The sequence below is a fragment of the Alosa sapidissima genome, chromosome 7 (genome assembly GCF_018492685.1).
Source record: "Alosa sapidissima isolate fAloSap1 chromosome 7, fAloSap1.pri, whole genome shotgun sequence".
In the NCBI taxonomy this organism is placed as follows: Eukaryota; Metazoa; Chordata; class Actinopteri; order Clupeiformes; family Clupeidae; genus Alosa; species Alosa sapidissima.
In genome coordinates, this window is record NC_055963.1 from 5,394,516 (window position 1) to 5,538,694 (window position 144,179).

A 144,179-nucleotide genomic window follows, 5' to 3' on the forward strand; every position below is an offset into this window, starting at 1 on the left:
CGCAGGAAGCAAACTCACAAAGAGTGCTCGCCATCCAAGACTCCGCCCCTCCCCACACAAGCCCGCGAAACTCAAGTCCGCGAAAACAACAGGTCTCATCCAGGTCCGCTTGCTGAGTCTCCGCCCCTCCCCACACAAGCCCGCGAAACTCAAGCCCGCGAAAACAACAGGTCTCATCCAGGTCCGCTTGCCGAGTCCGCCACTGCTAAGCTCACGCCCACCAGGGAGGAGCCAAGAGAGCGGGTTGAGCAATCACCACTCTCCGCTCAGAGAGCGCGGCCCTCTGTAGAGACAAAGCAAGCCGTAAATGAACTCTGCACTCGTAGCTGTGAGGGGCTGAGTGAAGCACAGGGTAGCCAGGTGCGGAGGCTACTAGCACCGTACACCGACATCTTCGCCGCAAGAGATGAGGACTGCACCCGAACGAGCCTGGTCCAACACAATATCGACACCGGAAATGCCCGGCCCATCTGACTTCAACCTCATCGCTTACCGTTTGCCAAATGACAAGCAGCTGAAGAAAAGATAAAAGAAATGGCTGCGGCAGGAGTAATAGAGCCAAGCAGTAGTCCCTGGGCTGCGCCAGCTGTACTCGTCCGGAAGAAGGACGGCTCGTGGCGGTTCTGTGTTGACTACAGGCGCCTCAACCAGGTAACCTGGAAAGACTCCTACCTGCTCCCCCGTATTGACGATGCGCTGGACAGCATTGCCGGCTCCTGCTGGTTTAGCTCGTTGGACTTGCGATTTATCCTCGACTGCCGTTTATCCTGGACACTGACGCCAGCAAGCAGGCGAGCAGGGCGAGCAAGTGGTCGCATACTTCAGCCGCTCACTGGACCGAGCGGAGAAGAATTACTGCGTGACCCGCAGAGAACTGTTGGCTGTGGTGGTGGCAGTGCGCCATTTCCGAACCTACCTCTACGGCAAACGGTTTCTGCTGAGAACGGACCACACGTCGCTCACCTGGCTGCTGAACTTCAAAGAACCAGAGGGCCAGCTGGCTCGCTGGTTGGAGGCGCTCCAGGACTATGACATGGAGATTCGACACCGGGTGGGTCGCCTTCACGGCAACGCGGACGCCCTGTCCAGGCATCTGTGTGCAGCAGACCAGTGCCAGCACTGCCACCGGAGGGAGGAGAGGAGCCTGGCCGCGGCTCAACCGGAGCCCGCTCGTTGGCTACAGGCTGCATCACCGCTGGCAGAGAGAGAGAGAGTCGCTGTTTTCAACGCTAGCCAGCCAATGAGAGGGTCAACGCTCGGCAACAGCACGCCAGTGAGGGAGCCAACGCTCGTCATCAGCACGCCAGCGAGAGACTCAACGATCGCCAGCGCCGCGCCATTAAGAGAGCCACCGCTCGCCAGCTTCACACCAGCTACAGTGATCGAGAGACCGGAGACAACGCACCGCAGCCCAACGCCACAACGCAGCACTGCAGAGCGCCAGCTGGGGCCACGGACGCGCAGTCGCCGGTGGACGTGATGTCGAGGGAGGAGATCCGGAAGGCGCAATCAGAAGATGCCACACTCGGCCGAGTGTGGTCATGGATCGAAGCCGGTCAGCGACCGCCATGGACTGACGTATCAGCACTCGATCCAGAGACCAAAGCGATTTATTCACAGTGGCCGGGAATAGTAGCACGTCAAGGACTGTTGTATAGACACTGGCGAGCTCCCGATAGACAATCTGACTGGTTCCTGCTGGATTACGAGCCTGTGTACTGGAACATGTGCATGGGGCAGTGGGGGCGGCTCATTTCGGCATTGCAAAGAGTCTTCGTCGGCTGAGAGGCCACTTCTATTGGCCGGGATGCAGGCTGGACGTTGAACTGCATGTTCACTGCTGTGACGCCTGCACAGCGAAGAAGGGCCCCACGCGACGCTCGCACGCTCCGCTGCAGCAATACGCAGTCGGGGCTCCCATGGAGCGGGTAGCCGTCGATGTCATGGGCCCACTGCCAGTCACAGAGCGGGGAAATCGCTACGTGCTCGTGGCCATGGACTATTTCACTAAGTGGCCGGAGGCGTATGCGGTGCCAGATGAGAGCGCCCACACGACAGCGGACAGACTGGTCACTGAGATGTTCTGCCGGTTCGGGGCACCGGAAGAGGTCCACAGCGACCAAGGGCGGAATTTCGAGGCAGAGGTGTTTGCTGAGGTTTGCCAGCGCATGGGCATCCGGAAAACGAGAACGACACCTCTGCATCCGCAAAGCGACGGGCTGGTGGAACGGACAATCGGACTCTAGCAGTGCAGCTGGCCATATTGGCCGACCGCCGACAAAAGGACTGGGACTTACACTTGCCCCTGGTGCTCTGGGCATATCGCACAGTGGTGCAAGAGTCAACGAAATGCACACCGGCAGCTCTGATGTTCGGGCGAGAGCTACGCACGCCAGTGGACTTGGTGTTCGGTTCGCCTCCGGAAGCGGAGATTGGAGGTAAGCCAGGTCTGGAATACTACAAGCAGCTACGCGAGAGACTGAAAGGAGTACACGAGTTGGCCAGGCAGGCTATGAGTGAAGCTGGAATACGTCAAAAAGCGAGCTTACGATACGCGCTGTTGCGGCCAGGAGTTCCAGCCCGGCGATAAAGTTTGGGTGTACTGCCCGGAGAGAAAGAAAGGCATTTCCCCGAAACTCACTAGCCAGTGGGTCGGACCGTGCGATGTCTTAGAGAAGCTGTCTGATGGTCTATCGTGTGAGACTGATTAAGCGTCGGAGAGTTGTGGCTCTCCACCGTGATCGACTGGCCCCGTATCGACCCCTGGCCTCAGCTGAGGGTCGTGGAGACTTGGACACTGACTCTGTGGAACTTGGTGACAATGGAGCTGTCGCTCTAATACCGGTCACTGCGCAGCCTTCACCGGAAGTCACCGCCGCGACAGCGGGGCGCCCACAGCGCCAGCGTCGCGTCCCAGCCAGGCTCATGGACTGACGTAGGGTAAGACTTGTGTCAAGGGGACATGGACTAAGTCTCGGGGGGCTGTGTAATGATCTGAGCCGAGCTGTTCATGACTGTGCTCCCATGATGCTGTTCAGTTGATGGGGCGGTGGTAGTGTAGTGGTTAAGGAGCTGGGCTAGCGTGCAGTAGCCTGAAAGTTGTCGGTTCAATTCCCAGCTTCCACCGTTGTGCCCTTGAGCAAGGCACTTAACCCCAAGTTGCTCCGGGGACAATGTGATCCCTTGTAATATAGCTGACATATGTAAGTCACTTTGGTCAAGAAGTGTCTGCTAAATGTAATGTAATGTAATGTGTTATGTTGAATGTTAATGTTAACCATGCAAGTTACCAATGTTGTGCGTCCTGACTGTCGTGTTTATGTTTATAGTTGACTACAGTGTTAATAACTGGGTCTAACTAGTGTGTGTTGTAGATACAGCCTCACATAGATGTTTAGTGCTGGAGCATAAGGGCCAGGTCTGGCCCAGCATTATGTGTTTGTGTGTTTTGGTGCGTAACCAATAAAAACCTTTCTGAGACAACAGTGCAGTTTGTTACAATATTGAGTGTGGTTTTAAATGATTTAATGTGTAGTCCACTTAATAAACTGTCAACTTAATCAGTCAGTGTTGTGATGAAGGAATAGATTAAATAGACATATATGGAAGGTTTGCAAAGTGATATCATGCTTATTTTAAAGAGTATTTTTAAATATACAAATATTATATAAGTATACATTTATTATAAGTATACATTTTATTATATTTTGTTTTAAAATGCATTTTGATATATTTTTGCCTATCCCTGCAAACAGCTAGAGCAGCCAGGCAGCTACAGTGCTACACTCTGGGGGGATATTTAAATAAGTAGGCCTACAGTAGCACTGTAGCTGCCTGGCTATTCTAGCTGTTGGCTGCAGCAGCTAGATATCAGGTTTTTTTTCTCATACTGACAACACTCAGTGACTTCGAGAAACAGATATCTAAGTGAAAAATGGCCAGAATTTTCCTTTAAAGAAAAACGTGGCAGGATTAGCTCCCCCTCTGCTGGATAAGTTGTGCATTATGCTATTTCAAACTGGAAAAAGGTAACCATAAAGCACATGGAATTGTTTACAAGCTAGCTAAAAAGGTTACCATAAGTTCGGCAGAACAATGTGGATGTTACAAGGTAAGAAACACGATTTAAAACAAGTTTCTTGTTTCTCACTTCTCTATTACCGGGATAGTCCCAATGTTGCAAGGTTAGTTTTCCATCCAACCATCCAAATGATTTCTAAACGGGTTTATTAAGTTGAAATAGTTGCTAAGTTCTCCTTTAAGGCATTGGGGGGAGTGGGGGCTATACTGCACAGAGTACCAGATAGCTACTATACTATTACACTCAACACCAACTCATCTAGGCCTTCATCCAAGCTGGTTTTGAGACTGCACAGAACAGATGCACAACTGAAAAAAAAAACAAAAACAACAACAACTGATTATTGACTTTGTTTGGGTGGGCAAGACACTACAGTATGCTTGGGTGGGCCACCCTGGCCCCTAGAGCCGACCCTGAAACCAAGACATCTTTCCGTTTTTCATAAACACATGGACCTGTTAGAAAGCTCTATTTTGAATGCGGGTTATGTAGTATCCGCACGCTACAAAGGGTGGCAGTAATGTTCCAAATATCAGTTAGCCGCCCTTAAAATACAAAAGAAGAAGGGGGAGAACTATTCTTCAAGATGGCGACTCCCTATGTCACAGATGAATCGGGTAAGGCTACTTTAAGCAACGTTGGCCTCCACATCCGATTCTTGTTGCATACAGATTGAGTAGTCCAGAAGAACGTGGTCTCTCAAATGGCATACTTGAAGCAACCCAATTATATCCTAGTCACAATCAGATCCTGAGCGATTGATTAGCGAGCTAGCATAACAAGTTCAGCAGCATGAACAGTTGGTTTGCTAACTGTGGCTACTAAGCGATACTATTTCCCCTTAATATAAATGTTCTACTCAGTAACGTTAAATATGTTTTCATATGGCTTTTAGATACATTTGAGCCACGCTGCCTGCTTGTATTTTTGTCAACGATAGTTTGACACCCTGTTTGCTTGGTGCATTATCCGGGACCTAGCTTGCATGCTTAAATGTTACTCGATGTGTAGCAAACTTCCATGATCCGTTAAGATGTAGTCTGCTAACCAGCGAACTCTTAACTAAAACCATGTATAGGTTTAGTCACTGAAACATTTTGATTTGAGTTGTGGAAGGCTGATATGCTTCGAGTTTAATCAGCCTCCCATATAGATAAACTATGACCGTACAACTATGAAATTATCCAGAAATTACCACGTTACCTGTTGGACTACGGGATGGCCCTCTCGTAGCGCAACTTCTTCTGTTAGAAGTTGGACTGAGCCAGAAAGTTTGCTAATAAGTTGATTCGCGGTTATTTTAGGATATTTGGATTGCTGCCTCTGACCACCTATCTGTCTTGTAGGTAGAAGCGTCTAACCCACTGTTTAATTGTCATATCGTGTTCTGTAATGTTTAGCCATTTTCATTCCACACCTCGTATTTTATACCTGACCGTTTGTAACCCTTCATGTATGTGCCCTATCCTGTTCTGCCACAGGCAAATACATTGCTGCCACTCAGAGGCCCGATGGGACCTGGCGAAAGCCCCGACGAGTGAAGGACGGTTATGTTCCCCAGGAAGAAGTCCCAGTGTGAGTGTCTGTCAGCTGAGCAAATTAAGAAAATTATTTAGTCACGGTTGAGTAAAAGGTTATTTGGGTCATGGCGGATATGTTGGCTACATACAGATCAGGACACGTATAAGTGTGTCATCATACAGTCCTGGCATAGGACCATTTTGTGCATCCTGCATTTGTTTACAAAATGTATCCCTAATTCTAAGCAGAATTATCAATCTGATTGATTTGCACAGCATCTTCCTCTCTTGTAGGTGACATGTTGTAGAACAGCATAGATAGAACATTCTGACATGTATTGTCATATATAAGTAATGATGAAATAACTCAAATGTTAATATTTTTTTATCCGCCCTCAGGTATGAAAATAAGTATGTGAAGTTCTTTAAGAGTAAGCCAGACCTTCCTCCTGGCATGAGTCCAGAGGATGCAGCTCAGCCCAAGCAGCAACAGGTTGCCAAAGGACAAGGGGACCAGGATTCGGAGACTGGCGGTATGTCCAAGGCAGCCAAACGCAACATGAAGCGCAGGGAAAAACGCAAGCAGCAACAGCAGCAGGAGCAACCAGAGCAGGAGCAACCAGAGCAAGGAGACGAGGTGGGGGAAGTCACTGAGAGCACGGAAAAACTCCAGATTGCCACGGAGACCAGCAGTGCTGAAACTGTGGCCACAGAGAAGGCCAAAAAAATCAAGAACCTAAAGAAGAAGCTGCGGCAGATTGAAGACCTTCAACAGAAAGTAGATTCAGGTGAGATCAAGAGCCTCGGCCAGGAGCAGAAAGAGAAGCTGGGCCGGGCGGAAGCTTTGCGCAAGGAGCTCCAACAGCTGGAGGACTCCTAAGCCTTTGGAGGGGTGCAGTGGGGGTGGGTTTTTTGAGCTGAGGAGACACTGGTGGGACTGGGCGGATATAGTGGAGTATGGACCTCTGACCACGTTCTTTAACTCCACACCTGTGCACAACACAAACTCCTCAACACCCCTCCATCCCACTGGTGGTGGAGTTCTGCCCATCGGCCTGAACATTTGCTCTAGGATATGAGCTGAGCAGGACCTGTCCACTTACTGACTGACCTTTCATGCAGTATGCCACCCCACCCCGTCCCATAGCTACTGAACATTTCCGTTCTCATTTTAAATGGCTGTAGAAATGTTTACCACTTTAGACCTTTTCACAATGTAGAAAAAGTGGCTGTGCTATGGCCTGGACAATGGCAGGTAATACATTTTCTCCCCCAAACAATCTTATTCCATATTGTGCTTTTTTTTTTTAACCTTGGTAGATATGATGCCACATACGCTGTAGTTGAGGTTTCGTACATTTATATACTCTGATGTGTAGGGAAGAAAATATACATCAAAATGGATCTACGACAGGATCCTTATTTGAAAGAGGCCACAGACATGTCCTCCTCCATGTCATTATCCATCAGCTGTTGTAATATCTGTATTGTTTGATAAATAAGTGAACGAGTTAAAGCATCGCAATAGAGTTTTAGACATTTAATGATGAGCATTATTAGTCAACAGGTCCTAGTTTTGTGATGTCTGAATGAACTTATCTTTGAAACTCCGTTCATAAGGCACTTGTATTGTGTGGGAAGTCCAGTATTACTGCCATCAGTGATGACCACAAATGTTAACAATTTGAAAATAAATGAAACTACTTAATTGGTTCTAGATGAAGTTTTCTGCAAAGAAACCTGTTCATCACTTTGGTATAACCATATCATTTGTAGAAACAAATGATTGATTGAGGGGCCGTGGCCTACTGGTTAGCACTTCGGACCTGTAACCGGAGGGTTGCCGGTTCAAACCCCGACCAGTAGGGCTGAAGTGCCCTTGAGCAAGGCACCTAACCCCTCACTGCTCCCCGAGCGCCGCTGTTGATGCAGGCAGCTCACTGTGCCGGGATTAGTGTGTGCTTCACCTCACTGTGTGTTCACTGTGTGCTGTTTGTGTTTCACTAATTCACTGATTGGGTTAAATGCAGAGACCAAATTTCCCTCACGGGATCAAAAACGTATATATATATGCTGTGCCTGATGTCAACATTGCTTTTGTTCCTACACTTAAGTATAAGTTATAAGAACAAAAGCAATGTTGACATCAGGCACAGCGAAAGCTGGAAGATTGCAATGTTTATTATTAGCAACAGTCTAAAATAAATGGGGGGATATGACACCCAGATACTGAATAAACAAAACGAGCACCACCAACAGATTAATGTTGCCTGAGTAACAACACATTGTAAATGTGGTATTTACAAGAGATATCGGTACATTTGTTGTTGGGCTTTTATACTCTGGAAGCAGTGCAGAAAACATGCTAGGCAATAATTACAACCACGTGAGACCACTGAAGGAGTCGTACAGTTTTATCAGCAGCTGCTCAGACACCAATGTTATTTTGCCAGCATGTGATACAGGAGCGCGTTCATATGTAAAGTGGCTTGCAAACTGCTGTGAGAACATTACAACAGATATGGGTTAAATCACAATATCAATCAATATTTTATGAAGCTACAGGAAAAGAAAGTTGAGCTGTGGCTGAAGTGGCATTGTTATCACGTTCAGGTTCCTGCAGAGACCTGGGTTTGATTCTAACCTGCAGTTGTTTCCTAATTTCATCCCATCTTTCTCTCCTTGTTTCCAGTCATTCCTAGCTGTCCAGTCTACATAAAGGACAACCCCCAACCCCTCCAAAAAATACAAAAATAAATACATGTAAACAAAAAAGACCAGATGTACAGCATAGTGTACATATCTCTGCCCCCCCCCCCCCCTTGTCTTCTGGTGAATTCTTCTTGGCTGATGTAGGATTTGACAGCAGTGCCATTTTCTCACAGCTTCCCTGAACCATGTGCTCTGTTGCTGTGCTGGGGTTATGCTTGGCCATGTGATCTTCCCATTGCTCTTCTTGGGTCTTTGTTTTCTTGGGAGGATTCTTCCTGGACTCCATTTCTGTCACACGACCCTTCCCTTTCCACCCAATCACATTGCTGCTGCTATCACTGCTGCCCATGTGACCTGTGCACTTAAATTCTGTTCCTTTTCTGTTGTGCATTTAGCTCCACTTACCATTTTAGTTTTCTCTGTCCCCAACTTATGCAGCTGTGGTTTCTCAACCATTACCTGGCCTTAGCCCCCATCTCCTTATACACCAGGATGCCCAGAGAGCTATTTGGACCTGGATGTGGATGCATGTGGTTGCTGGCTTCAGTGGCCTGCTGACCTAGCCTGACAAGCCAGACCCACATCAACATGTAGGGTCTGGGAACTCACCATTGGCAGTGCTCAATCCGAGGGGCGGGATAAACAGTTGTCTTTCAAATTCCCTCTGCACGCAATAGGATAGCACTACAACTCATGAGTCCCATGCATTTTCCCATCAGCGGAGCTAGTTGATCAAACTTTTGCCAATTTAAAAAAAAAGCTTAACTCGAGTCACGATTCAAAGGCTGTTCAAAGGCCGACAGTAGCAGCATCCATCTTCTTTGTTTTCAAGTAGCAAGGAATTCACACGGAATTAGTCACAACTCTGTTGTCATTATGTTAAGCCCGTCCACCGACTCTATTCACAATGTGATTGGCCTGACTGAAGTTTGTTTTTTACAGCTCGCAAGCCAACGGAGAGTTGCTAGACTACCCTGGGTGCAAATTACATTTGCTGCCGCTAGGGTGCGTCTAGATTTCTAGGCTACTGCTGACCCTCCACGCTAGCCGTGTCTGGAATGGCCACAGAGTGGGGAATGGTAAAGAAGAGACAAACACACTGCAGCGCAGGCCATTGCTGGTTATCCTTGCAGCCTCCTGTCTCCTGCTACTGGGTCTCTCTTTTCATAGCCTCCCTCCCAGCTTCACAGCCTCCCTCTGAGAGAGTGATGGGCTTGAAGCCTTTGGTGGTGGAAAGACCATAGTGTCCCAGTAGGAGCTTGCAGGAGGTCCTTATCCACCAGGATATTTAAAGACCTCATTCGATCTGGACGCTGCACTTTTGATTTGGCCAAAGTGAGTCCCATGGGCCTCCATATATTCCTTTGATGTTGTTAACTGTGGCTCAACATGTGCCATGTAATGGAAAGACGTAAGCGGTCAGCACACTGCAGTCCAGGCCCTTGGTGGTGATTCTAGCAGCCTCCTTTCCTGCCTCTGGGTGCCTTGCTTCTCAGCCTCCTCCTCTGCCTTGAGTGAGGAGGGAGACATGGGGTCTGTTTGAAACGGAAGACAGCTGCCTACTGCCTCCCTTCGAACACACCCATGGGCTTGGAGACTTCTTGATAGTGATGGGCAAATGAAGCTTTGGTGAACCACTGAACCACAGCAGTGTGAACCTAGCGACACTAGCTGAAAAGCAAAAAGATGGCCGCCACACATACATTTTTCAACATAAAAGTCCTTAGCAAACCAATATTTTTGGTTACATATACTGGTTTGGGTAAGGACTTTTATGTTGAAAAATCTACATGTGGCAGCCATATTGGATTTTTTCATTAGTGTTGCTAGCTTCACACTGCTGTGGTTTAGTGGTTCACCAAAGCTTCATTTGCCCATCACTACTTCTTGACAGTGAAGTTGGTGGCCACTGGCCAGCAGGAACCATGGCTGGCTGGTCACATAAGAAAGGGGTTGCAAGTTAAAGAAGTAGAACAAGGACATTTGACAAATTATCTCAAGATGTTAGTGATCACACACCTCTCAAGTCAGAAAAAAAACTTTAAGTTTATAATACTCTTAGTGACATACTAGTGGACACCATGACTCCCACTGCCTGTGGCCACGAGCAAACCTACCAGGGCTTCATTCACTCAGCCTCACTCCTACACAGCCCACATTTTGCCATTTATGAACACCGATGTGAGCACATCCGCTGCCCACCAAAGCAGTTAAACGGAAATTAAAACAGAAAGCTGTAAAAATGAAACAGAATTAATGTGTCTGTGTAAGCTCAAACCGCTGTGAATCTTGATAACCTTGCTTTTTAAAACAGCCCATCAGAATATACTGTACATTTGGCGAACTAAAGATGCCCTGGTGAGGTCATGTGGGTTCTGGGGTTGAGAAACCACATGAGCCACGTTTTAATTAACAGCAAAAGTAAACCCCCTTCTTCTGTTGAACGGACATTCCACAGATAATTGGCAAACCAAACTGTAAAACTGAGTCCCCTGCTGATACCTTTCATTTTTAATGTGAAATCATTGAGATCAACACTCAAACTTGATATTCTACCATCTGCATACACTTGCTGTTTTTTACTGAACAAGTTTGATGAGTATTGAACGAAATATTGAGAAGTTCTGGCATGTACATCCATGACATTGTGGTTTTTAGTTAGTCTCCAGCTGTAAGCTGTAAGTGCGGTATCATTGTTTTGTTTATGTGGCAAAATGTTGGAATGTTACTTGGTTAGAAGTAGGCCTGCTCTGGGCCAGAATTGTAATGTCAAGAAATGCCAAAGAGTTCAAGGAAATAATTCAGCTGAAGGTATTAACTTGATCATATGGACCCTTTCAAGAGAGTTCCATTATCAGCATCATAGTTGGCCCCACAAGACTTCCTTTTTAACATTCCATATGTTATCTTAATGCAGAGGAAGTAGATTGGGGCCCAAATAGAACGTCCAAGCATTGTTTTTGTTTTTATTGTTGAAAGGATCATATAAAAGAAAACAGTGACAAAAAGAGATGACTGATTCAGTAATGGCTATGTGTAACAAATGAGAACATATTTGTAGAATTTTACACTGGAAAGCCATGATTCATAAAAGTGACAAGCTGGCTTGATATTGAGTCCTTTACTGCCATAATTACGGTACCACTACTTACTAGCACATAATTGCTTCCGTTTACACAATGTGGTATACAAATATAATTGTCCTTTAAAGGTATTAAAGGTAAATAGCTCTTAAATGTCATGAATGCTCACCAATAGGGTTTTCCTGACCAGGGTAATGTCATGAGATTCTTCATTTTCATGAACACATTTTGAGAGACGGAGAGCCGGGGCAAAGTCGTCTGGGGCTTACAGTATAAAAGAATGATGTGGATCTGGAGGTGGGTAGAAGTTGACCATGTGCTATGGGATGCTTTGTATATAATTCTGCAAGGTGTTGTAGCGGTTTGGATTTATAAAGCCTGTTACTGATACAAACAGCTCACATTTACAGATGCATTTCCATTCCGTCATGGTCGTAACAGTGGACCAGGACACTGTGAGTGGGCTTTCACAGATGGGCTGTTAAACCTCCCAGCCTCCCATCACTCCTCTCTCATGGGTACTGCTGTGGTTGAGGTCGGAGCCCACTCCTTGGTGGCATCAGCCGATATAAAAGCAACCCAGGGCCAGAGAGGAAAACAAGGCGTCTGGAATTCACTCACTCAGGAGAGACACAAAGGCAGTTTTATATTTGGAATAACCCAGACACGCCACAGACTAGTCTTGTCAGAAGCAACAATACGCTGGTTATGAAATAACTGTATGTCTCCAAAACGTGCAGTTGAGCAGTGAGGAGCTTAGGTGACGACCATTAGGACGTAGTTTGTGTCCGGAGCTTTTTATCTTCACAAAAAGAATGGAGTCGCCACTGATGGTGCTGATGCTGACGATGACCCTGACCTCAGCTGTGGAGCTCGGTGTCCTGAGAGAAGCTATGGTGAGTGAGCTGCTCAAAATCCTTTCCATGCACTCTCACGCTACAGCTGGTTACTATGGTTACACCCTGTGCTAACACACAGAGCTTTTGTGTACCTGTGCTAACACACAGAGCTCTTGTGTACCTGTACGAAAAACATGTGACTTCTAACACATGTATTTGTCTTAATAATTTGTAGGATACTATACAGCCTATAATTATTTTGTCTTATTTGGCACTTCTCAAAATTCTAATTCTCTTTCTCTGTCTCTCATTCTTTATTTGTTTCTTTCTCTAGGCTTATCTAAAGCAATATGGATATCTCCACACAACACTTTTGAACTCCGAATCAACCAGGCAGCAGCTGGAGGAGCTGAGTGAATCTTTGAGGTGACTTACACTGACATTTTGTAAAAAGGAAAAAGTGTGTGCACATCCAAAACTTGTCAGGCGTCAGACAAACAATTCTTTAAAAAGAAAGTAAAGTCTGCACACTGTGGCTCCACAAAATATTTCTTTTATATCCTCTTTAAAAGGGCAGTGTTTCGATCCCCAGGATCTTCTACAGGCAACTGACACTCACATGCAAAACCAACGATTAACTCATTCCTTGACAATCCTGAAAATGGCAAGCATACATATCACTGACTGTGGATATTGAGATTTCAAATCTTGGTCTAATAGGACTTTTCAAAGGGTCACTGAGCTGCCAATCACAGGCAGATTGGATCAGGCTACTCTGGCAATGATGCGGCAGCCCCGCTGTGGTGTACAGGACGCTTTCAACAACAGGACCCTTAAATATCGCCTTTTGGGTAAGAAAACCTGTGCAGCTGCTCCCAGCATTGGCAAGAGTTGGAAATAAATACATGGAAATAAAGTGCAGTTTTTAAAGAAAACTATAGAATTCAGTTTTGTTTCTCACTGATGAGTGTCTACTACATTGTATTACAATGACAACCATATTGCACTACTAAGCCTTCTTGAATGTAAACTTAATGTTACAGAACCAGTTTACAGTGCTCTGGAAATAATCATTAGGAAATCATGACACATTTAACACAGGTTTCAAAGAACTTAAGTCAACAGTATGTTGAATGTGTCTGATTGAACGTATGAATATGAAATAACAACCAATTGGGCCATTTTTCACTCAGTTTCCCTCAACGCAGCCTAAACTCAATCTTTGCAATGCACTTGCATTTCCCTGCATTCATTATCTATGTGATTATGGTAATAATTATAAATCAATGAAAACACTGTATAATTACATTATAAGTAATTATGGTGATAATTCTTCATTTTAAACCACACGTAATTCAATAGGCCACTGGAAGAAGAAGAGGCTTACCTATCGAATCTACAACTACGCACCCAACATGAGCGGAGCCAAAACCCGCGCTGCCATCCAGAGGGCCTTCCGCTACTGGAGCGATGTCTCACCGCTGACGTTTCAGGAAGTGACACAAGGACCGGCAGACATTAAAATCTCCTTCCACAAGAGGGTCAGCACATGCCCAGTACCCTTTGATGGACCAGGTGAGAAACAAAGACTCCTGTAAGCTGAGCTGTGTCCTCTTGAGCCTGACTTCTCCATGACGTCTACATTGAACTTTTTTCGATATGTAATTAAATGCCTAGATTTGTGTGTGTGATGTGTTTTTTTATGGTGAATTTAAAGGAGAATTCCGGTGTGATATTGACCTAAAGTGTATTGAAACATGATACCGAGTGTGAACGTATGTCTCATAGCCCATCTCGGCTTGTCCCCTGCACTCCAAAATCTGGCGCTAGTTAGCCGATGCTACCAACAGCTTTTTCAATAGTGGTGCTTCGGCATCGGGCTAGCCATGCAAATAAATCACTGTTTTACACCCATTTACGAGGCTCAATGTATCTCCACACTTCATTGGTAGACTTCCGAGGGCCCTGACATTTAAAACGAGACATTGAGAACTTTAAAAAAGCACTGGTAGTTTACTTACAAGACGGTTTATACAGACAGTATCTTCACGAAGTTTAGCGTTTGCAGCCATCTTGAATTGAGTCACGATAAGTCGAGCAACGAGTAAGAATGAACAGGTATGATAAGGGATCAGATTCCAAAAATAATTCAGTGGAAATGCATGGATTCCAGTTGCTGCTACTGGAAGAAACTGGAATCCAGTTCAATTTCAATTTCAATTTCTATTCAATTTCAATTTCAATTTAATTGTAAGAGACAGTGTGCAAATAAAACATAAATGTAACCATTTGATGCATTGCACCAGAGTTAGCCTTGGGCTAATTTACATATGTGGTCCCACAGGAAGCACAAATACAAATACAACATTTTAAAAAACATCGCTCAATAAGTAAAAAATTAGGGGTTTGTGTTTGTCATGTGTCATGTAGGAGGTGTCCTGGCACATGCCGATGCTCCAGAGTCAGGGCTGGTACACTTTGACGTGTCAGAGCACTGGACTGAGGGGACATCGCGTGGTGCTAACCTCCGCATTGTGGCAGCTCATGAGATAGGCCATGCCCTTGGGCTCGGTCATTCTCAGCACCTCAGAGCTCTCATGGCACCTGTGTACACTGGCTACAAGGAGGACTTTAAGCTGCATCCTGATGACGTTCTTGGCATCCAAGTTCTATATGGTCAGTTAACTTCCTTAAGATGAGCCGTGTTATTTGATATCCAGTACTCATAATAATATCATAATAATAATGTAATAATATGTAATGTAATGTAATAGTAATGATAGAGGTATGTGAAGGTTAACCAACTACCCCACATCTCAGGTAAACCCAACTCGAATCCAAGAGAGCCTTCCCCATCTAAGCCAGCCTCCAGCTCTCCCAACCCCTGCAAGGCTGCTCTAGATGCCATCATGCTAGGTTTGCTGTTTCTCTCCTGTCCACTATTAAGCCACAAACGTCTTTACTGTGTCTCTGCATGAGGCAGTCATTTCAGTTAATGTAAGTTTTATTCAGCTTGTCTGACAGTCTGACTTTCTCTGGTTCTTGGAACAGGGCCTTATGGTAAAACATATGCGTTCAGTGGACAGCATGTGTGGACAGTTACTGACACTGGTTACACTGCACCCATTCGCATCAGTTCTCTGTGGAAAGACCTACCTGGAGATCTCTCTGCAGCCGTTCATTCTTCCAGGACCAACAAATCTTACTTCCTAAAAGGTAATCTACCTTGATGTGCCAATATTTCTGGTAGCCTCTGTAACCCTGCTTTAAATCTACTGAGAACCACTGAGCATTTTCATTTGGTATGTAGCCTACATTAGTTCATATCAGCAGCCTGTAACAGAATGCAACCCTTTCTGTTACCCAGGAGGAAAAGTCTGGAGGTACACAGGGTTCCGGCTTGACAGAGGGTTTCCTAGACAACTGACTGGCATTCCCTCTGATGTTGATTGTGCTTTCTACCTCAACATAAATAAGAGACTGGTGTTTATTAAGGTGATTATGTTCTTTTTCTATAACATTTGATAGTTTCCCATTGATGAAAAGGTGTGGAATGAGTAGCCATACATATATTTCTGCTTTACAGGGATCAGAGTACTGGCAGTGGGATGAGTTTGGGTCTGTTGACCTCAAGTCGTACCCCAAGGCTCTGTCACATCTTGTCAAAGGCCTTCCTTCCCATCCCGATGCTGGCCTCACCTGGACTAATGGTCACATGTACGTGTTCAAGGAGGATAAGTACTGGCGTGTGAACCCTCGGCTCACCATAGACAAGGGCTATCCTCTGAGCAAAAAAGAGCGCTGGATGAGGTGTTCCAACTAAGTGTCAAGAAGCCAAGGGATTTCAGAAGTACACAAACTTACAAACAAAACACAGAGAAATGGCCAATGTTTGTTGCTCTTTCCTCTTCCAGACAGTGCTGTCCATCAAAAAAGAAAAAAAAAAAAAGATTTGTAGACATCAACAATAAACTATTGCATACGCTGCTCTGGTTTGTAACCATTTACATAAGCTGTTGTCTTTAAATAATTTTGGTCATACACCACTGACAGTAAGGAAAAACATGTAAAGGCTTATTAAACAGAAATAAGATTAAAAAAAAAGACTGAAAATAAGATTAGTGCTACATTGTATAGGCCCTACACACAAAAAAAAAAACGATTGAGATAATGTAAAATTATGACTTTGCTGCTCAAGGAGCTGAATTCAGGGAAACAACCTCATGTTTGTTATTGTAATGTATTTTTTTATATTTTTGTTATTGTTAACTTGTTGTTATGTGAACATTTTCACCTGTAGGCTAGCCTAGGTTCAGTGAGAGGGGACTTAAAATGCAACACTACAATTCCCATGATTCTCTATTGTAGCCTCCTACACAACCCTACAATATCCATTTTCATTGGATCTTGACAATCAGATTCACCAATGCTGTAACAGGATATTAGCCTGAATCTGACAAGCCGTGTCGAGACCAAGCTGTCAACGCAGAAGCTGTGTGTTATCACTAGTAAATCAAACAATACTACACTTCAGTGTCTCCCTTAAACATATCCTGCACCGAGGCGTCATTTCTGTCTGTTAACATAGTGGATGATGGGATCTGCAGAGAGTACAACACGGAAAGTGTCTTTCGGCCTGGATGATGGGGACACGGTCCGAATTTTGCGAGGAGTGAAGGTAACGTTTTGGATCTGAAGCTAACATTAGGCATCACGTTAACATTAGCTGTCTATGGTACAGAGTTTTTAGAAGTAATGTGAACGATAACAGAAATATTATTTTGTGTTCAGTGGGTTAAAGATATTCTTACCAGTGTAGACGCAGGGGTTGACCTAAAATGAACTGGGCGAGGTTTAACGTAACCAGCAGCCACGCCAACATCATTCATCACTCATGGAAATCATGAGGAATAGACTATCTACGCTACTGTGGTTAGCTAGTTAGCTGTTTTGGTTGGTGGTGGTCCTCAGTGCGTCTTTTCGCTATGCGTTCTGGGTATTTGGACATTAGATTGTTGTCTATTTTGAGGGTTGAATTCGTTATCACAAATTAGCTAACTGACAAAGTGTTTAGTTTTACGTAAAATATATTTGACATAACAAAACGTTCATTTGAATATTGACACAGGCCTGCTTCCAAGTCGAATACGGACCTAAAGTTGCCGACTGGCAAGTCTTGCAAATAACCTGCAATTAGGGAGGGAGAAACTGACTTTATTATGGGGGTCTAAGCAGTAAGCAGAGACTGTAGGCTTATAGCATAAACACTTTTCTAACGATAGCCGCCAGTTTGGGAAAAATAGTCTGGTCTCTGGTTCTGGCGAACATCACGTATTCTTATTAAAAATCAGTTAAGAGGACATCAAGGAAATTTGCGCTGTCATCAGTGGATAGGACAAGCGATAATGACCTTGAACACATTCTTGCAAATGAGATTCTTTGAGTCGTCTTGCTCTCGGAAGCCCGCCAAGTTAGATTAGGCATACCGTAGGCCTAGTTTTAAAGACTAGAAAGGCAACCACATATATTTTGGACTATAACGACTCAATACATTCTGTTAAACTAGAGTATGTTACCACGTACACCATCCTCAAATGACAGTCACGTTTATCCTCATAATCTCCTTGTCCGCTGGCCTTATGCCGATTGTCTGAGGTCGAACGTGTCATTAGGCCTACGGGAGATCTGTAGTGTAGTTGTGTACACTACTAAATCTTAGTACATTAATTTTAAACATTAGTTATAAGTAGTTTCTGAAATCCTGGTGAGGCACCACTTAATGCAAAGTAGGAAACCTATCCTATCTGCATATCTTTCCCCCATATTTTTTATTTTTTTTTAATCTAGGACTTGGACTTTGGAATTAAAACACATTGAAATGTATATCACTCATTATTGTCAAAGAACACTTTTAGATTAAGTAGCCTAATCCAATACTGACCTCTACAGGTCCAATAGTATATATAAAAGTATAAGTATATATACTTTTTTGATCCCGTGAGGGAAATTTGGTCTCTGCATTTATCCCAATCCGTGAATTAGTGAAACACACACAGCACACAGTGTACACACAGTGAGGTGAAGCACACACTAATCCCGGCGCAGTGAGCTGCCTGCATCAACAGCGGCACTCGGGGAGCCTTTGAAGGTTTTCGAATATCTTACTAGCAACTAGATTTTACTAGCTTACTAGATGCCTTGATGATGTTAGGTGCCTTGCTCAAGGGCACTTCAGCCGTGCCTACTGGTCGGGGTTCGAACCGGCAACTCTCCAGTTACAGGTCCGAAGTGCTAACCAGTAGGCCACGGCTGCCCCAAATGCTCAATAGCACCAGGTATGTTTAGAAATGAATCATGTTGTTTGTCTATTTTAAAGCTGCAGTTGGCAAGTCTGACAGATTGAGGGGACTTAGCCAAAATGTTGAATGTTTACAACACTCATGCCCCTCCCCCACTACCACTGAGCACCCTCTCATCGAGCTCGTCAGTGCGGACCAGACTGCACCAGACTGTGACTGACAGTCAGATATCACACAGTCCTGCTCTGATTGGATCAGAAGAACCGGGAGCTGTGGATTTTTGCAAAACGAATAAAAGGCTCTAGGTGGAGGTAGAAGTGCCGGTTTTTTTTCTAAAAATGCTGTTCTCAAAAAAGTCTCAAAAAAGTCTTGCCAACTGCAGCTTTAAATTGTCATAGATTATCTTAATTATTTCATTCTTGTCATGATGTATGGTCCAGTTTCCAATGTCTGAGGGTTAAACAAGTGAACATTATCTCACAAAATGTGTCATGTTTGAGACCTGTGTAGCTGAGGTAGCATGAATGTGTTCTTTTTCCTCTCTCTTTTTTAAGCTCTCAGAGGATGTTCTCCAAAGAATGAGGGGTGCTAATGAATTTTCCAAATCTCAGACCAAAACCACTCTTGGCAACAAAGAGAACACAGGTGAGACACTGTAACTATTACAGTCTTGATAAGTAGAGCCTTTCTCTGATGCCATTTGCACAAAAGTATAACTCTGCTCATTTTCCACGGCAGAGCCACATCTTCAGTCATCCTCTCAACAACAGTCACAGTCACAGCCACAGCCACAACCTCAACCACAGCCCCAGCCCCAGGCAACCAGTGGGTCCACAGCAGCAGACGTGAGCGAGGAGCTGAAGAGAAGGTACTGTGGGCTGGAGGGGGGCTGAGAGTGGGCCGGCAGCTCAGGTGGTGTCTGCGGTCTGGGCTTTTCCAGTGACACAAATGTTCGGACCATAATAATAATAATAATAAAATTGACAAATGGAGTGCAGATGCACGGCCATGGCCTTTGAATCTTCGTTGGCTTTTCACTGACTGGATGTACCAGTACATTACATGTAGAAATAACTCATTTTGTTTGTCATCTTAATAAAAAAAATTAATTTTTAAAAAAAATTTAATTTAAAAAAATAATTTTGATGGCAGGTTAAATAGTTTTTTTTTATGCAGATTAAACATTGGCCATGCGGTGGTCCTCAGTGAAGGTGTGTTGTTAGTGATGCCAGAGGCACAACATGACAAAAACATCAACGACACATCAGAGTTAACACTGATTGTGGCCCACAGTTCATCTGCACGGTTCATTTCTTTTGCATGATTATTGAGCTGGGCTAGCACATCATTCTGAGTTTGGCCAGTGTGTGCTGACCGTAGTGGACAGTAGAGACGTAAGCTGGCTCTGATTATGTGCATGCATTGGTCAGGTACGAGCGTCAGCAGAGCATCATCCAGGAGGAGCTGGCCCGTATCGCCCGTCGAGAGAGGGAGGCCAGCCGCCAGGACCTGAGTCGAGCAATGCAGCGCGAGAGAGCGCAGACCAGACAGGAGGCGGACAAAGCCCAGTCGCTGGTCAGTCTCTCTCTCTCTCTCTCTCTCTCTCTCTCTCTCTCTCTCTCTCTCTCTCTCTCTCTCTCTCTCTCTCTCTCTCTCTCTCTCTCTTCTCTCACACACACACACACACACACACACACACACTCTTTCTATAGCTGATGTTTTTAGTAAGGTCCCACCTTTGAAGGTTTTCGAATATCTTACTAGCAACTAGATTTTACTAGCTTACTAGATTTTAAAAAACATATTTCTATGTTTTTAAAACACACAATGCTCTGGCCATTAAATAGCCTTAGTTGCGGAAATAATTTAAGTTGCCTTAAATTAAACAAACACACACACACACAAATCAACACACACACACACAAATCAACACACAAATCAACACACACACACACAAATCAACACACACACACACACACACACACACACAAATCAACACACACACACACACACACACACACACACACACACACACACACACACACAATCATTTTATAACTCTTGTTTGCTATCCACTTCTCACTGGTGCTTCAGTCACGGTGACCCCTTCTGTCATCACCTCAAGGTGGGCTTCAGCTGAAACTGCTTCCCCATTTCTGTTGCAACTACGCTTCACTTCGCCTGCTCAGATTAGCATCTCTCACTGGCACTAATCTTACACAGTATATTATGGCAGACAGTTGTTATTCTAGCAGCCACTGCGTAGCTCAGCTACCTTAGAAGAAAGTGCTGTGGCTGGTTACAGAGCGATTCTGAATGAACAGGTTTCAGTCTCATGTTCTATTGTTTTATCTGACTACACTTCTCAGTCTTTCATATAGTTTTAAACCTACAGTGTTGTTCTTGCCAAAGTGACTTTACTTGATTTGGCTGTTATAAGGTGTACACTTAAAGGAACCATATGTAAGATTGTGGCCAAAACTGGTACTGCAATCACTTTCAAATTACTGTAGAGCAGTGTATCCCTTCCCCCTCCCCCCTGACTCGAGGTTGCCAACCCAGATGCCGAAACACTACTAACTTTGTGATTAGTAGATAAGTAGAGGGTGGTGCATCAGGCCAAAACACAACATGACATGACAAAACACAACATCAACATCAGTTGAGGGCTGCAACTTCACTTTTTAAATTACAATATCTTGGCCGGACTACTGTTGTCAGTGATATAAGTATTTGAAATGAACATGATTTCTTAATGTCTAGTGACATATCAGGGCCATTTTATGATTAATTGAAATACATTTCTTACATACGGTTCCTTTAAGAAAGGCAGTTATGGTTTGATTTGAGCATATGATGTTATCTCTATGCACTGTATTTTGTCACATTGAGCTCCAGGTTGTTGTAGGAGCAACAAGGTCAGTCACAAAGCTTGTCTCAGGGACCAAGCTTTTTGGTTTAAACGCACATGTTTTGCATCGTCTTGGCCGATCATCCAAACGAATCCTGTAAGCGCACTGCCCGAAACCGCACTTTTTTGAAACCTGGTCCCAGACGCTTTTTGGTTTAAACGCACATGTTTTGCATCGTCTTGGCCGATCGTCCAAACGAATCCTGTAAGCGCACTGCCCGAAACCGCACTTTTTTGAAACCTGGTCCCAGGGTGGAAAAATTCGAAACCGTAGCCCTTGCGAGTTCGTTTGGACGGCGAAACCGCATCCTTGCGTATCAATGATGTCATTGCCACACCTCAGCTGCCTTGGACTTGACATGTATTGCCTAACAATACTAGTTCTTCTTATAGGCTACATGACATTACCTACAATTACACTCAGTAGGATAAATATCACAACTGGTGCTGCGTAGCGCCAATAGCTTATCATGTCTTGGTGGACTGAACAGTATTTTTCCTATGTGTTTTCTTGATGCATTCTAGCTATTTTCAGTGACTGACGCGAGATAACTAGTCAGAAGTTATTAGGGAAGTGGTGTAAGTTTAAATTAATTTGTGCGTAGTGCCGGTGTCATTCATTTATTTTACATGTCTTACAACATAAATAAATGCATTCATAGTCTAGTGAAGTCAAACAATCACTACACAGCAGGAACATAGGCACACAGTCTTAAAGCCTGTGTTGCAGGTTAACCACCACTGTTGATTAATGGGTACATAAAGCACTCGATATATGTATATCATTTTTAAAAATGTCTCCAAATGGTGTTAAATGCCAGTTTTTGTTGTTTTTAGCATTAGCGGGTTTTTTGTACGCAATTCGGTGATGACGTCACTTTGGGGACTACTTGATCTGCGCTTTATTCATTTCAATGCATTTCAATGGACATCGCGCTTACACTTTCTACATAAAGTTTGTATATTTACACTTCGAATTTCGTCACAGCATTTATATCACAGCTACCCTATGATCTACCAATGGTAATAACGGTGCCTGATATCAATTTAGTAATTTTTCTGAATTTCGGGAGGTCTCGTTTTGGAGGGTATGTTTTACATGCATTCCTATGGGAAACGGTCGCGGTTACACTTTCAACATAAAGTTTGTATATTTACACTTCGAGTTTATTCACAGCATTTATATCACAGCTACCCTATGGTCTAACAAAGATAACAATGTCTTCCGATTTTAGTTTAATGCAATTTTCTGAATTTGAGAGGCCTCGTTATATAGGCTACATAATGCACCTATTCAGTTCAATGTATTATGCTTATAACATTACTTTTTTTGTTACTGTCAGTGAACAGCACCGAATGAAAGTCAACATTTTCTTTATATCTAGTGATGGTGATCATGTCGTTAGTTCAGATAAGTAGGCTACCGGGCAAACTTAGTCAGAAGATCAGAATATGAAGCATCATGATAGCTAGCTGGGCTAACTTTTTAGTCCCACCTGTGAGTCACCCCAGTTACTTAGCTTCTAGCCGCCGCCGATTAGGCTGGTCGTGTCTTCAGCATGAATATTTTCGATAACTACTGCTCGTGATTGATTGCCATTGACATCGTCAGGGTACGGCTTACCAAAGAGGGAGATAATATGGGCAAGTCGCAGTTTTGCAGGTGCTTGTGTGGGCTGTGCCGTCCCGATGGAAACTGGTGGAGAGCTGCAGTAACTAGGGAAGCGAGTGCATTTTGGCCGCTGGTCGAGGAGCTCCCCTGTGACCAGCATATTACATGATCTATCTACCTATCTATCTACCTGTCTATATACATATCTAGGCTATCTATAGCCTATCTATTTATCTATAATCTGCGCTATCTACTGCTGAACAATCCCTTACTCGTCTCTCTTTACTCCTCTCTCATTACTCTCAAGGGTCTCAAGGTGGGCTTTGGTCTGTAGTCTCCCCAAGGTGACGTAATGCAATGCATTGTGGGGGAAAGGAGAATCACTTCAAACGCTGTGAAATAGTACCTGCTTTTTCGTATTATATTCCGTTTTGTGATACCCAACAACATCAAATACAATGGATAACAGTTTAAATGTTTATTATCAACAAGCAAATTGTGCAAATTCGTTGGAAAATGAACCCTGCAACACGGCCTTTAAATGATATTTCTCTTTGCATGCCACTTCAGAACACTAGGGGGAGACAAAGAACTTCTGTGCATGTTAATATCATCCTCCCAACTTGTTAATGCAAAGGCTTAATGAGTTGCTTTATGTATTCAGCATGACTATATGCTGTCCATCATACACAGGATTCATTCATGCTAGTCCATGTCCATGGGTGCCACAGGAGATTTGATGACAAACATACAAGCATGCTGTTTCATATGCAGCAGACACAGAGGAACTTAATAAGTTTAAAAATTAATAAATGGCAGTCTTATCTTTTTTTAATTAAATAGTTTTAACGGGTGCCTTAAAATCAGGCCCTTCAGGCAGGCAAGGTCATTGTCAAGTGAAGCCCTCAAGATGGAAATTGCATTCTAACTGTTCTGATGGACACAAAATTGCTTCTTTGAGCCACCATCCTCTCCCTTTGCCCCTCTTCACCCCTCAGGGACAGCCTTATCTTCTCTGGAGGAGTGGCCGACTGCACCCAGAGTTACCCAGGGGTATTACGAAACATGGACACACGCAAACACACACACACACGAATGCACATACGTGCACATGTGTGTGTGCACACACATACACACACAAGTATGTGTCCAGACGGTGGTCTTATCTGTCTGAAGACATATGTTTGTATTAATAGAAATTTCCAGAGAAAATGTGACTAATTGCAATGCTCAGGTGGTAATTAGCACGTCCGTGCACTCTGTCTCTGTCCCTCTTCCTCCTCTCGTCATTAGTTCCTGCTGCCTTAGCGGGCTGAGGCCTTGTCATTCTCTGCCTCAGTATGTCATTTCATGAGTGGGCACACTCATAAGTCAAATACTAAACCACAGGTAGAGTTTAATCAAGGGCAAGAGTATAAACAATAGCTAATAAACATGAATATGCTCCCTACCACTCAGACCCTGCGCTAACACAAACCTGGTCCTTATCCACCTTTAGAATCCGCTGCTGTAAAAGTGAGAGCAGGGAGGGCATAGTTTATTTAGCCCGTTTTACACACTGTGTCATTCCAGAGACTCATTCCGGTGAGCGATATTGGCTGAGTCTGAAAAGCAAACAAGATTTAAGATGGATGGTGGGGGTGCATGTCATTCTCCAAATGAGAATGACTCCGACAAATGTTTGCTCTGTACTGTTGCTTTGGCAGCTGTGAGTGCGTTTGCATGTGAGCGGTAAAGGAACGGAATTGAGATCAGAGAGCTGTGACTGATTACCTCCACCAAGGAGGTTATGTTTTCATTGCGGCTTGTTTGTCGGTCTGTCAGTGTGTCAGAGGGAAAATGCAAAAACTACCTGCCTGTTTTTCATCAAACTTGGTGGAGGGTTGTTGCATGGGTCAAGGAGGACCCATTGCATCCGGAGTGGACCCAAATCTCAGGGCGGAACTCTTTTTCATGAACTATTTTTCACTTTCATTAAAACGGCAAAAATGGGGCCCTTGGCAATAGTATCACTGTATTATTGTAATTATTTCTTATTAAACAAGAAATCCTTAGACAAAGCCATCTCTGAGAAATTGCATTTAGAAAGACGAGAAACACTGAACTGAACTCTACCCATAGATGTATATGTTTGTGAAGTCTGAAGTGAAGTGAAGTCTCTTTTCAGTTTTGTGGTACATTGCTGTTTTAGAAGTGAAGTTGTGGCATGAGAGTGGCCTCGTCTCCCCATTCTCCTCCATTAGGACCCCACCTGTGTCCTTATGAGCCACCAGTGCACATCATGTGACTATATGGCCTATTTCCGCTATATTTATCAAAATATGAAAATACTGGTGAAAAGGCTGTTAAGGCAGTCACAATGCAGCCCTTTGAATCCAGGTCTGCAAAGCGTTCTGCAAATGGACTGGCTGGCCCCTCTCCCCTACCCACGAGAGATAGCTTTCTTCTCCCGCTAAACTCTCTCCCTCCCTCTCTTTCCTTTCGCTCCATCTTTCTCTCGTGCCTCCTCTCTTCCCTATCTCCTCTGGCCCCTCTGAATGCTCATTGTTAGAGGCTGGTCTTCGGCAGATAAATTTCAGAGAGTGAGAGGAGCGGGAATAAAGAGGAGAGAGATAGAGGGAGAAAGGGACCAAGGGGATTTCCCCCCCCCCCATCCCCCCCCCCCCCTTCCCTTTCCCTTTAAAATGCATTAATGCCATTTTGCAGGCTGTCGGCAGCAATAGGTGATAAGTCACATTTGCATATGGCACTTACCCCCCCCCCCCCCCCCCCTCCACCACCACCACCACCCCCACCCCCCGCCCCCAGTCGCACTCCTCCGCCCATCTCCTGCTGTGTAATTATAACGCTCTTTTCATTAACGCGCTTTCAGCCTTGGAAACGGAGGCCAAGGCCATTCATGGATCTTTGTGCTCGCCGATGCGTTCTCAGATATTCCACATCTGCTGCAGACTGTGTGAAATGCTGTGCCTTTAGTGTGCATATCTCTGGCAGGTACTCTGTGTTCATGGAAGAAACAATAAGGGATGACATGTTAGAGTGTTGTTATGGACCCTTTCAAGAGAAAGCATCATAGTTGGCCCCACAAGACTTCCTTTTTAACATTCCATATGTTATCTTAATGCAGAGGAAGTAGATTGGGGCCCAGATAGAACGTTCAAGCATTGTTTTTGTTTTTATTGATGAAAGGGTCTATACATGTGAGATATCTGTGGCAGAAAAAAAGAGTAGAAGTCGTACCTAATCACGCCACAGCTATCATGGCATTTTGGGAATGTTTTTTCTTAAACATTCTTAGCATTCTGATTTTTCTTGCATCACAGGTGAATTGAGCCTCTTGAAATAAGAGCTTCAAGTGGCCTGCAATTCCTCTTTCTTTCACTAGATGGCAGAAAGAGATCTGATGTGATTAAGCTTGTTGTACATTTGTGATTGGCTCCTGCTATCTTGTCCTGTGATCATGGTGTGCATCCTTGCTTTAGGAGCTGTCAACAAATGTCATAATGGTAGAGAACAAAATGCACTTCATTTGCAAGTCCATCCTCCTAGGGCTAAGGCAAGGAGAGAAAGTGAGTGAGGGAGAGGGGTTGAGTGAGACACATACGTTGAGCGAACTCAAAACAGGAAAGCTGCTGTTAACACTCTTTTTCATCAATGGGGAACATTCCAAGAAACAAATGGCCTCTATCAGAATCAGAATTGATCAGCTTTATTGGCCAGGTTTGCGTACACAAACCAGGACTCCACGTGACTCCGGCTAATCTTTGCTCATATGTGTAGGAACACGTTACAGAACATGAGGTGTACACAAAGGTACACACTGCATACCTGGGACACTCTCTCTCTCTCACAGTCCTCATCTCCTCGCTCCTTGCCCAAAGTAATCTCACTGGCACACATTTGGTGCTCCTGGGGTGGCGGTGGTCTTATTGAGGATCCCAGCAGCTGTGTGCTGTGCTACTGGAGATGCCCCGATCTGGACCGATGCCCTCAGCCTGAAGAGACGTGTGCCACAGCGCTTTATCAGACCTGGCAAGGATCCACGGCTGATCCGCCCTCATCCGGTGAGAGAGCACTTTGGTTGGGTTTGGGAGAAAGCCCTATTAACCATTGTGCCAGTCGAGCTTTTCACACCTTGCAAGCATTAAATTAGTTGTTTGTCTCTGTGCAGTTTGTGTTTATGTGCCATGGCTTTTCTTTAATGGGAATTCACAGGTGATTTTGCAGGCAGTGGCCGAGAGCTTACGGTCTCTCAAGCTGCATGTGGACACAAGCTGAGCTGTAGATGATGGCTTCACTTTTGTTTGTCCTCAGGTCACTTAGCCACGTCATTTCCTCTCCTTAATGATCTGGGCAATTTACATCACTTAATTGTTTCATTGGTTTCCTCTTATGAAGCCTGTGAAATGTAGGTTTAGGTATTTTGGTCAGCCTAGGTTGTGGATGTAGCTGGAGTGATTTCTTTCTTTCTTTGCTTCAGAGTCTCTGTAGACAAGGGTACGCATGGACGCTTGCACGTATCAGGCGCACCTTTCATAGCCTCCCTCAGCCCACTGAACCCCTTTAGTCCCTCAAAACAAACTCACTCATCTTCAATGGCTTTCTGGATTTGGACTTTAACCGTGTTTTCATCTCCCGTGGAAGACTGTGTGTTTTCCTCGCCTCCATTTAATGGGAACTCACTCAGGGGGATCAGGCTGATCTCACCTTACCTTTCCACCTTCCTTCAGCCCTCTCTCTCCACTTTATCAAAGCGAGCCGGCGAGAGTAATCCAGGCCGGCCTGGAGTGAGCTGCAGCCTGGTGATAACTGGGCCCTATCACTAAATGTAATCTCAGAGCTGACATCTTTCTGCATGTAAAGCCATTAAGGCTCAGCTCGCTGCGCTCACATCGGGCCCAAGAGCCTGTAATTGCCAGACAGTTGACTGCAAGCTGGGTGGAGGGGAGATTCCTATCCCCTGGGAGCTCGATGCTGGAATCTCTGCCATCTTTGATCCAACCTGATGCAGGTAGAAGGGGAGATGAGAGCAATTTAGAAGCCAAATTAAGGATGTTTTGGTTGCTATCTCCTGTTTATCTTCAAGCTTGGGGCGCTTGTCTTGTTTGTTCTCTGTGAGTTTTTAGAACAATAGAGAAACCTTTAGTTTAAGTGTGTTTTCTTTTGCCAAGGACTTACTTGAATGGAGCTTGCATGTTTTAGATCGATTAAAATTCTGCTGTTTGAGTTCTGCAGATGCTGGAACGTTTGGCTTCTTTTTCTGCAACTTAGTGCTGAAACATTGTGGTGTTCTGGTTGTGTCTTCCCTCTCATATGAGCAAAGCATTGTACTCTCTGGCTTAAAAACATTCAAATGAAACCCACAGTAAACTGCTACTTTGTGGGTGCTCAGCATGGTAGCATTCTTCATTTTGAAGAGTCAGAACAGCTGGTTACAAAAGCAAGCTTTTTTCTGTCTTTTCAACCTGACTAAATTGTCATTTGGATTTGGGTATTGATTGTGTGCAGTTTCATTCTAATTGAAGTATTATTAACGGAATATCAGGCAGTAGGTGAGTAGGGCATGACCCTGGAAACTGACTTTCAGAGTTTCCCTTATGTCCTGTTCATTCCAAACACAAAGAGCAGGTCACTTAAGCTGCAGTATATGTGGAGCTTTGTCAAATGGAGGTCCGACCCTTCGGGTGCATCAAATATGATGCTAACATGCTGACATTACGCGGTCATATGTGTGAACGGCAGAATCTCTGCATGTTCTTTGCTTCGTTCAGACATGAGATCTTTTACATAATGTCTAGAAATACTAGGATGGAAGTAGTGTAACAGCGGGCTAAGTTCGGAATTCCAAATGGCTGGTTATGTTATTCAGATATACGCCCCAACCGCTTGACATCCACAGAACATGTGGACTTACACGCAGCTCTGAAAGTCTTGTTGTCGATACTGCATCATTACCATTGCTAATGTTTTCTTAGATAGACAGATAGATACTTTATTGATCCCCAGGGGAAATTCAAGACAGTCAATGCATAAAGTAAAATGATGCAAACTACATTACAAAGAGACGTTATTGTTACTGTTTGTGCATCCTGAGTTGTCAAGAGAAGATTGGGTATAATAATACATTGAGTATTATTGAGATACTCATTCTAGGGCAACAAATCATTTCAGTCACTGTAGTGTAGACTTTATTTGTATGGTTAATCTGAGATATTTATATGTTTAAGGTCATTTGTAGAAAATGTGTACTGTTACGCCCCACTCTTGGGTAGCCCTATTGGGGTGAACAACAACCTACCACTGACCCAAATGAAAATGCAGTGCCCGTTCAAACATGCCATTCCTGTAGAAAACACATATAGCCCAATTACATGACTGCAGGTATGCCTGCTTTAAAAATAGGATGATAGGGAAAAACATCATTCCTGCTAAGCATTCAATAATGAATATTGAATATTATATTATAATATATTAACCTATAATTAATGTGCAGTAAGCAGAATTTAGATTTACAGATCAAAATGACATAAGCCTAACATCTATATGTTTATTGTTCAGCTTATTGAATAACTTCCTGATAGAGAAGACAAATCATTTTGTGGAATGATGCATCATCGTATGAAATTTGCAACGATGTAACTCAACAGTCTCTGGTAGCCTATAAGTGACATCACACTCTGTCTGCCACTCGTTGTCTGTTGCTGATTGAAATGATATAAGCCTAAAGCTTTGATGTAAGGCTATATGTTTAGCCTATTGAATAACTTAATGATATAGAAGACAAAACATTTTGTAGAAAGATGCATCATCATATGAGATTTGCAACAATGTGACTCAAAAACTTTGGTAGCATAAGTGACATGTTGCTCTGTCTGCCACTTGTTGTCTAGCTGTGTGGCATTCGGAAACATCCTTAAATTCGGGACCATTAGCCTATCGCTCATTTCAATTTGGGACCTTGCAGTCAGAATTGTTGTTGGTTTATTCAAAGGCTAAAGTCCGTGGGCTATTCAAAGTGTCAGTTTATTACACATAATTTTGAATAGCCACTGCATACCTGTGTTTGTTGCCGTGTTGTTGCAAAATCCACGGAATCGTTTTATGCAAGCAAACTGCATACATGGAGTCTTTATTGTTGATGTCAGACATGATAATCATCCAAACATCTTGCATCTTGACCCCTGATTTAAACAAACAGACGCACAGACGTTCCTGTAATTTGTAGATAGATAACTCCATTAGAATGTAGCAGTCCCCTCACCAGAAGCCTCTCACAGCAACAGGAATCTGGCTCCTCTAACTGGTGCTTGGCCACCTGCCCAAGCTCACCTCGTCAGGCAATCACACGCATCACACCTGTGGCAGAGGCAGAGCGAACAGGTGGGGAAAAGGGACAAACAGTACTGGGAACTCAACACTGGGAACTCAACACTGGGAACTCAACACTGGGAACTCAACACCGGGAACGCGTACAGCTGTAACAGTACTGGGAACTCAACACTGGGAACTCAACACCATACAGCTGTAACAGTACTGGGAACTCAACACTGGGAACTCAACACTGGGAACTCAACACCGGGAACGCGTACAGCTGTAACAGTACTGGGAACTCAACACCATACAGCTGTAACAGTACTGGGAACTCAACACTGGGAACTCAACACCGGGAACGCATACAGCTGTAACAGTACTGGGAACTCAACACCATACAGCTGTAACACTACTGGGAACTCAACACTGGGAACTCAACACTGGGAACTCAACACCGGGAACACATACTGGGAACTCAACACTGGGAACTCAACACCGGGAACAAATACTGGGAACTCAACACCGGGAACACGTACAGCTGTAACAGTACTGGGAACTCAACACCATACAGCTGTAACAGCATTGGGAACTCAACACCGGTAACACAACACCATACAGCTGTAACAGTACTAGGAACTCAACACCGGGAACACAACACCATACAGCTGTAACAGTACTGGGAACTCAACACCGGGAACACAACACCATACAGCTCTAACAGTATTGGGAACTCAACACCGGGAACACAACACCATACAGCTGTAACAGTACTGGGAACTCAACACCGGGAACACATACAGCTGTCACAGTCAGCATTTAGAATTAGGTAGGGCAAATAAGCTGCTACTGGAAGAAACTGGAATCCATGCATTTCCACTGAATTATTTTTGGAATCTGATCCCTTATCATACCTGTTCATTCTTACTCGTTGCTCGACTTATCGTGACTAAATTCAAGATGGCTGCAAACGTTAAACTTCGTGAAGATACTGTCTGTATAAATCGTCTTGTAAGTAAACTACCAGTGCTTTTTCAAAGGTCTCAATGTCTCGTTTTAAATGTCAGGGCCCTCGGAAGTCTACCAATGAAGTGTGGAGATACATTGAGCCTCGTAAATGGGTGTAAAACAGTGATTTATTTGCATGGCTAGCCCGATGCCGAAGCACCACTATTGGAAAAAGCTGTTGGTAGCATCGGCTAACTAGCGCCAGATTTTGGAGTGCAGGGGACAAGCCGAGATGGGCTATGAGACATACGTTCACACTCGGTATCATGTTTCAATACACTTTAGGTCAATATCACACTGGAATTCTCCTTTAATTCATCTATTAGTTGCATGTATCATTTGCTCTGAGAAGCCAATCTGTCAGGTTTGCAATTGATGTTTGCCGCAACTGTTGGGTTTAAATGACGCCATGACTTCCGGGTCAATAGGAAGTGACCTGGAGTTTGAGTAATTCATTTATTAGCTGTCAGTATATCTTGTGGATTTGCCAGATGTGAGCTTGAACCATATGAATAATATTCTGCAATATTCTAACTGTATAGATATTAATTTTGGCTGTTTTAAGCTTTTATTCTCTACTCACCTGAGCACAGGGGTGTATTGTCGAATAGTGATTTGTTTAAAGGTCGCTTTGTATAATTTGACAGTTTTTGACTCTAATGTCAATTTATTTTATTTAATTGAAAGTATTTTCTTTCTTTAATTTTGTTAATTTTTATATTTAATTGGGGTGAATAAAAAAAAAATCCAATCTTTTCAACCTCATCTCCGACTTCTGAGTGTTTACACCTGCTCACTTCTCCTCCACATCTTGCCCTCAACTTTCTTATTGCTTGCTGATGCCCTCGGAGTTCCCTGGTTTTTATCTTCTTTGTCTGGAGACGACGCTGTTTATGATACATTTAATCTGTCTTGTCAGAAAGTGTTTTGTATTCATTGGGGACGGAGCATCATTTTAGTTCACTTCATCTACCGCGTGGTTTTACATGGGAATACTTATATCTCTATCTCTAATATCTCTGTAACAAGTCAGTATAGAGCCATTTTGAAACCTGCACGTCTACATTAAATGTTGTGAAACTACAGCTCTACAGTCGTAAGCTTTACATGGCCAAGTTGGCGCTTTTCTTTGTTGCTCTTGCCAAAACTTCTTAACCCCAAAGTGTGTAAAGCTCAGGTGAGTATACGCCAGTATTTACGTATGATTTACTCTTATAACTTGTGATTTCATTAAGTTTCCCCTGGTTTATCATTGCTTGTTATAAGTATTAGATTTGATTTCTAAATATAGTTTGACAATATGGCTAAGTGTGAGGTTTGTGTACACATTAAAGGTTTAACTAAGTTTGTTAAAAAAGCATTATTACACGGCTCTTCAGAGTGCTGCAGAAAGTTCCATTCACATGAAAGGCCCGAACGTTGGGAAGGCCCAATGTTAAATCTACATAAATCACCGGCAAAGTATATAATCACCGCTGTCAATGGCAACGGGTTGATTAACGTCTTTCATATCCCTCTGCAAGAATTCCGTTCGCTTATTGCAATGGAATTTCATTGAAAGGGAAAGTAAACTAGTAAGACGTTGCCATGCAACACCTGAAACTGTCAAGTTCTGTGTGGCGAACTATTTATTTTGTCAGCGGAAGACACGAAACGGTAGCAAAATCATTTTTAAAGATTAATTGTGTTAGGTTTCTTTTCTCGTTTTGGCAAGTAGCCGGTTCGTTGCCATGGCGCCGCCGCGTTCGGACGCCTTTTTGGTTGCTCCGCCTAATTTGTGCTTATATTTACTCTTTTACCTTTTATTATCCCCTAATTTTTTGCACTTTTCCACTGCACTGATTACGTATGATGGCGTTACACTTAGAAACATCGGAAATTAATTGCCTTTTTTGTTTCGGGATGTTTTAATCGACGTTTCTACCTGGCCGACTAAGATTCTCCGAGATGCATCAGGGAACCATGGAGACGCATCTCGGCGCAGAAGGAAAAAACACCGAGGAAAACGAGCCGGGGCCCGTAACAGATTGAGGAATAGAGCTCATAGGCCTCCACTGCCTAGCATTCTCCTAGCCAATGTCCAGTCTCTTGTGAACAAGATGGATGAACTAAGAGCGAGGATACAGTTTCACAGAGACATCAGGGACTGTAACATTCTATGCTTTACTGAAACATGGCTAACTGAACTTGTACTGGACTGTGCCATCACTCCGGTGGAGTTTTTCTCTGCTGCTCGCTCTGACAGGACTGAGGAATCTGGAAAATCGAAAGGTGACGGTGTTTGCATCATGACGAACAGCAAGTGGTGTGATCCTAGAAATGTCACCGTTCTCTCAAAGTCCTGCTCGCCTCATCTAGAACATCTAGCGATCGTCTGTCGACCCTTCTACCTGCCCCGTGAGTTTACTTCGGTAATATTCAACGCTGTCTACATTCCTCCACAAGCCAACACAGATGCTGCGGTTTCAGAATTGCAAGAAGTGTTAAATAGACAACAACACACGCACCCTGAAGCTGCGCTTATTGTGGCCGGTGATTTCAATCAAGTACATCTGAACCGGTCCATGCCTGAATTTATTCAACACATTCACTTCCCTACACGTGGTGACAACACACTGGATCACTGCTACACACAGTTCAAGAACAGTTACAAAGCGAAGTCTCTACCAGCTTTCGGAAAATCAGATCATGCCGCTGTTTTCCTGCTGCCTATGTACAATCAGAGAAGTCGGACGGACCCCCCAGTGACGAAGGAGGTCAAGCGCTGGACTGACCAATCGGAAGCCAGGCTACAGGACGCCCTTAGCAACGTTGACTGGGAGATGTTCAAGACAAACTCTGCTGACATCAATGAGTTTACGGAAGTATCATTGAGTTACATCAATATGCTAACTGATTCCATCATCCCAACTGTAAAGATCCGAAGCTTCCCTAACCAGAAGCCATGGGTGGATAGAGAAGTGAGAACGGCATTAAAGACACGCACCATGACTTATAATGCTGGGCTTATTTCAGGGGATATGACTGATTACAAAGCAGCATCTTATAGTTTACGTAGAGCTATTAAAGATGCTAAGCGGCGCTATAGAGACAGAGTTGAAGCTGATTTCTTGGAGGGTGATCCAGCACGAGTGTGGAAAGGACTCCGAACCATCACTGGCTTTGAAAGAAAGTCCCCTCCTATGATGAATGTGAGTAAAGCCCTCCCTGATGAACTTAATGCTTTTTATGCTCGCTTTGACATGAAAAACACAGACTATCTTGCACTAGCTGCAGCATGTGAAGCAAATGAGGATGCACCTTTCTGTGTCTCTGAGGTCGATGTGAGCAATGCCTTTAGGAGGGTTAATTGTAGAAAAGCTGCTGGACCGGATGGAATTTCTAACAGGGTTTTGAAATCCTCCGCTGCTCAGTTAGCTCCTGTGTTCACTTATGTCTTTAACACATCATTGGCTCAAGAGACAGTTCCTACTTGCCTCAAGCAGTCTGTTATTGTTCCAGTACCGAAAAACAAAAAGTCCATCATGTCTGAATGACTACCGCCCAGTAGCCCTGATGTCTACAGTGATGAAGTGTTTTGAGAAGCTTGTGAAAAACATTATCTGCTCATCCCTCCCTGCCTCCTTCGACCCCCTCCAATTTGCTTACAGAGCCAACAGGTCTACAGAGGATGCCATCTCAAACCTCATGCACACCACCTTAACTCACCTGGAGGAGGGGAATGGGAATTATGTGAGGATGCTGTTCATTGACTTTAGTTCAGCATTCAACACGATAGTACCTCTCACCTTGGTCACAAAGATGAAGGCCTTAGGACTAAACACCACCCTGTGTCACTGGATATTTGACTTCCTCACCAACCGTTCACAAGTGGTTAGAGTGGGGGGTCTGACATCTGACTCATTAACCATCAGCACTGGTGCTCCCCAAGGCTGTGTTTTGAGTCCACTGCTGTACAACATCTACACACATGACTGCAAAGCCAACAGTAGTCATACCTCCATCATCAAGTTTGCAGATGACACAGTGATCTTGGGCCTGATTAGTAACAACAATGAACAGCTCTACTTGGATCAGGTTGATGAGGTGGCACAGTGGTGTCAATCTAACAGCTTGACACTGAATATCAATAAAACCAAGGAAATGGTAGTGGATTACAGAAGGCAGCAGCAGAACTACAGTTACACCCCACTAATGATCAGCGGGCAACCTGTAGAGAGAGTCACAAGTTTTAAATACCTTGGTGTCCACATTACTGAAGACCTAACATGGACTGTTAACACTCAATATGTTCTGAAGAAGTCCAGACAACGACTCTACTTCCTTCGTCAGCTAAGGAAATTCAAAGTTTCTACATCCATCATGAAGGCCTTCTACACTTCAGCGGTTGAGAGTGTTCTAACTGGTAGCATCATCACCTGGTATGGGAACTCCACAGTTAGAGATTGTAGTACTCTGCAGAGAGTAGTGTGCTCAGCTGAACGTACTATAAGAACTCAACTCCCTGCTCTACAAGATATCTATTCCAGAAGAGTACTCCTAAGAGCCCAAAAGATTCTGAAGGACTCTTCTCATCCTAACAATGGATTATTCCTACCGCTGAAATCAAGAAGACGCCTATGTAGTCACAAAGCCAGAACTGAGAGACTCAGGAGAAGTTTTTATCCCCAGGCCATCCGAACTCTATACTCACACTATACTGACTTTGCACTCATTCACTCCTCAGCACTCATGACCCCCCCCCCCCCCACACACACACACACACACACACACCTACAAGACTTTTAGCACTTTTACATCCCTCACCCTATGCTATATATTTTCTTATTTCATCACACGTCAAAACACACACACATATCTGACTTTCTCCAACTTTTGCACATCTCCATAGAACTTTTTATTTATTATTTTTGACTTCTCCTTCATCTACCCATGTCCTTGATTGCCTAGCCTTTCTGCCCCCCCCACCCCACCCCCATCCCCAACACACACACAGAAAACACACACACTTACATCATCACTGTCATCACCTCACATACATACAGCACACTGCTTGCTACAGTAAGCCTCCTCTACTTGCTGCACACTGCCCCCCCCCTCCCTACATACACAGCACATTGTCTTCAGGATCTTCTCCAACACACATCCTCTACATACTTACAGCACACTGCCCCCACCTACCCACACGCACACTACACACACACACACACAGTCACTGCTACACTCCCCTCCCTCCCACACACACATCTTCATCACTCACATACATCATACATACATTACTCTGCTTGCAATAGTAAGTCCCTTCACCATACTTGCAGTACACTGCCCCCCCCCCCTCTCCCCTACATACACAGCACATTATTTCATCATGAAGCTTCTCCAACACACATCCCCAACATACTTACAGTACACTGTCCCCCCCCCCCCCCCCCAATACACAGCACATTGTCTCATGAGGAAGCTTCTCCAACACACATATTGCACACACACTGCCCTCTCCCCACATACACAGCACACTATCCCATCTCCCCTGTCATCCCCCCAACACACACACCTGGCAGTTGGGTTAGCCCCTTGAGCCGTGGATCTGCCCAAGGTTTCTTCCTTGGTAAGGGAGTTTTTCCTTGCCCCTGTTGCTCTTGGGTGCTCCTTGGTGCCCCCCCCCCCCCCCAATTCCAATCCTCCCCCACCTTTCTTATGCAGCCCTTGCCACTTAATCTACTAAACCCCGCTTCTACTGCAGTTTTTACCCCCCCCCCCCCCAACAAATAGGCTGACACCAGACATAATTTCACTGCATTTCTTCCTTCCAGTAACTATATGCATGTGACAATAAACTTCCTTGTATCCTTGTGTCCTTGTATCCTTGTAATAAGCGGGATAATGTATTGTCCGCCGGTAATTATCAGAAAATAAGTCCTGTGCCTCGGGGTTCTGTTCTCCCTGTCGGGACTTATTTTCTGATAATTACCAGCGGACAATACATTATCCCTTACATGTCTCATATCTTCACTTGTTTTTATAATCTAACAAATAAATGTGGGTCTTTTGAGATGTTCAGTACAAGTCTGAGGAGTTTGTGTTGTCGTCATTGTACAGACAACATGGTCACGTCTCTTAAATTTGATTAGTGTTTGCTGTTTCTTCTGTACCCTTCCCAACACAGCTGTTTTTGAGTTGCACAAGTAATTCCTGAGAAAGTATTTTGTTACAATTATGGTCTATTGCAAAAGTGGTTTGAAAACATTTTTGCAATAAACAAGATTTGTAATAACATTATTTTTAAAGTTCGTAGAATGTATTCAGATGTCCCTTTTTATGTTACTGGCTATTTACAGTTGTGTAGGACAGTAAATATGAAAAACAGATCCAATGAAAAACAGATCCAATTAAAACAATCATAATGATACAATGAGATGATTTAAATAGATTCTCTATATGATCCACCTAATGATTTCTAACTTATACCTAATTTCTTTACCTGTCCATTAAAAATATTTTGTTACAATACTGGTTTATTACAAAACTGGTTGGAAAACGTGTTTTTCAACCATATGTGTAATAACTTTATATCAAAGCTCGTAGAATGATTGCAGATGATAATTTTAGGATGTTACTGGCTATTTACTTGTTAGTTGTGTAGGATGGTTAATATCATAAAACAACCATAATGATATAATGAGATGATGAATGGATTCCCTATTTTATCGCCTAGTGATTTCCAACTGACTTCTTTACCATCGAAAATATTTTATTACAATTCAGGTTTATTACAAAACTGGTTGGAAACACATTTTGCACCCAGTTTTGCAATAAACGAGAATTGTAATAATTGTATTGCAGTTCTGATAGTTATTGCAAAACTGGTTGTCACAATAAGCATATTGAAATAATACTACTTCTGCAAGTACATGTCATGGAGTTCATGTTTGGCGTTGCTAATGATTCTCTGTTATCGGTACATTGTTGACTAGTTTGGATCTACTATGGCATTCCCTGGACTTGTGTGTGTAAATATAGAAATGCTGGCGAGGTTGGCCATTTCACCAGACCTCATTAAGCTAGAGCAGGGGTGGGCAAACTTTTTGGCTCAAGGGCCACATTGGGTTTTGAAAATTGGCCGGCGGGCCGCACAACAACCCAAACTCCCCCCCCCTCACGACACACGCGTAAAAAATTACATTTTTTATAGCCTATAATTTAGTATGAAAAGTATTTGTTTTAAAATATTAATTGCTTAAAAATACTGCTAATTTTATGCTGTTTAACAAATGTATAAATTGTGCACTGTCGCTTTAAGACAGTCACTTTAATTCACGTTTATTTCTCAATGATCTTCTGTCTGCTCCGCTATGGCTAGTGCTGTACCTACGGCTGGCCCCTCTCACAGTTTTTAAATGGTCAGTAGTGGGAACTACTGTTGCCTTCATGATTTCCTTTTAAAACTTTCTTATAAGAAGGAGATATCAATTATCAACAATCACAAGCCAGCTGGAACCTGCGGCTCTCTCTCCCTCTCGTGAGTGCAGACGCATTCCCAATTAAATGGATTGCAATGCATAATGTTCACGTTAGATCTGCTGCAAAGGAGATAACTAAGAGTTAACTTAGTTTAACATGATCTCTATTTAACATGATGTTTTGACATTGACATTGTAAACGTTATCTAAGGAGAGTGAAAAGCAGTTTGCAGTAAGCTAACCAACGTCGTCTCTATCGCAGGAAAAAAAATAGCGAGCAGCCTGATAACTAAATGAAATGCTCGGCGGGCCTGATGAAAGTGCTTGGCGGTCCCGCGGGCCGCAGTTTGCCCACCTCTGAGTTTGAGGATGTGTGTGTGATGCATAGCCTGAAGTCAGTTGCTCAGAAATCACTGTTTATTTTGGTGTGGTGACAGGCCATGGCCAGTGATTTAAGATCATTGTCAGGACAGAATATTTAGATCATTTTCATGCGTCACACACATTTGATTAGTTTAAGTCGTTTTGCTATAAAATAGAGCTTTCAATATGTATTAGCTTATATGACAACAGCATAATGTAACCTTTAGAAAGTTATCAATTTGGCATTTAGATTGCAATGTTAATATGACAACAAATATGAGTCAGTCCACAGCAGTTTTAAATTATATTGCTGTACTGATTTAGGTGCCAACCCAATCACAATTAGCGTTGACATCGCACATATTGCTATTTGCTGTCAAACTAGCAAACAGTTCTGTGCAGCCTTCCTCGTCTCTGTACCTGGACATTGTACACTCTGACCATGGGGCCAGACGATGTGCTAAATACATGTATGCACTTGCTGCTCAGTACATGTGTGCACTTGCTGCCAGTGTTCCCATGTTGTTCTGAGCAGTCATGGAGTCTGGATTCCCTGTGAATAAAGGCAGTGGTGGTGCTCCGTGTAAGAGTGGAGGAGCGGAATAATTCACTGTGTGGAAGCTGGAGAAGCCGGTGGCCCACATTCTCCTCCCCAGACGGCTCGCACGCAGGGTAATCAGTTTGATTATTAAGTGCTAATTTATTGCCAGGCCTGAAGCTATGTGTTAAATAAATGCACTGGAGTAAATAAACAGCATCGGCAGGGATGAGATACTACCCATAGATCAGATGATTGCACAACACCTCCTAGTCAGGGGGGGGGGGGGGTTTATGTATACTTATGCACAGCCGAGCAGGACTGAGTTTGTTCTGGGTGTGTGCATGTAGGTGTTTCATGAATTGGACAGAAGCGTCTGCTAATTTCCATAACCATAACCATAGAATTAGGTTGCTGTAGATTTGTTGTTAAGGTATTGGTAAACATATATCAACATATCTTCAAAAATATAGATATGTGTATGGGATACGGCCGTGGGGTTTGGTAACATTGTAACTTATATTTTCTTTTGTCTACATTGTAGTATTATTGGTAAACTTGAGGATACATGGGATTCATCAGTAATTCATTTTTCTTCAGTATTCTTCCCCGCAGTTGTTTTCCTGCCAGTAGACAGGAGTGGTCGGTCTAATCCATGTTTCATCTAGTTTTTCGCTCTTTGGGGTTTGCAGATCTTTCATTACACGGGAAGTTTAAAAACAGCCAACAGCTTCCTCCTTCATGCATGTGAAAATGATTCATCCCGATGACTGACTCCAGTCTTCAGCCTCTTTCCCCTCCCCATTCAGCTCCAATTCTCCCACAATCCTCCCTCCTCCAGCCCTCCAGACTTGTCCGACTCCTCTTTTCCGCCTCCGTCAGAGTTCGGGCCCTTAATTCTGGCTGGTGGGGTCTTTTCCTGTCACCAGCCACCACGCACATCCATCCGCCTCCTGTTTGTGGTGACGGAGCCCAACTGATAAGCAGACACAGACTCAGGGCTTATTTAGGTGAGAAAGCGCCTCTGGAGCAGGCTTCATTTTGGGACTTATCTGTGTAATTCATGCTTGGCTGGGCATTATCTACTCGCTCCAGATCCCGGGTGCAGAGCACGTTAGCCGACGCCACCGCGCCCATCAGATCGCCTTTGTTTCCTCCCGGAAAATTAAACGGGAATAAATAAAGAAATGACAAGGGCCTGTGTGTGGTCAGGAGGAAAAACCTGATTAAGGGAAGGGATGCAAGTTCAGGGCTAGGATGTGTGTTGCCTCTTCGTCTCTTCCTCTGCCTGCTCTCTAAATCACTCTCTCTTTGCTGTCAGTTGTGTTCCATGGTTGTGATTGAATTTCAAAGGTGGTCGCTGGTCTTGTCCAACAAACATCTGTCTTTGTGTTTTTGAGATTGGTTGTCATTAGCAACCTCACATTCTGCTGGCATGCATGCAAGAACCCAATTACACCTATAAGACATACAGTATGTTCTGCTGATTATTATGTTCCTAAAAAACATTGTTAGACTGAAGAATAAAGGCATTACTAGATTGTGCATCAATCATTTGCACACTTTTGCTAACTTATAAACTAATGAAATTAAATTGCTTCATGCTGTTATAATACTGAATAAGGCATGAAGCCGCATACGCAGTTAATGGTTAATACTTTTGGTAGCACAAAGTGTACACTCTGAAGTGGTCCTTCAAGGTTATGGACAGTTCTCATGCAGCAGTTATCATTATCAATAATATATATATATCAATAATAATATGTAATAATATACATCAATACATTACTAATAATATATCAATAATTAGTATATCAATTATGGTGTGCTGCTAAAATACCTGCTTCTATAAGGTTCTTGACTTGCTGTGGTAGAACCCATGCATTCCATTTGGCCATTGAGTGTTGTCATTGTCTTGTCAGAGTTGTTCAGAGATGCTGTCTAGCTGTCATTCTCGCCTAAATGAATGAAAGAATGAACTCTAGTCACCTGCTAATCTACTGCTGTTACCCAGCAACCTGTAGACATTTCCTCTCTGATTTTCGTCCTATTGAATTTCATCCACGACTGGTGTGATAATGTGTCCTGCATGCAATGCTTGGTTAGGCAAGCGCAGCCTCCAGCACAACTCGATTATTCAAGACACACGTGCGTTGCATTCGCTGGTGTTTTCAATTATGAGGAGCAACTCCACCCTTCGGCACCCCCACCCCTGTCCAACACCCTCCACCCTCCACCCCCCACCCCCAGCTCCCCTCAGGGGGTGCGTCCACACAGGACTGTGGCACTTTCTCCCCCGTGACTGAACTGTTTTTTCCTCTCTCTCTGACCCCTGTAGCTTCCCCAAGCAGTTGAGGAGTGGGTAAGCAACGCCTGTTTTCCCTTTTTCTCTCATTCTTTTGTTCTCGCTCTGTGTCTCTCTCATTTTATTCCATCATCATTTAACCACGATACTTTAGCTTTTGTACATTAAGCCAGATTGTAAGTGCACAGCCACCGTCACCTCGTTTGCCTACATGTTTCCGTAGTTACCCAGCTAGAAAATTGCATATGATCTGCGTGTTGATGGATGTTATTTTCTGAGCATGGAGGATGGGAGGGTGTGCTAAAAGCAGTGATTACTCCAGGGGGTTATTTTGGGGGGGGGTGGGGGTGGGGGGGGGCACTGCTGTTTGCTACACACTCCACTTCTGTGGTCAGCGCCACAGGGGGTTCCTTCACAACTCCGCCTCCCTCAAACATGTTCCTTGAGCATGCTGCCATTGTGTTTAGTGTGTTGGAGCATCTCTCTCTCTCTCTCTCTCTCTCTCTCTCTCTCTCTCTCTCTCTCTCTCTCTCTCTCTCTCTCTCTCTCTCTCTCGATGTGTCTGTGTGTGTGTGTGCTTTTTCTGGATGTCATGGGGTTTCTTCTGTTCATAGTACGCATTAGCGCAGCTGTTGTGTCTAGGGGGTGTGTTTTTGAATCAGTTTAGAACCTTACATATATTTGCGTCTCTCCACATTTGCATTCCTGATGGCCCGGGCCTTTGTCTTTGGCCCAGTCACTTCAGTCGTAAAAAACTCATTAAGATACACTTTGAGCATTTAGGATGTGCTTGACGTGTGCTGTGTTGACCTCAAGTGGAAGTATGCTCGCTAACTGTTTCCTCTCCTCTGCAGCTGTGAAACGGTCTTGCATGTTCATGCCATCACTCACGCTTGTCACCTGCTTACTCCTCACACACACCAGCGCTCATCTCATCTCACCGTGTCTGACCAAACTCATTTGTTGTCCTTGACGTCGTGATTTGTGTTATCCCACAATTTTGCTTGATTTGTAAGAACTCCTAATCCCCTTCTTGCTTCTGTTCTGGGGGAGTGCAAACACCAGATGTCCACTTTTTACAAAGTTCTCACAGGCATGCCAAGATGATTAGGAGAATGATTTTGACCGAATTATTTATAGGACTGTTTGGGGTGTTTTGTTGTATGATTGGTCAGTAAGGTATAATAGCTGATATTTATTTATATTTATATTTATATTTATAATTTGGTTGAGCATGTAGAATAATAATAATACATAATAAATAATTGTAGACATGTAAACATGTAGAATAATATCTCTGTAATACTCTGTTTATGTATGTATGTAGCTTTTATACTGTCTGTCACACATGGTTCCCTTAAAGTTGTGTGTATCTTTTCTCTCATGCAGAGCAAACAGCTTGAGAAGAAAGAGGCAGAGCTCAAAGCCTTAGATGCCTTCTACAAGGAGCAGATAGCACAACTGGAAAAGAGGGTAGGTGCCATATGTCACAAAGACCCCCTGTCATTAACATGTTATTTGTTGAAAAGTATTCTGTGTAATACTCAAGTAGTTTTTATAAGGACTGCTAATCATTACTTTTGATCAATCAATTTTTTGTTACTCAAGTAATATACGTAATTAGAGAAATTATGTAAGGAAACACAAGTTAATCATATTTGTAAATAGTCTCCATTTAGATCTGTCTTGTTATCTAATTATATCTGTCCTAATGGATCAGATGGCGATTCCAGAGTTAGCATATGAGATTTTGCATCCATTTCACATTATATCATTATTATTGAAGCATGCTGTTCTCAATTTGCATGGGTTCAGAGTTAAAGGTGAGGTGTGTGATTCTATGGCAATACATTTTATGTCAAATTCAGTAAAAGAAAAGACGCAGTACTTAAGAAGGGTGTTTAGTCTGCATTTTTCTAGTCCAAGGCTTAAGCACTCATAAACATGGCTTGTACGTGACATGCGTGAAGATAAATGCATATTAGGATTGATGATCAGCACTTGTTCATCTGGCCAGGCAGTGTGATCATCATGTGCTAGGGGTGTTTCTCTCTAGACTGGTACAAGCGATCGAACAAACCAGGTGATCATTATCTGCCTCGCTAGAAAAAGAATCAGTATCTTCATTATAGACCCTTTCAACAATAAAAACAAAAACAATGCTTGAACGTTCTATTTGGTTCCCAATCTACTTCCTCTGCATATGTAAGCATAGATAACATATGGAATGTTAAAAAGGAAGTCTTGTGGGGCCAACTATGATGCTGATAATGGAACTCTCTTGAAAGGGTCCATAACATGAAAAGTCAAGGCTCCAGACTACCTTTTTTCACTAAGAGCACAGTGGCCCCAAGTGAAAATTTTAGGGGGGCAACCAGAAAACTTAGGGGCACACACCGTAAATCAACATGCTAACCAAATATTCACACAAATATTCATATAATTTCTACTAATTTCCACTGTATTACTAATAAATAATTTGATAATGGATGCAGAAATTACCATGTGCTGTTTAAAATTCAATGTAAAATTTTATTGTGCACTTTTGAAGCTGTGATTTACAGCCTCTTGTCGCCTAAAAGCAGCCGGCAGTGGCTTTTTCAATTATTAACTTGTCACATACTCTATGCTTGAGACTAAGATTGTGTTTAACTAGTGTATTGTTTTTAAACTGCGAAGTGCCTGCACTGTCGGCAAACTTTGTGTTCCCCGCAATTCTGGGGTAGCGACTGCAACATTCGCAGTTCATGGAGTTTGTCTCCTTACGGTACCCCAAAAGGAGGCAAATTTACTGGTTGCACATGTGCAACTGGACGTAAAATTCAGTAGAATTCAGTAAGGAAAAGGGATTCTCATGCATGGCAATAAAAGGAGATGACCTCTATGATCATTCATTGTGACAGTGTGTCATAGCTTGCTGCTTTTGACATGAGAAATTAAACAGGTAATGGAAACGCTTATCCTGTAGAAATAACCTTGAAAGCCAATTTTTCCACCAAGTTATTACAAATGTGTACGCCGTTAAAGCTGTGTGTAATTATATTATTAAGCAAGAAAAAAATAAATTGAAAACGAATAAGCCTTTTGATGTAGATTGACCCTTTCACACTACCATTTAATCTCACATTGCAATGTATTCTCTTGGCCTTGATGGACAACGTATTTTTCCTATCTATTGAATAAACATGGCAGTTGGAAAAAAAAGGTGAAAATGTCACTTATCTGAAAGTGAAGTCAGAACATGTCTGTCACTGGGTATTGGTAGGTCCTCCTCCGAGGGGGTTTGAATCATCTCTAGTGTTTTCCTCTCATTTGCTCCTAACAGGGTGAAACCTGTACACACACACCACACACCACACACACACACACACACACACACACACACACACACACACACAAACACACACACACACACACACACACACACACACAGACACAGACACAGACACACACACACACACACACACACACACACACACACACACACACACAGATGCACACACACACACACACACACACAGATGCACACACACACACACACACACACACACACACACACACCACACACACACACACACACACACACACACACACAGACACACACACACACACACACACACAGGTCTGTATATCTCCCACATCATTATGCCCGTTTTTGAGTGCAGGCTGCATGCTGGGAAGTTTTCTGAGACCCTTCTGAATCCCTGACATTTCACACAAATGAAACCCTTCGGTGGTGGCAACCAGTAATCAAGGTGCAAAAAGTGAGGATGACTTGGAGAAACTTCTAGAAGCACAGATGTAGCAGCAAGCTCTGCTATGAATAAATAAGACACAGCAGTGGAAGATGAGTTTATTTAACAACTTCTGTTGTTATAACTCCTTTAGATGGGTTTTCCATTGGGCTTGCACCTGATAAATTCAGATTCTGTGTGTAAAGACCTCGTGATCGTATTTTGACTGTAGAATGGAGTTCCATGTCAAAACATTTTTTTTCTATGGGAATATATCATCGGATTTTGAAAGTACTGTGAGGGTAATTAAGTAGTCTGAAATGCTCCCATTTTGCCCTATGAAGAGAATGCATGAACTGTGTGTAAAGACCTCGTGATCGTATTTTGACTGTAGAATGGAGTTCCATGTTCCATGTTCCATGAAATGCTCCTGTTTTGCCCTATGAAGAGAGTGCATGAACAAAAGTGAGACAAAGAGCACAAAGAAAAGCTGCACAACACTGTTGAACATTCACTCCGAGCAGAGAGAGGATTCTCCATCCAAGGTGGCTGTGGGCTGAGAGGCACCAAGGACAAGATTAGGAAACCTGGACGTTACAAATTGGTGAGGTATTGCATTATTGGGTCAAACGGAGGGAAATGGCTAAGAATTATTACATATTAAAAGAAGCTCTGAATCACTTCTGATTTCAGAAACTATAACTCTGTTAGTTTCCATATTGCAAAAAAATAGTTTACTCTCTTAACGGCATTGAAGATAAATCCATAGAGGGCAAAATGGGAATAGTTCAGACTAATGTGTTGCCAACAGTTTGGTTGGTGTGATTATTCAAAATTATTTTCTCATAGGGAAAGGATGGGGCAGCTGTGGCCTACTGGTTAGCGATTCGGACTTGTAACCGGAGGGTTGCCGGTTTGAACCCCGACCAGTAGGCACGGCTGAAGTGCCCTTGAGGCACCTAACCCCTCACTGTTCCCCGAGCGCCGCTGTTGTTGCAGGCAGCTCACTACGCCGGGATTAGTGTGTGCTTCACCTCATTGTGTGTTCACTGTGTGCTGAGTGTGTTTCACTAATTCACGGATTTGGATAAAGGCAGAGACCAAATTTCCCTCACAGGATCAAAAGAGTATATATACTTATACTTATATACTATAACGCTGACACAATAATAATAATAATAATAATAATAAGCTTTATTTGTATAGCACCTTTCATATACAGAATGCAGCTCAAAGTGCTTTACATTTGAAGCATGTAACACAATAATAGTCAGTCAGTCATTATCAATCACTCTGTGGATGTGACATCACTTTGTAGTCCACAGAAATCCATGGACTCCGTGGACTACAAAGTGATGTCACATCCACAGAGCTTTATTTCAAGGGAATTCTTATTACAAATCAAGAACATTAAAACTCCAAGAGATGGAAGGACCTACTAAAGTGTTGCAGCATGTCCATCAGCAGTGATGATTCTGGTGGTCCACAGCCACAACAGTGTGTTTGAAAACCTGACATTAAATGTAATGCAGCATGAACCATCAAAACAGCATTCTATTGACGCATTCCAGGCATCATGTTTAATTAGCTGCCCTACATGATAACAAATAATAAAATCAAAATGTGCAACTGGTCTATAAGCTCTCACACTAAACAAACAGTGTAAAGAACAACATTATGAAACCCAAAGATCAAAGAGAACATTAAGCACAACAGGCTTAAGATAAAAAAAAAAAAAACACCTTTCCGACATTGCCCTTTTCATCTTGCGTACCCCCTAGTGCAGTGGTTCTCAACCTTTTTTGAGCAAACGCCCCCCTGACCTTACTTTGATCCTCTGGTGCACCCCCCCCCCCCCCCCCCCCCCCCGCATACACACACACAATTAAAAAAAAAAAAAATCACCCCTGGGTGGGCTATTAGGCCACTCACACTCATGCTATATTGCTTAAATAAAAAAACGAGCCCATTTCTGTGCTGTTTTGGTTTCTTCTGGAATTATAAGAAAATGTCCCTAAGCAATAGGAGACTGGTTGGGTAAAAAAAAAAACACTACCACATCAGCATTGGTTGTAATGATTTTTTTTTTTCACATTAAATGTAGGCAACAAGACGTGTCATTTTATCATGGACAAAAATCAAGTGCACATCACGTGAACAACATATGCACCGTAACAATCCAACGGATTAGCAACGGTCTTTTCGTGGAGACTACGCTCAGAGCAGCTGCAGAACAACAGCGAGCGGAAAACGGGCTATAGGGATGACGATAGCTGGGGCTGGGGAACGTGAGTCCGGGCGTGTGCAGGCCCGAACTGCACTGTATGACCACTGAGCATAGAGAAACAGTAAAATGTAGCTGGGACGGTAGAGGGGTTAGAAACCCATGAATGAAAATAGCCTATTTATTTCAGGTAAGCCTATTTTTGCACCAAAAATATGTGAAAACCATGAAAGTTTAAAATGTAAAAAAACAAAAAAAAAACCTCTCACGTTCCCAGCGCCCCCCTAGGTAGTACGAACGCCCCCCCCAGGGGGCGGTACCCGCCCCCGTTGAGAAACCCTACCCTAGTGGAAACTCACGTACCACCGGTAGTATACGTACCACAGTCGGGAATCCCTGGTCTAATGTGAAATAGGGCTGGGTATTGCCTGCAATCTCACGATACAAAGGCCATGATATGATGCGTATCACAATACATTAACGTCCTTGACCTGTGGTGTTCCCCAGGGGTCGATCTTGGGGCCACTATTATTCAACCTCTATATGCTCCCACTTGGACAAATCATTCAAAATAATTTGATTTCATATCATAGCTATGCAGATGACACACAAATTTACTTAGCTCTATCACCAAACAACTATGGTCCTCTTGAATCTATGTGTCAGTGTATAGAACAAATCAACACCTGGATGTCTCAAAATGTTCTTCAGCTGAACAAAGAAAAAACTGAAGTAATTATATTTGGTAAAAATGAGGAAAGACTTAGGGTTGCCACTCTCCTTGACACAAAAGGGTTGAAGGCAAAGGATACTGTTAAAAATCTTGGTGTATTAATTGACAGTGATCTAAATTTCAACAGCCACATGAAAGCGATAACTAAATCAGCTTTTTACCACCTCAAAAATATTGTCAAACTCAGAGGGCTGATGTCAAAACATGACTTAGAAAAACTCATTCATGCATTTATCTCCAGCAGAGTTGATTACTGCAATGGACTGTTCACAGGCCTTCCTAAAAAGACTATTAAACAGCTTCAGGTGATACAAAATGCAGCAGCTAGGACTCTAACAAAAACTAAAAGAACTGACCACATTACTCCAATTCTTAAGTCCTTGCACTGGCTTCCAGTAAGTCACAGAATTGACTTTAAAGCACTATTGCTTGTTTATAAATCAGTAAATGGAGCAGGACCTAAATACTTGTCAGACATGCTTCAGCAGTACACACCTTCTCGTCCTCTCAGGTCCCAGGTGAAAAACCTGCTAGTAAAACCTACAGTTAGAACTAAACATGGTGAAGCAGCTTTTAGCTGCTATGCGGCTCAGCTGTGGAACCAACTTTCGGATGACATTAAAAAGGCCCCAACTGTAGCCAGTTTTAAATCTAGACTTAAGACCAAACTGTTCTCAGACGCTTTCTGCTAACTGTGCCGAGTTACAAATTCTGAATCTGCCTCGATAATTATTCTACTTTGTCTTTTATTACTTTTTTTACTACTTTTGCCTTTGTTTTTGCTTACTAATTATTCTTTATTTTTAAATGATTTTACCTTGTGTTTTATGTTTTCTTTTTATTATGATCTTTACCTTTTAACTATTCTTTGACTATATTGCCTTTCTATGCTTTTATTTGTTATTATCGTTTGGTTTTGTTTATGTAAAGCACATTGAATGACCTCTGTGTATGAAATGTGCTATATAAATAAACTTGACTTGACTTGACTTGACATTGACCGTACGTTGACCTGTCCAAAGCACAATTCACTCTTGTCTCATTCATTTCATTCAGCTGTTTTTTTATAATTCTGTATGGCAGTGCAGGCAAAGCCTGAAGGATCGCACAGCTTCCACTTAAACACTTCAAAACACAATTCAGGCCCACAGATGTACTCAAAATGCATTTTATTCCATAAAATGATGTGCGTTTGAAATAAAGAAAAAGGAAGTCAATATACAGTGCCCCATTTTGGTGTGACCCAGCTCTGCCAGCCCCTAATTTAGTAAAATCAGTGTTTATTAAGAGGCTGTTCACTTGCTCAGTCTGGTTCACATTTGTAGAGTCTTTGAGGCACTGAGGATGCTCAGAAAGACATTGATGTATTTTTGGGGTGTGGAGCAGCACAAGGGAAGTATTTTTGTAAAGCAAACTTGAATAGTAACAATGTGAGACTTTTAAAGAAAACCGGTATCTGTTTTGGTAAGCCTTCGAGTCACTGTCACTCTGAGCCCATTCACACTGCCAAAATCCTGCCTGTCCCTTTCACATAGACCGAGGCGGGACAAAGTGTCTCGCCAAATTTACTACCAAGCACCCTAGACATTTTGCCGAGAAAATTCGTTCCGGCACCAGTGTGAATGCGTTAAGGCGGAAAGGGGAATCTGGGCGGACATTTTGATGCTATGTCCAGCCCACCACAGGAGATTGCTATTGCTGCTTTTGACCAGTTAGATTTGCAGAGACAGCACATTATGAAATCTTTAAATTCACAAACGCAGGGGGCAACTCTTCTGTTTAATTTCCCTTCCAAATTACTTTTTATTGTCTGAAGACATCGATCGCAAGAATCTAACATTCTAAGCAACAGCAAAGCAAAGCAACTTCACTTGCAAGCTAACCAAAGTGCAGTCGGTTCTCCCGCCATGGTTTTGGAAATCACACACCTGCTGCATCTGAAGGCCCACGCATAATAAGGCCTACGACTATCACTCTACACGTCACGTTTTTAATTTGCCAGCTGACCTGCCTCCTGGCTCCCCAAAATGCCGCATCATGTGAACAGATCAGCAGGCTGGCAAATTTTTACCTCGTTTTCAGACACACGATGCTGCAAAAAGATGTCTCCTCTTCCCGCAAATTTTGCATGATCTCTGTGTGAAAAGGGCTTCTGATAAAGATTTTATCATGGCTTGTTTTAGATTTACCTGTTTCAAGCGCCTATGTGTTATGGCTCAAAGTGTTTAGATTAAGATGGCCAGTCACTCATAGAGATGGCTTCTAACAATGAAAAGTACTTTATTCAGTGGACTGATTGACCCCATTGGTTTGAAAGAGAAAGGGTAAAAAGCCAATCAACGGAAAGGGCTTGCTTTGCAGTGTGCGATGCAATGGTGCAGAAAGTGCTTCAGCAAAAGCCACAGTGCCCCCTGACTACTGGCAAATGAAGTCAGAATGCTTCTCGAAGATTTGTGATTTTCCGTCGCTGCCCCTCTTTCTTGCTTACTCGCCCGCTCTTTGTGGTCTTATCATCCACATACAGCAGGCAAATAGCAGCCTTTTTTCTGGCTTGCCGCAGGAAATGAGGCCCAGCATGTTATTGTGTTAATGCTGAAAGAGAGAGGCTGATTGCAAGTGGGCTGTGTTTGTTCCGAGTTCCCCTACCAGTTATCCCAGAATGTCAACCTAAATGTGAGAAAAAGGGGAAAAGAGATACAAGATCATTATTACTGTAGTAAACTAATAGTAGTGCCCCAAGATCATTATTACTGTAGTAAACTAATAGTAGTGCCCAAGATCATTATTACTGTAGTAAACTAATAGTAGTGCCCAAGATCATTATTACTGTAGTAAACTAATAGTAGTGCCCAAGATCATTATTACTGTAGTAAACTAATAGTAGTGCCCAAGGACACTCCGTGATCATTTTAAGGTGTTGTGTTTGCAGGTTCCACATTATGTCTGGCTGGAAAAGTCCATCGTCTCCACAGTTTATTAATAACCACCAACCAAAAACAAATGCTATTACGATCCTAGTCCTTTATTTGACTCTCTGTTGAACACCAATTTCATGAGAAATGTTTGCGTCTCTATCATGCCAACCCTTTCAGAGAGAACCTAGTTAGCATAGCTTACCTGGCTTCCCTCCAGAGGTAATTCCTCTGCATTGTGTTTGCCTTTTTGTCCTCTCTGAGCTGTGGTAAGAGGATAGAATAATGTTTGCTCACTGGCTTGAGGAATTGCATCTTTGTTCACTTTTGGACCCACTGCATGGCACTGGGTGGATCTCTGGGTACTAGTGATGTAATGGTGTGAAAACAAAAGGCTTTCAGAAGGAAATATTAACAATACAACGAGCTTCATGGTGGCTTTACTGCTCTAATGGTTTGGTCCCTCTGTCTTTCTGGGTGGGAATTTGTTCCACCCCCTTTGGTAAACAATTTCACGATCCAACATTTTGAAGTGTAGACCATCCATACACATCCGGTGGAAACGATTTCATTTAAGTCGTCCTATCCTAGAAGTTCAGTAGTTTTCTGTCAGGATTTTCAAAATATTCAAAATAAAACCAGCACAATGTCCCAGTGTTGCAGATGATAAGTTAAGCTATCGTTTTGAATGTCACAAGCAGATTTATGACCCCGTTTGTTTTGCAAGTTTTAAATTCAAGCCTTTCTCTGAAGCCTATTCAGTAGCACCTAGAGATCTGAGCAGAGACAATTAAAAGCCATTGTTACCAGGCTCTGTAGGCATATCTACCTCCATTGTGTGTTTTTACTAGAGCCGTAGCATTTGATTGTGTCAGTCTCTCCTGTTGGCTTGGAGCAGGAACCGGCTGCCTGGATTAGCCGAGACAAAGTGCTAATTACAAAGCTATCATTATAAACATTCTACAGCAGGGCCTTTTCTCTCTCTCTCCCAAGCCACAAATGTTCTTCTCTCCATGTGACAGTGAGGCACAGAGGATGTGTGTGTGTGTCAGATGTCCTGCTATTTATGTTTACCTCATTACAAGAATCTTGCCGTTTGCCAAAGGGATCAGAGTCTGGCAGCGCCGTGGCATCCCGAGTGTTTGCCATCGGGATTGAGTTGCCATGTGACTACAGCCAGAGCAGGGCTATGGATAATGTGGTTGGTTGGCATTGTCTATCCCATCTGCTGTCACATGGGCGAGGAGGAGGGATTGGTGGCAGTTGTGACAGACCCTCTCAGCCTAACCTGTTTCAAGCCTATACTGCAGTGCTCACACCGAAGTGGATGTGAAACATTTATGGGAAGCAGTCTATCTGCCAGGCCCAGGTAGTGTACAGAGGGGACCGCTCTCAGGGACCGAGCTGGCGAGGGACTCTTATCAGGGGGGGAAACGTGTTTTTCAGGAGACGCCACACATAATCGCCTCATGTCTGTAAAGTCTCCTGAAGACGCAGAACCATGGAAGGGGGGAAAAAAATTGCACGGTCACAAACAGCCACATACTGCCACTGTTTGAATTAGGGGTCTCTGTAATCCTTCTAAAGCCTTCCACTGGCTTCCCCACTCAAGTCTGCCTGCCTCCTCTTTTGCTCCATGCTCAGACTCTCCCCAGCCGCCCTCCCCCCACCCCCACCCCACACCCCACCCCTCCCCTCTTATTTCTTGTCACCGGTTGCAAAACACTTTGAAGCACTTCAGCGTGGGTACGAGATAATAATCCTCCCTGAAATGCTGACAGGCACACTGACATGCTGTTGGTGAGGGCTTCTCTCTGGAAATATCTACGTGCATTCGGCTTTGAATCGGCTGCAGCAGCCTTTACCTGGATTGAGTGGGAGCGAATGCTGCAGCAAGCACCACTTGCCTCAGGCTCGCTGGGTCTAACAAATCTCAAATTCATTTACTTCAAAGCTTAAGGGAGGCAAACGAATGCATTTTAATTTGAGGGGAAAAAAACGTTCAGATTATTATTTTTTTTCCCAGTGTGCCGAGAGGATGAAGACACATGTCAGGGGCTCGGAGGGTGTAATGCCTCTGCTCTGCTTAAACTGCAGGGGCAGCATAAGCTCTGCAAGGGGTGGAGAAACCCCACAATCAGAATGCTGTACCAGACACTTTCTACATGAAAATGCACTTTTTGCTGTGCAGGGATTTTATATGGAAATATGAAAGTGAACTTTCAAAGGAGAAGTTTTGTTATTATTGAGAGGCTGTAGTAATTTAATGATGCATTACACTCACTGTCGAGTTTACTACTATAGGCTACTAACTTTCACCTTGGAAGTCTGCATGTAATATAAACAGTGGAGCACAAGTCTTTCAGCTGGAGTTTGAACAGCCATCTGGTAGAAAGGCTACTATCAAGACCTTAGGCAATTAGGCTACTGTGCCCCAGCATACCAAAATAAACTTTTTGAGAGACTACGGCAAGTCGTTGTAATTTTCTCAGAGATCCTGTTCACCTGTTGTCACCAAGGCTAGGAATCTGTTTACATCATCCATAATGTAGACTGAAATGTTAAAAATATGCATGGAAAACAACTTGGTGCTTAGTCTAGGTTAATATGGTGATGGCAATTGCTAAAAGAGATAGTCCTGGATGTATGTAACATCGGTCCACCCTTGTCCACCCAGAGGAGGACTAAATCAAGAACATAGCTATTGCATTTAAAGAATGAGCTGATGTAGGATGTACTGGATGTTTATTCTTTACAGTAATATTGAGCATGAGTTTTACCAATAAATGACGCCATTGTAAAGCATTGCAGCATGTCATCAGTGTCAGATTCTGTGCATTTCAAGGAGTGGAGCCCCTAGTGGAGGTGTGAAGTATGACATGTATCTTGTAATGTGTGCAGAGTATTCCGGAACAGATTAACATATCGATTGGATTAGAGCCACAGCACTCACGGGGGGTATAAGGGCGGAGAAGTACACCAGGTGCCAGTTGCAGAGTTAGCACTGGCAAAGCCAACTATGCTACTACATCGCCTCTGCGCCTACAACGCCACGGAGTTCTCACAGAGGATGGTTCTCTGTGTCCCTTCCAGTCGTCTTTGCTCAAGCTACTGGTCTTTCTATAGTCTACTATATTGATCTCAATCTGCTTCTATAATATGTGACTTGCGCTAATGTCACATGCCAAATGGTATCGATAGGGAAACGATTTGTTTATATGAATTAACGCAAATCGTCACAGGTCCTTAGGTTTTTACAATAAACTTCAATTCTTACATTATTTGTCTCCTTTCCAGCCCTATTTATGTTAAATGTTCAGAAGATCTGTAGAGGTGGGTGAACTAAGTTAAATGTTCAGAAAATGTAGAGGTAGGTGAACTAAGTTAAATGTTCAGAATGTCTGTAGAGGTGGGTGAACTAAGTTAAATGTTCAGAATGTCTGTAGAGGTGGGTGAACTAAGTTTTTGTTTTACAGCATTCATTTTTGCTGCTTCTTTGGCTGGAGATGAAAAGCTGTCAGCTGGCTCTTTGGAAAGGCAAGGCAATTTAGGAGATATATTTGGGCCAGTGTGTCAGCAGATTCCACCAGCCTCTTTAGCAGCAGCCTTTGCAGCAAATATATAGAAATGTACAAACTCATATGTTGTAGTTTGGTCTGAAATGCAGTGCACACAGTCCCTGCAGGACATGCAAGTCACAGCATAGGTTATATCTGCAGGAGTCTTCTCACATGAAAGCACTTGGTTCACCTGCCCTATATAGGGCAGCCGTGGCCCACTGGTTAGCGCTTCGGACTTGTTACCGGAGGGTTGCCGGTTCGAACCCCGACCAGTGGGCCATGGCTGAAGTGCCCTTGAGCAAGGCACCTAACCCCTCACTGCTCCCCGAGCGCCGCTGTTGATGCAGGCAGCTCACTGCTCTGGGATTAGTGTGTGCTTCACCTCACTGTGTGTTCACTGTGTGCTGAGTGTGTTTCACTAATTCACGGATTGGGATAAATGCAGAGACCAAATTTCCCTCACGGGATCAACAGAGTATATATACTTATACTTACTTATACTATACTCCAGTGGCGAAACAGTGAGACACTTCAGTTTCTGATGTTCTGGATGAATGGATTCATCTTTTGCCGTTTAATAGATATTAGACTGGCACAGGTGGAGATGGTGAGCCGTGGTCATCTCTGCTCCTCTTTAGGGATGTCCAATTTGGCGATGGGTTCAGATTATGTTAAATGCGGAAGCCTCGAACTCCCTCTGGTCCTCTGTGTGAATTGATGAGGGTCTGTTTGGATTGTGCAGTTTCTATCATTCACCTGACTGACTTTCTTAATTTACACCAGGACCATCAGCCTCCACTCATCCACCTAAATCTTCATCCCTATACCCCCCCCCCCCCCCCCCCCGCACTGGGGGAGGTCAGAAATAATTAACGGGAACCCAGTCTTCCAGTGCTTACCTCATTAAACAGAGGGTTTTTTTCCTTCTCTGAGACAGTTCATCTGGAAATCCTTCTGAGTGTGGAAAGATGACAGTCAGTTTCATATATTGCACAGCATGGGAGCAGAATATCGCTGGAGCTTTACATTTTTCTTCAGGCTTAGTATTTCATAGGATCTGCTTTCAAAGGTGATTCTGGTGCAGTGTGTGGCTGCAAGATCATGTATATGTTTCAATATCTCTATGTTTTCATATGGATTTCAATACATACCCGCATGCTGTTGGATGTAGGGCTTGTTCTGAAAGCTAACTGATAACACCATCTTCTGGTGATGCAGACGCCATACTCCTGTGCATTTGATTTCTCAGCAGTCTCGTGCCTGCGCCATATTTTTTTCAGCAGTAAAATATGAGAAATCTGACATATCGTGTCAACCATCACATGAGCCAGCCAATGTTCAAACGTAACAAGTTATTCATGCTCACTTCTCCTGAAGCATTGGAGGACAAACATGATTTTCCACGTAATAGATATCATACAGCTTTAAAAGCTATTTGATTGATGCCATATGAAATTAAAAACAGACCAATATACTTTTGTCTAATTAAAATTTAAATTTGCTGTCCAAAATCTGTGAAAAACAGTAGGTGATTGCATGTGTCTCTTTTCTCCTCAGTGATTTCATCTGCCTGTTACTGAAACAGTGATCGGCTTGTGTGAATACCATACATTATGCGCAGTGTGCTTTAATGTATCATGGTTATTTTCTTCAGAACAATGTTTTGATGTCCCGTGATTGTTGTTTTTATTTCAGAATGTGGAGCGGTACAAGGCCACCCATGAGCAGTTCCGTTCTGCTGCCACCCAGTCAGAGTCCCATGTGAGGTAAGTGGCCAAGCTCATGAAAAAGGGAAGCGACTGCAAAATTGGTCTAATCAGTGCTGCCGCATTTCCCAAAGACATTGACTCCCCGTTTACCAAAATGTCTCAGTGGGGAGTAGAGCAGTATTTTGACTTGACTGATGTTGGAACATAATCAAGAACTATCGCTGGGTTTTGCATCAGCCATATCAATGGAGTCACTCTGATAGGATTGTGTGCTTTTGGCAATGGGGTATAACATTCTTCAGCATTAGATCAATAGTGTGATTTTCATCACAAGGTCATTTTATCTGATATGAAATCTCTGACTTTGTCATCTAAAGTGTATAACATTTCAACTGTCTGGAGACCATTTTTTTTTGTTTTGTTGTTGTTGTCATATCTGTGCTCTCAGTTTTGTCATACAAGCATTTATTGTTGTAGTCAGAGTTTAGCGCAATTGCAGTGGTACACAGTTATTGCTAGAACTTTCTTCCTGGTGTCAGTAATGCATTTTCTGTCAGACATCAATAATCCACACGTGGTGATCCACACACCAGAGCAGGGTGAAGGAAATGAGCTGGGGGAAAGCGCAATGGAAGGCTCCTATCACCCGAGGCTCTCCCAGGGCCAGCTGTGAATATGGAGAGTGGTTTGCAGTTGTTAACCTTTATGGCAGTCCCTGAGAGAAAACCCCACATAGCAGCCCTCCACAGCCTTTTTATAAACATGCACACGTGCGCGCACACACACACACACACACACACACACACACACACACACACACACAGAAAGCCATAGAAGGACACCAGTGAAATGGCAATTGAAATTCATTAGTCTCAATTCATTTCCCTCCCTGTGTGGGAGACTCAGAACTCATTTTCTCCCTCAGCATCACAATATCTGAGGCCCTTGTAATTAATGCAGATTGTTTGGAAGCTTAAAATAAACAGACTAAAATCCCTTTTTTTAACAAATACATGCCTATCTGTATATGTTTCAAATTTAATGATGGACCCCAGTCCACCAAATCTTACCTTCAATTGGTGTAAAAATAGCCTCTTAACAACTGGCACATTATTGCAATGTATGCGTAGTGTTGTATAATGTAAATGGAATGATGTAGTGTAGTGTATGCATTAATAATTATAAAATGAATGTCCTTACAATTTACATATGGTTAAAACCTTTAATCTAATCCAATGTATGCTGGTCCTTCACACATGGCAAGGTGGCGTTCCCCTTCTAGAAAATGTCTCAAAAGTAAAATTGCATTGTTAATCTACACCATCATTGTAGGCTCCTTTGACATGAATGTGTGGTGTATTACACAGGTAATATTTAACTGATTGTGTTACTGATTGGTACAAGCTAAAAGAGACAGCCTGCAGTTACAGGGAAAGAAGTTACTTGAAAGTTTGCAGGATATCAATTAATCCTGTTAAGAAGTTAAGACCTGGAAAGCAGCACCATTTAAAACAAACACACACACTTGGGGTAGCCGTGGCCTACTGGTTAGCGCTTCGGACTTGTAACCGGAGGGTTGCCGGTTCGAACCCCGACCAGTAGGCACGGCTGAAGTGCCCTTGAGCAAGGCACCTATCCCCTCACTGCTCCCCGAGTGCCGCTGTTGTTGCAGGCAGCTCACTGCGCCGGGATTAGTGTGTGCTTCACCTCACTGTGTGTTCACTGTGTGCTAAGTGTGTTTCACTAATTCACGGATTGGGATAAATGCAGAGACCAAATTTCCCTCACGGTATCAAAAGAGTATATATACTTATACTTACTTACTGTACTTAATCAAGCCTCCTCAGTCAGCTGGAGCCTATCCACCTATCCAGGCACGTTTCACCAATGAGGCAAAGACAAGAGTGATGTGAGGAAGCGCAGATGTGCGGAACACAGGACACAGCCTCTGTCAGCCCGCTCTGTGCTGAGTTTGATTAAGCTCACAGCGCAGGCCAGGCCTACTGTCTGCTAATCAGGGATTTTACTAGCTAATCTCATGTGTGTGCATCGGGAACATGACTTGTCAAGCTGTCGCATAGTCATCGAAAAGGAGGCAGGAAATATGGCAATGCGTTCTGAGATCCTGCGACCAGAGCTAGCCAATGTGCGCATGTAAGTGGGTGTGGTGGGTGTGCGTGTGTGTCTGTGTGCCTGTGTGTGTACATTTCTCTTTTCTTCCAAAACTTTCTTTCTGGCATTGTTCCACTGACGGCTATTCAGTTAGCCTAGCCTTCTGTGGGATCAACAGGAGATTATGCAGGAGATGTAGATACCAACACAAGCAAATGTGTTTTGTGGATTGTTTGCTATCGACAGGGAATGTTTAGATTGTAGAGCAAAGCAGCTGATTCCCTCTGACCGCACCAGTCCTGCACTGCTAACTGCTAGTCGATACTAACAAATCTGACTCCGACATATCTATAATTTGTTATGGTTTTGCTGTTGACATTATGAGTGAGCTTTCATAGCTTCAACTGTATACCATCCTGATGAGGAAGAGAGAAGCACATCAGTCGCTCCCTATATCATTGCTGCCCAGAGTGAGACAGAATGAGACAGAGTCTTTTCACTTCTGTTCAAATTATGCTTGGTGCTTCTGTTACTCTCTGGATATTTTGCAGCACAATTAAATGGAATGAAGGAACTGCTAACTGCTGAAGAGGATAGCAAAAGTTCAGCAGGGACTAACAGGGGCAGCACATGGGTATTAGGGGCATAGTGGTCATAGTGGGTGGGATTTATAACCCCAAACTCTGAAATCAGAAGGGCTCAGGACAAAGATGTTTGATCTGCTTTAGCCTATACTATAAGTGGAGAGAATTTATTCACTGTTCAGTACCTTGTATGACTCAATATGACTCCAGCTAGTATACTTTAAAATTCTTTCAGTTCTCTCATCAAACGGCTTTACTCTCCTGTTGGAAACTTCAGTCAGTAAAACATGGGTTACAACTGGCTGCACTCTCGTGGGACAGGAACAGCAGTTGTAGAGCCTGCAGGCGCACCGCACACCAGCAGCTGATATTTGTATTCCCTGCGTGTCGCACCACAGCCCTCGCCTGCACTGTTTTTTCCCCCCCTTGCTCTCCCCTCGTACCTGATGTTTTAATCCCTTGCTTTTTAATCCTTGACTTGGAGGGGTGCGGATAGAGACGCAGCTCATCTTGCCTGTGTTGCCATGCCTGCGAGAGACCCAGACTCGTGGACCATGGCGAGGCCCAGCGCTAATCTCTCCGTTTGCCCAGTTGCTACCTCTCTGGCTGAATCACAGCTCAGCCTGCCTCAACATTCCCCCTCGGTGTTTGTGCATCTGACTCACTTTAAGCTCTCCACTGCCTCTAGCATCAGGTGCCAAAGTCTTGCATCCATTTCTCCAAGAGAAAATGTTAATGTGAAATATATTGTGGAGAATGTATTGCTAAAGACACAGCTGTTTCTTTTGGGGTTTTAGTTAGAATGAGAAACAAAATAGCTTCAAAGGTGAGGCTAACTGGATTAATGAGTACATTCAGTCTTAAAAGAGAAAGAGTCCCTTATTCTTTATCAGTCTGTCACAGTAGTATACCATATGTCATAATGTCATTTCATCCCCATTATGCAAGCACTACAATGTAAACAAATAATTGTCTCACAGCTTTGTTTAGAACATAACAGCATTGAAGGCCTACTGTAGCTCAGAATGAAATAGATGTGCAAAAAACAAACAAAAGTGTGATTTTGTTAGTCATCTGCAAAACAGTGTATATACTGCAAAGAGGTAGTTAATACATGGGGATACCCTATCTGCACCTACGGGAAAAACATGTATATGAGGGAGTGTGTGCATACTATTCCCTCACTGTCATAACAACGAGGATTTTCCTTCCGGAAAGACTCTGTCCTTTCAAATCAATGTCACTGGGATGCTGTTTTTCTTGATGACGGGAATTATGCGGCACAATCTAGCCTTGTCTGGAGGGCTGTATCTAATGAGGACATGCAGCTACACCCACTGGTGATGCCCTGAACCCCATTATAGCTGAAGGTGCCATGAAATGTCGCCTGAGCTCCAGATTGACATCGTTACTTCTCTGTCAAACTGTCTGAGATGGGTCAAGATTTGATGTTCTGCATCAGAGCTGGGTGCCTGGAAAAGGAAAGGGGCAAACAAAGGAGATGAAATGTTGTCTGGTCAGCATGGCTTCCCAACCTGGTGAAAATCAGCAAAAAATAGCAGCCAATTAGACCTTTCGTCAAGGCACCTCTACTTTTTTGTATTTTTTTTTCTTCAGAGCATTGGTACCTCATTATAGAGAAGCAGTGCCCTGTCTGGATAGAAGAAAATCACATAGGGGTATCTCAAAATGGCTGAATTCTGTAAACTAGTAAAAACAGTAAAAAACTATAACTGCAAGAGGTGATTATCCAGATCTAAGAAGAGATGAAGCATCCCCTAGTGAGGAAAGGTTGAACAATTGGCCAGGTTCAACAGGTTGAAACTGTCAGTTTAAGAAATATGATGAATTGGGACACACAGTATACACATGACAAATTTCACACTGTTAGTTGTTCTGTAGATATTGTGCCAATTATATAGCTCCGTTTTGACCGATTTGTGTCAGATGAATGAACCTATGAAGTTTCATGAGCATTGGTAATTTATAATGTCATATATTGACTGCTGAATTTATTTTTATTTTTTTTTAAGAGTGATGTGATAAGAGTAACGAATACAGTGAGATTGAGTCTTACGGTGCAACTGGTCACAGCTGTGCATTCCTGAAAAGAATATTTCATCAACACAAAGTCCTGCAATCATTTTGCATAAATACATACATTATGTGCAACACTTTGTCCAATCAAATTTGATTGATGCACAATTTTGAAATGATTTGAAAAGTCGAGAGTTTCAAAAGGCTATTTTGACAACGATGATGAGTGAAATAGATTTTAGTCTCTGGAGGAATCAAAGATGTAGCGATCCCTATGGGTGAAATTTGGTATGATTCCAAAGAATATTGTTGATATTGTTTCCTTCAGGTTTGACATTTTTGTCAGCACAGATGGTAGGTAATCTATACCTGTAATCTATAATCTATGTTATATTTGGCACATAGCTTCTATGTGTTATTATGAAAGAACCTATTAAAAGTTGCATTAGGATATATAATTTACAATGGCATATATTGACAGCTAATATGTGATCAAATGAGATCAGGTATAAGTGCGATGGACATTTTTACATCAAGCAGGTCTTGAGATCTGGCAGCTATAGTGCTATGGACATTCCTATGAACAGAATTTCACGAAATGTGGGTGTGCACACAATTTAGAGATTTTTAAATTGAAATCACAATTTCAACTAATGCAATTAGCTAATTGCGAAGGTTGATATCAATCGTGCTGCTCGCAACTCTGTCCCAATGGTGAATCTTGTCACAACTGTGATTTTTATATTCCTGTCATCCTCCTTGTATGACCGACAGTGACACTCACTTAGCAGGACTGCATGCAGACCAACTTAATATTGAACTGAGGCTTGCGTTTCAAAAATTATATCACAATTCACAAATCAAATCAATTGCAATATCTGTCAAAATATATTCCCCAAATCTTGCAGCCCTAATATCAAGATTAGGCCATTTCACAAAAAGATAAATACAATAGAATCATAACTGAAATTATATTAAAATAGAGCAACAAATCAAAAAGCCCCCAAAAAGTTGATTTATGTCTACGTGGTCTAAAGATTTGGATGAACAGCCTTGGAGGAGATGAATTAGTTTCATTTCATGAGTTTTTCGGAATTGGTTAATTTTTCAAAATGCTCCCAAGAGATGAGCAAAAAATGTAAACATGCCGATATGAGGTCGACTGATATGGAAAGCTTCAGTTTTGTGAGATCATGCATTGATTTGGGACTGTGGTTTGGTGTCTGTGCATTTTATGTTTTTTTTTTTTGTGCAGAAAATGAAGAATCAAAATAAAAAATAGGCATCCAGCAGCTTTACTGCTTGGAGCCCTAATAATAAATCAGGATGTGCCTGTCATTTAAATTGGAAAAATCCTTGATTAGACGACAAAAGCGGTCTCTAGCTGAAATTCTGTATACATGTGCAAAAATTGAACTGTGTTGCCCATAATGAATGATGTACCTTACACTATTTTAACGCCAGGAGAAATGAGGACAGTCAAGTAACTACAGGACAAGTTGAAGACCTCAATAAGTCTTCGGCCTTCAATAAGTTTAAGAAGAAGATACCTCTTGACAGAAGTTTTAATTGCTGCTATGTGAGAAGGAGCACAGACAGATCCTCCGATTTGTGGGACCATAACAACAGACCCAGCCAAACATGCCTCTTATCCCCCTTGTTTTCTCCTCCTCACTCAATGGGGCAGACAACATCTCTACTACACCTGTCTCCATGTAGCTGGACTAGGTAAACAAGGTAGTCTTGATGGTGCGAGGCATGAGACAAAAGGAAGCGTTTCGTTTCAGGGTCAGAGACGAATACACGCAGGCAGACGGGGGAACTCTTAACCCTAGGTCTAACAAGCCAAGTCTGGACCTGCATTAATTACCACCATTGTCAGTTTCCTCCCTCTGAGCGCAACTCCTGTGCGCTCCTCCATACCCAGCTCCTCCAGGGCTGACAGGTCTAAGTGGTTCCCCCATCGTGGGGAGAGAGGAGGCTGCAGGTAAGATGGGGGGGAGGGGGAGGGGCAGCTGAAACCCCGTGCTCAGTCAATTGAAAAGCTGTCAGACCGCAGGCCTTCAGAAGCAGCCGAGGCAGATAAGGCAGGGGAAACTCGCGTCTGCCAGCCCGGCGCAGTGCTCGGCCGAGGTCAAGGAAAATGCGCCTCTAATCTAGTTAATTTTAGACCCTCCGTTTCAGGGAACCTGTCAAGTGAACTCGTCGAACTGATAAAGCCCCATGGCTTGCACTACACATCAGAGGGTTTTTTCCCCCTACCATTTCCCTCCCTTTGATTATTTATTTATTTCCCTTGTGCAGTCTGCTCAGGCAGGGATTTCAACAGATCTTGATAGGGTTGCACCTATCTGAGATGTGTGGGTGCACTGGCTGTACAACACGACCCTGTGGTAATCACAGCATCTCTCTTTCTTATTACCAACTGCACAGACTCTCAAGATTCAACAGGAGTTTGTTTCTCAGGGTTGTGTCATCACTATTGATTACACTCTCTTGTAACATTTCAAGAATGGCAAGCAATCAAATTATGGTCTTTGTAGTTTTTTATTCAATTACAGTTTCTTGTTTTACGTTGCTTATTTGAGCCTGCTGAGATTTCAGAAGTGGAATTTGGTTCAGTAGTGTAGTGTTCAGTTGCGGGGATTAGAATTAATGAGGGAACTGTGGTAATTAGCACTTAATCTTAAACTGTTATGTTATTTTGCTCATCAATGTATACCAGGGAAAGAAATCACCGCTCACATGTGCAGGGCCTCTCCTCCTCAAAGCAGTGTGTAAGCAGCTCAGCTAATATTTTTATTAAAGACCTCACCTTCAATTTGGTTCAATTTAGTTCAGCTTTGGCTCAGGCAAGCCAATTTTCTGCTTCAGGCTCTTTTAATAAACCTCTTGCACTATCAGAAGCCTTTTCCTTCCCCTGATGAAGGCAGTTTATTTTAAATTAAAGGAGAGTTTCTTATCTGCCAGAGCAAGAAAGGAACGTGGCCACTGTAGTCTCTCGCTCCCTCAGGGGTAATTAAACCCCCAAAAAACGGCTTCGGTGTCGGATAAAACAGAGGGATCTGATATGCGTCACCCCTCCAATACATGGAGATGGGGTGTTGATGGAGGTTTATTTCCTCTCTCGCTCTCCTCCTTTCCTGTCGTATTGTTGGCACTGATAAGGCATTGCTCTCCAGAAGAGAGAAGGGGCTCCAGCCTATCATTTGGCGTGCGCTGCTACGGAGTGAGGTGGCGACGTGTTTTAATTGAAATGGCGGGGGCCATCCTGTGAACGAAAAAAATCAAAGTTGGAGCAGCGCTTTAATTCGTCTTTCAATTAAACACAGTGTCAACCGATCCTCTGAGGACAAGCGCTCATTTTGCACGCGGGGGAGGGGCGGGGTGGGAGGAAGCAGCACTTGCATCTCCTCACTTAATCAATGGAACGTCATTTGCCATAGCACTGTGCAAGTGAAGCTGCCCTGGCAACCTGCGCGCTGACAGTGATAGGTGTGCAAGGTTCAATTATATCTCTAACCATGATACAATGCTTAATTTAATCGCAGCATTCAATTATTCCTGCTTCACCCGAGAGATTTGTTTGATTAGACACTTAAACCAATCTCTCTTGAGCGTTGTGGGCTCAGTTTAGAGAGCCCAGTGTATTCCGTTATTTTCACAGGTCAATGGCACTTTAATATAAATCATGCCTACCTACCATACCTAAATCAAATGCATTTATTGGAAACTATAGTTATTTGTCAGAAACATGTTTTCATAAGGACCATTAAGTATTTGTGTCGTCAAACAGCAAAACTAAAATATTTGAGCAGAGGTGTTTTAAGATACAGCAAAAATAGTCAACTTTATGGATCCTCTGATTGTAGCTCAAGGTAAACTAAGGCATATCACTCAGCACAGATCTACAGAGTGACTGAAGCACTGAAGGGCTCCTCCTGGTCTCCACCCCCCTGCTGACATGAGGAGAGGTCGCCAGGGTTTCCACACCCCACCCCACCCCAGCCCCTCCACCCATTACTCCTGTAGCTCTGAGTTATTTATCATAGTTGTGTTAGTCGCTGCCTCACTTGTCACCAGCAATATTAATGAATATCCTCTTGGCCGGTAATTCAGTTTAACCTGTCTCCCTGCATTCAAACCTGTCTCCCTGCATTCATTCATTCTGCTAAAGCTGCGTCCGCTGGCCACAGGATGAGGAAGGGCAGGGAAAGGGTGGGATAGAGGATGAACGAGGAGAGAGGGATTGGGAAAAAGAAGGAGAGGAAGTATTCATTTTCTAGGTTACTGTAGAATACTGTTTCTTTCTATCCTAGTGTAAATAATGGAATATACTGTAATGGTGTGATCAGCTAATGCTGAGATCAGCTAGTTTTTAAAAAGCATCACACTGGGTGCTCATACCAGTAACATCAGGGATGGAGAAAAGCAATTCATGCAAACTGTTACTTATCTCTATGTTGTATCAAATAAATGTATGCATGTATTACGATATAAACAGCCTTCTGACAACCATGATCAGAGTGTTAAAAACAGAGTGGCAAGTGTCAGTCTCACATCCATCAAAGGACTCTTTAGGTGGATGTTTTCTTCCTGAGATTTCTATAAGTCTTCTCAATACTAGTGAAATTGAAATGATGATTAAAAAAAAAATGACAAAATGTCCCATTTTGCTGTCCCCAGGCCTCGTAACACAGAGGCTGTGTGCACCAGCCTCCAAGCCCAGATCCTGCACTGCTACCGGGAGAACCGGGACCAGACTCTCCGCTGCTCCGACCTGGCCAAGGAGTACATGCAGTGTATTGATGCAGCTAAGAAGGTACGGCAGGCACCTTTCACCTCATTGTCTTGAGGCCAAAATGACCAGAATTTGTAAGTCCATATGAAATCTGTATGGTGATCATCCCAAAGTGATCTGAAGCCTAGACTGGATTACAAACACACATCTAGTTGTATTGATGATATTTACTTATGTGATATGATATGTGATTTCCAGTTGCAACTTGGAGTCAACAACAGAGGGTTGGTGTAGGGAAAGACCTAGTCTATACTTTCAACAGTCAAGTAAAATTAGTTTCTATTAGTTTGCCATTTAACAGAATGAACTTATAAACTGCCCAAATCCACATACGCTTGTTAATCCGTGATCCAAATGAATGAAAATCATATAGGCATGCTCCTAACACGATTCAAAGTGGCTGAACCGTGCATTTGTCACGAGTCGGCGTCTGCTCGATATTCCATATGAAATCGCACCAAATACTTGAGAGAATCTGGGCGTGCATACATCTGCATGGTGCCTCTGGCCTGAAGGGCTGCTGGACTGCAGCATGACCGAGCCTTCCCAATCACTCGGCCTTCGCGCGTAATCTTGAGCTCAAGGGCACTCTGCGTTTCGCAACTGCGCTCACAGGCCAACACTGATCAGTGCTATGGCAACCAACTGCGGCTCTGCAACGTGATTCTAGGGCGTCCAGCACAGCAGTAACACACAGGGAAAACGTATTGATGATGTTCCTCTGGCAGCTTTTCACCATGCTTGCTTTAACAGGATACCATAGAAGAAAAAAAGGCTGAATACAACTTTTAAAAGTCTTGCTCAGTTTTCTTGATTACTAACACACTTTCACCCAGAGAGAAGAAATACTCTTTTTTGATTGGGGTGGCTATTAATTCTGTATAACGGAACGCCTATAAAGTAGATATGGTAAAGTTGGTTACACTTTACTTGACAGTATCGACATAAGAGTGACATGACACTGTCATGAACGTGTCATAAATAAGTCATAAACGTTTGACATAACGCTTCTGTTATTAAGTGACATTCGGTTTTTGTCATAACAAGTTAGGGTTAGAGTTAGGGTTAGGATTAGGGTTAGAGGTTAGGATTAGGGTTAGGGTTCATGTGTCATAACAGTGTCATGACACTCTTATACTGTCGATTCTGTCAAGTAAAGTGTTACCAAAACGTTTAATCACCGTTCCATATCAATGCTCAAGAGCGTAGGTTTGGTCTGAGCTTTCATGGGGACACTACCCCCCGAAAAAAAAGCCACTCAACTCTTTCACCAGCCACTATAGATATATAAAATGATTAAAATGCGCTACTGTCCAACTTGATCTAACTATACTGTGTAGCCTACATAATCTGATTTTAATATGTACATATATGTAGGCTATATTTAACATTTAACATTTATTTTCTATTTGGTCTGTTATGAAATCATGCATTGACCCATTTAAGCACAGCTCAGTTTTAAGAAACTTAAATACATGCATGCTTAGCATTTTGTGAAAAGAAATCATTAAGGCTAAATTGACAGACTCTTAACTGTGAGCTGCCTGTATATTCTCTGATTCTAATATTTACAGATATCTAGGCGATGTAAGCACAGCTCAGTTTTAAGAAATGCTTAAAGCCGAAAGACCATGTTGAATTTTGCTACAATTTATTTCAAAACTGGATTACTCTGGAACAGCTAACTATACACGGGAATGCATTACACCTTTGTGTTCGGTAAGGTCTGCTGTTTATTCTGATATATGGTTTGTCATGTGTTGCGTGAAGAGTGTGTATTCCACCAAGACGAATGGATGTGGAGATTGGCGCAGATAATAATTATTTAATCTCTTGAAGTTATTTTTCTCGCTAACTGTTTATCACAGCAAATAGTAGCTAGCTAGCACCGTTTAAAAGCTGAGAAAGGCTCTTTCATGTGACACATGTGTGATGAGTAGCCTACTTCTCGAGGAGTTCAACAGAGAAGAATGGGTGAATTTGGACGCACTTCATATGCCGAAGTGTAGGCCTAGCTGAAGCGCTGCGCAATGGTAGTTATTATAGGTAACTTCAAATCAGCGCGATTTACCCTTATAGGCTACTGCACATTACAAGATCTGGGCCCAATTTCCCGATAACGACGGAGACACGCTCTTAAGAGGGTTTTCTACGATTCATCTTACGATCGTTCATTTGTTTTTTCCGACTGTTTCCCGAACATGCTCGTAGCGTGAACGCGCATGCACTGCTCTTAAGATGCTCTTAAGGGGAGCTGTCCACGTTAATAGTTCTGAAATATCCTCTGATTTGATGGTGATGTCAGGTGACTGCACGTCACAGCTATAAGCCTACCGTTTAAACTTCGGACACATTAATTCACATCAACACGAAAATAGAAACACTTTGACATCTGCATGTAAGCATCCCAAGTAGGTTATATACCACACACGGACATAAATAATTGTAATTATTTAAGATTAAATTGTTGCTCCATGCAATAATTTTTCGCTATGTCACTTAAGATCACGTCTGAAGATAAGAAAGAAGTCGAGTAAGAAAGTGAGAAAATGTGTAGGCTTAGATTTTGATGCTGTAGGCCTACAGACTAAACCACATGTTCCCTTATTTGCTTTTACATCATAGGCCTAATAAAATATATCCCTCACTTAGCAAAGATAATGGCAAACTATTCTGGCAACGTCTCGTTTCATAACTTGATTGCATTTTTGTCCGCTTTTCATCACATTATTATGACCATTAAATGTAGCACGCTAAAATCTGATTCATCACAGGTAAACACAATAAAGAATGGGAACGTAAGTTGGATTATGTATTCTAAGTTGTAATTCCTCTGTATGTCCTGTTGGTGACCTCAGTGAGAAGTAGCCTACTGTTAAGACGCTCTTAGCCGGTAACGAGAACTCTGGAGCACTCGTAGATCTACGAGTGTTTTCACGACGCTCTTAAGCTACGATGGTTTCGGGAAACAGTCGGCAAATCTTAAGACGTTCGTAAGAGGGACTTTACGACGCTCTTAGGCTTAAGATGCTTTCGGGGAACTGGGCCCTACGAGATGATCCGCAGCACTGGAGTGAGAAATGATTTAACTCTTTGTGTAGCGCATGTGAGCGCTTTCCCCCCATTTCAACCTGAATATTGGTGGGGACATTTCAGTCGTAATTTGACATTGGTGTGGACACGTCCTTCGGTCCCCACGCAAATCTACGCCCATGTCAATTCTCATTTATTGCTTCACACAGTAATAAAAAAGAAATAAAACAGAAACATACTAAACACACAAACAAACATGCAGTAATTTACAGACAAAGACATGACAAAAATACTGTCCTCCAAAAACTCAAGTTCAGGGTCAGTAGTTGCCAAATGCCAGACGGAAAAAGTGTCTTCAGCCTGGATTTAAAAGCAGTTAGGGTTGTTGTATTTCTAAGGTCCATTGGGAGAGTATTCCAAAGTCTGAATGAAAGAATGATAACTATAACAATAGAGTTATAACTCGGCAGAGGAAACTCCACTCTGCTGGGTGTTGTGGAGTTCTTTGCCTCGCTTTCTCCATTAATACTGTGTAGCAGGACTTCTCAGTGGTCATCCCTTACATAACCACTTGCCTCAGCAAAAAATCTATCATCTATCTTTGCCTCAGTTCTCAAAAAAATGCACTTTCCCCACTAACTATAAACTGTATTCACATATTTTTCAATGTAATTTTCAATGTGTAAACCTCATCCTTCTTTAGTAAACATATGCAGTTAAACTCAAGGCACCACCATGAACTCAGTGAGCACACCTTTACCATTCCACAAAATTAAGATGTCAATCAGAATTGCTTAATCAATAACTTAGGGGCGTTGACGTGCCAGTATGCTTTAGAACAACCCTACAAGGTAGAGATTGGGCACCGGAGAAGGACAAGCACAAAAGGATGAGGAAGGTTAGGGCACAATGTCGAAAGGTCTAGTTTTTTACTAGTTCATCATTATCAGTTATCATGTGTTTAAACACGTGATGGCTATGATGAAGCTGACAAACATCAGTAGTGGCTGAATTATGATTCCTCTTCATACAACTGAAAGGCACGCGCATAAATATTTTATCCCACACATATCCCCTATGTTCTATGCACACAAAGTCATTTCTCCCAAGGTATTTGGCAAAAGGCAAACATCTTGTTGTGATCCTGATGTAGACCATAGGGCAATCATGATGGTGCATAGTTTCATTTTTCATACATAAATATCACACATCACTCATTTGTATTTTATGCAAAATTACTGCATTTTTTTTTTCTATCTTTCTCATAGATCTGTCAATCACTATGTGTTTTCTAACTAGAGACAAAGCATCACAAAACGGTGCACTTCTTATTAATGCGACAGTGCAAGATTTTAAGTAGTGTGACAGTGTGTTCCTGTAATGGAAAACAGTATGCCAAAATAATGTAGATAAAATGCTAATAATTTCAGGGGGGAAAAGACCTTTTGGTAGAATTGCATTACAATAACCCCTGCATGTGTAAAGGACAATCACATTGTTGGTACTGTAGGTGGTTCAACCGATGTGTGTTGATGTGATGATGTGTTTAGAAATGTGTTTGTGGTATTGAGAAAATATTTTTTCATAAAATATGTCAATTAATTGGGGGTTTTGGTGTCAATAACACAATGACAGGATGGTAATGTTCCACCTTACTAAGGTGGCAAATGGGGTGTTATTGTGGCTTGTTAAGTGGCTTGATGGCACCAAGAAATAAAAAGTCAGTATTTGATGCCAGGGAGAGAGCAGAGTGAGATGTTTGTTACAGTTATCAGAGCCACAGTCTCACCATGGTGACCGCACAACAACTTCCACTAAAGTGCCTGGGTTTTGTTACTGAAAAAAGATTTGTTTATGTCTTTAAAATCCTGGCAAGATGAAAGGTTGTCGTCTTTGCCATCACCCACATTTTTTGTGTTACTTTTTCTCTCTCCAGCTCTCTCTGTCTTCAATTGTGTTCATCTCACCAATTGTACCTGGTGTCCTTCTGTCCATTATGAAAAGCTGTAGTGAGTCACGACTGCTGGTTATTTCTTGCCTTTTGAAAAACACAAAGGCTAAAGCAGTAAACAGAAAATCAATGGAATTTGTTCAGCTAATCGCTCAGTACCAGAGAGAATTGCTCTTCATAGAGATCCAAGGACACCATGTGGGAAGTTTGGACCATAAGCAGAGGCATAGCGTTTTATCAGATCTTCCAGCCTATTTATTCCCTCCCCTGTGGACGTGTGGGTTTGTGTGACAGTTGTATTCTGATCATATTTTTCAGATTATTGTATGCAAGGACAATATTTTTCATACCTGAATGATATAGTTTAATGCCAAGCATTTTCTTGTAATGTTTTAATATTATAACTAGAACCCAGAATATGACAACTTCATTGCAGATGTTATTTTAAGGAATTATGAAGCTAGATTTCTCTGAGATGGTGATTGGATACTGTGGATTAGTGCAGTACCATGTGTGGTTGATAGAATTCATTGTCCGGTGAAGTATTTGCATTAGGGCTCCGTTTGAAGAAATACTGTAGCTGAGCTAGAACTTGGCTGTTCATAGTTGTCTAAAATGGTAAAATATTAGAAACTCATCATGATTAGATCATCTCACACTGACATACTCAGTATCTCACTCACAGGGAAACCATCCACAGCATGGGGTGTATTTAGGGAAGCCAGGGAGAGATAGAGTGGCTGTTAATGCTGGCATGTCCGATCTGGCTCAGGAGGCGCCCCATCTCACCTCACTGCTGTCTGCCGTAATGACTTGAGATTGACCATGAAGAAAATCTCCAGTCGTTTGTAGTGGGAGAAGGGAGTTTGACTTTGATGGTGATAGATGTTTTGAGCTGCCACACATTTAGCATGAAGAAACAGTGCAAGGGACTCTCTCTCTCCATCTCTCTCTCTCTCTCTCTCTCTCTCCATCTCTCTCTCTCTCTGTGTATATGTGTGTGTGTTTGAGAGAGAGAATGAGGGAGGGAGAGATTGGAGACTGCCTAGGGTAGCGTGTCTGACTCTCAATTGATGTTGGAGTGCCACGCAGGGCTGTTCTCTGAAGAAGCCCCAAGAATATTTTTGGGGCCTAAAAAGAAACTTCTAGCCGTCTCCCCCCCCCCCTGGCTCTAGCAATAGGCCCTAAAGTATGAACTTTCTCCACAACATACACTTCACTTCATCAGTGTTCACACTGATTCCTGCACAGTACTCACTGCATTCCTCATTGGATCTTGGGATCATGGTTCCATGTGTTTATGGCCACACCGTATATATTTCATGATACCATTTTTTAATTGATCCCATCAGACATTTCAGCCCATGTACCATGTTTGCTGTTCATCTCTGAATGAATTTAAATGAATGTTAAAACTTGTCTTGCCTTCCTTGGATGGTGACTGGGATGTGTTATTTTCATTTGAGAGCTTTGTTTTATTGTGATGTCTACTTGTCAGATCTGTCAACACATATGCACACACACACACACACACACACACACACACACATCTACACCTGTCACAGGCACCCTCTCAGCCTTCTCCTGCTCCTGTATTAAATGCTGGCAGTGCTGTCTGTCAAGGCTCCCTTTGTCAAATTACTGAGTGCATTAGGTTCGATCCGCTCCACTGGTGAGGGGCTGTGGCTGGGCCCCTAATGAGGCTGTGACTCGCTGGGCTTCTCCAGCAGCAGGAACTGGAGGGAGACGAGGGAAGTGTGGGGTGTGTAGGGTCCAGAGACAAGGGAAGTGTGGGGTGTGTGGGGTCCAGAGACAAGAGAAGTGTGGGGGGTGTGAGGTCCAGAGGAACTGGAGGGAGACGAGGGAAGTGTGGGGTGTGTGAGGTCCAGAGAGCAGAGCGGAGGGCACACATGAAAGCTAGAGACGGCGCTAACACAAGGAATGCTGCAGTGTAGAATTGTACAGAAATTACAAACTTGGTGAAGAATCCATGAAATATAGGGGTTATTATTGCAAACTGTGTCGCATTAAATATACACATTGTGAGAGATTCATTTTTGAACAGAGAACTTTGTGATTGCAGAAGTGTTCAGCTCACTCACTAATGGATGACCATGGAGACACAATGTACAATGTCTTGAGAGGAAATATACATCAAACTAATTTAATTCTGTTTCGGTCACTGTGTTGAATGGGAAAAGTAGATGGACCCATGGGAGAAATAAGGAAGAAATGAACTTTCTAATCACCCACCACTGCCACCTCACAGACCACTGAGCCGGGAACGCAGAGTTGAATAAGTCTGCTTAATTTTAATACAAATCCTGTAGCTTGGGAGCTTGAGTGAAGTCTCATGTGACAACTGCACACGAGGCTGGACCTTAAGCATGTTGTCTCACAGAAACTTTGGACAGATTGGGTAGGCAGGCCTACTGCCTGTTCAGACTGTTATCAATGTTAGATGTTGCCTGAATTACAGTAAATAGAGGAGGAGTTTTCTTAAAAGAGTACCTCAACCCATGCTTGTGGGCAATTGCCCAATTGATAATTAACTGTATATTCAGTTACATTATGGTTCAGCCAATCTGACTTTGATTTGATTCGATTTCAATCAGTTTTCAATTGGGTATCGTTTGTTTTTTTCCGCAGCCTCAGCTCAGTTCAGTGACATAAATCTGACACGTTTGCTAGCTTATCTTACAAAGGTAAGAATGCTATCAAACAGCTAATAATGTCATGTCTGCAAAACTGTCTTGTTTCCATCAACTGGCTTGAGCAAATAAATTTCACCTGTTTCTTTAAAAGATGGTGGTACCCCTATACCCCTACCATATCATGATTTTAGTAAACGGTAGAATAAGTGGGCTAGAGGTAATAAACCAGAAACAAAATACCTGTCTCCTTGACAACATGCCCAAGCAACATGGAGACAACATGCCCAAGCAATATGGAGACAACAGTGGAGGAACTACAATCAATATGGAGGAATCAGTGGAGGAACTACAATCAATATGGAGGAATCAGTGGAGGAACTACAATCAATTGGCATCAGTGGAGGAACTACAATCAATATGGAGGTATCAGTGGAGGAACTACAATCAATATGGAGGAATCAGTGGAGGAACTACAATCAATTGGCCTGGTTGTAATTTAGGAAAACATGCAAAGAACATCTCAAGAGAGCTACTGTATTTGTAAACAGCTGGACAGTGTTTTATGCAAATGAAAATAAAAGGCATGCATTAACCGCACCCGTGTATTACCACAGTGCCCAATAGCCCAATGAATCACAATCAGATTTTACTTTGATCATAAAGAATAATGAAGGAAAGAAATGGATCCCCATGTATAGTTTGCCCCTCTGTGGTAACCTCATAGCTGAAGAAATTTAGCAAAATTAATATATAACCCTTAGTCGGGAACTTACGGTATACACTTTTTTTGCTAATTAGGGAAAGTTTTTATTTTTTATTTTGCTGTTTTGCTGACCATCAAATCTTTTTGATATGATACTTCAACGTGCAAATAAAAATAGGTTGAGGGAAGCATGGCTATTGTCTTATTCTGTTCATGATAACACAACAATAACACGACATGTTAAGCTTAAAAAGCACTCATTGGAGGGGGACTAGTTTTACTATGCCCATCATTAAAAGTTCTATAGAAACAGAAAGTGAAACTGAAACCTAGACTATAGAAACTGTTGAAATTGATACATTCTTTAGTGTTTTGATAGTGTTTTATTGAGGTGTACAGATACATACCGGTATGTATCTCTGTAGGGATGTAGGGATAACATTTACATTGTAACATTAACGAGTGGTTTAGCTTGACATGCATACTTGCCCCATGGGATTTCATGACAGTTATAACATTGTACGCTGCTATATCGGTACTGCAAACATATCAATACTGCTTGACCCTAACGTAACACTGGCCTGAATTTAATAGTTTTTGTCCCTACTAAAAATTTGGATCTAAAAACATCAAAATGGGGCCTAGGTTGAAAGATCCCAAATCCTTCAAATTATGGCCCTTTGTGTTTTCACTTTAGAATATGTTGTATTTGTACTAATTATAGGTAATAATGTAAAATATATTTATATGTGTCAGAATAATGTAATTATTATCTTTGTAGGAGGTAAACACGTATGGGAACCCTGAAGTTAGTGGTTTGCGGTTCTGGACCACTGGACTACTAGACCCCTCTCTTCTAATCAGTTTATTCAGAGCTCAGAGCTTCTGGCTTTTCTCCGTCTGTCACTCTTATTTACACTCTTTCCTGCCATGATACTCCATCCCGTTTTCCTCTCCCTCCTCGTCCTTTTCACATTTCACCCTCTATTGTTCTGCTTTTAAAAGCAACAATTCACACATGCTGCACCTCAGCTGTCCGTCAATGCCCAGCATGCTACTATTATTATCATCAGTATTGATTTCATTCCATAGTTTTGTTGCCTGTTGTCAAAACCAGCTTTCTTCACACAAGATCATTGATCTGCTTCTTTGCCCATACGGGTCCAGACCAATCAGAGTGAGAGGCGATTATGCTTCCTTTCTGTGGCGACTTTCGCCCCTTTCTCTGGGCTTTGTTTGTCCAAATAATGGTGCTGTAAGAGGCTGAAATAGGAATAAGCTTAACAAGACATGTTGCCAGCAGAACTCAAAACAACTCTTACCAGCAGACTTGGATGTGGTTTGAAAGCACAGTGATTGTTCAATTATCATTTTTTTTGCCATGATTGTTGTTAGAGAATCTTCTCCCACTATGAAGACTACATTGAAAAGGACTTTGGCAGTTAGGGCTAGCAAGTGGATGAAAGTCTATTTTACTCTTGTTTGTTAGTTTGGGAACTTGTACTGGACTTTTAGTCTGTGGGGTTTTTTTTTGACAAGCTCATTGATCTTGAGGATTTTTTCTGCTTGGGGAGAGTTGAAATTACAAGAAGGCATCGTTTGGACAAACCTATAGTACCTCCAAAGCACAGCAAGATTTCTTCCTTTGTATAAATGCACGGAGCCAAACTCTGCTTATTTCAAAATAGCATACAAGAACATTAAACTGACCTTACCCTCTTTGCACTTGTTAAAACCGTAATTGGCTGGACTTGTTGATGTTCATGAACAGAACAAAGATGGCTTTATTAGTCCTGGTTTTGTTTCCTACCTCGGTCTGCACTAGTGAAGCGAATTATGTGTGAAATGAGGTCCAATGAAGAACAAGAGGAGCGCTAAACTCATTCTGTTTGCCTCTTGATGACTCTCCCAACTACTTTGTTCAGTTGCACAGACTCTCCACCTCACCACACCGCGTATTTATGATGTAATTAATTTGCCCAAAATGGGACAATAGACTAATTTAGATATGGGTTTAATTTATTTTTGTTGTTGTTTAAATTTAGTGTAGATATATGTGTGTAGAGTAGATAATATTGCTATTGTGAATCATTTTGGAGACAAACAGTAGTCCCTCTTCTTTAACTTCTGCTTCTTTGTTAGTTTCCCTGTTTTTGCTGGCTTTCTACAGCTTCCCACCTCCTATCCCCTCCTCTCCCACCAGAGAATTAGACTTAGCCTCGGCAGCCCACAGCCTGCTAAGCCCCTCGTTACAGTCTGAGCAGACCTGGACCCTCGCTCTGATAGATCCATCAACCACAACCATGGCAAGCATACTAGAGGGATATTCCCAAGGGATTACGGTTTTCAGTGTTAGCCTGTGCCCAGCTAAGACATGTGTCCATTTTCAAGCTATTTCTGAGGTGACAAGAAAGATAAAGCGCTAAAGAGAAGCTAAATGTCTTTTTAAAAGGAAGTCCCCAGAGCCACTCTTGCTTCGTCTCTTCTTCATTCCTGATGTATTGACAAACTTGGTGGAATTGGGTGGAATTAACTTGGAGTAAATCTACAGTACAGTGGAAGTAATCTGATAGTAATGGTAAGAAATGGAAGCATAGAATGACAGCATATAAAATGTGTCACCTATTACAAAAAAATGCTTTTCTTTTTCAAATTTCAGCCTAGTATTTTCATGTGGCTAGAAGGGCCAATATTTTTCAAAATGATATGAAGAATCACAAAATACCTTTGAAAAACTAGAAGAGTAAAAAGTCCTGATTTTATTTTTCATCATTACACACATCCGATGAGGTACGGACTCACTCACAGTGTCACACACTTGTGACATACATTTGCTACAGTATGTGGTCGTAAATGTCTTTTTTTATGACATTTGTTGGATTTTGCACCTGTGTCTGTTCTTGACATACATTGTATTTATGATATTTGTTCTGTAATCTTGGTCAGGTAGTGTATTTAAGAACACAAGGCAATATCGATAGACATTTAGTGTATAACTGACTAAAATGTATATTGATGTGTGAATTGATAGGCTACACGTGGACACCATTGTTCTGTCTGTCACTGACATTTTGTTATGGCTGCACTCAACACTCGTATTCAAATCAGTGAAAGTGCTCACTAGCACTCAAAGCCTACATAGCAGCGCACCTGAGTAAGAACACAGGTAACGCACATCCCAATGCAACTGGGATTTTTTTTTGCTATTTGGCTGTCTTTTCCCTCAGAAATGTCTACTGACCATTCTTCCCTTCCCCATTGTCCTGGTTCCTGGGGTGCTATCAAACGCTACGTCTAGCCAGGTCTGTTCAGTGCTGTTCGGCTAGGCCATCATGAGACAAAGGAACTCAAACAGGACAGCTCGCCACTCTGAACAATGGCCAGGCGGAGCCCCGCGGTGCGCTTCAGCAGCCCTGCCACCACGCGCTCTCTCTGCGATAGCCAAGATAATGACAGGGCCCACGCAAACAGCCATTTGTTATGAAATGCAACCAGGACAATGGGCGGGACGGAGCAGGAGACCTTTCTGTCCATTCCTCTTGTTGAAAAGCTTACTCTGTCCCCCAGCAGTGATGGAAGAAAGAAAGAAAAAAAATAACAAATATATGTGATGTTTTTTCAAGACCTGCTTTGTTTCCCAAAAATAACATTGCCACGGTCCCACTGACTGGCATTTGGCACAGGGCAACACAGCCCAATCTGCCAGGCCCTTACTCAGAGCTTAGGTCCACACTCTTTGGAGGCAACAATGAAAAATGACCCCAAGCAGATATCTGTTTTATTTGGCCAGGCTTTTATTTATTTATTTATTTATCTATCTATCTATTCATCTTCTCCAAGTGCCACTATAAAGGCGAGGCTACTTTAATGTGCAGCCTCTGAGCAAACAAATTCATGGCTGTTATCGTCAAAGGTAATAATGGCAAGAAAAATCGAAGTGTTCTGCCTGGTCCATTATTGGAGAATTCAGCGGAATATTGGTTTGAAAGATTCCAGGCCAGGCACTGGTCCATCCATCAACAGGCTGGATAGCTTCACGGGAGGACAAAAATCCTGGCATTAAAAAAAAAAAACCAAGAGCTCTCCGTCCTCATCACATCACATGAGGACATCCACCCCCCCCCCCCCTCCCACACACACACACACACACACACACACACACACACACACACACACACACTCCCTCCTTTACTCCCCCCATCCTCTCTCCAGCGGCACACGAGGAAAGCACTAGCTTTTGGAATCCTGATTGCCTGCCAGTCATCAGATAAGATGGATTTCCAATTCAGGGAGCGAGAGCCTGGCCTGATGGAAAGGGAGGGCTACAATGCACAAGGCAGATAGACCTGGAGCTGGTGCTGGGTGAAGCCACTGAGACCACTCCAGTGCTCAGACTGAGCCTTTGTTTGGCCGTAGTGGAGAGGGTTAGGGTTCAACTTCGACTGTAGAAGATATTTCTAAGGAAAGTAGTTGTAGAATGTGTTTGTGTTTGAAGAGATGGCTCGGTTTAAGTCATGAACCCGTTGTGTGTGTGTGTCTGTGTGTGTGTGTGTGTGCGTATTGGAATGTGTTGTGTATCTTGTGTGTCAGAGCCTTCATCTGCATATAGTGATCAGTATTTCTTTGTGGTTGAATTTGGTATCTGAAAGGGACTTAGATTATTAAAGATAAAACAGATTTGAGTTGAAATCTTTCTCAAAGGGCTTTTATTAATTTATCAGAGCTCAAGTTGCAGTCTTTTTGAACCCCCAGTCCAATTATTTTTCTTTAGTAGGTCTTTCAAGACTTGAGTGTGTGAGTGCAAGTGTGAGTGTCTGTATTTCTTCTAGTTCCTCTCGGATTGGGGAAAGACACCATGGATTAACAATCAACACTTCAGAGTCCAATTTTAGCTCTGTTCTGCACTGTAATAATCATTCTACTCTCACATTGCACCTTTGCTTTGATGAACCATGTCAAACAAAAACAGTCCATTGCTAAAGCTGATGTGCACATGCAGAATGACATGTGAATAAAGTTACGCCTAAAACCACACACACACAGACACATAAACACACACACACACACACACACACAGACGCACGCACACACACACCAGCTTAAGGTGGTCATCTCTCCATCACAGCCTTGTCCTTCACGCTGTTGGCCAAGTGGATCGGTTATGGTCCCAGTTGCGACAAGAGCTATATTGATTTTTACTGTACTCCGGTTCTCAGTGTATGTCATGAAACTGAGCTTGTGTGTGTGTGTGTGTGTGTGTGTGTGTGTTTGCATGTGTGTGTGTGTTCGCGTGTGTGTGTGTGCATGAGCAAGCGAGCGAGAGGGAGAAAATGTGTCCAATCTAACCTTGTGCTGCTGCCTCAAGGTTTCACGTCAATATCTTCTGTCTGACAGAGCTTGCTGAAGAAGTGGAAAGAACTCAGCAACAGCAACAACAAGAAACACAGTGTCTTAGCCGTAATTATGGGTAGTACCTTTGTACTCCGTACCCTGCAATTACACCAGAGCCCATTTTTTAAAAGAATGAATAGCTTAAATTCTAGAACATGAGGAATGTTCCGTTGTTTAGCTCTAGTCAAGCTCTAGTGATGTTCTAATCTGGCAGGAGCTTGGAGTGGCTAGTGCAGCTGGCATCTCCTCTCTGTGTTCCTCTGCCTCCTCTCCGTCCCCAGCGCTGACATGCAGAGGAGTTTGGGGTGTTAACTTCCGCCCACACAATGACTGAAATTAGGGAGTGTGACCTTTGCAGGCCCCTGATGGTAGTGGGAACAGCGGGCCCGCCCCTCTCGTCTGCTCCTCCGTGAGTGGGTGGGAGGTGGAACAGGAGCGAGCTCGGGCTCCCGTGAGCATTAGCCCTGCGGCAGAAAGGTCAGAGAGGCGGTGACGAGCACGGCCCATTCCCTCGTCCCTTAACCTTTCAGGGGCTGAGCACGTCACCATGACACGCACCGTTGTGCTCAGGAGCTTAGCTTCTGTTTTTTTTTTTTTTATCCTGCACACACTTTTTGCAAACACCTGTGCCATCTCAACATTTGAATAGACCTGCATCACATCCTTAGCTGGGATTTGTTATTGGTCATGAAGCTAGATCAGAAGCCATGGTTAACAATCATCTGGCTTGCTATTATGCATGATTGGGATGATTGTTGCAGCTGTTTTTTGTTTGTGTAGGTGTGTGTGTTTGCTAGAAATGAGCTACTTTTGAAATTAGAAATTATGAAGAGTTTGAAACCTTTCAGCCTTGACAAAAAAAAACACTCTTTTAGATCCATGCTGGAAAAAATGAGCAACAGGTGTTTTGCGTTGTATGTTGAATGCTAAAATTGTATGTTGAATGCTGATTGTATGTTCAGTGTTGAAGATGTTCTGTAGAATTAAAATCCCCACTCCCACCTCAAACACATTTAAGAAAGAGTCACACCCTACGGCAAAAGAGCGCTCCCAAAGAAGCTCAGCAAAGAAATGGAATGAAATTCAAAATGATTTTGATTATTTGATTATTTTTTAACATTTTCTTCGAACACCAACACAAGGAGAGCATTATTGGAAGCATAGATCTTCTGCTATGCCATGTCATTACTCATCACGAACTGTGGGCTCTGAGACGTCAATCTACTGTCTGCAGTTTCACATTTCTTCCCTTTTGTGACCTACGCATCTGATAGTACGAGAAAAAAATGTCTGCACGTCTTATTGCACCAGTCAACAGATCCATCAGTCAGTGTCTGATGTGCATATCTGCCGGTTCTGAACAAAAATGTATGGATGTAAATTTGGAATGACATGGTCATACAAGGAATGTAAACACTGAAGCACTGTCGACCCAGTCTGCATTGTACATTACCTGTGATCAAAATTAGGCAAAATCAGACAAGCTTTTTCTGATGACTTTGCATACTTAAATGAGCTGCCCAGGGATGCAAAAAGAATTTCAGCACAAACTGACAAATAAAGTTGTATTGTATCGTATCGTATCGTATCGTATCGTATCGTATGCCTTACAACATAGAGAGGTTTTGGCCCCAGTCGTGGCGCAACTGGCTGGGGCACCTGCACCGTACGCCGGCGGCCTGGGTTCGATTCCCGCCCCGTGGTCCTTTCCGGATCCCACCCTGACTCTCTCTCCCACTCACTTCCTGTCATTCTCCACTGTCCTGTCAATTAAAGGCATAAAAAGCCCCAAAAATATACTTAAAAAAAGAAAAAATAGTTCTGATATTCTGTTCTGTTTTTGGCTCCCCCATATTGGTGTTTTTTTACAACTGAATACCATTCTTCACTCATTCATACAATATACAAGGCATTTCACACTTTTATCCCCCACTGATCTGAATTGGGGTAGAAGAAAACCTTGAAGTTAATTCTGTGTTCACTCTTGAAATTCAGAACTCTTAAAATCTGAGCTCTGAAGCAGACTGCCCCGGCTGCACTCACACAGGGAAAAAGCCTCTACAGCCTCATCGTCTATCTTTGCCATTCAGAACATCAATGTGTCTTACCTGAAGTTCAAATATTCATGCTGAATGTGTAACGAATGCTATAGCTGAGTCTCACATTGGATCATGACCAAATTTGTTGTTTGGTTCTCTCATTCACAGAATTTGTTGGTGAACCATGGCTGAAGAGGATCACTCCAGCTAGTTGACCCGCCAGCAAAACCTGCCATCACTCACACACTTCCTCATCCGTGCACTGGAGGCATAGAGGGGCTTTTCCACATTAACGCCTTCGGTTATTATTATTATTATTATTATTATTTTATTTTTTTTTTTTCATTTTTATTAAATCATATTATATTAATTTTATGAAGTTGCACTAAAGCAGGCTACATTCAGAAGGCTTTAAGGAAATATTCAATATGTGAGAGTGGGTAGTAAGTGGATTTTTAAGTGAGAGACTTGGGTTTGTTTTTATAAAATTATATTTACTCAGGAAGTCCTGGAATTGATTTATCAGGATCATATGTATGCATCGCTTTGTATTAAACCATATCCTCTCATGCAATACCTACACATGCCTGTTTATGTCATCATATCATTTTTACCCAGAACTCCAGAATGCATTGGTGGACAAATGTATGATTCAGCATTTAAAGACAGACTGGTATGTGTTATAAAGATGCATATGAAACCCATACACATACAGTAGATCATTTATTTGAACATTACATCATTAGTATTGTTCGGTGGTAGACATTCCTGTTGCTCTTATATAAGCCCTGATCAGTGGAATATCTTAGCAACCATCTGAGAGGTATGTGCATTAGAGCAGAGCCGTCTCATATTGTATTCAAAAATAGTATATCATGCACTCAGGTGCCATGAAAGCTCCACACACGTAGTGAAAACTGAAGAGCTCTTTTTATGCCCTGACCTGGCCTCTGCAAACCCAGCAGAGACTCCTTTATCATGACTATAGAGGGCTGTTGATTTAAACTTGCCACACTCATCATATTTGGAAAATAGCTTTGACATTTTCTGGAGAAGCTGCAGTGCATCAATTTATTCTTGTCTAGCGTGTGAAAAAGCTGAGTGCAAGCCTGAGGGATCCTGTGACTGCAGGGGGACGTGGGGTTTAAATGCAGTGGCCAGAAGAATATGCACGCCATTAAGCTAAATACAAATTTACACCTTTAAGTGACTGCTTATGGAAATGGAATTAAACTAAAATGTCCTAGCTGTTTTATATTTGAGATAATATTGGTCTTAAACTTAAAGATATATTTAGAGCAGGCTATTAGCAATATAATGGTTACCAGGGAAACAAGAACAAATTAAATATTTGTTATTGAAGTAGATGCGACCAGTAAAGTTTTGCTGTTTAAAGTGAGGAAACTTGCAGGGAATTTATAATCTAAACTAGATAAATCAGATAGCTTGATAGATAGATGAGGTATAGCCTATTTGATTCATAAAATTAATTCTTGAATTGATCTTCAATTGCTTAATGCTCCCTCTTCAAACAAAAAAGTGTACAGATCTCATATATTTAGAAAGACAGTATATATCAACACCCTAAAATTGTTCAAATAGCAACAAGAGGTTGCAACAATTTTGCTGTATCAAGTATTTGTATGAAGTTCAAGTAAGCTTAGTTTTGTTGCAACATTAGGTAAAAAAATAAAAGCACACACACACCTCAGACCCCTTCTCCAAGCAGACACATGAAAACCCCAGAAGGCAACAGAGACAGCCGTATGATTGATCTTGCTGTATCTAACTGCACCACGCCCCCCCCCCCCCCCCTGCTCAGTTGGTTACCTTTCTGACGCGGTGGGGGCACGGCAGAGTGGGCCAGGCAATTATAGGCCGACAGCACCAAAGACACAACCCTCAATTATGTAGGCCAGCCTATACAGTAGCTCCTGGCCGTAGCAGCGCACTGGGCCTTGTCAGGGCGGCAGGCCGGCCTGTCAGCAGGGCCTGCTCCACTGTCAGGCCTAATAAGCCTCTCAATCAGAGCGCACGCTGCCGCCGACTGCAGCGTGACCTCGCTGGGGAGGCTGAGACGGGGGACGGAGGGTGGTGGTGCAGCTGGTGGGATTTGGGCATTGGGGTGGGAGGCTGCTGTCGGGGTGGGGGGTTTGTTTACTCAAGGGTGGGCAGAGGGGTTGGGCTTGTAGGTGTGTGTGTGTGTGTCACAAACGAGACAGAACTGGCATGAAATAATAACAGCTCAGCTCGGGATGGCTCACCAAGTCCTCTAACACAAGATGAGAGCTGTGGCATAAAGAAAAGTCGTACTTTGTCCCTTCGGTGTCTGTAACAAAGAGGACGAAACAACCCCAAGCGTCTTGAGCGCGTGGACATCATAGCGTGTAGCCACGGGATATTTACTGCTCCTTCCTGTGCAGTCAGAAGCTGGTGGAGACGGGCACAGCCCCCAGAGCCGCAGAGGGGGAGATGACAGGCAGTTGGTGAGGAGGAAGGGCAGAGGTTAACGCAATAAATGTTCCATCGCAGGGAAATGAGAGCTGACAGGGCTGGTAATACAAGGAGCACATTAGCTGGAGGCAGCTCCACTGCTGGGAGTCCCAAGTGTGAGGCTGCTCCAAGCCGCCCATCATCTCACTGGCTCCATACCACAAGCACACACACACACACACACAAGCACACACACACGCACACCCACACACACACACACAAACACGCACACACACACACACACGCACACACAAACACGCACACACACACAAACACACACAAGCACACACAGACACACAAACACAAACACGCACACACACACACACACACACACACACACACACAAGCACACACACACACACACACACACAAACACGCACACACACAAACATGCACACATACACACACACACAAAGGGAGAGAGAGAGAGAGAGAGATGTTCACTTTCACACTAACAACAACACTCAATAATGTAGATGTTTGCATCAGTCCTCAGTTCCTTGTAGAGGTGTATATAGTGGATAGAGTCGGCCTGTCTGTCAGGCAGGTGGAAGTTAAGGCAAAGCACCTGTTTATGGAACCATGCGGTTAGAGGGAAACATTGTGGACAAGTGATGCATTTGTTGATTCGACAGTGTTTGTCAGTTCAGAAAAGCCAGGCTTCTAAGTCATAGAAGAGCACTGCATTTTTGCCATGCAGTATGTCATAAAATAATGTTGGTGTCTTATGTCATATTCACAAATCTCAAATAAGATAAGAAATTACATTGACATTAATCTATCACACATGTCCATTCAAAAAACTCTGAACATGAATGCATGCACTATAGAGTGACCACTGTGTCCAAACATGCACCCCTCATTAGTTACACTGGCACAGAGACTGCTGATGCTCTAACAGAAACATCAGGAGGCGTCCACGTCCATGTGGTGCTTTCTGTTTATCACACCTGCTCCGAGGTGTCCCGCTACAACGGGGGTCTGCCCACGGCACTGATATATATACACGTCAACACGGCGGGCTTATTAGCCTCCCGCGCTGTGGACGAGCACGCGCCTAATTAAAGGGCCTGGCGCCAGCGCACGTCTCCATGGCGCTTTTTTATTGCTTTCATCTTTCATACCCTTTCCATCAGCAACACACACACACACACAGCCAGTTCACACATGAGTTCACACATGCAGAAGGTATCTGAGTAAATGCCATGTGCCATATTAAAAGATGAGAAGAGTGGGTTAGGGATGTCCCCTAGTCAATATTTGTCTGATAAGCTGGATGACCCCCCACCCCAGCCACCACACACACAGTTCTATTGTGCAGTAAGTGGAACAGTCTATGTGATAACTGGCACAAGGAAACATGCTCGCCTAATCTCCTCAAGTGAGTGCCATGCTGCTATGAAATCACAGAATTACAAACGCACAGTCGAATTATGGCCCAAGTATTCTTGATGCTTTCTGCTGTCATTTTCATAACCACAAATGTTTTTAAGACCAAACATCATGACTTTTTTATTAATGCAAATCAGGACAGCATTGAGTATTTATGGATTAACTATGCTAAATTTATGCAAAGCTGAGCATTTTTATTTCCCATTATTGCTATATTTTGAAGGCTCCTCTTTAACTTAGTGTCAGGAAATATACTACACAAGTCATAAAATACTTTTTTTATGCATTGAAGTATTTTTCTCTGTATGTTGGCAGCTGGTTGTTGATTGCCTCTGCTGTTGATTGACAGGTCTCAATCAGAGACTTCTTACCTCAAGTCTCTTTAAATGGAAACCTGGTGCTCTTGAGAGCAGCTCTGATGCCGCGTTGCATCTTAATATAAAAGAAATGCCCCCGAATAGGTTTGCACGGAGGTTTCTACGGCAACCAGCACCTGAACAGTTGACAAGAGGAGGCTTTGAGGTATCGGGTTAGAAAATGACATCCTTGCATTCCGGCGTGTCCACACAGATCCTGTGTCGTACCCAATTACTGCCGAAGCCGCTGCACTTGCAGCACGCTCCATTCAGGCTGTGAAAGCCTCCTTTCAAATGACAAAATGTCTCCTGCCACAGACATATCAAGGGAGGTGCAATTTGCAAACTCTGATTTCCGCCCGGTTTCTTGGATGCATATGTATTCCGTGCGTGCTCCCTGGCAATTAGGCTGTTCCTATTGCAGTGTAAACAGGGAGCTATCTCCATGAGACGAAGCTGTGTGGCAGGAATCGACAACCATCTATACAGCTCAACTCTTCTATTACTCAAAAGTTTAAGGTGGTTGGTTCAATGCTAAAAACAACATTAAAAATCAGCACCACTACAAGTTATAACCTTCCACATTTCCAGAAGACAACTTTCATTGTTGCATCACCTCTTTTATAACACCGGCTTACTTGATGCTAGCAACAGACTTAATTTTGGATGTGTGCATGTTTTTAGTATTTCAGCTTAAATTATGATAATAATATTTAATTTAATTTAATTTAATTTAATAGTGTTTAGTTTTCAAGTAGTATAGATAGAAGATGAAATCGTGTATGTGCATTTTGAGTACAATGCTGAAAACATTTTCATCTTGACACAAACACGTTCCCACTGCACTCCATTTCTCCATGAAATACTACAATTTCGTTTCATGCACTAGAGGTGAGTAGTCTTGTGGCCTGGTGTAGGCAGCATGTCTGACCCAGAGGTTTTGTGTCTCTTTCAGTTGTCTAAGCCCATCTGAACCGCCTTCAGCCCCAGTGGTCTGTGGAAAGCTGGGCCCCCAACAATGAGTGGCTAATTAAGGCATGCCACTCCCTGACAAGACCAATTCTGGTGCTGCCACATTGGACTTACAGCACCCGGTGACTCGCGGGATAATTTACTCCCTGCCCATTCCCACAGTAATTCCTAGTGGAACCTGGGCTCCACTAATTGAATTAGATCTTGTGTAGTGCAGCCCTGTATACTATACTGTTACCAGCTAAACTTAATTTGCAGACAACTACCACAGTTCAAAGTGGCAAGACTGTGTTTAAAATATCAGCGGTATGCAAGCTTAATTTGACATTAAAACCCGCTGAAGAGAAATGGATTAGTGTTTATTGATTGCAGTCCAAAACCTTTGTACAGATCAAGTTATTTTCTTGTAATGTTGTAGTCAGAGAGAGGGTAAGGCTTGATATTTTGTTGCTCTTATGCTAGACATGTGGGCTCACACCCTGGAGGTTAAAGTGTTGGCAAGTACATCAGCACCAGAATAATCTTTGGGCACACAGCTCGTCGAGACACTCACCGAAGTTTAACACTATCTAAATGTTAATACAGAGAGGCACATTAAGTTGAGAATGAGCCATAAAGTAAAAGGGCAGGGCTCACTCATGCCTCTCATCCGTAAGCACAGGGGAGGCGTGCCTCTGCTCTGCTCTTAAAGGCAGTCGAATAACTCAGCCTCCCACTCGCCGTTGGCCTCATCTCAAGTGGCGTGGTTTTATCTCCTCTGGAACTTTGTTTCATCCGACGGGAAACATGGCTGTGCAGTGCAGAGAACGTCAACCAAAAAACAGCCACCTCACCTTGTCTCCCATCTTGTCTGAATCGATGTCCTTGCAATCGCTCTACCTCATGAGCCCCCCAACATCCCCCACAGGGGCGTAGCACCAGATCCTGGGCCCCTGCATAGGCAGTCCTGATGACCCCCCATGTTCCTCAACCCAGGTCAAATAAAATATATTCCAGACTTTTCAAGGGCCCTCTCTCCCCTTGGGCCCCTATAATCAATAGTGGTTTTACCCCCAGTCCGACACCCCTGAAATCCCAACAATGAAAGGTTTGGCAAATAGGAAAAATGTTATAATTCGATCCACAGTAGACTATTGCCTTGTAATAAGTGCATTTGGTGCTTTTCCCATTGACATTGCAATGTCCAGAAATGATTATCTGTGGTAGGAGATCCCCAGACAGTGCTTCTGATGACAGAAATGAACTGACACACCTATGGCACTGTGGTGATTTAATATCCTGCAGATTCTCTAACGTCAGGATGTGTACAATGAAGACATTGGAGTGTGAATAGTGGGGGAAAACAAGGCATTGGTGTTAAATGAGGTAGAATGACTTGGCGTGGTGTTGATAGGCCTTTTGACAGCCTTTGAATTTGTCCAGTAAGCCACATTAGAAATGGGTAATTCACCATGCTGACAGTTTAAAGAGCGTAAGAGGTTAACATCTGTTCAAGGATATAGATTGGACATGTTCAGATAGACTGATGGAATGCCTTAACATAGATAGATTGCCATTATCTAATTTCGATCTTTGTCTGTCTGGCCATAATGGTAACCAACCTTGGATTAGCACAGACCATGTTTTGAATTCCACCACTTACTGGAATCCATTCAGGCAGCCTTCCTTTCACATATTCTATTCTATACAAAATATTGTTGTATATAAGGTAATGTTTGTAGGAGTTGTGAGAATTTTGCAAGCCCCTGACATGCAATCGTCTCTGGCCTGAGTCTCAATAAGATCCTCTCTGAGTCTCATGGAGATGCTCGCTGGGCTGAGTCTCATGGAGATGCTCTCTGGGCTGAGTCTCATGGAGATGCTCGCTGGGCTGAGTCTCATGGAGATGCTCTCTGGGCTGAGTGAGATTCTCTCTGGGCTGAGTCTCATGGAGATGTTCGCTGGGCTGAGTCTCATGGAGATGCTCTCTGGGCTGAGTCTCATGGAGATGCTCGCTGGGCTGAGTCTCATGGAGATGCTCTCTGGGCTGAGTCTCATGGAGATGCTCTCTGGGCTGAATGTCATCCATGTTTAGGTGATCCATGCCATTTGCATGGTCACCTGCAGGTTCAGTAGTCTGAAGATCGTCTCCAGCCAGGCTGTCCTCCATGTTTAGGTCATCCCTGTTTTGTCTCCAGCCTCTCTGGAGAACCCAGCGTGGCTTGCACCTCTCTCAGAAAGCCCTCAGAGCAGACGCCATTCTTTCCCGGACGCCTCCTGGAGCGCCATCACTCCCTTGTGTCCTCCTACCACTGTCCACTTCAGCTGTAACATGAGCTACTGTAAGCTGAGGGGTTTCTCTTGTTCATCTCGAGCTTCCACACAGATTTCACTTGCTTTTTCAGTTTTCTGTCTTTCACAGACTCAATTTTGGCTACGGCCAAATTTCGACAGATCCTGTAATTCTTGGTCCTCTGTCATGTTCTCTGTTGTCTGATCTGGTTTTTGATGGTGGTGAAGAAGCACCTACGCTCTGCTCTTACCTCTACACATCTTCAGCCAGTTGAATTCTAAAGTCTAAAGGTGTCTTTTTGTTTCTGTCTTTTTTAAATAATATTGAGGAAACACAGTAGAACAGGTGAATCGATAAATCAATGTCAAATTGTCAGCAGAAAGCTCCTTTCAATGTTCTCTCTGGTACAGCCAGGTCAAACTGACACAGACTGTGGAGTGAGACATCTGCTCAATGCATGCATATAATGTTAGATACTGTATCTTAATGTAGAGCAGGACTCCTGATAGGGGAATACGAGCTAGCTCAGTGGATTGTTGTTGATGGTCCTCTAGTTGTCCATTCAGAGCCATACGCATAGCACAGAAGAGAGAGGTGCAATCCTACTGGCTATTGAGCACAAATATCAACAACTATATGTGGAACAGAATCTTACAACAGGACTGCCCTAGGCACACAACTGAGAGCATGCTGTAGCCGTTAGCTTCCACTAAATGGCACTGGATACACCAAACCTGAGAGTGCTACGTACATTTGAAAAAAAGACCATGTCTTCTAAAACTATTTTTACGCCCTGGGAACGGAATGCTTCAGTTGTGCTCTTGGTGTAGCCTGGCTGTTAGACTGCATCTTCAAAGGACATGCTGGCCTACACATTGCTGTGGCTCAGTGACAGGTGCTCCTTCACCAGTTGGATCTCAGCTGAAGTGGCATTGTCTCTGTGTGTGATGACAGAGCTTGGTCCTCTTCAGCCTCCTGGCCATTCCCACCCACACCACTACACAGCAAGCAGCACAGAGATGGCGTTTGATGTGCAATTATGTACCATCTCTATGTGCAATCACCAAAGAGCTTCTGATTTCTTCTCCAATGTTTTTCTTCTTTAAACTGCCATTAATAGCAATCTTGCCTGGCCCTGGATATTCTGACTGAACTGCTGCTTGTACTTTTTTGACTATGCCTTTGTGTCTAAAACAAGAGTGACAAAAGGTATTTTCCAGTCTGTGCCCATGCTTAAGCTCTCTGGGCCTCAGGGAAATCAGTTGGCAGACACAGTGTGCTTTTATCACACCTGAGATGAGATCAGACGGAGGGGCAGCGGTCATAAAGCAGGATGGGCTCACACGGAACACTGTGAAGGACCAAACGCAACTTACTACCAATATTATTATTAGAGTCCGGCAGAGCTCTACTGACATTGCGGAGATTCACGGAACAGGCCCACGAAGAGAGGATGACCAGCTTAACCCTTGTGTCAAAGAAGTCAGCGAGGAGCTCACAACTTAATCCCTCGCTAGTTGTTGGGATTAAACCGTAGTCTTATCGTTTTTCTCGTTTTCGTCTGTGGGCTGCATTGTCGTCTCTTTCTTCCTCCCTTTCTCTCCGCCTGTAATGATCCCCAGCGGCGGCTTAGCGCCTCATTATTTTTTATCACACCACTTCCTGTAAGAGCAGTAGGGGCTCCATTCACTATAGCTATCAGAGAGCATTTTGGAGGCAGGCCTTTGATGATGCCTAATCCAACAGTCTCCCTACCACTAACCTCCTAGAGCAACCATAACCCAGCCAGGCCAGGACTTTTGTCAAGATTAACTTTTCCTGGTTGGCTTGGTTTTAGTGACTTCCTATTGCCTATTCCGGTAGGCTCCTAAATGGAGTATAGGACCATATTTTCACATAGCAGACTGGTTGGGTGGAAACATGCTTAATGCAAATGCCAATTAATGTGAGCTGTCCTGATGTCATGAAGACACTGGCCCCAGAGTAGACTGACAAGCATCTTGTGACCCTCCATTGTAAAAAAAAATTACAGCAATTCCAGGCTTAGTGATATAAAAAAAAAACATTCTAGCTGTTAGGCCTTGTGTAGAAGTTCTATTTTCATTCAAAAGGTTTTGTACTGGTTCATTGAAAACACAATCCCAAACTTCATGATAGAGCCATGTTAGAACCACGGGCCACTAACAGCATCAGAGATGGATATTTCACCCACTGGTATAAGTGTCTTTGTGTGTCAACATGACACTGGTATGAGATTTCAGCGGGAAATGTCAAAATACCTTCTCAGGGCAAAAAACACAAGATAAATGAGTCCATTCTCATTCATGGAGGAACACTGAAGGCTTTATCTAGTAGAAAGCTCTCTGTGGTGTTCCATCACACACACACACACACACACTCACTCACTCACTCACTCACGCTGTAACACTGGAGAACTGAAGGCAAATTGTATTTGGTATCCCAAATGTTTTACAATGTCCTAAACTACAAATTGGATCAGTCAACTGTTGTTTCAATTGAACGTCTTATTTTCTTGACATGGGCCAGTGGTATGTTTCACTTTAATATGAGTTTAATATGAGAATAGACTCCTTGGGTTGCCACATTTTTCTGATTGGCATTCTATAATGGTATTATTATTCAATAACATATCTGTTAATGTGTTATAATGTAATGTTATAATATAACCCTACAAAGTTTCTATATGTTGTAATCTATAATACAGTATAGATTAATTATTGTTTTGCATTGTAAATCATATTTCAAAGCACTTGACTTTGCATCGTTGCATGTCTACATCAATCTCCATATGAACACATGGGCAGTTCATTGCTTGCTTCTATTCTTTCTGTATTCTGTTCATGTAGGTCAGACTAGGCCAGAGAATAGAAATGAGGAATGGACAATACAACTCTAATTGCTAGGCCTTGCAAACAGTGATTGCCAGTGACCATGTCTTGCTAAATAAACTTGGGGATCAAGTAGAAAATGTATATAAAAAAGGGCCGGTTCAGTGCTATACATATTACACATCTCTATACAAATCTCAACACAATCAAGTGTTCAAGCCCTACTGTATGTCAGAACTCAGATAATTTACAGCTGATAATACAATAATAACAGTCACATTGACATGTCAAATTTGTAGTAGGCTAGGCTTTTTACTCTATTACAATATTGTACATGAAATATTTTATCACTGCTTGGTATCATGAACAAGCCCAGCATCAAAGGCATTTCAAAAGAATATTTAACAATGGAAAAAGTTCACGTGCAACACAATTTGGTTCTACACATTTAACATGTATAGAGTATAATGACATTTCAACTATATCCATGTTCTTTTCAGTGTTACAATACAAGGCCGTAGTCATGATGTCAACATTGGGGGGGGGGACCAAATCTGTGGTGGTGTCTGGGGGACCCCCAAACAGAATTTCAATACATTTCCTGCCATGGACAAATATTATTTGATTAAAAATCACAAACAAGTCATTAGTTAAGTCAGTCAATTAGGGTATTCAAAACTTTTGACGGACATGGGCATGGATGGATTATAAACTAGAGTATCTTTGTTAACCTCTATATTACACAGAATAAAATGGCTCTGACTTATTACTTACACCTGAGTAGTTTTTTAAAACTAAGGCTACATATGGTTGGACCTATAGCCTAAAAAGATGTTGTATGTGTTTTGATTTTATTATGCTGAACACACAATTTTAACGTACTTTGAAAGGGAAATGATTCAGGAATAGGCTACTAAGACAGGTCCCTCTTCTGTCTGACTCACGTTACCCCATGCATTATAGTCTGGTTTCTGACAGAAATTCCGTTCTGTGCCAACATGTAGAAACATTACTACAGCCTTTATTTGAATGGAGGTGCGATTCCTTTCTTTGATTATTGTCCGCAATTCACATTAACTGTAGGCTATCACTAATCTGACTCTCGGTTAGGCTATCACCGCCAGCATTGTAAACGTTCTTTCCTAAGATGTGTGCCGTCGCCACATGAGTACGCTTTGCCTGCATGGATGCGTGATTGAGTGCGCACCTAAATGTAACAGCAAGATGCAACAGCCATTACTAAGAGGCCTATAAACAGGTTAATTTCTGACATTACTACTAGCATATGAATGCATTATTTATGTTGTAAGATATTTGAAATACATTAGGCCTACTGACACGGGCACGCACAAATTCATCATTTAAACTAAAAGGGCATTAAGTTTATCTTTAGCTATCATTGCGAGAAAATAGTCTAGCCTACAGTATGGAAAATGCTTCAAAGTTCCCCTTGAGTCTGATCGGGTCCAAAAATGAATCGGGTTTCCTTAGCCTGTGCTACACCTTTGAGAATTGTAGGCCTACCTGTAGCTTTTGCGATATTGTTGACAGGCCTACCCCACCGCAGTATGCTGCAGTAGGCTAGCCTAAATGGAAGCTTTTGATAGCACACGCCACTAACGAAAAACGCAAAACCATCAGGACAAACCATTCAGGGGCGTACTCTCTCTCTCTTGAACTTCACTAGGTTACTCACATGCGTTACTTACGTTTGATGACATTTCAGAAGATGGTGCTTGTTGGTTTCCTGTAGTATAGCGTTTTCTTTCTTTCTTTTTCTATGTCCGTATATTGGGGGGGACATTTTGGTCATATCTGAATATTGGGGGGTCTATGTCTATGGTGACTACGGTCCTGTTATAATATGTACCAAAGGGACCTTTTAAAATCATGTCTCACTAACAGCTTTCAAAACGCTTTGCTTGAAGTACCTGACATTGGCAATAGATGGCAGTGTAGCATCCAGAGATGTCGTCTGCCGCAGGGTCTCCTCCCATTGAGAGCTGCAGTTGCTGATTTTCATTTTGATTTATGGGGCTGTGCAGGAGTGCCCAGTGTATGTGTTTTTGAGCCTTTTTTCATCAAGTAGTGTAACAAGTTGGAGTGTATGGAGAGAGCCAGTTGTCTTACAGTGATAATAATGTTTGAAGGATTCCATAAATGCTTTCAGGTCCATAGCTCCCTGGAACAAATCTTGAGGTTTCAGAGCCGTGGGTCTACAGTCACTGACAAAAGCACTGCTGTACTCTTCCTGTTGTAGTTACGAGCCTTTTCCCATTTTCAGTCCTGGAACTGAATGGACTATCTGGTATTAGCGGACAGTCACTTGAGTTGAAAATATCATTAAGTGCCTTGTGTGCAAAACAAACAGACAGACATATATCTCCACCAGAGCTCTTGTTAGCATACCACTTAGATTTTCATACTGTCGCGTTTAAATGTCCCCCTGCATATCAAGGCTGTATTTAATATTAAGAATGAGAACTTGGAGTTCAGATGAGTGTGTTGGCTTCTGTCTGACTGACTGGTACATGTCCAACCCTTGACTCATTTTTCTATTCAGCTGTTTTGTCAGGTGCTATCCAACACTGGCAAAGTTTCCTATTCTTTTGAGCAATGCCACAATTTAGCCATAGTCAAAGTAACAAAATAGACAACCCAATTTTATATATTAGATTCTACTGCACAGGCACATGGTCTGCATACAGATGGCTATGTTAGTATCACGTCAGACACAAATCATGTGCATTAAATGCATAAACCTAAGCTTGTAAGCAAGTAGCTCTTCTTCATAGACAGCTATTAACAATTAATATAATCTGCATTATCAGACCTCTGACATTCAAAATGACCTATTGACTGCAACCATGCCAGCAGGTTCTGCAATAAAATTTGGCATCCATATATTCAATATTCAGATATGAATAGCCACATTGGCTATTCATACATAAAAAGTCTCAATCGGTGCTGAGTCACACACGTTTCAATACTCATCAAGGCCGCAATAAAATCAGACGCAATAAAATGGTGGCAAGCAGAGATTTTCTCAGACCATCTTTGGCTTAAAGTACACAGATAGCAAAGGGTGTATCTAAGCGACTGTTGTGTTTTTATGTGTTTTTATGTGCTTCTGGCAGATCATTTCAGTGTACTGTGTCTAGACTGCTACTCTCATGATGTAGTGGAGTCAAGTCTGATATGTGAATAGTTTAGCCTGCTAATAGTTGCCTACTGGTTAAAGGGACTTGTTCCAATGCTGCTGTAAGGGACGACACAATGGCTCCCAGGATGAGAGGCCATCAGAGGTTTAAACGTGTATTGAACAGGACAGAACGATGAAGCAGTGGTGCATATTTCGAGAAACTACAATTAATCTGACTCCATAAAATTAAGAACTTGACCTCAAATAATTACCAAGTAGTTTATCAACTATAGCAGAGTAGTGGCATGGCATACGAGAAGAGATATAGAAATGGTGAGTGAATTAACAATTTATTAACCAGTAAACCATAAAGGTAAATGTGACCAATATCACTTAAATGGAATGTGAAGTAAAACAATAGGTAAATATACTGTAACAAAGTAACAAAAGAACAAAGTAAGCTTAACCAAATAGCAAACTTAAATGTAAACTTAACAAGTTAACAAGTTAGAATGTCAAACCCACCAGATAAAACAATTAATCAAATAAAGAAAACAACAAACCCCAAAGTAAGGAAAGAGAAAGACAGGGTTGCTGAGAGGTCAGATAAAAGAGAGAGAGAGAGAGAGACCTCCAGCCAGCAGTAGTAGACAACCAAGAGAGCTTATCTCCAAGAGCAACCCTGCTTTATCCCAAAGACCATCTGAATATGCACGACCCTCCCAACTTGCCTGCAGTTCATTGGTCATTTGGTGTGAAAACATAGGTGTGAGGTTCACATACAGACTACAGTGTAGCTCTTAGTCTTCAACCATGATGAAGCCATGATCAGACTGCTGCCCACATTACAAGTGTTAATTTAAGACCAAACATGAATGTGTTATATTCACAACATGCATTTACAGAGATTTCAGAAATGACCGTCAAACAGTTACTCTCTTGGGCGAGTTTGACTGATAAATTGCTCCCCCTGGATCCCCGTGTGGTGAGGGGGGGGGGGGGGGGGGGGCATTTGGCTGCTTTGGTCCAAACTCCTGGCCTTACACTGCTCCAGAATTAGTCTCAGTCACAGGAGGACAAGTTCAGCTTTCTTTCTTTCTTTCTGCTTTCTGCAAAAGGTTCAGACACTGTCATCATCAATGCTTGTAAAGAGAAAAAATGATATGGTATCTGCATGACAGTGTAAGTGGTTTTTTTTTTATCAGGCTGTCCTGTGTCTTTGGTCACAACAACGACAACAACAACAACAACACCTCAACAGTTGCATTACACATAGTTTATTGACTTATTTGTATTTCCTCTTGTAAGTCATATGACTGAATCAAGGCTGTCATCACGCTTCGTATGGCAGCAGACCTTAAACTTTAGTATATTGCTTTGCCCATTAGCAAGCCAAGAGAGTTGCATGTCAAGTTGAACTCTGCAGTGAGTGTGCTATCCTTGCTACACTGGCACCATCTAGCACAGCTGAGTGCCTCCACGGACTGCCTGAGCTTTTCAGATCAGTGGCCTTTGGAGGACTGCACTCCTCATTTCACAGACATCATACGGTATCCATGCTAATGCCCCAGTCTCAGCGCATTTATGGTTTTAAAACTGGGCAAACTCAAATGACACTTGCATGAGATTTCATTCAGACAAACCGAATCAGTAGCAGAAATGGCTATGGCTAAAGTATACTGTATAAGTGTACTTTCCATTCTTTCCAAGTACAGATACAAAAATGACCAGTATTGGGGAGTACTAATTTAATTTCTTTACTCAAGTAAATGCACAGGCTCTGACCATATAAAAGTAAAAGTATCCAGCCTTTTGAAGGACAATTTTACTTACTGGTTCTGTCAGTAAAATAGTAGCCGTGTGTAGCATATAAAGCAGACTGTAGCCTATCAAGATCTTCCAATTTAACAACTGCATCTCCTTAACAACTATTTCACTCTCTACAGCATGTCACAAAAGATTCAGGCAAGCATGTTGCCCTCTCGGTAAGATTGCTGGCTGCTGGGCCTAGTAGGAAAATGTCTAAATGCAAAGCAAAGAACAAAACAACATTTTTTGTTGCAACAGTACGGTTGTTCCATCCATTTAGGCTGAAATCAGCCTTGATTTTGGAAAAGCCTTGATTTTGGCTTGAACACAACAATAACAAGCGTATTTTGAAAATGTCAGGAGTAGAAAGTACAGATATTTTTGTTCAGATGTGGGGGAGTAAAACTAACAAGTTGAATGCTCAAGTAAAGTACAGACACTTGAAAACACCACTGAAATACAGTAATAAAGGATTTGTGCTTTGATGCCTCCCATCTCTGATCAGTAGAAGAGATACAATGAAGAGACAATGAAGGCAAAATTTCTGAATGCCTCGTTCTAATTAATGTGGTTAGAAGTGTGAAAATATTTTGCCGCTAAGCCAAAGTATTTTCACACCTCCTACCAACACACACCCTAGCACACACAGAGACACATAACCAGGCTTGAGCAAAATTCCAGAATTGAATTGAAACTGGCTCTTAAATTCCAATTTAATTCTTGAATTTCACTGGCAAGCAGAATTGCAAGCAGAATTGCAGAATTGCTATTTGAATTGTGCACAACCCTGCACATAACAACACACAACCTAGCACACACAGAGACACACACACACACACACACACAACCTAGCACACACAGAGACACATACCAACACACAACCTAGCACACACAGAGACACATAACAAACACACAACCTAGCACACACAGAGACACATACCAACACATCATCCTTGACGACTGGTTACCTTGTGAGCGCTCTGATGCTGATGATGGGTGCTGAGGAGTATGCTAACCAGTGCTAAGGGCCACTCTCCTCTCCTCTCCTCTTGGTTGCGGCCGCTTCCACCTATGCTGCTCTGTATGCAGCTGATTGCTGCCGAACCTTCGCCGGCACTGCTGGGCTTGGAGTCTGTCATCTGTCATGCTCTGCAAATGAAAGGGGAGTGATGAGGCCTGGTGATTTACTGAGCTCACCACCGCAACCTGCTGCAGCCACATGGCGCGTCAGAACCATGTCGGTGCCTCTTTCCAGGCTGGACAGGAGCGTGATTCATGGTGTGTGTGTGTGTGTGTGTGTGTGTGTGCGCGCGCTCTTGGCTCTAGGTCTGACTCTCCCTGTGCTGTCTCCTCCTCTTCAGAGATGCACCTGGAGAAGTGGCCGTTTTACAGGTTTACTGCATTCTATGTTGTTTTGTTTATTTGTTTTGCCATTAACATATAAAGTCACAATATGAAGGCAAATTGTACAAGTCCCTCTTACGGAAGGTGTCTCAGTATAGTAGATGTGTAATTTGCACCAAGCAGTGTCATCATTTAAAGTGAAATAATGCCATGCAAATGGAATGCTGGCATCATGCGTTTTCACTTGCAGTCTAGGGATGGGGAAGTAAATCACTGAGGTCACAATTCCTGTGCCAACCCACCCCACCACAGTCTGCTTAAAGTTCCAACACGCTAAACAACTCATTTGGACTGGAGTCTGTTGGCCTGGAGCTGATTTACTGCTCTCTGGAAGCTTCTGTGTGTTTCTACGTTCCTATGGTGTGTGATGTGTGTTAGGAGACATTCCTTAGTGGGAGCGTAGATTTGAATCTGTGCCATGTGCTTACATGCCAAATTGCCTCACATACTACTTGCACACTAACAAGCGATGTGGCCCATCTCCTTCCGCTCACGGTGCTCCTCCTTTGAAAAGGCAGGCATGAGTGGCCAGAAGAAGTGGAGGCAGATGGGCCTTGGGCTGCATTATTAAGCACACTCAGGTAGGCTTACATCTCTGCCTTAAGTGGGAAACAGTGTCACTGTCTTTGGCTCTGTATTCATTAGAGAGCCTGTATTGCAAAGAGGAGGATGGTAGGCAGAGTGGTCAATTTTAATTGTGAAAAAAAAACCTTACTCCATTTGGGTTTGAGCTATTGGCTCTCCAGAGCTAAAATGGCACAGGAAGGTGTATATTTGGAACTCTTTAGGCGGCCGCCAGCAGAGACCGCAGCTCAGGTAAGCTCCCACACGGTTTTGCTTTGACAGGGCGGCGCGCTGCTCCAGGTGGTCTGCGGCCCGCTATGGCGGTTTATCCATGCTTATCCGTGCTCGCCTCGTCTTGAGCCACCACAGCGCGCTTCAGTGAGCGCCCCCTACTGCGGCGGGGTTTGGCGCCGCGTGGAGCCCGTCGACAGGCCACACTGCGGCGAGTGAGGAGAATCGCAATAGTTGTAGACAATACAGTCACTCTAATGTAGCCAAGACCCCTCTGTCTTTTCCTTTTCTGTTCTCTCTCCCCTCCACTCTCTCATTTTTATTTTAATGCCTTACCTTCTCTCTCTCTCTCTCTCTCTCTCTCTCTCTCTTTCTCTCTCTCTCTCTCTTTCTCTCTTCTTCTCTCGCTTTCCCTCCGGTGTCTCTCCAGGGAGGGACCATATAGACTGCCACCGAGCCACAGAGATAGTCCGAGACGAGTGGGCTCCGGACAGGCTATACATCAACTGTCCTCTCCTTCGGAGTCTCTGTCTTTTCCCAGTGTGCTCAGCTAGACCTCTGGACAGAGCGCCTTCAGCATCTGACGTCTGGCTGTGCAATTAGACAGCCGAGCATCTGTGGTTTCTGCTCCGGTTCTGTTCTGGGGACGCAGCGGGCACAAGGGGGGACACGCCACGGATTTGTCTCCTTCAATAACATTTTTATTTCCACGCCCCAGTGAATTCTGAGGGCCACAGATATGGAAATTCTCTCCTCAAGTTAAACCAATATTCCCTGCCACTGAAGGAGAAGAAGGCTTACGTTTGCTACAGCTCTGACTTGCTTTAATGGCCACGGCCTCTTGATGAGATTACTCTCAATAAAAGCTTGTATCAACAGGACAAGACAACAGCATACATGGCTGCTTCTTTGGACTTCTGATTCTTCGGTGCCTCTGAGTCTTTCTCTGTACTCTTCATAATGATGTGAAAGGAAACTAAGTCGACACAAATTGCTTTGGTGAGAGAATACCAATTGGCGACAGCATTCATTTTCAATAGTATTAATCCATTTTAGTCCACTTTGAGAGACAATGAGATCAGCACTGTATTTACACTGCATACATCACTCATAAATAATTTAGTTAATCTCTCTTCACATAATAGCTTATTCTGCTTTCTTGTACCCACTCTACTGGCATATTTTTAAATCTCAAATCAGCTCAGCACCTTTTCTAAATCATCTTTCTCTATACTGAATATAAATACACTATGCCAGTTTGCATTTTCACACACACTCTTCTATTAAATTATTTGTAGAGAACGTGTATGTATTTTTATGCTCCTCCTCCCGTCCCCAGATCACAGCAGACTGTGCCCACCATGTAGGAGCGGCAGAGTTGAGTCATGCTTAGTGCCATGCTCAGTTTAAGACAGCCCATGCCATTGTGTAACACAGTGTATGTTGGAGGGCTGTGTTGCCTGTTGTTAGAGTCGACCTGTCTCAGGCTCGCTCTCTGCACATTTTCTCGACAGCGAAAGCTGCAGTCTCTGAGGGCATCTGAGTGTCTGACCTAATTCCTCTCTCTCGCTGTCGCTGTTTTCTCCTACATGTCGAGGTGTCTGTTCCGTGCTGGTGCTGGAGCTGCAGTGCAAACCCCCCCCCCCCCCCCCTCCTCCCCAGCCCCGTCCAGCCCCAGTCCGACAGGTGCTCGCAGAGTCCCTAGCTAATTGCGCGCCCGTGACCCGCCGCGCCTCTCTAAAGCCTCCTCGTTCAAAGAGATGTGCATCATCAAATCCCCGCTCCGTCAGGGTGCCACGGCGGCATTAATGACCATGACCATGTCGCATCTGGATCATTTCCATGACAATCACAGAGCCAGTCGAGCGCTAAGGAGGCCAGCATCTGCTAATGGAGGCAGCAGGAGCGCACGAGACATCAGGGGGTTGGAACCTGTCACCACTCGTTGCCGGTGCTGTCGTTTGGGGGCCCCAAAGTCACTGTATTATTTAGAAAATAACCCCCGGGGCCGGGCGGGTCAGAGGATTAGGGGCTCCAGAAAAGATGCCTCACGCTGCGCGCGGTCTCTAGATTACCTTTCATTTTTTCCCCCGCAATCCTCCTCTGGTCTGGCAACAGTGGGGAAGCTGGAGATGCATTCTCATACAGCAGTAATGATGGCTGTGCCTTGCACCAGACAAGCCACTGATCAATTGCACTGTATGTGAGGGAGGGTAAACCGTATGATCTCGTCTCGTCTCGTCTGATCCCCCCTTTAACACCTCGGGGCTTCCCTCATTATCTGTTGTCTGGGGCCCTGGTTAAGACATGTGTGATGTTTTTCAAATGAATTCAGTGACCAAGCTAAGATAACAACCCTTTGTCATGAATGCATTAATGTAAAACACATTTGTACAACAATGTTAAACATCACATATTTTAACTCAGTCTGCATCACTGAATTTCGGATCAGTAGGCCTTTAGCATTGTTTTTGTCACTTAATTAGCTACACCAACACACTTTCTTGGCTACCCTCAACCTTGTCATCACAAAGGGTCTCAATGTCTCTACAACCGTTAAGGATTTGGCCTTGTCTGATCATATCTGCATGTTCTTTGATGTGTTCATGTCCCCACACGTTCAGAACAGATCCATGATGGTAAGAAAGAGAATCATAAATGATCATACAAGCGGTCTCTTTGAGCAAGGACTTTCACAGACCTCAAGTCAACTGTCAGACTTAGTACAGTAGATGATTAACTGAATAATTTAATTCAAAAATGGCAAATATTATGGATGACATTGTCCCATTAAAATTCAAGACAGTCACTGACAAACAGAAAGCACGATGGAAACAAAATCCAGCGTTTAAAATTCTAAAAAGAGAATGTAGGAAGACTGAAAAAATATGGTAAAAAATACAAACTTCAGATCCTGTATGAAACCCATAAAAAGATGCAAAGCAAGACAGTAGAAGTATAAAAAACAGTATAAAAAAACTGTCTAAAAGTTACAATCCCCTAAACGTACCTGATCTTCTTTCAGCTAATAAATGGTATGAGTTTGCATTCTTTTTCAAAGGTACAATTGGTAAAATCAGACTGAACATATCTTCTCAATAACTAACTCAACATCAGGAACCTTTACTTCTTAACCTTTACTTACTTTACTTTTTAAACTATTTTAGCTGTTGCCCTTCTATGATTTTACTTTCTATGATTTACTAGTCTTTGCTTTTGTTTATGCAAAGCTCATTGAATTACCCTGTGGATGACTTTGGCTACATAAATAAACTGGCCTTGCCTTGCCTAATTTAATTGTTGAAGCGTCATCTGTGTCTGTAATTTTGCATGAATTTAACACAGGAACAACCCTTGGTGGACATTCCATTGCAAATGAGTAAACTGTAGCTGAATCTTTCATCCTCTCTCTTTCAGCAACCAGTGTGTAATTTGCTTAGATTTCTGCTCTGCGAGCACCACCACTCACGCACCTGTGCCACGCCGAACGTGCTCAGCGAGAGCAGCTTTTCACTTCATCCAGATGAAAATCTCGCCCGCTGGGGGATCCGTCAGCCACGTTCATGCACTGCCTCAATCTTCCCACTCTCTTTCTCCCCCCTTACTTTCTGTCTCACTCTCTCTTTCTCTCCTCTCCCCTCTTTCTCTCTCAGAATTGTCTCTCTGGCTTTGGCGGGGATTAATTTCAGATGAAGTCAGGAGTAGCTATGGAGATTTCCCTGGTGGCCATCTGACAGCAGTGTGGGCTTTGCCCGGCTGATTAAGAGAGTGGAAGGCTCGTGTCCTGAGGAGGGTGCCGCTACTGTATGGAGGAGCGGTGGCGAGGCTGCTTTGGGGTAACTCGTACAGCTGGGCACGCAGCCACGGCAGTTTGGGATAAAGTCGGCCTCCTTGATTGCCTCCAAAGTGCGGTCAGAACGTGCGGGGCAGGCAGGAGTGAGGGATGGGGGGCCCTCTGGGAGGTTAAGCGCCGGCAGGAGACAACGACAGGCCAAGCCAGAGATCCGTCATCCCCCAGCATGGACGGGTCGAGGCCAGCGAGGGCTCCCGCCGAGTGTGACTGGCCACCGCCCCCTGATTTAGCTGGGCTTCGGGGACACCTGAAGGGAGTGAGGTTGCTCGTGCACACCTGTTCGATGAGCTCCCTCAGGGGACAGTCTTCCTGCTGTCTGCTCCAGTGGAAGGCTCCTCCACAGAGTCTGGATCTATTATTCATGACAAGAGGTACTCATTACAATACACAATAAGAGCAACACAATCATTATAATGTTGCATATTTGACTTTTGCACATACACTGTATCATGCATGCAAATTGATTCATAGTTCAATACATTTCAAAACATTTCAAGACAGATGTGTTTGGTTATATGTTAAGACTTTATTAAATGCACAGTGTTGTGCTATACCTTAAGGTTGGTGCATGCTAATACTTCCTGAGGTTATCTACAGTTAGGTGAAACTGCTAGTTAATGAGGACATGCTGGCCTGCTAGCTGCAAGCAGCCTACTATGTGGCTGTGGCTTTGTTGCTTCAGCACTGTAATGCTGTGTTCTTTCTCTCAAATTAGAGCTTTGCTGTCAAGAGTCAGAAAAAGGGACATCCTCCCAGTGCACATTTAGTGGGCCCTGTGTGGAACCCAGGAAGGATCTGATTTAAAGGGGGACAAAGAGGTAATCCCTGGCTGCAGCTCTGTCCTGAGTGTCATGTCAACCTGTCACAGTGGAGCCTGCCTTGCCAGTGATTCCCTCCATCTTTTCTCACTCCAGCTCCCTCTCTCTCTCTCTGTCTTTTGCTCTCTCTCTCTCTCTCTCCCTGGCGGTTGCCTGGCTGCCTGTCACTCTGTCAGGGCTAATCGAATCAGCTCGTTCTTGGGGAGGAGTATGTGGTGAAAAGAGAGCATCACAAAACAGCAGAGTTGTTTGCCTCCCAATCATGTTAGGGAATTTGTGCAATTACATTGGAGCGCGGGCCTTCGCGCCTGCACACGGCTCCACTGGGAGGGCGCTATGAGGGGGCTCGGGATGCGGCAGGAGGATGAAGGATCAAGCCATCTGGAGCCAAGCACTCCAGATGGGTCTGAAAAACAGCCGGAGGCAAGGAGGCCTTACCTGGACGTGTGGGTGACGAGGAGCTGAAAGGGAAGTTCCCACCAGTCACACTCTCACTTTGTGTCTGTGGTCGCAGGGAGAAATTGGCTAACAGCTCACGTAGTAGTAAATGCATTGTATTTTATCATTTCCTGAGACTTTGACCTTGAATTTCCTTTGTGTTTTTTCAATGCAGTGTTTTTCGGTTGCCAAATTCCACCTGTGAATATATCGTGTGTGCACTAGCCTTGCCAGAGGGGACTGCTAGCAGTTAGCCTCCAAGACCGTTAGAGGAGTCTGGGAGTGGAGCCAGCAATTAGCCCCAGAGAGAAGCTCTGCAGCCGGGGGAGAGCCGGAGCAGCAGACTCCAGCCTGCTGGCAGGAAGATGGGTGCTGTGGTGGATCACGCCTGATGCCATCCCAGCGTTAGAGAGAAACCAATATAGGCTGCTGCCACACTCAAACAGGCAGGATTGGGCTGTGGATTTATGCGCACATGGCAGAGAGACCTGAGGGTTGCGGCAAGGCTGCCCATCACAACAGCTCCCCCAAAGAGATGCTGACAGAGTGGGCATGTATGGAGCACGTGGCCGCAGACAGGCAGCAGAGGACCGACCTGCACTGGCGCCAGGAGAATGCCACAACACTTTTTCAGCATGAATGCATTCGATGCCATCACTGTCAAGTCACAAGGGTAGTAGATCTCTCCTTCCTTCTCCACAATTTCTCTCTCTCTCTCTCTCTCTCTCTCTTGCTGACCACTCAAGGAATAATGTAAATCTGAGAATTAAGGAATCATGACAGTCTGAACACGGAGACACAGAGATTCATTCGTAGTCCCTGGCGTAGTCACTGCATATTTTCTTTCAGGAGCACAGAAGGAACAGTATGAAAATGATCTTTTCTGGTTCCCTCGTTCTCAGACATGATTGAAGGAAGGTCTGTATCTTTCTTTCTTTCTGTATCTTTCTCAACACAAAATGACATGACAGAGAAAACACAGCCAAGTCTTTATCAATGCTATACCTCGAGAAAGAGAGGCAGTAAGAAAAAAGAACGATTTGCAGAGGTGGAAAAAGTACGAAAATATTGTACTCAAGTAAAAGTACCAATACCTTGATGAAATATTACTCAAGTACAAGTTAAAATACCAATCTGAAAATGTACTCAAGTAAAAGTAAAAAGTAGTTCATTTAAAATGTACTTTAAGTAAAAGTTACTTAGTTACTTTTTTTTTTTTGGGGGGGTGGGGGGGGGGGGGGTACCAGAACAACCAGTTTTACCAAAGACTTTCTAATGAGGAGATACAGCACTCAAAAAATCCTCCATAGTAATGCATGGGGTTAGTTTGTAATGCCAATATGGCAGTTGTCTACACATCATATGTCTACACATATCACAACCCTTCCGCGGCAAAACGTCGACATGTGAATACATTGAGCGAATCATGTGGTGTGTTGTAAAATACATTGAGCCAATCATGTGGTGTGCTGTGAAGACATCGTGCCAATCATCTGTTGTGATCTCGCTGCTGGAGCAAGATTGGTGTCGTGAAGCCTTACGCACACGCAATTTTGCTGAAATAGATGCACGATAAGTGCCCAAAAAAGTGTTGCAATATGGCCGCCGAGTGGAGGTACTTGCCTGAAAAGGACGTTGAGAAATGGAGATCTATGTGAAAAATCACCGGAGTTCTCCTTTAAGTTTGAGCAGTAGTTGATTTTTTAAAGTTAGTTGCACTCATCCTTGGGTCGTTTTGCAGTGAACAGTAATCCAGCACAACTGAAAAGCCCCTCACAGGCAGCTGAGGCAGGCAGGCCAATATTGAGTTGCAGAGAGTTTTTTTTATATTTGGAAATGAGCAGAAGGTTCAGCAGATTAAAGGGCATCGTACTGGGGGGGAAAGTGGGAAGTATAGGGCCCCAATGGAGGAGAGGGCCCGTGAAAAGTGAAATACAGGGGGCACAACATTTTCACCAGGCATTAGTAATAACTCAGGTAATCCACACATAAAAAATCCAAACAACTCCATAAGTAGAGTCATGTAATGAAGTGGAATAACACAGGGGAAAAGTATTAAACACGCTAAGAAAGAAAGGCAAGGAAAGGGAAGGAACGAGCTGGAATCTGTATAGAGAGTAGTTATCCTTTCTATCTGTGCAAATTAATATAAGCTTGGTTAGTAGCCTACATATTGATGGGCTATAAAAAGGTTTCTCATTACCAAGGTGTCACACAAGAAACATTTCATGATGGATAAAAGCAAAAAGCTCTCCCAAGACCTTTGCAACCTTATTGTTGCAAAACATATCAATGCAACTGGTTACAGATGCATTTCAAAACATCAGAATCTTCCAGTAAGCAGCATGGGAGCCATTATCTGCAAGTGGAAGAAACATCACTGCATCATCAACTGGCCATGCACAGGATCTCCTCGTAATATTTCTGACCAGGGAGTCAGAAGGATAGTCAATTCCAAGAGCCAAGGACCACTCGGAGAAAGCTCCAGAAAGACTTGAAGGCAGCCAATTCAATTAAATAGTTCTGGAAGTAACTAAAGATCAGGATTCACAAGAGGGACCCCTGGAATCTGTTTAGAACAATGGGCCAAAATCAGACCTGATACTGCGACCAATAAGTTTTGTCATACAGGAAATGTCTTGAAGCTGTCTTTACAAACAAAGGCTTTTCTACAAAGTATTGAAGAAATTTCAGTAGGCACGTTCAATACTTTTTTCCTGTGTCATTCCACTTTAATACACAAAACTCTTATGTTTAGATTTTTTATATGTGTGTTAATATAATGTGTGGTGAAAATTTCGAATAGACTCACTGGAAGTTTAGGCTAATTACTGGGGAAAAAAATAAGCTTTTAATACTTATTTCCACCATATATTTATTTTACCTGAATATTTTAACATCCAAATTAAATGTCAAAATGAATGTCAGACGAAATTTAAAGTTTGACTGACTGGATTTTGTATACAAAACATAGTGAAAACTGTGTAAGGTCACTCTCACTCTCCCTTGCTAAAGAGCTAAATGGTTTAGTCCGTCTGCACGATTCATAAGGTAGTCTATCTTTTGTTTATTTAGTTGAGCATCGATAGCCTGACGTTGTCATACTCAAATTCTAGTCAGAATATGAGTCTGATACTGCTCCATTGGGACGTAATTATGGGGCGTGTTTCAACCGATACAGGGGGGGAATGCCTCTGCACTCAATTGGATAGACCTAACCAATCAGAGCAACGAAATAGCTTACCGTTAGGTGTAGGAAGAAAACACACAAACCATCCTTCTTCTCCTATATCCCCTCTGTTTTTAAAAATAATTCTGTTGAACAGTGATATGCTACAAACATGTTAAACAGCTGGGAAAGGCTGTCGCAAATCCCTCGAACAGGTGGTCAATCAGAGATTTAAAACAAACGAGGGAACATGTCACAATGCAACAGCGCTGTTTTCCCTTGATGAAAGTGAAACCACCAGTTTTCCCACATCTCAACTTTGGCCAAAGTTTTTAGAAATAATCGTTTTCAGTGATACAACCTCATTAAATAATATGAAATTTCCATATGGGGTCTTAAAAGCTATGTATCCTTCTAGCCACAGCGTTTTTGTTTCAAACATAAGCCTAATCTAAGCGTGCTCCGATGACGTGATAGACCAGTCGCTGTTGCTCACCTGTCCATCATCGTAAAGCCTGATTTGATTGGTCCGCCCGATTTAGGGCGAGCATACTTCCACCACAATGGAGCAATGCCAGACCGAACTTCCCGTGGGGCGGGACTAAGTTCGGAATGGCACCCAGGCTAAAGCATCGCTAGTAGTGGACCGCTAATTGTTTTGCTGCTGGTGCAATGTCTTTCTCCAAGAAAGCCAAGTCAGGTTACTAAAAACAAAGGCCAAGACAGGGAAAAAGAGAGACATCAAAATGAGGGGAAACAACTGCTAATAAACTTCTTTCCAAAGAAAGGTGAGCACAAACGGCAAAACACGAAATCCCATGGTGTTTGCTTAAATATCTCCGCAATCATTAGTGCTAAAACGAACTGAGACAACCGATTGGAATAGCGGAAAATACACTTTCATAGGTTAGGCTAATCTGATGCATTTCGTGATCTAGTCTCCATCACTTTCAGAAAGACTGCATGGCGCCAGCTTGATTCCTGTTGTAGGCTACATGCTGATCCTTATCACTAGGCTAGTGGTTTAGGGCGCGATTTCTTTTCTCTCCTTTCTGTTTTTGTTAGTCTTAACTTTTTTTTTTTTACTCAAGTAAAGGATGGGATTTTTGATGTAGCGAAGTACAATACTTCACTCAAAATGTAATCAAGTAAAATTTTAAATACCGATTTTATAAACTACTTAAAAAATACAAAATACACAGAAAAACTACTCAATACAGTAACGTGAGTAAATGTATTTTGTTACTTTCCACCTCTGACAATTTGTTTGCAGATACTGGGGACACTGTTTCACCACCTTGTCTGTTGTCTTATAAGCCAGGAACATTGTGCGAGCGAGCACTGAAGCGGATGCCGCACACGCATGGCTTTTTACAGTTGGCTTATCCACAGCAACGACTCAGTGAATTCGCTGGGCTTAATAAGCTTATAAGTTGAGCATGTCGCGCCCTGTCCAACTCGTGTGCTGGGAGCGCAAGGCAGCAGCCACTTCACAACCGTAATCCCCTAAACCACTGGCCGCATTTGCCGCCTCTCAAAACAGGTCAAAGGCGGCGGGCTTAATGACAGAACAAACAGATCAGCACGGCCATTTGCCTGCTCATTAGCTGTCACATCTTCATTGTTGAAATGTGGCAACACAGTGGACATTGTGGGAGATGGACAGTGGACGTCTTCAAGCAACAGTGGCTGTGGCACAGAGCAAGGGCAGCAGGCCTCTCCCACCGACAGAGGAAAGAGACGACGGTTGATAAGCAGTTAGACAGCAGAGAAGGGCAGGACTTCTTACTCACAGCGGCATTTTATATTTTATATTGCTCATTTCCCCATCTGGTCTTTGGAAATGAAATCTAACAATGGTCGGCAACATTTCTCATCACAGAGATTCTGATAATTTCTCTTGGGCTTCTCTTGGCCACCCCCACGTAAAAAGAAATGAGGATCTTGAGGATCTTGAAATGAGAAGTGTTTCAAGTGACTTTTGTGCGTCTACCACAGTCATGGTGACATGGTGCTGCTGAGCTAAGTGCTTGCGGTTTTCTTGTGCTTTCATGGAGGAGGTGTTGCATCCGTAGCTATTCACTGGACAGCCTAGCACTCTGCATGTTTTTAGTTAGGTCCTCATGGCTTGTTTTGTGACTCATACCATATTCCATCACCTTTTGCAATGTGTACAAAAGGGAGTTATTGTGTGTTTGTGTGCAGCAGGGACAGGGGGCATCCAGATGATCGCTTTGGAGGCAGGACTGACCTTGCGTTGACCCCCAGCGCTCCGCCAACTGCACACTGGCTGGACCATTCCAAGCAGAGATGTGGACACGGAGGGGCGGGGGGGGGGGGCTGCGTCGCTATGGCCCAAACAGCCCCCATGGCCATCCACACTGGTGCCTGCCAACTCAAACACGCCAGCTGCGTGGTCAAACAAGCGGCGGCATTATGAGCCTCTTCAAAAGCGCCGCACTCTGGAGCCCGTGTGCCCGCGAACATGGGCATGGGGACTGGCATTTGGGGGAGACGGACAGGTTCGTGCACATCACACGTCTGTGGGCTGCCTTTTCACGGGCAACCAAGACAAAACAAAATGAATGGGTGAAGTTGTGAGTCACAGACAAATGTGTGTGTAATGAATGATGTGGCATAATTGCTGAAGAATGAGAAGAACGCGTTGTGCATGTGCACATGGGGAAATCAGATGTGGATCAGTGCAATTGCATAACTCACTTATTTAACCTGCTCCAGCTCATGCTTTTATCTTCACAAAAGCCCCATCAAATCAGTCCCATTAGAAGTTAGTGTACAGAAATACATAGAAAATATAAAATTAATAGCAGTAATTTTTCAAAGATTTTTTTTTAATGTAACACTGTCAAAACCAAAGTGCAAGTGTTGAATACAAAATTACAAAACGATGAACTCATGACAGCTCACTGATTAATTAAAGGAAGTGGAAAAGTGTTAGCTTTTAAAACATACCAGATCTGATCTCTATGGGGAACTGGCTCCAGCAGTGGGCAGTATAATGGCTATTTCACCCTGTTTGGTTTTCACTCTGAGCACCAGCTGACCAGCTCCTGTAGATCTAGGAGGCCTGCTGGGTTTATATTCAGAAAGTATCTCAGTGTATGTGTGTATTTACAGCCCTTACATGTAGTGGCTTATAGACAATAAGTAAGACTTTGATTCTGTGTCTAGGTATATCTGTATCTAACTGATTATACATCTATATTTGTATCTAATTGGGAGCCAGTAAAAGACCTGGTAACTTGAGTAATGTGTTCTCTGCTCTTAGTTTTTGCTGTCTAATGGACTTTTTGGTTAGGCTTGTGAGGAGAGCAATTTGACCCTGCAAGATACAACGGCATGTATGAATTTTTCTTTAAAACTTACTTTGAGACAACATGTCTGACCTTGCTATGGCTATGTTACTGAGATGTACATACAAAATACATATTTAGTTATGGCTTTGGTCTAATGTGACCTTGGCCACCAGGTCACTCAAACTAACTTTCCCATCCATGAGTACAGACTTTTTTTAACGTGGTTGGTTGTTGTCTTCAGTGCTCTAGATTGGATGTAGGCTCCAAGGTTTTAACCTTCCTACTTTGTTCCCAAACAGAGCTACAGTAGCTGCATGTTGTCATTATTCAAAAGAAGCACATTTTGCTGCATCTAACTATTCCTCTAAATTTAGACATGAAGGCAATTTTTCTGTTTGGTGATCTAAATTTTAATGGCTGATTGATTTGATGGCAAATGTTTACTGTAATATGTTTGTGATAAAAAGAAACAAACACATTATTTATTTACTTTATTGATATGAAAGACATCAATAGTTTGCATGAAATGTGTTGCCAGTCATTTAGCTGGTTTAAAAACCTAAAAGACCCATATCAGAAGGGGGTGGGGTGGGGGTTGTGTTGAATCCAGTACAGCTCTGTAGGGCATGCCAGGTTTGCCACTTACACTCAACCTTAATCTCACCAGGTCACAGGTCCAGTCAACAGTCAAAAGAAAATGTTTCCTTCTCCGCTCAAGCAAATGATCTTTTCCCCTATACCTGCGTCCTCCTCCGACGTTCCCATTTGTCAGTCGTCCGTGGCCTATCTCTCCTATTGATCTGGCTCTCCTGCGCCCAGCCTGCTCCATCAGCACTTCCAGTGTATTAAAAACAATCCCGAGACACCAGAGTCCGCACGCCCAGACAGTGTCCTTATGCCTGAGGTCATCCAGCTAGGTTTACCGCCGCTCCAAACTAATCAGGCTCATCCGCAACATGGCAGTCACCCCAGGTGGCTCAGCCTCCTGTCCCATGATTAAGAAAGGCAAGCAGGACGCCCCTGCTGCTCTCCTCCATCTCTCCATCCCTCCATCCTCCATCCCTCCATTTCCCCATCCCTCCATTTCTCCTGCTTCGCCCAGGACTGATGAATTGTGGCCTTGACCCAAAACACAGCCTAGAGAGCATGAATAATGAAATTGCCAGAGAGGCCTTTTCTGATTCCTGTCATTGTTTGTTTAGTACGCCACCCACCAACCCTCACCCTCATGTGCAAGAAGGGCGTACTTGTCAAAAGAGTTTAAGGCTATTTTCTTTTTTTTCCCATTAGTCTGAATAGGAATACACAAGGTTGCTTCATATTGCAGCATTTTTCAGTGAAAGGTTTTTTAAAGTGAGCTTGATGATAACTGTATTTGAATCAAAGGAATAAAATATGGAGGTTGTGATCTGAAGGTGAGTAGCCTAGATGTGATCAAATTTCATCTCAGCAATTTTTGGCTTATAAATCTGTCTGGCAGCATAAACGATATTTGCCTGACAAAGCAACCAACCAAAGTAAAATGACATCAAATATCTTATTAGTATGACATAGCCTTTAGGAAGGAAGACATAATCATATTTGTTCATTTGTCTACTTATTTATTTGTTGTTGAGTATGGGTTAAAATCTGACACCTCTTCATCCGGCTTGAGTCCTTGGCACTGAGCAGTGTTGGACTGATTTCTGTGTGATAGCACAGGCTTTAATAACAACAGCATATCGGGACGAGAATTGAATTTCACACTTGGACGGCTTGACACTACATGTGTTTCTTTTTAATAAAGAGCAGAGTCAGTCACCCTGAAGAGTGGGGCCTCCGTGGTGGTAAGCCGGGCTGGGCTACCCAGCTCGCCTCCTGCGCTGGAGATAGCGCTGGCTTTATCCACTGCGGCAAGCTCAAGGAAATATTTAAAATCCCAGGGTCTTCACCGCCAATCGCCTCTGTCACCTGGCAGCAGGAGTGAATGAGGTTCTTTCTGGAGATGCATTTAGTCATCAACTTTTTATTAGGTTTCAAAACAGAAGGGGGCTTTGCTTGGCAGCTGAACGAGGATACATAAGGAGCTTCCCAGCTGTCCATCACCCCTCTCTTACACCCCACTGGATATATTAGGCCTCCACGAGCATCTTTTCAACATTTCTGACAAAGCCGGTGCATCAAAATATCTCCTTTACACTCTTCTAATATTCCAAGGCTGTTTATTATGTTTTAAAGCCACACTGGCAAAATAACTTCACATCCTTCTGTGGAGCAGCAAAAACTGTCCTCTTTCTCATGGAGACTATGCTGCAGTCACAATGTATTATGTATGTGTGAGTTGTTGGGGACTGTCCTAGTCTCTGATGAGGCGTGCTGTAATCGGCACTGGCCCTCTCTCCCACAACCTGGCATGGCCTGACAGGCGCACGGGCCTCTCAGGAAAGCCCTTGACCCGCTCCGTGGACAGACAGTCCAGCCTCCTTATGTGGGGAGCCGATTAGATGCTTAATGAATGCTTGCCTCATTGTTTCCCTGCCTCTTCTCAATCTCCGGGGGCAGCTCGCCTGAGCCAGCAGCTAGGGCCAGCTATTGTGAAATCCCCTTTTGCACAAAGATTAATGCTCACTTAGCCCGCGACTTATGGGGGCTGAATTATGGCTCAAATGAATAGCTTTCGATTACATTTTTTTCCCTTGAATGGCACTTACAATTTCTTACAGATTTCTCCTTTTTAAAAATCACAGACGATTACAGAATGTATCAATTGTGTGCCAGGGAAAGATGGCTTGGGTTTAATTGCTTCGATGTGGATTAGATAGAGGCAGCAATTGCATTTGAATTAATAACACTCAGCAAGGCCTTGTCCCGAAATAAAGATGATTGGCCTGTCACTCACACTGCCTAACCCAAGCATCCGCAATTTGTCACTAGTTTTGTCACTACTTTTCCTCAGCTACTTTCTTGAGGGAAATGTATTTTTTCCCCAGTCTCACCACAATTTTATTCATTTATTTATTTTTGCTTCAGGCCCACTGTTCAGTCAGCAGAGAGAGGAGGATCGCTGAGCCGTTAAGAGAGTTCCTCCTCACCGAGATGGCATGCAACTTTAAAGCCTGTCCGAGCGAGCCCCATTTCAAATGAGACGAGAGACAACACAGCCATTTTCTATTAGGCTGTCTATCTCTCGCCCTACCCGCTGCAGCAGAACGATAGCCTGCATCAGAGCCTCCCGCCACCTCCCTCTTCTGTTTCAGCTCTTTCTATTTCCCCGTAGTTACTCTCATCTGAAGAGAGCTATTTATTTCAGAAGACAAAATAGGAAATCACGATGGATCGATTGTTCTCTCTGCAAGGTGCTTTTTCCCTTGCAGGTGACTTTTTTTTCTGAGAGCCTGCACTCCCCCTCCACTCCTCTTTCGGGTAAGGTCAGTCCGAGGTCCAGGCCCGTGGAGCACATGTGGACACAGGGGGCTCTGCACATGTGGACACAGGTAGGTAAGCAGACAGTCCCCTGGGGACCAGACAATACTGTAGGAAAAAAACACCACACGGTTAACAGACACCACGTACCAGCCATGACTGTGGAGAGGTGGACACAGAGCACACTAATGTGCACTGACTGCGCTCCACAGAGCCGGCCCTCTCCGTGGGACTGCAACAGTCTTCAGTGCGTAGAGAGAGCCACAAAAGGGGGAGCAGATGGGCATTTGCAGCCGTGCAAAAGGACAGCAGAGAGGCAAAACAAATGATGGGGGGATAGATGGCTGCATGTCAGATTAAAATGGTAAATATCAGAGAGCACAGAGAGGAGGAATGGAGGTGGAGAAAGGGAGAGAAAGCAAAACAGGAAACGGGAGTGAGAGAAAAACAGAGAGAGAGAGAGAGAGTGGTAGTAGAGTGTGTGGAGAGAGAGAGAGAGAGAGAGTGGTAGTAGAGTGTGTGGAGAGGGAGAGAGAGAGAGAGGGAGAGGGAGAGGGAGAGAGGTAGTACAGTGTGCAGAGAGAGAGAGGGAGAAAGAAGAGAGGGAGAGAGAGAGTGGTAGTAGAGTGTGTGGAGAGAGAGAGAGAGAGAGAGGGAGAGAGAGAGTGGTAGTAGAGTGTGTGGAGAGAGAGATGGAGAGGGAGAGTGGTAGTAGAGTGTGTGGAGAGAGAGAGAGAGGGAGATAGAGTGGTAGTAGAGTGTGTGGAGAGAGAGAGAGAGAGAGGGAGAGAGAGAGTGGTAGTAGAGTGTGTGGAGAGAGGGAGAGAGAGAGGGAGAGAGAGTGGTAGTAGAGTGTGTGGAGAGATGAATCACGGGGGAAAGCAGCAGTGTGCCGGCTCATTTGGGATCTGATGTGTCGGGAAGCGGCCGATGGGTGTTAATGAGGAGGCTACGTGACTCCTTAAGAGGCGAGATGCGTCGCAAGCCTGGGGGGTGGGAATAGGAAGGGGGGGGCTTCGTTGAGACGTTGAAAACAGTTTAAAAAAATAAACACAGGAGACGCTGCCAGGTATTTGCTGAGTCACAGAAAGAGCAAATAGGCTTATCAGCAAAAAGCTATATTACTCCTCATCATCAAGACAGTGTTATACACCCAGAGAATATCGAGAGCCTGCTTTTATTCAGCCAATGAGCATCGCATTGTTCACTGTCACTGACTGACTGTGATGGGATGCAAGCACTGATTGAACTTTTGTACTCTTTGTTGAACACATCACATCCTTACCCATTTTCAGATTCCCATATGATTATGACTCATGATGACTAATACATATCCACACCAGCAGTAATATTATCATCTTTGTTGTGCTCTGCATTATATTAATGGTTCTGTTATCAGCTATGGAAATTTCAACACGGTCCAGATTGCGTTACAGGCACCCTACCCCTACCATCTCAGTTAGTTTTCCTATTCACAACACATGTACAGTACAATGGAGGGATGAATAGGTTGAATACACATTGTTGTCATTCATTCACAGGATGATGGCTTGCAAAATCACATTGCAAGGAACTGATTATATCACTTTAAGTCACTGTAAAAAAATATTTAAAGTTGTGTTTTGTCTTACAAGCATTGTAAGCTGTTGATTTACAAAAAGATTCTTAGCCTGCCCTACAAGTGTAATTCTGAAGAAGTGCAAGTTTACATTATATATACATTTTAATTGACCATATTGTTAAACGGCATGAAAACAAGCTTGAAAAAAACAACAACAAAAAAACACTGACATTACATTGTGAAGGAATATATTAAAACACTATTTTATACTGCTCTCATAATGATAATATTAATACGTTTTATTATATAGGTTTAGTCAGATTTTTTTCTTTTTTTCTTTTTTGCATGGCCAAATTTTCGTCAAGGATTCCCGGGACACTGAAACACCGGGGTACACGAAACTTGATGGGCATGTGGCCCCACATGGATAGAATGGGACCATCGTTTTTCTTTTTGATCTGCAGCCCCCCCGCTGGACTAAACCCCCCGAAAGGAGGGTAGGGCCGACACAGTTTTCTGTGAATATCTCGAGAACCGTAGGGCCTAGGAGGACCACCTTTTTTTTGTATGTTGGTCTTAAGGGGCCAAGTCAACCCATCCCATTACCACTCAATTCATGTATAGCGCCACCTAGTTAAAAATTAAAAAGCAAAAAATTAGGTGTTGTAATCACAATATCTCTGGCTGACATGGTCAAAACTGCACGAAATTGAAAGTGTAGGATCATTATGACACTCTCTGAATGCATGCCAAGTTTCGTGGACTTTTGTTCATGGAGGGCCATACAATAAATTAAATTATGTGTACATTTAGTGACCATACACCAACAGAGTTTTCTGTGAATATCTTGAGAACCGTAGGGCCTAGGATGACCAATTTTTTGCATATGTTTGCCTCCAGGGGTCATGTTAACCAATTCCATATGCACACATGTGCATCAACAGAAATTCACACACACACATACATTCACAGTAATCATACGTATGACACATACACACACAGTAGATATATGTACGCATGCATGCACATGCACACACACAGGCACACCTACAAGCACATGCACGCACGCACACACACACACACACACACACAAACACGTACATGCACAAATGCACACAATTCAACAATTTCTCAGAATTATGAACAGGCAAGATGGGGGTGGGGTTGTATAAAATGTATTTTACATGTGAAATCTATGAACTAATCATGTTTTGGTACTTGTTGTCTAGCAGATACCAGTGAGAATTGAGTGTGCATAATGCAATTCAGTGAGACAGTTAGTCATATATGCCTTTCACCTTTTGTTTTTAGCCAGCAGCCAGACCAGCAGATACCCTGACTTTGCTGAATTACTGAAGCTAAGCAGGAACAAAGTAGGAAATTAACACAATTTGACTTAAGTGTGACTTATTTTTGTGGAAAAAATGTGCCGGACTGGGCGGCGGTCATATTTTGTACCGCTCCACGGTACATCTAGTTTATATAGCGCCTTTCTCAGACTCAAGGTCACTTTACAAAGCCAATATTTAGCTCATATTTACATCATTGCTAGTCTACTGGACTGTTTCAGGCATAGCAAGGAGAGCACCTGGGATTGCTTCGGAGAAGAACAGTTTTAGTTTAATTCATAAAGCCTAGCTTTCAAATCCAACTTTCTGGGACAACCTGTGTTGGTCATTATTTTCTGGCTTAGAAGCACACATTTATACCCAGAGGCTAATTGGGCTGAAATATTATTTTTTCTCAGAGTGAAAAAAAAAAATCTTAAAAAATGAAAAAAACAAGGTATGCTTTGGCCGGCCCCTTCAGAGGCTGTGGAACGGTGGAAAAGTAAACATCTCAAATGAGACGCATAGAGTTCATCCAATTAAAGAAATAATTAGCGTGCCTCACTCCAGAGGCTACATGCTACGCTGGCTGCATGTGGATGGCAGCAGAAAGGTGAGCCTGTGCTTGGCGGCGGGCGCATTGTGGATGCAGAGGCCGCGCTCGTCTCGGATTAAACAATACAACTCCACACTGGGGAGAAATCAATGCGCTAAATGCAATTTCTTAAGCTGAGCTACAGCCAGACGTGCAGGCCTATTAAGGATGCTCGGAGGTGACAATTTCACTCAATTGGATAAGTTAAACGAACAAGGGATCCAGTGTCCCAGTTACCATCTCTTTAGATGGCTAATTTAAGGCGTGCATTTTAAAACACATCAGCATTAAAGCTAGCAAAGCGTAGGCTTTAGAATGTACTGTAGAACACCTTAGTAAGAATCATCAGCAGATTCAGTGTTAACCGCTATAAATAACATGTTCCTTTTAACCAAAGCTTTTACACAAATAATTAATCTCCTTGGCTATTTCATATATCTGATGAATATGCAGACGGTCTGTCTGCTACTGTAGTGCATAGGCCTACTTTCTAACTCATCTTACATGAAGTTTCATAAGCAAGGGCACAATTTACAAAAGAGATTCTTTTCAGCGTGTGGCGGAAGGATTAATGCGTTTCTGGCCTCAGCTTGCTCTCTGTTCACACACCTCTGCCCCTTGTCTCTCTGATTTCCCCTCCACTCTCCAACCATTTATAACTTAAGATTTACATTTATTTCTCTCCTCGTCCCTGACAGACACTAATCCATAGAGTTTGGTGTGGTGCTCTTCTGCTCGATTTCACCTATGTAATTTCTCAGTGAGCCATCTCCAGTCGCTCGCCCAGGTCTCCTCTCCTCTCGGCTCCTCTCCCGCAGATGAGACTGGATGGACATTTACTCAGAGCGCTGAGTGCTATTACGCCATCACTTTGCATTTAGATAACTGCTGCCGCTCCTGGCAAATTGGCCTGCCCCAGTGAGCGCCAGCAGTCGGCGGGCTTTGGGCAGGTGATTGGGGATTGGGCTTACCTGGCTGAATACTTCTCTCACTCTCATTCACTCTTTCTCTCTCTCTCTGTCACACACACACACACACACACATTTTCTCATTTCTGTCTGTACCACACTCTATCACAAACACACATACTCTTTCTCTCCAAAACACACACACACACACACACTCACAGAAGAAGTCAATCACAAGACGAGACACAGGCCCGGGCCTGTCATCAGAGAAAAGGCCGAGATCCATTTTGTCCCTGTGTGTAAAAGCAGATTTTCATATTCCCCGTCCTCTGATTCTCTTTTCTCTACCCAGTCTCTCCTCTCTCTCCTCTCTGAACTCAGACTCCGTAACCTGTTCTCAGATCAGTTCCTGTCACCAGCCCCGCTCCTGCTCATTATTAGTACTGCTTTTGGTTCCTCTCGTCTCACTGAAGTGCGTGACAACTTGACAGGACAGTTATCAGAGGCTGCGAGAAATAAAATATGAATACACAAAAAACACCACAGCCAAGACACGTACAAGCAAATCTCTGTGATATGCTACAATCAAGAACACTGCTTTTAATTAGTGCACAGCCATGGTGTGACAAACTGAAGCTACGGGGAAAAAGTGCCAGACGAGCACAAATTCAAGGGTAAAGAGGCGGCGTGCTGTCTCTGCTACTGCAGCCATTGTCACATCCCTCATCGGCTTCCTCGCAAACACTCGACCATAATTCTCGTCAGATATAAGGCCAAGAATAACAAGATACCACCACAAGGACAAGGAAAGTCATAGTATATGACAGCCTCTGATCTTAGCCTTTCTCTGCCTCTCTCCTCTCATCTCTCTCTCTCTGTCTGCCGTGGGAGAACTTGCTCGGGTGGGGGGGTAGCAGAGTTAAGAGAAGGGATGGATGTGTTCGTTCCCCTTCTCAGTCATTTAGAGATACATGCTACAATTAATAATACAAGTGCCTGTGCTCATATTTATCTGCACACGCCAGCCAGGTGCACCAGGCAGGAAGAACAGTGCAAGCTTCATACTCTGAAGACAGAGTTGTGTGAGTTCACTGAACAACTCCCTCCCAAGAGCTTTCCTTTACAGCACTTTCTAATGGCCTTGATTTCTACTCAAAGTTTTTCATATGAAGATTCTTTTGTACTTCTATAGACATAATCATTAGCAACGTCACTAAAACAACGTAAAGCAAACAGATGTTGCCACCAACTCTAATGGCCGTGGCGTAACTCTCTCCAATTCTAAACTGTGGTGTAAGACAAATGCAAGGCACTGCAAGCTTTGTAATCAAATGCCACTATGGACTTTTACATTGCCCACAAATCTTTACAGTTCATCATTCGAATCTCATTCACGAGACACTGATAAGCATTTATGTATATTTATGTGCGCAGGTCCCCTCCGCCTCTCTCTTATGTTGTGTCTGAAGTGGTGGTGTCACGATTTGAATAATTCATTTTTTATTGGATGGTGGGGGCCATTGCCGAGAGGCTGAGTGTTAGTAAGTGCTGCCATGCCTGTGGGAAGAGGCGATGCATTACAGTCACTTACGCATGCAGAGCTCGGCAGCGATGGCCAATGCAGCTCACTCACTGCAACCTGCTCTATTGCTCCTTGTAGCCACAATCATCAGTTCGTGTTTGGTGATGAATTGCAAATGCTGGCCGCTAGCTGGGAGATAAAAGCAGGGACAGCAGGCGTGAGCGCGGGCTTTGGGGGTGACTGCTGTCTGTGCTGAATTCATACCTGCTGCTCGCTGGGGCTTTTTACGCCACAGAGAGAGAGAGAGAGACCGAGAGAGAAAGGGAGAGAGAAATAAAGAGAGCGCAGTGTCCATTGCTGTCTTTTGTTTGAAAGATGTGATCGACTAAAATTCACACAGACAGCGTGAGGCACCGATAGTGACACTCAGTTGAATAAAAGGACCTCTATGTTTGCACATTCAACTTTTTTTTTTATGAAAATGTCAAGACAATCTCACTCTCACACACACACACAGACACACACACAGACTATACAAATACACTAGTGCTTGGCTGGTATTTGACCATGTTTGAGAATATACATGTGACCTTAGACAAGATCTCTATGTAAGAGTAGGGAATTATATTGATGCTACATCTAGCACATAATTATCCAGAGAAAAATACACAACAGGGCTCATTTCACAACGACCTGTCTTTTCAGCTGAAATACCCCACAACACCCACGCAGGCTCCCTCACTAGTTAGCGCCACTCATGCACTCTGTACGAGATCCTCAACAGCAAACACAAGCTGCCTTTGAGGGGGAAAACTCAGGCAAAGACATCTATGATCTTGTCAGTGATTAAAATGGTTTAACAAAAAAACTTCTACTCATACCAACGTACATCACAGGCACTAAAGGAAAGCTCCCACTCTCTTTGTGTGATTTGAGTTGAAGAAAAAAGTATGTTTGTCACTAATTAGTTTTCCCTGCAAAGCTCACAGAAAAGATTTTAATTATGATTGGGGGTTGGATTAAATAAATGGCTGACATGAAGGCAAAACTGGTCTGAGTTATGTGATTGGCTGTGAAACAGTTTCACATTGTGCCACACTAACACACACAGCAGTGTATATAGTATTCTTCACCAAGCCACACTAACACACACTCACCAAACATTCAAACTGCAGTGTATATAGTAGTAGTATACTTCACCAAGCTTTCAAATGCTTGGGGAACTGTGACCGACTGTTCTTAATTCATGAAAGATTACCTGACACACAAGGTTAACTGTTGAAATGACTTTAATGCCCACTTACCTTGGTGCCCACAATAATTTGTAGTTTGTTTCCCTCCAGGTTATTTATAGGTAAAAGCCCCAAAACGTGACTTTACACTCTGAGGATGGAGGGTAGGTGGCAAGCACATTGCATGGTTCACATTGCAAACTTCTCAGTTTCAGTCATAGTGGACTGCACACTGAACACTAAATGAAATTCGATTTATTTATTGTCAGAAAGTCTTCATTCTGACAGCAGCAGCTACAGCCGAGAGCACTTTGAGATAAAACACAATATAACACAATGGCAGATAGCAGAGGGTGCATACAGTTATGAAGAATAACTATAATAATAATAATAATAATAATAAATATAATAATAATAAGTTACTTTTGTATAGCGCCTTTTTCAAGCCCAATGTCGCTTTACATAGTGGAAATGAAAATACAACAAACAAACAAACAAACAAAAACAATACAAACAAAGAGGGAAAAGAGTAGCAGGAAAGATAGAGCTATGTGTTGGGTGTGAGGAGAAGTGATCATTAAACAAAAAGGTCTTGAGATGTGCTTTGAAGAACTACTAGACAGTCAAGATTCATTAATGGAATAAGGAAAAGGCAAGTTCTAGAACTCTTCGGTGCTACACTTGTGAAACTCTCCTCTGTAATCCCTTCCTTGTCACTGACCTGTAGGAAGCCAGCATGGCATCACATTTTTATTGTCTCCATCTGGACTCCAGTGGCCTGGGGACAGGCTTTGATCAGAAGCCAGCCCAGTGCATGCTTGAGCACTGGATGCACTTGGTCAGATCAAACAGCTCCTGAGAACATGGCAGAATGGGGGCTTCAGATGGACACAGCCGTGTGCACTCTGGAAATTGTGCGGACATGCAGGTGAGAAGTCCCCCATCTGGGATGATGGGCTCATGTTCAGCACCTAAAGGCTGGTGGCTCTCAAATAAAACTGCCACCTCCCTTATACTGTGTTTAATGTCATCCAAGAACCCCATGAGCCATGAGAGGATGTCTGGGTTGTGTTGTATGTGTTGTGTTGTAATAAATGCAATAACTGCAACAAAACTCCCTCATATAGTAAGATATATGTACTACTCTTTCTTTTTTCAAGTTCACTTGATGTTAATTAATAGGAAGTCCTTGTCCTTCTCGGATGACATCATCGATTTGAACTAATCACCCATCTCAGGGATTTTTTGCAGACCACTTTGTATATACATCAGGCCACACCACGAGAAACTAGTCCTCTTGGCATTCTTCAGTGATCAGGAAGACCTCAACCCACGCTAGAAGACATAGCCTCCAACCTGCTCAGGAGAGAAAGTTCGGTAACGCTTTAACCGGAGCAGGTCCATTGGATCACTTCAGAATGCCTATAGAGGACCTTATATGGGCTGTGGCCAGTGGAAAATCCCTGAGAAAGGTGACTGGAGATTGGTTTAGATCAGGGGTGTCAAACTCATATTAGGCAGTGGGCCGGATTTGTTGGAATGAGACCTCACGGGGGCCGTAATTGACATGGTCATTTTCATTTCTCTGCATTGGTATGAGTGTTGTTTGATGATATACTCCTTTGCTACAGCACTCATGAGCTAACAAGGACAAATCATTTACTCGTCATATCCTGCTCTTTCTCTCTTGAAACACGCTACTTCCATGTCAGTTTTTTGGCCTCTTCCTTCCTGAGGATGGTTTGTAGTTCTAGGTTTAATCAATTTATCACAGAAATTGCTTATTACAAATTGTTGAAGACAGCTGGATGTGAATATCTTTTCTTTCTAATTTTCCCTTCCTACCCAAAAACATGTTGGAGGCCGTATGAAACCTGCTGGCGGGCCTGATCTGGCCCCCGGGCCTTATGTTTGACACCCCTGGTTTACATTGATGACCACAACTGAGAATGATTTCCCATTGGTTAACGTCTCGTGCTCTACTTCAGAGACCTTAAGACCATTGTCACTTTCAAATATAATTTTTTATACGTTTTCATAACTCTGAGTACTCAGATCTATGAGCCTTGTCTTTCAATCTATCGTAATTCAACCTAATTTCTTCATTGTATTTCTTTCTGTACTGACATGCTGATAAAGCTTATGCCAATGTATGAACATGTGATAAAATAAAGAGTAATTGTTGCAGCAGAGAGTATGCATGCTGCTATGGCTGGTAATCTGCAGAAGGGTTATTAGGAGACTTCTTGGCTGCAGTCCGCCACTCACTGGCATGTGTGGCTATTAGGCTGCTCGTGTTGTGTGGATCAGTGCAAGGGACTGGACAGACCTTGGCTCTGCAGTCTTTAAATGGGGCAGGAGCTTGTCTGATACTGTCTGACAGACCCCATTGCAAATCCCTCACTTGTATCCTCTATCTATTGTTGTATAATTTATGACTTCTATATTAAGGTTGTAATTCTGATGAAATACTTGGACACCAAACTGGAATACAAATAGGTCAGTAGCCTACTGCTGATCTGAAGAGCTTGTCTTTTCAAAAACTGGGTCATCATATTGGACTTTATCTTTTTTCCCTGATATACTAGTACATCACATCGAACATCCTGTCCTCTGGGTATTGAATTTGTCACACTCATTGCCCCATAGACATGTCATTTTCACAAAACTTCATAGATTTTGTCCCAAGTCAATGGTTGCTTGGATGGTACAGACTGAAATGTGAACCTGTGTGTGTTTATGCCTGAGGACCAAGCTGCAGTCTGCAGAAATCTTGTCAACCCACAATGTGATGAGATCAAAAAGCTCAGGCCTCCAGGACACTCTAAAAACAAACAAACAAACAAAAAACTAGCCTATAACTAAGAACTAGAATAGAACAAATAAACTAAGAGTACATTTAGATCTCAGAGTCTCTTCACATGCATAAAAGATTTTCTTCTAGAAGGGTTTCTGCTGTTACTGCTTAGATTAGAATAGTGTGGACAGGGTATAGGTAATAAATTGTTTTTTTACATGATTACATGGTGGTGTACGCAGCAATGAAAGACCCTGCCGACAGGTTTTGATGTGTCATCGCCCTTACAACAGAGTTGAGCCTAGTCGCGCATGGAAACCAGGCTCCTCAATCTTGCGCCACGTCGCCGCCTACATGCCAAAGGGAAAAGTGTTTTCTCGCAGCACAGCCTCTGTCCTCAGAACGAGGCTGCGTTGCCACTGGGAGCTCAATCCGCATTCCACTCCATTCATGCGCACGGGAGACCTCAGACTCGAAAGTAAGCGCGGAGCCGCCAACGAGTTTAGTGAAACGCCACAGCTGCAGTGAAAATGTGTGCGAGTTTTAGACTTAAAGCATGGCAAGGATAACAAAACTGATGATCGCGACAGAACGTAAGTAGAGCGCACTCTCCTCTAAACAAGTTCACTTTTGGAAACCTGCATGTTTAGTTTGAAATGTTAGTTTCATGTATTCCCCCCTCCTTACCGTAGCCAATTTCTATTCCATCGGTGTCTCCCAGTGTTTTCTTCTCTGGTTGCTCATGTGGTTATCCTGATGGCATGGCGTTACGATTCAGTTTGGAAGGAACCATGGGTCGTTAGGGAGCTATTTGTCTGGGGAAAAAGAAAACAAACAAAAACTAGCATTTTTGTGAGTCGTCATTTTGTGGTTTTACACTTGGGTGTTATTTTTGACGAGGGGGACTTAGTAACATTAGAGCTGCGTTAATTGTCAAACTAAAGTATCAGGCAGCAACTGCTTGCATGATATAGAGGCGTTTTACATCGAACGGGTACGGCACAGACTAAAGGACCTCCTCAAAGGAATTCGCGTATGGTATGCTACCCGTCGGTTAAGCCTGAATTTTACTCTTGCTGCATTTATTAGGGTGTAATAAAAATGCTGTGCGTCTCACTGACAGTGGAATAGGCAGAGCTGGTCTGTCATATGTTGGGAAATAAATTTGACAGCGCGTAGGCATGATCACTCATCTCCAATTAATGCATGTCAAATTTACATATTTCTGTTCAGACAGTATGTTAGCTTTTGACCGGGAACGTGTTGGAAAAGAAAACCGACAAAACACAAACCTACTTTATTCCGCGTAGGGGTAGCCTGTTTGAAACAACTGGACCAAATCTACTTGAAGTAGTCGGCTATCTATGTTTCTAAGTCTGTACTATCATTGTGCTGTCCTTACGAAGACGTAGTGTTTAATTCTTAGGTCAGCATACCTGACAATGCCTTCATTGACAGCTCCTGGCTTTGCTATCCAGATGTTCAATGTGATCCACACTTTAATTGAACAATCTTTCGTCTTTGATCACATTTAATTTCGTGGTTATATGTGTCTCCTATTTAGTTTACATTACAATAGTCTACCTAGCCAACGTATCACAGCCTCATGTAACAGTGTCCGTCAGACTGACTAATCTCATTCATTACATTAATAGTAACACAAACATGACAATGTATTGGCCTATGTGGTAAAACGCTAGAATAAAGCCATGAGTGATTTTTTTATCGTTAGCAGTTATAAGACATTATCAGGTTAGTACTAATTGATAATATTACTATTTTGTAAAATTAATAACATTTCAGTGTGCATTAAGTCTAGTTCATAGCTGTTACCATTCCTTGTTAACAGGCAGACCTCAGGTGTGTTTTATGCGTTCGCGGAAGAATTATAGGCTATTTAGTGTTTTTCTGTTGGTTCTATGGTCAGAATGGTTATATGGTCAGAATTCTGTTAGTTCTATGGTCAGAATGGTCAGTCATAATCATTTATGAAGATTGCTTTCATGACTGCATACGGGTTTCAGGAAAAGCACAACAAACAACGTCTATCAAACAACGAGCCTAATGTCTCAATTTTTTTTATCATATGAAGACGACCTAAAACAACTTATTGCTTGTACCAGTAGTCTACATTAGTGCGCAAATGTCTGTCGTGAGGCTAACCTTCCAGTGCCATATAGATTGCGTTGATCTAGGCTTGATATGTCCCATGCCTAATATACTTGCCAGAGTTCATATTTAATGAGTTATCACTATAGTGTCTCTTCGCCCTGCACTAGTCATGGGACTGCATGTTTTAACGTTCTCTAGTAGCCCACATGGACAGATGGTTACAAAAGCAGGTTACAGCTATGCAGGGTTCCCGCGCTCTGTGCTGTTGTTACAGTATTTTTCAAGCGACCCAATACCCCTGTAGATTTAAAGAATGCTTGCTTGCTCAATTCTTAGACCATTAAAATAAGCAGGAGCTACCCAGAAGCGACCACTAATAATATAGATTTTTTAAAAATGTTTTTCCGATTTCATTTTAAAGCGTTAACGAAAATGCTTAATGTTCTTCTGTTTTTTTTTTTTTACTATAAACTCATCTGCCCTCGAATGTATACCTGGGGAAGTACGTGACTTGACGATACACATACTTCAATACATCGCTTCTGTGTGATACAACGGTAGACTTTTACGAACTGTGTTTATTACAGTACTCTAGCACAGAGAAGCCATTTAAGTCAAAACTTTCTTTGGCGAAACGATAGATGTAATACCATCAGCAATCACAATAAGGCCCGTGTCTCTCATCTATTGTGGCATTTTCTTTACTTGTTTACTGAATGGATAGAAACACAAATACTGTCAGCAATATTATATGCATGTGCTTTGGCTATGTTGACTGTTTTTGTATTTGCTGTATTGCTGATAGAGTCCGTGGCGAGTGATACTGAAGATGACGTTTGAACTTGTGTAAACAACAAAATGTGCATGTGTGATCAGTACCACTTGTAGAGGAGTGCAGGTCTTTTTCTCTCTCACTGTGGAATTAGTCAAGTCTGCAGTGTCATCTTTTCTAATAAAGATTTGGCATTTGGTTTATCTCTCTCTCTTTCGCTCTCTCTCTCCAAAATAATTTGTACTTGGCTGAAGATAAAACCGCTCTCCCCACACCCTCGTGGAGAAGCACGCCTGCTGACTAATGCTTTGGTGCCTCCTGGTCACCTTAGCCGACTAGCGTGTAGACTCACCTGGGTAGCAAAGGCCTTGACAAAAATGTGAAAAATCCTGCTGATTAAGACCAAGGATTCCTTGCACATTTGAATTTCAAAATAGCAACGGTTCTTGTAGAGTGTATTTTTACACGTGTAGATATGGCAGGGTGAAGGCAGAACATTTTGTCAGACTGACTGATTAAGAGGCAGCTCTGTAACCTTGAGGTGGTATGATAGCCCCATAAATGCAGCCCGGGTGCCTTGAGGCCATATTTTGTTTTTAGTCTGTGACTCGTTTTGATAACTGTCCCATGTATGAAGTGTGTCTTTTTGACCTTCAGTCTCGTCCATTTACCTGTAAAAAACTGAAGGCGGTATATTCTGTCTCAGGGGTCTACCCTCTCTCTTGGATAGCGTTCTCTGTAAACAGCAGATGCAGAATCCCTTCTGTGTCACTGGTATTAGCAAAGCTCATTATGAGAAAAACAGCCAACAGCCAATTTCTGAAGTGAGTTTTTGCAGGTTTCAAGTACGGGGTGTAAGCCTCGCATCTGGCCAGCTCTCCATTTCTGGAGCAGCGTATCTACTGCCCTTATCAGTGCAAGGATCCAGATCAATGCTATCAGCCATCTGCTGTCTGAGCTCTTCTTTTACAACCAGCCACAGCTTTTTGTGAGTGAGTGTGTGTGTGTGAGTGTGTGTGTGTGTGAGTGAGTGTGTGTGTGTGAGTGAGTGTGTTTCTGTGTGTGTGTGTGTGTGTGTGTGTGCTTGTGTTCATGTGTTGCCAATCTTTTGTGAGCGAGAATGGCACAGCCAGATTCAGTCCACGAATTCCTAGGCCAACATTATCTCCCTTTCCCCTACATTTGTTTAGACGGTTTATTTAGGGCTCTCATCTGAGACTAGCCAAGGAAGCCTCCCTCTGGGCAGCGGCTGCCCTAATGAGAACAGAGGCACATAGAGCTTGCTCTCGTGCGTCTGCATGGTGCATTGGTGGCTTGTGTATTCGTGGGCTCTCTGTTTTCACACACACTCAGCCGTGTGTCTATATTCTCCAGCATTCACAAGGCTGTGGTGCTGATCTTTTGTTAGCACCGCTACCTACTACTTGGTGACTGTCTATCCTGCTGTTGGCTTTTGTTTATATGTGTGTGTTTATAATTTAAACATGATCATGTTCATAAGAGACTGCTGCTATGTGGTACCTTTTGGTTATTAGTCCTTTGAGAGTGTTCAGATGGTATGTGTGGAGCAGCTCTGCCGACTGCCCTGGTCTGTGTGCAGAGGCTGCTTTAATAATGCAGAAGCATAGACTGTGATTGTAAGTAAGACTAATAGAGAGTGCAGCACAGGAGATGTTTGGGCCCCCCTGGGGGGCCGACAATGTGGAACAAAAGGGTTCAGGCGCTCCCTGTGTGCTGCCCCCCTCAGGGTGGGAGGGGGACTTTCATTAGCCTGCGTCTGTGGCCAAGCGTCAGCGGCTTCAGGTGCCCGCTCCCTGTGTCGCTGGCGGACTTCAGAGCGAGGGCCCAGATCGCACAAACACTGCTGGATGTAGCCCAGGGGATTTATGTGCGTTGGCGCTGGATTTGCACTGTTTTCAAGAGAGCCGACACGTTTTTGCTGCCCTGCAGGCCAGCCATGACCAACCCTGTGGGCCTACGCAAATAAAAGATTATGGAAGCCATTTGTCCTGGCTCATATTAATTAGAGTCCACTGCTCTCACGTCTCAGATATGACGCGCAACACAGATCTTCCTGATGATGTGCTTGTCTGCTTGTCATTAGGAATGCTGCTCAGGCCCAGCAACACGCTACGCTGATGTGCTTGAGCAGGTTCCTGGCGGTCTGCACACAGTGTGTGGCTGTGTGTGTGGTTCTGCACACAGTGTGTGGTTCTGCATAGAGCCAAGTGGTTGATGCTCCTGACTGTTGGGCTGTAATCTCCTAATTAATACCCCATTAAAAGATCTGAATGGGAGTATTGATCTCTCAGTGGGAGGGAAGCGGTGATCCCACAGTTTTGCTGCACAAGGAGAACAGACATGCTTTGCATCTCTTCATAGTCTGGGCCATGCCTGTTAGGAAAGGATCCCGCACTATGGTTTTGGTCCAGGGTCCATAAAATGTTTCTTGGGAAATTAAAAATCTCTTTCCATGTACATTTTAATGAAGCTGTCCTGACTGAGATTGAGTTGACATATTTGACAAAGCTGTAGTCAAAGCAGAGAAAAGAGGCAGCTCTTTTTGCTAATCAGTACTCATTTTAGGACCAGTGGACTGGGAAAATGTGCTGTTCGATCCACTCGGTTGGAAGAATTCTCCTCAGAATGGATTCTGGCAGGGACTCTAGTTTTCCTGCGAGTCCAATCTGTTGTGTTGAGCTGCTGGTGTTGCCAGAAGAACAACATTTGACGCCGAGTTCCTGTCAGCGAGCAGGAGGGTGAAGTGATTGTCTGAGGTGACATGACACATTCGGCCACCCCGCGTTGGCCCTGTGACCCGCAGCTCACCAGGCAGCTGCTGATGAAAGGCGAAGCTTGCGGTGCGGTCCTGCTATGTTACACCGTGCTTATTTGAAGTGAAGAGTGCTGATAACTCGTGGAATGGAGAAGGCTTTGAAATCCACATCCCCCTCCAGATGGATTTTTGTTGCCCAGACACACACAGTGCATTCAGGATTTAATTAAACTGTTTTTATTATCTCACCTAAAATCTCCTGATTTTATATAGCCTATGAGCAGAAATGCAAGTGTGAATATGTATGGTTTAGTTTGATATCACTCAAGACAGTCTTTTAAAACGTAAACTGTTGGTGTAGTTTGCTCAGTTTACTGCCTGAAAACAAACAACCCCCCCCCCCCCCCCACAACAGCTAAATCCCTGCACATGTGGCTCTTGTGCAGAACTGTGTGGAAACTGCTGCTTTCCCTCCCTCTCTTTTATTGGCCTCTAAAACGCCCTCCCCCATTCTCCCTGGTGCCTGTTTCACGCAGGTACGGAACACGGCTTGTTCTGTGAAACATCACTAGTGCGGTGATTCCTTTAGCAGAGCCGGCTTGTGCAGACCGCTGGCCGGCAGGCTGGGAAGACCACCTCCCCCTCCCCCTCCCCCTCCCCCCTCCCCCTCTCTTCTAGAGCTTCCTCCCTCACGCCTGCAGTGGCGCGCTCTGGAAATGATTACTCTGCCAGACCAATGAGGGGGCTTCTCGCATCATGGGGTCATGAGCGCGGGGTCACAGGTTGCATTCCTCTGCTGATGGCATTCACTTTACACATCGGGGCTGACCCAGACCCATGCCGTGCTGCTGTGCGTTTGTGTGTGAGCATGTGCATGTGCCGGGGGTGGTATTTGCCATTGAACTGCAAATGCATTCCGTGAGCCCCTTAAGTGAAGGTGTAGCAGCCGCGGTAGGCTGGAGCACCTCTAATATGCTGTGTTTGTTGCTTTCAGAGCACAAGTGTCTCGTTACTTTGATGTATGGCGGCGAGCAGTACCTTCGCCAACACTACACACACACAGCTGTCAGGCTAGTCCGAGGGCTTCTGCGGAGCAGGACAGATGTTTTAGCTTTGAAAGCTCCGTTGAATACTGCCTGGCACTTTTGGAGTAGACAGTCATGCTGCTGGGATTTGCGCCCAATGTGATATACAGATCCCTCTTTGTCAGCGTGGCCTCCTAGCTCGAGTTCACAGTGGATGTGTGTGTGTGTGTGTGTGTGTGTGTGTGTGTGTGTGTGTCTGTCTGTCTGCGTGTGCGCGCACGCGTGTGTGTTACATATTCCCATTAGTGAAGGAGGAAAAGAGAGGAGTGGGTTAATGGAGCCCTTTATTTCCTCGCCCTGCCGACAGATGTTTTGACCGTGTGCATGCGTGTTTGCGAGACGAAGGAGTGACTGAGTGCAACAGCGGCTGCGGGCCGGGCACAACAGTCGCATCTGTCCCAGTGACTGAGGTCAGCGCATAATTGCGAGCGTGATCCTCTCCAGCTCGGCATTCGCCCGCCGCTGCCCACCGCCCCGCTGATAGGCCTGGCACTATGCGCACTGTGTCCGGCAACACATGCCACGATAAGAGAAGGCCGTTTGAAGCGCGGCTGCTGAAGAGGTTTCTCCAGCAGTGGGCCGGCCAAGTCCTCTCTCCCAGCCCCCAGTTCTCATGGCCCCCCTGACCCCTCTTGTGCGGTGGCCGGGGGAATGCCTGAATGGACAGTCAACAGGGCCAGAGGAGCCCAGGGGACAACGCCGCTGGTCCTTATCGGGCTGCGTGCGTGTGTTTGTCAAGTGCTCCAGTCTGACTGAGTGATTGCACACCAGATAGAGCGAGCGAGTGTGCAAATGCTTGAGGCTGACTCAATGTTATTTGTATTAACGGTGAACGATTTAGGGGAGAGTGCAAGTGTTTATGGTTCCATGCACATTTCAGCTGTAATTATTTCATTGTGTGTGTGTGTGTGTTTGTGTGTGTATATGTGTGTGAAGGGTTGGCTAGAGTCTGACTGTGTATATAATGTATTTTTTCCAAAACCAACCTTGGAATTTAATGGAGTCTCCAGCTATTCTTATCTTTTCCTGTTAAGTCCTTGTTTGTCTGCGGACGAGTCAATACAGGGTCTAAAGAGGAAGAGAAAGCAGGGAATGGGGAACAATGGCTCAAATCTACAGTTTATTCCAGGGGAACCCAAAAGGCTGTTCGGCCCATGCTTTCCCATGACTGATGAAACAGAAGGATTGTGTTAAGTCAAAAAAGAGTGTGAATTAGCTTTTTAAATACAGACTGTAAAACAAGGGGACTTTCCACCATAACTTGGAAAAGGCAATAAACACAACCTTATTCCCTTACACCATCCCTCATAAAGTCTGAATGAATGTAAACATGCAGCAGTACCATTCTTTATCCCAGCCTCCGTCATTATAAGAGTTTTATAGTCTGCCTGTCAGTCACTGGTGGCATCCTGTTTAGTTTGATAGCAGATGACGCTATTCCTTGAATACATCAGCGTGCCAAACAGAGCCTCATCACAAGCTGACATTTATTTGCTCGTTTCATAATGGTCGCACACAGGGGGAGTTGACCTTCCCGGAATCAGTTTTAATGCCTCGCAATTAGACCTTGGCTTGTCACTCTTTCATTATCACCTGCAGGATAACACTCACTGAGGCTCCGGAAGCTGCTGTGTACGCATGATGGGTACAAACTAGCACCCTCTCCTACCTCGTCCCCCAGCCGTGAACCTGTGTGAGTGATGCCATGCGCTGTGCCCCTCATACGGGGAATTCAGTCAGATGCAGCATTGTTTTCTATGTCAGAGGACCATTGGTGCTAATGGTCAGCAGTTGCGTGGATCGCATTTGAACACCATGTTAGAAGCTGTGGTGAGCGTCACAGAGGGGCCATTTCTAAACGTTTAGCCTCCAGGATGAATACGGAGGGGGGTCCTTGTGAAACCGACTGCTGCTGCTTCTGCTTCTGAAAGTGAGCTCAGATGTGGACTTAACTGATGCAGGCTGAAATATCGTCCAGTTTGACCTTACCCAGCAGCTACAAGGATAAGACACCAACATATTGAGGTAATATGCCTTCGATAGGATTACCACTCAAAGGAAGGACCCCAAGTGGAAGCTGCTGCACGCTGTCAACAGCTCCCCTTTTTATTCGCTCCTATAAAGAGTGGCATGTCAGGAGGTCATGCTAAACTCAATTCCCCACGGTCACGCGGGGGAATAGCTGGAATACCTCGGCCCCCTCTGGCCCGCCGCTAATCAGTACCACATCCGCAGCCGGTTCCAGTTTTCCAGCGGATCGCGCGCTAAGCCGCCATGTGTAGGGGGCCCGACACGTTCCCCGCGCCCCCCCCCCACCACCCCCCCACCACCCCGCCTCCGCCGACAACCCCGAACCCTCCGGTGGGTTCTGAGATGGAGGGGCCAGGAAGTGCAGACCGGGTCGGAATCGTGAGTTCTGTTGTGTGGGATGGACCACCAGAGACCCATTTGCTGCTCAACTGGCCACGAGAAGCCCTCAAGTCCAAAACTGCACCACATGCTACTCTTACAGTTGTAATTGTTTTGCCTGACGTTAGCCGCCAGTCTCTCAGCCCCCATAAGGCTGAAAGGGACTCTCTGGCACAGTGTAGGGACAGGACGCAGTGTCAGGCCAATAGGAAAAGGACAAATACTTAACATTTAACTCTGTTTTTTTCACCCCCATTTTCTTTATTAACTGCCCCGTAATTCACTCCTTGTCTGAACATTTAATGAGGAATTTCATTTCTATTAAAGATGCAAATGTAGCCTTTAGAGGAGATTGAGATGCGAAGCAGAGGCAGCCATTCAGGGGCACTTTATCTCGCTGCTCTGTTCATTAGCCTGGTGTAATTGTGTTAGCACAAACGCATTGGGCAGGAACTGAAATATTCAACTGGAAAGGTCAGGCGATGACATGACACAGTGTGCTTAAACTCTCACATGATTGATTTTCTCAGAGGCACAGAGACTTCTGATCTGTCTTTTCAAAGCAAATACATTTAAAAGAAGTCCAGTGGGTCATTCCGAATGTCGTGGATGTGTGTGTGTGTGTTTTCTGATCGGTCAGCTTTTGCTTAGCTCGTTACATCCTCACATTTGCATTTTAACTCAAATCCCACTTTTTGTGCCTATAAGCCACTATGTTCATCTAAAGATACTCAGGTTTTAGAATAGAACCACCTCCATTTAGCACTCTGACAAATGCACGGACTAACTGTTGCCCGTCTGGCCTGCCAGCATGCTGTTGGCAGCCGAGCCTGTGTCACTTCTGCTCAAGTCTGTCCTTCATGTGTGCCATCCTGCCTGCCACTGAACCCCCACTGCGTGCCAGCTCAGGGCACAGAGAGACTCCATCTCCGCAGCGAAAACCCTTCATGTGTGTGTGGCTGTGTGTTTTCAAATGAGCTCCATGTTTATGTGATCAGTTGGGATTGTTATGGCGACTTTTCCTCGTCAGGAATTCTCACAAGCATACACACACAAAAAAGAGGATACTGCATTTCTTACTGATGCGATTAAGGGAGTCTGTGTTCTGGGACAAACCCTGGAAAGCAGGAAGTGGAAAGAGCTAAGCCAGATGCGTAATGGGATTTAGAGTCCCACACACAAAACACTGGGGCTACTTGCTCAGGTTTTGTGCTATTCAGAGGAGACGGGGTAGGAAGGCAGTGTTTCAGCCAGGCATTTGCACCAATAGGAGATGGTTCTGTAATAGCTCTGTTGCAACTGTTGTACAAAAATGAGTCAGTAAATGTGTGTGCCAGTTCTGCTCTGCTCCTCCCTGCTTTTGTCTTTCAGCTCTCTCTCTCTCTTTCACACACACACACTCAGACTCTCTCTCTCTCTCTCTCTCTCTCTCTCTCTCTCTCTCTCTCTCTCTCTTTCCCACACACACACTTACACTCAGACTCTCTCTCTCTCTTTCACACACACACACACACACTCAGACTCTCTCTCTCTCTCTCTCTTTCACACACACACACACACACACACACACAGACTCTCTCTCTCTCTCTATCTCTCTCACATACACACACACACACACACACACTCACACACACTCTCACGCTCACTCACCAAAACACTGACATACTCTGGGTATTTGCAAATGGAAATAAGTTAGGACTGTCCCACAAGGCAAAAGGAAAACCTTTTTGTCATTACTTGCACTTGGACGTGGAGCAGCTAAAATGCCTGCATTAGCTCTGTGGGACCTATTAGACCCAGCGAGGAGTGAGGTAATGGACACAGATCTATTAGCATGGCTGCCCAGAGAGGCCGCTTGATTGGACTGTGTCTTTGTGAATTTCTGAGTTTATGGGTGTGTCTCCCTCTCAGGTATTGAGGCCAATTGCACTTTTGAGTGCTTCAGTGGGATCCAGGATCCTATGCTCTGGCCATATTGATCGTTCCAAACATCTGAATGTGATTGGATTTGCATGAATAATAGGCTGGTGCCATTTGTTCTGGCATTAGACGTTCTCCACATCTGTACAGGGATCAAAAACAGACTGATTATAAAATCAGTGAAAGCAGACATGATGTGTGTGTTTTGGTAAACACATGTTAAAACCACTGTGGTGAAAGGTTGTTGTTTTGCAGTAAGCCTGCGGCATGCCATTTTTGAGGGGTGAGGGTGTTAACAGGCAGCTGTCTGAGGGGTCACAGTGTCACATGCGCTAAATGCCTGCATCAATGGTGAACAGTGTTCCCAAGTCTTGGCTCGGATGCACCCTAACAGCAAGCTGATGCTCTGCTGCATGACCTCATCTTAGCCCACAGCAGGGCCAAGTCATAGTGCCCAACAGCACCCAGCTCCAGACAGGAATCCTTGAGTATCATCACGTTAATTCACAATCCGTAGCCAAACTCATAGAACTCCTGGAGGTCGCTACGATGGGAACCGAGGTGAAGCGTTCTGCTTTTGGACGGCATTTGTTAAAGCAGATGTGGAGAGTTGAAAAGAAGGGAGCTGTGATGGAATGTGAAGACATTCCCATTTTCAGCACTCCGCTAAGCCATCGCTGTTGCTTAAGCACTTATTGTCATTTTTATATAGGCACAATTCAAATAATAACTTCTGCGGTTTTGTCATCCCTCAATGTGTACAATGTTGTCTAAGCCCCGAAACTGCAGAGACGGCGTTCTTGGCATTTGTAAGCCCTCTTCGTCTCCGTCAGCTTTTTATTTTCTCTCCTCCTTGTGGGGGATCTTCTTTAGGCCGCGTGTTGGTGGCTCTTGCCCGCGGTCAGGCTGCAGACCAGTCTCGTCCCCCTGGACACCACTCTCATCACTCCGGGGCCGTGGAGCCCCAAGATCACTCAGGCAGCCATTTTGCCCAAACAAACCTGCGTTGTTAGGTTATCATCTTTTTAACAGTGTGGAATTGGATCCCATTTCCTACAAATCATCGGGCCTGCACTCTGCCGACAAACTGCAGCTGACATGTCTTAATATGAAACCACACACATCATCTGATATGGTTGTCGTCATGGTGTGTTAATTTACGGTTGAGTGCATGCAGTCAGTAATGCCCTGCATTGTTCTAAACTAAACTTTAGAAAGTCCATTATGTACTCCATTTACCAATCAGTTTATGCATTCATATTCACCAGCTGAACTTGTACCATCTAGACTATTCTGCGTGATTGCATTTTCTGGTGAAGGCTGTAAACTTCTTGTAAATTAAACTTGTTGTAATTTTTATACATGGGTAGAATTAATTCCGAAAGAACTGGAAGTTTGGAGTCAGCTAATGCAGTTCATGTTAGCGCGGTCTAAGCACAAACACTCTATTCTTTTGCAGTCCTGTCTCATTAAAGCGACAACACTGACGACCTGCTAATCAAACTAGCGCTCGCTAGATATTTGAAAACAAAGATTTCCTGTCCCCCCTACTCTCCCCAGCCCACTGCCTGCTGTTTGATTGGCATGCGGGAGGCTTAATTGCGGACTTTGAGCTTCTGATTGGTTAAAGGCAGCGGCCCTGTGGGAAACCACGGAAAGGAATATCTTTGAAATGCTGCCTTGACTGTTCACTGAGCCTGGCTTACAGACTACAGTGGAACTGCATATCTGCATTAAGACACGCTGTTTGGATGTATCAAACAAAAATGTACATCCTGGGGCTTGAAGTCACTCGTTTAATTTCTCTGTGCTATGTTCTATTGTAACTGTGTGCGGTGCTCTGCTGTGCTTAGCTGTGTTGAGAAAAAGGAAAGCCGTTTCCCTCCAAACCCTCCATTGTTGGTGGAGAAATTCTGGATATTAATGTGGATGCTGTAGTGATGTGTGTGTGTATGTGTGTGTGTGTGTGTGTGTGTGTGCGTGTGTATGTGTGTGTGTGTGTGTGTGTGTGTGTGTATGTGTGTGTGTGTGTGTGTGTGAGCTCCTTGCATTAAGTACTGTATGTGTGTATGAGCAGAGTGGAGGTCTGCTGCTCAGCTCCCTGCGGGTCTTCCTGTGGCCCTGACTGGGGACCTGGCCTCCAGCACACAGTCCACTGACGTGACGGCTTTTCAATAGCTTTTTTAAATTTGCCCAAGTCAGGTGCACTGCTTCTCCCCCCCGCCTGTGTTGTAATTGATATGCCTCAGGCAATAAATCAAGTCGGGGACTGGGGGCCTGGGGCCATTATCTGAGGAGCCAGCTTCAGCTGTCCAGAAAGCTGCCGTACCAAGGCAGGCTTCTTTTTAATTGATTGATTTATTTCACCAATGGCGCCAGTGTGTAAACATCAGGCAAACCTATGATTTTGCTCTGACTTTTGATTTGGAATCAAGTTATCCAGACTCATTTGTTTATTTCATAGTGTTTGATCTTAGTTCAGTGCTTGTAATCTCCTCCCATATTGTCAAGTGACAATAACAGACACTTCTTTGCCTTCTTCTCAGCACTGTTTTTGTCTTATTTTCAAAATGGCCATGGCAGAAGAGCTGCCTCAGTTGAGCTATTTTTGTAAAGGTTTATTTTAGTCCATAAACAGTTGAACAAAACAACTCCCAAGCACACCTTTATTGAAACTTTAAGCTCTTCATCAGCATCCTTTTGTCCCAGATAAGTCAAGGCATTGACAGATTTGTATGTCTGTGTGTTTAAAATGAAATTATGGGTCAAACGCTATTAAATGCAAATTCACAGTAAAATGCACCATTGTGTTTTCTGTTTACTCAAAGTATTTATAGTTGTAATCTGTTAGTACTGTTGGGAATTGCAAAACAGTCTCTCCCTGTGTAAGCCTTCGCAGCAGCCTATTAAATGATGATTGTGACAAAGTGCCCAGATTACTTGATTCGTGAATCAGATTTTGTTTTACGTATTTGTACCGCCTTTGTTTCCAGCCAGTCTGCCTGTCAGCTTTTCAGTTCTGTAGTTACACGTTAACACATACACACACACACACACACACACACACACACACACACACACACACACACACACACACACACACACACACACACACACACACACACACACACACACACACATACACACACACACACACACACACACACAGAGAGTGGGAGGCCTACCCTGAGTATTGAGTGGTGGACTGGGGAAAAAGCTCGCTGCTGGCCTGTGTGTGAGGAGATAGATGCGGCGTCCCACACAGTAGTGGCATTGTTGTGATGGGCCCGAGAACACTAAGTTCATCTAACAGATAATCATGGCTGCCGGGCAGATGACAGAGCCACTGGTACTCAAAGTGTGTGTGTGTGTGTGTGTGTGCCTGAACTCAGAGAGGGCAAAACCAGGGCAGCTCGGGGGACTCGACCGAAATCTCCTCACATGAACGTCATCTGACCAGTGCCAGGACATTATTATTTAAAAAGTATTATACAGTAAGCTGGTGTCAACATTTGAAAATCTAGGGATGATGCCAGAATTCAAATGAAACAAAGAAGCTGTCTACAGTCTTTTACGAGCACTGATATTCAGTGACATAAATGCATTGCGTTACCCACATCTTGTTTCGACAATTGTGTGGCTCTTGAAGGTGAGTGGACGAGGTAGCACGCTTCCCCTCCAGCGATCTCTGTCCCCCCCTCTCCAGTGGCGCTTCAGATGCTACTGCAGAGAGAGAGTGTGAAATATTTAAGGGCACGCCGAGGTCCGCTAGCCCCGAGTTTTCTGGAGGCTTGGAGGCTGAGCACAGAGTGCTGTCAGCCTGCCTGACACGCTCATTAAATGTTGTATAGGATTCCCCCTTAGGCCCTATTGTAAGATATTAATGTTTATGTATTATGACATATTTTTTTCCCCGAGTGTGGGAGGGCTTTTAAAGACTTGGCAAAATCAATAAGGGAATGTTCCACTGTCTCTGCCAGTCTCATGATTTGTTTTTCCCTCTTGTCTCGTTGCAGAGCTGGTGGTCACGTCACTGCGGATGATGTTATAGAGGACACAGAGGCATTCTGGGAAAGAACTAAGAGGACACTGGCCCAGTGAGGTGCTTTTGAGACTTTCGGTGTCCCTGCGGTTGTCCCATTTTTCAGAGTGTTGGTGCCAATTGCGGCTTAGGACCGGATCCTCACCCCATGGTGCTAAACATGGTGCTCAGAGGCTGCCCCCTCGTCCTGCTCCTCTTAGTGGTCGCTGAGGCCGTGGCTGGCCCTCCGCATGCCTTCCAGACCTTCAGCCCTCCCGAGGGAGGCCTCACTCACCTGGTGGTCCACAACAAGACGGGCGAGGTGTACGTGGGAGCGGTCAACTGGATCTACAAGCTCTCCAGCAACCTGACCCAGCTGCGCAACCACATGACCGGCCCCGTGGTGGACAACGAGAAGTGCTACCCGCCACCTGGCGTCCAGTCGTGCCCCCACGAGCTGGTGCAGACCAACAACGTCAACAAGCTGCTGCTGCTGGACTACGGCCAGAACCGCCTCATCGCCTGCGGCAGCACCTCGCAGGGCATCTGCCAGTTCCTGCGACTGGACGACCTCTTCAAGCTGGGTGAGCCGCACCACCGCAAGGAGCACTACCTCTCCAGCGTCTCCGAGTCCGGCACCATGTCCGGGGTGGTCATCAACGGCTACGAGGGTGGCGGCAGCACAGGGAAGCTGTTTGTCGGCACTCCCATTGAGGGCAAGTCCGAGTACTTCCCCACGCTCTCGAGCCGCAAGCTGATGGCCAACGAGGAGAACGCGGACATGTTCAGCTTCGTCTACCAGGACGAGTTTGTCTCCTCGCAGCTCAAGATCCCCTCGGACACGCTCTCCAAGTTCCCCACGTTCGACATCTACTACATCTACAGCTTCAGCAGCGAGCAGTTCATCTACTATCTCACCCTCCAGCTGGACACGCAGCTGACCTCGCCCGACGCCAGCGGCGAGCAGTTCTTCACCTCCAAAATCGTGCGGCTCTGCGTGGATGACCCCAAGTTCTACTCCTACATCGAGTTCCCAATCGGCTGCACAAAGGACGGCGTGGAGTACCGCCTGGTGCAGGACGCCTACCTCAGCCGGCCAGGGACCCGGCTGGCGCGCTCGCTGGGGATTTCCGAGCGGGAGGAGGTCCTCTTCACGGTCTTTGCGCAGGGCCAAAAGAACCGGGCCAAGCCACCCAAGGAGTCGGTGCTCTGTCTGTTCACCCTGCGCAAGATCAAGGAGAAGATCAAGGAGAGGATCCAGTCATGCTACAAGGGAGAGGGGAAGCTGTCTCTGCCCTGGCTACTCAACAAGGAGCTGGCCTGCATCAATTCAGTAAGTCACAGTTCTTTTTTAGTGGTTATGATGGTCATTTTACACTAATGCTATAACGATTAAATGTGAAAAATGCTTTTAACAGTGTGGTGCTCTTTTCTTCCTCCAATCTATCAGTGCTTTGTCAAGAAAACAATGCAATCAGGATTTCAAATAATGTTTGGATTTTCTGTATAGTTTCTGGTAAATAGATCATTAAATACAGTGGCTTTCCCTGGGCCTGCTTTGTTCTGTTTACTTGTTAGCCTGAGAATATTAACATAAGCAAAGGCTTGGCGTTTTTGGCTGGTGCTGGAGATTAGCGGATGTTCTCATTTGTTAAGTCTCATTCCTCTGGCCACTGCCTCTCGGCCTGCATGGCTTTTGGCTCCCAAATTGGCCCTCCCACTGACTGACATCATCATCCTGGGATTAGCATGCTGTCTCTCTCTGGCCCGAGGTCAGCTCTGTCTCTGTGCTGCAGGGGGATTTATGTAGTCCTGAAGTTGTCCCCTCTACTGCCCGGGTCCCTCATGGGAGTCCCCAGTCATGAGTCTGGGAGGAGTGGAAGACCGGTGTGGGTGCATGAGTCTGGGAGGAGTGGATGACCGGTGTGGGTGCATGAGTCTGGGCGGAGTGGATGACCAGTGTGGGTCTGCATTCATTTATGAGCCAGCAGCTCTTGTCCTACTGCATCATGCTCCCTAATGCATTGGGGGCTTATGGTCCTGACACTAGGTGTACTTGCTCACCAAAGTGCCAGAGAACACGAGCAAAAACATGATGCCACCATGCCTCATAGTGTAAACTGTGGCTGAGTGTTTTGGTAAAGCTGGTATGCACCATGTGGCAATTGGTTCTATAAACAAGCTCAGATTTATTGAGGGGCACTGCTGCTTTGCCCAGAAAGAATGAGGCTTCGGTCTGACCTTTGATGATGCCAGTCCTGTGCCAGCTGAGACTGGCCCCTCTGTCTTGACACAGATGTTCACATGCAGGAACTTCTGCCGTCTGATTCTGCCTTCTGGCGCCGCGCTCTGACAGAAAAGCTGGCAGTCCCGGAGTTCTGTATTGACAAACGGCCAGCACATTATCTATAATAACCGCAACCGCCATAATGACTGGCCTGGAGCAATCTACCCAGGTAATGATGGCGGCACGCTCGGCTGAACCAGATGAAAAGATAACGCTCGCAGCGCTCACCCGTCCGCCATGCAGCCTCCAGCTTATGAATAATTCCCCCCCGCTCCACTCACCTAATGGTCTGCGTTTGTTCTCCTTCACAATCAGTGCCTCGGAAGCCCTTTTGTCTTCTCATCAACAAGCCGGCGCTTTCTTGTCCACCTTCCTTTGACTTTAAGGGAGAATGTCATCTTCTCAAGGCAGGAAACGCGCGGGGGCGCAGACTAGTTCTGAGAGTCCGATGCAGACCGCGAGGCGGGCCGACGGACGTCCAGACTCCCGTGACGTCTCTCTTCACCACGCCACACCTGTGCGCTCCCTTGCCTTAACCCGATGCATGTATGTAAATGAGATTCAGAACATGATGGGGCTTGTTTACCATCTGCTCCAATGCATGCAATCGATCAAGGACATGTCAGTGGGGCGTGAAATAATGATTTCATAAAGGCCCATGTCGCACCGTGTGGCTGTCGCCTCGCTGTCTACTGGGTGTGACCTTCATCCGTCTCTTGCTGATGGCTTCTTTCATGTAATTCATAATGATACGCTGTTACATTTTTTTTTTAATACATTTTAATTACATTATGCAAAGGCAGTGATTTATAGAAAGGACAGGTTCTAGGTAGAAGTCACATGGACACCACCCTAGCACCACCCTAGTGCTCTGGTGTTGATGAAGATAATGCAAATATGGGCACTTTGTTTACTCAAACCACTTCAACTGGATAGTCACATACTTTCATTGTGTTGGTCCGCTTGTTAAGGATAATAAACCTCTCCCGCGCTGCTCCGTGCTTTTGTGTCCAGCATGCTGGCTGCTCCCAGACGATTTATGGACGTCATCAAGGTGGAAGTTTTAAAAAGTTACAGGTCACCTTCCTTGCCAGCTGCAGGCTCATTTCCAAAGCTGTGTATCCTGCCCGTAAAACGAGGAGAAAATGGATTAGCATTGCTAATGAGGCTTTCAGCATGTCCTCAGGAGACATAAAAGAGCAAAATAAACAGCAACAACAGAATCAAAGTGCTCCTTTTTTAACGTTGTTTGTGACCATTTGGCGTCATACATGTATGAAATGAAATGTAATGTCTTGTGTCAGTGTCTGTCAGACAGGGCGATAATACCTTGCTTTCTAACCAAATTGGTTTTGTACTATTTGCAGTCGAGGCTGTAGCTTCAAAAATAAACAGAATAAAAATGGCTGCAATGCTAATTCCAGCCCAGAATAATTGCATCTATCAGCATGTATCTCTCTTGATCTCTTGGCTGGTGGTTTGGATCGGGAGTGGTTATCACGTCTCTTCCACTTTTATGTTTCTTTAGCTTCCACACTGATGGTTCAAAGATTTTCTTTCTTGTCTTTTAATCTCCCTCTTATTGAAGGCTTGTAGATAAAAGTCTTTGTGATTAAATCATGGCATTGAACACTATTCAGCTGCTGTAGATATGCTCGCACTGCTGTAGATATGCTCGCATCTTTTTACAGCGCTCGGTTGGACATTTAACACAGTCCACAGTCAGAGTGAAGAATTTCTGTATATAAACCTAGATTTTTATGTCACCTTGGCACACAAGGAATGTATGACAATCACTGAGAAAAAGTAATGATGGATTTCCATAATTAGTGATATGGAAATATCTCAATGCCAACATGAGGTGATGAAATTTTATTTCCTCACTCAGTCAGTGACACAATGGCACAGGAAGAAGATGAAAGGAGCTTTTCTAGCTGTCAGCCCTGTACCAGTTGTATATGAAACTGCTGGTTTGTACTCATGTCAGTAAATAATGTGCGTGTGGGTTTGTTTGTGTGTGTGTGTGTGTGTGTGTGTGTGTGTGTGCCATTATTGTCTTTTGTAGATCTGCAGTAAAAGGAAACACAGAGTGGAACAAAGCAGATTAGTGCACAAGCAAAACCAAAAATGCCCTGTACCTATTCCAAGCTTTTATCT

At 43.7% G+C, this 144,179-nt stretch overlaps 4 protein-coding genes across 5 annotated transcripts in view; all 4 read left to right on the top strand.

Annotated features, from left to right (window-relative positions):
* Window positions 1-4,505: 4,505 nt before the first annotated feature.
* On the top strand, window positions 4,506-7,309 carry pym1 (PYM homolog 1, exon junction complex associated factor). The gene is made up of 3 exons (XM_042099325.1): window positions 4,506-4,698; window positions 5,563-5,656; window positions 6,001-7,309. Exons 1-3 carry the CDS (start codon window positions 4,668-4,670, stop codon window positions 6,479-6,481), a joined length of 606 nt encoding a protein of 201 aa, XP_041955259.1. The 5' UTR covers window positions 4,506-4,667; the 3' UTR covers window positions 6,482-7,309.
* Window positions 7,310-12,211: 4,902 nt separating this feature from the next.
* On the top strand, window positions 12,212-16,186 carry LOC121713248 (matrix metalloproteinase-19-like). The gene is made up of 9 exons (XM_042097748.1): window positions 12,212-12,292; window positions 12,570-12,661; window positions 12,956-13,086; window positions 13,598-13,810; window positions 14,666-14,911; window positions 15,056-15,151; window positions 15,287-15,451; window positions 15,603-15,730; window positions 15,822-16,186. Exons 1-9 carry the CDS (start codon window positions 12,212-12,214, stop codon window positions 16,056-16,058), a joined length of 1,389 nt encoding a protein of 462 aa, XP_041953682.1. The 3' UTR covers window positions 16,059-16,186.
* Window positions 16,187-16,676: 490 nt separating this feature from the next.
* On the top strand, window positions 16,677-82,796 carry chchd6a (coiled-coil-helix-coiled-coil-helix domain containing 6a). Of its 2 annotated transcripts, XM_042099217.1 has the most exons (9): window positions 16,677-16,913; window positions 19,089-19,179; window positions 19,273-19,402; window positions 19,965-20,109; window positions 42,073-42,096; window positions 43,429-43,512; window positions 56,898-56,968; window positions 66,331-66,466; window positions 82,385-82,796. In XM_042099217.1, the coding sequence occupies exons 1-9, from the start codon at window positions 16,827-16,829 to the stop codon at window positions 82,406-82,408; spliced, it is 792 nt and encodes a 263-aa protein (XP_041955151.1). In that variant the 5' UTR covers window positions 16,677-16,826; the 3' UTR covers window positions 82,409-82,796. The 2 variants fall into 2 exon arrangements, with proteins under 2 accessions (XP_041955151.1, XP_041955152.1); XM_042099218.1 differs by lacking the exon at window positions 42,073-42,096.
* Window positions 82,797-125,083: 42,287 nt separating this feature from the next.
* The window catches only part of LOC121713766 (plexin-A1-like), a 34,603-nt gene continuing 15,507 nt past the window's right edge, over window positions 125,084-144,179 (top strand). The window contains exons 1-2 of the mRNA XM_042098681.1: window positions 125,084-125,233; window positions 139,731-141,068. Coding sequence (XP_041954615.1) covers window positions 139,905-141,068 — 1,164 coding nt within the window. The 5' untranslated portion in view covers window positions 125,084-125,233; window positions 139,731-139,904. The remainder of the gene's footprint in view (window positions 125,234-139,730; window positions 141,069-144,179) is intronic.

What these genes read in the sequence shown, in the direction of transcription:
- pym1 (XM_042099325.1), top strand. Translation starts at nt 4,668, where the DNA reads ATGGCGACTCCCTATGTCACAGATGAATCGG. An exon ending in CTATGTCACAGATGAATCGG is followed by an intron (nt 4,699 to 5,562) that starts GTAAGGCTACTT and finishes GTTCTGCCACAG; the next exon opens with GCAAATACATTGCTGCCACT. An exon ending in CCCCAGGAAGAAGTCCCAGT is followed by an intron (nt 5,657 to 6,000) that starts GTGAGTGTCTGT and finishes ATCCGCCCTCAG; the next exon opens with GTATGAAAATAAGTATGTGA.
- LOC121713248 (XM_042097748.1), top strand. Translation starts at nt 12,212, where the DNA reads ATGGAGTCGCCACTGATGGTGCTGATGCTGACGATGACCCTGACCTCA. An exon ending in TCTAGATGCCATCATGCTAG is followed by an intron (nt 15,152 to 15,286) that starts GTTTGCTGTTTC and finishes TTCTTGGAACAG; the next exon opens with GGCCTTATGGTAAAACATAT. An exon ending in AGAGACTGGTGTTTATTAAG is followed by an intron (nt 15,731 to 15,821) that starts GTGATTATGTTC and finishes TCTGCTTTACAG; the next exon opens with GGATCAGAGTACTGGCAGTG.
- chchd6a (XM_042099217.1), top strand. Translation starts at nt 16,827, where the DNA reads ATGATGGGATCTGCAGAGAGTACAACACGGAAAGTGTCTTTCGGCCTG. An exon ending in AGCGAGGAGCTGAAGAGAAG is followed by an intron (nt 19,403 to 19,964) that starts GTACTGTGGGCT and finishes TGCATTGGTCAG; the next exon opens with GTACGAGCGTCAGCAGAGCA. An exon ending in CAGTCAGAGTCCCATGTGAG is followed by an intron (nt 56,969 to 66,330) that starts GTAAGTGGCCAA and finishes TGCTGTCCCCAG; the next exon opens with GCCTCGTAACACAGAGGCTG.